Source organism: Hylobates moloch, unplaced genomic scaffold (genome assembly GCF_009828535.3).
Source record: "Hylobates moloch isolate HMO894 unplaced genomic scaffold, HMol_V3 SCAFFOLD_6, whole genome shotgun sequence".
Classification (NCBI taxonomy): Eukaryota; Metazoa; Chordata; class Mammalia; order Primates; family Hylobatidae; genus Hylobates; species Hylobates moloch.
This window is the reverse complement of record NW_026652281.1, coordinates 102,586,347-102,715,270: the sequence shown is the minus strand read 5'-3', so window position 1 is coordinate 102,715,270 and position 128,924 is coordinate 102,586,347. Positions and strand designations below refer to the sequence as shown.

The 128,924-nt window shown below is 44.9% G+C and overlaps 2 protein-coding genes across 6 annotated transcripts; both read right to left on the bottom strand.

The window, feature by feature from the left end:
- Positions 1-7,731: 7,731 nt before the first annotated feature.
- CBFB (core-binding factor subunit beta) lies at positions 7,732-83,665 on the bottom strand. Of its 5 annotated transcripts, none has more exons than XM_032157591.2 (6): positions 83,323-83,665; positions 82,999-83,085; positions 76,098-76,214; positions 42,480-42,596; positions 25,717-25,843; positions 7,732-9,409 (listed from the first exon to the last, which is right to left on the bottom strand). In XM_032157591.2, exons 1-6 carry the CDS (start codon positions 83,398-83,400, stop codon positions 9,387-9,389), a joined length of 549 nt encoding a protein of 182 aa, XP_032013482.1. In that variant the 5' UTR covers positions 83,401-83,665; the 3' UTR covers positions 7,732-9,386. The 5 variants fall into 5 exon arrangements, with proteins under 5 accessions (XP_032013482.1, XP_032013480.1, XP_032013484.1 ...); XM_032157589.2 differs by having other exon boundaries at positions 25,748-25,843; XM_032157593.2 differs by lacking the exon at positions 76,098-76,214.
- A 22,833-nt stretch (positions 83,666-106,498) lies between these two features.
- Positions 106,499-128,115, bottom strand: CES4A (carboxylesterase 4A). The gene is given in 16 exon segments (XM_032157586.2): positions 106,499-106,612; positions 106,899-106,965; positions 109,439-109,511; positions 109,737-109,865; positions 110,861-111,014; positions 111,392-111,472; positions 112,041-112,181; positions 112,710-112,748; positions 112,903-113,007; positions 113,089-113,121; positions 113,124-113,195; positions 114,791-114,944; positions 115,258-115,391; positions 115,464-115,605; positions 120,740-120,941; positions 128,058-128,115. Coding segments are annotated over 16 exon segments (1,698 nt in total).
- Between the last annotated feature and the right edge of the window lie 809 nt (positions 128,116-128,924).

Genomic DNA, 128,924 nt, shown 5'->3' with positions numbered 1-128,924 from the left:
TGGTGCATGCCTGTAGTCCCAGCTACTTGGGAGGCTGAGGTACAAGAATCACTTGAATCCAGGAGGTAGAGGTTGCAGTGAGCCAATTATCACCCCACTGCATGCCAGCCTGGGCAACAGAACAAGACTCTCTCAAAACTTGGAGGGGACTTACTTCTGGAGGAGAAAGATGGGTGGGGCCTAAATTGGGGTGGGATAAGCCCAGTGGGGTTGTGGGATAAGCCCAGTGGGGTTGTGCGAGAGGCAAGACAAAGAAGAAACCACATCATTCTGGATAACAAAGTGAAAAGGATTTATAATTTGGGTAACCCCCAAAACAGGAAGAACAAAGTTGTTGGGGAGAGCCCTAAGAAATTCCCTGTTGGAATACTAGGCAGATAGATTTCTGTGAACAATGTCAGTCAACAACAAAAGTTTATCTGGCCAGGTGTGGTAACTCATGCCTATAATCTCAGCACTTTGGGAGGCTGAAATGGGATGATTGCTTGAGGCCAGGAGCTTGAGACCAGCCTGGGCAATATAGCAAGACCCCGTTTACACACACACACACACACACACACACACACACACACACACGCCAGATGTGGTGGCATATGCATGTAGTCCCAGCTACTCAGGAGGCTCAGGTGGGAAGATCACTTGAGCCTGGAAGGTTTTTTGTTGTTGTTGTTTTTTGTTTTTGAGACGGAGTCTCGCACTCTCGCCCAGGTTGGGGTGCAGTGGCGCCATCTTGGCTCACTGCAAGCTCCGCCTGCCGGATTCACGCCATTCTCCTGCCTCAGCCTCTCGAGTAGCTGGGACTACAGGCGCCCGCCACCACGCCTGGCTAATTTTTTGTATTTTTAGTAGAGACGGGGCTTCACCGTGTTAGCCAGGATGGTCTCGATCTCCTGACCTTGTGATCTGCCCGCCTCAGCCTCCCAAAGTGCTGGGATTACAGGCGTGAGCCACCGCACCCGGCAGAGCCTGGGAGTTTGAGGCTGCAGTGAGCTATGTTAGTGCCACTGCACTCCAGCCTAGGCAACAGAATGAGACCCTATCTCTAAAAAAATAAACAAGTTTATCTTTGCTCATTTAATGTTGATTCACCCAGGTTTTTATCCAAGGTGTGAGTAACAACTTTGGGATGGTGACATTAGGAGGCCTTGGCCCAGAGCCCAATACACAGAATAGAAGCAGAAGGTGCCTGGGAGGAGCAGGCCAATTCAGGAGAATGTCAGCTATAGCCATTCCCCCAAACTGAGGGTGGGGATGTTCAGAAATATGGAATTGGCTAATGAAGAGCATATTTAGGGAGGACAAGTAGTCATGGTAGCAGTCAAAGCCAGACATGCAGGGACAGCTTCAGGTCAGAACATGGTGATGAAGCTCAGGGACTCAAAATTTGAATCCCAGTTCTGCCACTTAATAGCTTTGTCCCTTGACAAGTTAATTAGCTTCTCCATGCCTTAGTTTCTTCTGTAAAATCTGTAACAATCTCACAGATTTGTTAGGAGGTCTGTACTTGTGTGTCTGGCTTACAGGTAAATGCTTTGTGTATAACTAAATTTTTAAAAAATCTAATAGTAACAGACAATTGATGGAATCCACTGGCAGGATTTACAGATTGCATGTGGGAGATGAGAGACTGGGAGTCAAGAATAACGACACAGTTTTCCCAGCTTGGGTAGCTGGAAGGATGGTGATTGGGGGAACTGACATTGGTGTTTGGAAGGATGTCAATCCTTCTGGTAAAACTGTCACATGTGATAACTTGGAAGGGAAGAAATGTAACAAGCTTGAAATCTTACTTGAAGAACTTGGAAAACAATCTTAGTACCACGGTTGTTATTAATTGCATTTGCCAAGTTATTTTTTCCTTTTTTTTTTTTTTTTTTTTTTTTGAGACGGAGTCCCACTCTGTCGCCCAGGCTGGAGTGCAGTGGTGTGATCTCGGCTCACTGCAACCTCTGTCTCCTAGGTTCAAGCGATTCTCCTGCTTCAGCCTCCCCAGTAGCTAGGATTACAGGCACGTGCCACCACGCCCAGCTAATTTTTGTATTTTTAGTAGAGACGAGGTTTCACCATGTTGGCCAGGCTGGTCTTGAACTCCTGTCCTCAGGTGATCCACCCGCCTCAGCCTCCTAAAGTGCTGGGATTACAGGTGTGAGCCACGGCACCCAGTCAATTTTTTTTTAAAGCCAGTTTGAAGGCAGGAATGACAGGTAATGTGTACAGCAAATGAAGGATGGGGCTAAAAGTCATGAAAAATGGTGGAGCAGGGAACCCATCCTAATAGGCCTTACAAAGAACACTCCCCTCTGTTAGGGCAGAGGGCCCTCAAATGGTCTCCAGTGTCACTTCATAATTGTTACTGACCAGTGACTTCATTCTTCCCCTTTCTGAAGGCAAGTGCTTCCTGCAATTTTTCTGTCCCTGTCCCACCACTGTGTACTGGGTGTGTAGATCCTGGTCTCCACACACAATCTTAGCTCAATTGCCTGACTAGCAGGCACTTTTAGGTTTTCTTCCATGATAAGTGTATTTTCTTGAAGGAAGGAAAGTAAAATAATTGAAAGAGTGGCCTGTTGTAGTCATTAGAGCAATTCACAAATATTTTGACTCGTGGGCAAAAAGTAGGGTTGCAGTTCCCTGCACAACTGAAGTTAGGTGTGGCTGTGAATTGCTTGGTCCATTGAAAACAGAAGTCACGTGTATCAATTTCAGGTGAGTTTTCAAAGCCAATGCCTGTTTCATTACCTGTTTTCTTTCTTGGTTCTGTCACAATGGCTGGCAGTCCTCCAGTTCTGCTTTGTTAGCCTAGGTCAACCCCTGATGAGTATTTAGCATATAAGACATAAATCTTTAAGCCAATAAATTTTTTTTGGTGTTTTAAAGCAACACACCAGCCCAGGTGTGGTGGCTCACACCTGTAATCCCTACACTTTGGGAGGCCGATGCGAGTGGATCACTTGAGGTTAGGAGTTCGAGACCAGCCTGGTCAACATGATGAAACCCCATCTCTACTAAAAATACAAAAAATTAGTGGGGTGTGGTGGCGGGCACCTGTCATCCCAGCTACTCGGGAGGCTGAGGCACGACAGTTGCTTGAACCCAGGAGGCGGAGGTTGCAGTGAGGCGAGATTGCACCACTGCACTCCAGCCTGGGCAACAGAATGAGACTCCATCTCAAAAAACAAACAAACAAAAAAACAAAGCAACATAACCAGCCTATCCTGACTGATAAGAGAAATTCGGAAAACTGTGAATTATGCCTCCTGTGCTGTTTATAGCTTTGAAATGTCTCCATGCCCACAAAGCTACCCTTAATCTTCCTGTGTTACCATATCATATGATCAGTGGGACCAAGTTTCTGACTCCAGTCTTATTCTCCCCAAACAAAATTGAGTTTTCTCAAGCACCGATTCCATCAAGGTCATAAGCCCTCAATGGCTTCCTGTTCACCCTTGGGAATGGTCCAAATGTTTTATTTAACACAGTTGGAAAGGCCAGTCCAGCACTGCTTGTGACTCTTACCCTGCCCTCTGCTGGGTGGAATCTGTCCTTCTGGATTCATCTCACTGCTGCAGCCCCCTCTTTTCTGTTCCAGTCATACTCAGCTGCTCTTAGGTTCTCAAACTTGCCAAGCTATTGGCTAGCTACCTCCAATACCTTCTCTAGCTAGCGTAAGGTCTGCCATCCTTCAGATCTTAGCTCAAACGTCTCTTTTCTTATTTTCTGAGATGGAGTTTCGCTCTTTTGCCCAGGCTGGAGTGCGGTGGTGCGATCTCAGCTCACTGCAAGCTCCGCCTCCTGGGTGCATGCCATTCTCTTGCCTCAGCCTCCTGAGTAGCTGGGACTACAGGCGCCTGCCACCACGCCCGGCTAATTTTTTGTATTTTTTAGTAGAGACGGGGTTTCACCATGTTAGCCAGGATGGTCTCGATCTCCTGACCTTGTGATCCACCCGCCTCGGCCTCCCAAAGTGCTGGGATTACAGGCGTGAGCCACCGCATCCACCCTCAAACGTCTCTTTAGGGAAGCTTTTATTCACCACCCAGACTAGAATAGATGTACTATAAGAGCCAGTATTTCCAATATAACTTAAACAGTGTTACTGCCTTTGGTCAGCTTTTGAGCTAGACTGTAGATTCCTTGTGAGCAGGGAACATGTTTATTTTGGACACTGGATATTTCCCCCCCTAAATGATAACCATACTTTTAGTCTCCAAAAAAAAAAAAAAATAGAGCCTCAACATTTTCCATTTTTATAGGTAAGATCTTGCTCTGGTGGCCCAGGATGGAGTGCAGTGGCAAGATCATAGCTCACTCTCACTGCAACCTCAAAATCCTTGGCTCACACGATCCTCCCACTCCAGCCTCCCAAGTAGCTGGGACTTAAGAGGTGTGCACCACCATGCCTGGCTAATTAAGAAAAATATTTTTGTGCAGATGAAGGTCTTGCTATGTTGTCCAGGCTGGTCTTGAGCTCCTGGCCTCAAGCAATCCTCCTGCCTCAGCCCCCCAAAGTGCTGGGATTACAGATATGAGCTATTGTGCCTGGCCTTTTATTTTCATCTACTCACATCTCCTCAACATTTCTGAAATCTGAATGAGGCCAATAACGACCTTAATTCTAAGTTGCCTAAATTTTCTTTTCTTTTTTTTTTTTTTTGAGACGGAGTCTCGCTCTGTCGCCCAGGCTGGAGTGCAGTGGCGCAGTCTCGGCTCACTGCAAGCTCCGCCTCCCGGGTTCACGCCATTCTCCTGCCTCAGCCTCTCCGAGTAGCTGGGACTACAGGCGCCCGCCACCACGCCCGGCTAATTTTTTGTATTTTTTAGTAGAGACGGGGTTTCACCATGGTCTCGATCTCCTGACCTCGTGATCCGCCCGCCTCGGCCTCCCAAAGTGCTGGGATTACAAGCGTGAGCCACCGCGCCCGGCCAAAGTTGCCTAAATTTTCTAACCAAAAGCTGAGAGTTGACTAAAACAGTGACTTATCTGTTTTAGAATATTCTATATTTAAACAAACTAAACCGCCATTTCCATCCATGATTTCACTCTGTGACTGTCATTTTTTAGCTTTGGAACATTTTTGAAATGCCATATATGAATACATGATGGTGATGCAAGAAAAGGGATTGATGCTATCTAGGGGGAATCATGCATTCAAATCTGCAAGACTGAAATCTTACCTTTAAAGAATGTTTAGATTAAAACACCAAAGGTATCTTTTTTTTTTTTTTTTTTTTTTTAGACAGAGTCTCGCCCTGTTGCCCAGGCTGGAGTGCAGTGGTGCGATCTTGGCTCACTGCAAACTCCACCTCCTGGGTTCGCACCATTCTCTTGCCTCAGCCTCCCGAGTAGCTGGGACTGCAGGCGTCTGCCACCACGCCCGGCTAATTTTTTGTATTTTTAGTAGAGACGGGGTTTCACCGTGTTAGCCAGGATGGTCTCGACCTCCTGACCTCATGATCTGCCCACCTTGGCCTCCCAAAGTGCTGGGATTACAGGCGTGAGCCACCGTACCTGGCAAAACACCAAACGTATCTTATACGTAGTTACATGTATTTGGTAATATCACTGTGGTGGTTTAGAAAGATGTCCACAAATGCTTTGACATCCCCGCCTTCAACAGATGAAGCTTAATATTCCTCCCACTTTGAGTGTGGACCAGACCCAGTGACTTGATTCTAACATACAATATGGCAGCCCAAGATTCAGTTCTAAGACTGTGCTTTTGGCTGGGCATGGTGGCTCACGCCTGTAATCTCAGCACTTTGGGATGCTGAGGTGGGCGAATCACTTGAGGTCAGGAGTTTGAGACCAGCCTGGTCAACACAGTGAAACCCCGTCTCTATGAAAAATACAAAAATTAGCCGGGCATGTTGATGGGCACCTGTACTCCCGGCTACGCGGGAGGCTGAGGCAGCAGAATCGCTTGAATCCGGGATGTGGAGGTTGCAGTGAGCTGAGATTGCACCACTGCAGTCCAGTCTAGGCAACAGAGCGAGACTCCATCTCAAAAAAAAAAGACTGCTTTCAACTTGGGCGTGCACTCTCTTGGATCACTTGCCTTGGGGGAAGCCAGCTACCCTGCTGTGCACTGTCCTATGGAAAGACCCAACTGGGCATGAAACAGAAGGAGGTCTCTGTCCAACATCTAGCAAGGAACATCTGCCTTTAATCTAGCAGGCTGCAAAGAACCGAGGCCAGTCAATGACCACATTAGTGGGTTTGAAAGGGGATCTTTCATCCAGCCAATCCTTGAGATGACTGTAGCCCAGGATGACTCTAACCTTATAAGGAACTCTGAACCACAACCATTGATCTTAGCTACTTCCAGATTTGTGACTCACCTGTGGGATGATACGTATTTATTGTTTTAAGTTGCTAAGTTTTGGGGTAATGTGTTATGGGTAACACAATGGTTTATAGATTGAAAAGCTCCCCATTGCCAAATGAGGCATAAATCACGTAAGATATTTTTCACCAAGCAGCCCCAAGCTAGCACATCCAATTATGTTTCTAGAAGTGATATACTTATTAAAACCATGCTGTTACTGCTCAATTTTTTGAAATTAACTCTCAGAGCATGAATCCTACTCTTTAGAATTTCCCTTAATGGTGTCAATTCAGAATTTAAAGGCATTTTTGTCATTTGCAGTAAGTCTGGTGGTTAATGAGTAAATCTGTTTATTATGCGTCAAGCTTAAGGCATACTTCCAAAGAAAAGGGCTTTTCTGTTGTAGGAAAATGCCAGGAGTTTTAAGAATGTTTGATATAATACCAGCACAATCAAAACGTCTGTATATTTCCAAAACAACTAGCTTGAAAGATGGAACTAATTTGGATGTGTAATTTAAAATTCTTTCTCCCAACATCACTACTTTATGGTCATATCTCACAGGATGGGTAAATCAAACCAGATTTCTTGAAAACCATAATATACACTGCGGGATTTGTATACCTTGTGATACCTATATTTAAAGTAGTCTTCTTTGGAATCAACAGAAATTACCACTAGATGCCACTGTTGTTGCCTTCTTAGAAATTACTGGGTTAGGTCAATAAAGAGCCAAGACCCTGTTTTTACTACACGGAAGTTTATTGTGAAAGTAATTAAACAAACAAACACACAGTATGGCTAATGGTGGCAAAAGCAATCTGGTAGCTTAAGGCAAGTTTTAATGGAGATGAATTTAGAAAAGATGATGCAATGATGTAATTTTGTTTAAATATAGATTATGAAAAAATATCAAATTGCATCAATAACTTAATAGAAGTAGTTTTCAAAGCCTGTACTACTGGAGAAAAAGGGCTCATGATCTTAATGCCAGCATTAAGACAGACAGAAGCAGCACGGTGCTAAATGACAGGAAAATCCAGTATTTACATTAGGATGGTAACAGGAACATTTAAGAGTATTTGATCTTATTTACTGGTGGACTGAAAGCCCTTAGCTAGACAATAGAGGAAATGTACCATCATCATGTTATTTAAAAAAATTTAAGTGCAGAAGTAAAAAACCAAGGAGCTCTGTAATAAAGTAACATAAAACACCACTGTAAGCATCACTTAAAAAGCGATTCCCTCAGGGGAAATTAGGGCACTGAGTGTGTAAACATGTGAGCTGTACAACACCAAAACCAACCAAATTTATTCATAATACTTATAGTTATGCAAGATCAGCATGGCCTTTAATGATGCATTATTGTTTATAACAATTTAAACACACTCCTTACCATGCATGATTTCAAATATATAACATTTTTATTCGATACAGGATATCCGTTTATGAAATAAGACCTATATACAACGAAAGTAACACCTCCCTCATCAATCAAGTACAGTTGTATGCTTTTTAAATGCAATGACCTTATTCAGACTTCAGTTCATTTTCTGAATTGACTGTGTCAGCTTTTCATCCTTTAAAATAATGCCATTTTATGATAAAATACATTTTTCAAAAATTCAGAAACATAACATTTAATAAATGTGATCATGAAAAATATTTGTAAGGAGGTGCCAAATGACTTAGCACTTTTTTCCAGTCTGTATCTAAAAAAAAGGTTGCAATTTGACAGTAAGCCTATTTAAAAAATATTCTTACATTAATTCATCTCAAAAGGTTCTATTAATAGTCCTTTTGCAAAATACCATATATATAACTGTGAATGTTTTTTCCAGAATTAATGGAAGAAAATGTATCCTCTGCACAGATGAACATTTTCTCTCTAAAACTAATCTTTCATCACCCAGCATGTTTTTATAAAAGCATGCAATATAAAATACACATAAAAGCAGCTATCTTAAACATGATTTTAATACAATATTACCTTTGTAGCTGATTCATCACTGTCTCCAGTTTAATATGCTGTTACATACATGAAGAAGCTCCAGTATCCCTTTTCTGATTGACTTTTTAAAAAAATCCCTGAATAAAACAGAAGCCAGCCTGTGACTTCTTTAGGCATTTCAGTAGAAGATCATCTATGGAGAATATCTCCAACCAAACTCATGATTACAGAACAGAAGCTAAAACAATCTGGGGCAGAGTACAGAGTTAATACCAATTTAAAACTTTTATGTTTAAAAAGAAAGAGCCTGTAATCCCAGTACTCTTGGAGGCTGAGGCAGGAGGATCGCTTGATGCCAGGAGTTCAAGACCAGTTTGGGCAACACTGCGAGACCCTGTCTCTATTTAAAAAAAAAAAAAAAAAAAAGAAAGAGTGCTGATTACTAGCATTTAAAAGGATACTGCAACTTTAATAACTGTAAACTTTGTCAGAAGGCTGTGGCAGACAGCTCTATGCTACTAGGTTTTTAGCCTGTAAATAATGCAAACAACATCAGCAGTTTTAAAATGCTATAGACTATAAAAACACAAAAGGAAATGGGGCAAACAAAATATAAGAATGCTTATCTAAAATGAAGCTGTATAACCAAAACATCTAGAAGTACCAAAAAAAATTAGAAAAAATGATTGGAGAAAACCCTCTGATATAATTTTAATTTCTTGACCTGTTTTAAATGACATGAACTTTTAAATTAAAGTGGAAGAAAAGGAGCTTTACAGTTGATAGTTTCAACTCCCTAAAATAATGCCAACAAGGTAAGCTTGCATAGAAAAAAAACTTCAAATTATTACTGGCTACATGCTTAAAAAATTAGAAATGCAGGTATTATAATCATAGTGCAAAACCATGGCAGTTTGTGATGTCTATTACTGCCTAAGGTTGAGAAACAGACCGTAGTACCTCCAGTTATCACAGTTTCTGGTCTTTTAATCAATTATTTCTACCAACTAGAAGCAATGTGTATGTAAAGATGGGCAGCACACATCTGCTGTGCTATTAATTAACGAAGTTTGAGGTCATCACCACCACCTAAATTGGAACCAGGACTAGGGTCTTGCTGTCTTCTTGCCTGCAATGACAAAATCATAATTTGGGGTGAAAAAGTGTTTTGACAATCAAAATGCTAGATATACAAAATACAAGACAGTAGCACACAGAAAAACTTCATAACTAAAAAGTTTTCAACCAATATAGTCACATGTAACAGGCAAAAAAAAAAAAAACAATTAAAATTATGTCTGACATATTTTACTAAAGTTTCCTTAAAAATCAAGAATAAAAATCATTTTTATTCAAAAGACAATCACCATAAATATGTACTACGTATAAAAGAACAACAAATCTAGCACTGGGCGCAGTGGCTCACACCTGTAATCCCAGAACTTTGGGAGGCTAAGGCGGGCAGATCATTTGAGGTCAGGAGTTCGAGACCAGCCTGGCCAAAATGGTGAAACCCTGTCTCTATGAAAAATACAAAAAAATTAGCCAGGCATGGTGGCAGGCACCTGTAATCCCAGCAACTTGGGAGGCTGAGGCATGAGAATCCCTTGAACCTGGGAGGTGGAGGTTGCCATGAGCTGAGATCACACCACTGCACTCCAGCCTGGACGACACAAGTGAGATTCCATCTCAAAAAAAAAAAAAAAAACAAACAACAAAAAAACAAAAACCCAACAACAAATCTATATTTACAGTTTTGGAAAAAGAGGATTTAACTTTAACACATTAGCCAACTGCCTTAGAAGCAAACTCTTCCTTTTAGTAATAGCTGACATTTATTGAGTATCAGCTGTCTGCAGGCACTGTTCTAAGTACTTTCCATGAATTAAATAATTTTTTAGACAGATGGGGTCTTGCTATGTTGCCCGGGCTGGACTGCAGCGGCTGTTCACAGGTACGAACATAGCACATTACAGCCTCAAACTCCTGGGCTCAACCAATCCTCCTGCATCACTCGGCCTCCCAAGTAACTAGAACTATGGGCACATGCCATGGGACCTGGCTAGAACTAATTTAATCCCTCCCAACAACCTATGACAGAAGTGCTATTATTTATCTCTATTTTACAAATAAAAAAACTGAGTCACAGACAAGTATATGTTCTACTAATTATATGACTGAAAAATGTAGCACTTTATGATGGATAAAGTATTGTCTCATATGTTAAAAATAGAAATATAAAATTAGAGTCCTGGGTGCACTTATATTCCCAGATGTATTTTTTTTTTTTTTTTTTTTTTTTTTGAGAGACGGAGTTTCACTCTTGTTGCCCAGGCTGGAGTGCAATGGCACGACCTCGGCTCACTACAACCTAGCCTCCCGGGTTCAAGGGATTCTCCTGCCTCAGCCTCCTCAGTAGCTGGGATTACAGGCATACACCACCACGCCCGGCTAATTTTGTAGTTTTAGTAGAGATGGGGTTTCTCCATGGTGGTCAGGCTGGTCTCGAACTCCCGACCTCAGGTGATCTGCCCGCCTTGGCCTCCCAAAGTGCTGGGATTACAGGCGTGAGCCACCACACCCGGCCCCAGATGTATTTTTTGTTTGTTTGTTGTTTTTTTGAGACAAGGTCTCGCTCTGTCGCCAAGGCTGGAGTGCAATGGCATAATCTCTGCCGACTGCAACCTCTGCCTCCCAGGCTCAAGCGATTCTCCCACCTCAGCCTCCTGAGTAGCTGGGACCACAGGCACATGCCACCACACCTGGCTAATTTTTGTATTCTTTGTAGAGACAGGGTTTCACCATGTTGCCAGGGCTGGTCTTGAACTCCTGGGCTCAAGCCATCTGCCTGTCTTGGCCTCCCAAAGTGCTGGAATTAAAGGCATGAGCCACCATGTACGACTCAGATGTATTTTTTTTTTTTTTGAGACAGAGTCTCACTCTGTTGCCTAGGCTGGAGTGCAGTGGCGCGATCTTGGCTCACTGCAAGCTCCACCTCCCGAGTAGCTGGGACTACAGGTGCCCGCCACCACATCTAGCTAATTTTTTGTATTTTTAGTAAAGACAGGGTTTCTTTGTGTTAGCCAGGATGGTCTCGATCTCCTGACCTCGTGATCCACCCGCCTCGGCCTCCCAAAGTGCTGGGATTACAGGCGTGAGCCACCGCGCCCGGCCCAGATGTATTGTTATAACAATATTTAACAATTAAGAAGCCTGACTAGGGCTATAAAATAAAAATTAGAAAAAAATACTTCCTGTTGACCAAATCTGTTTTAAAAAAAGGCTTGACAATTATAAACACCAAGATTTCAAGATTCACTTTGGAGTAAACATTCCTATTTAAACCCCTTATGGTAAATTACTTAATAGAGAGACTCTCTCTCTCTATATATATATTCTCCTTCACAAGTTCTAATTTGTGGTTATTCTATAAGCTTTCTTTACTGCCTCCAAATGTTCGCCAAGCATAAACATCTGTTTGTATCCAGAATCTGGTACTAAGTACTTTCCATGAATTAACTAATTATTATTATTATTATTATTTTTTGAGACAGAGTCTTGCTCTGTTTCCCAGGCTGGAGAATAGTAGCGCAATCTCAGCTCACTGCAACCTCCGCCTCCCAGGTTCAAGTCATTCTCCCGCCCCGCCTCCCAAGTAGCTGGGAGAACAGGCATGCACCACCACACGTGGCTAATTTTTAAAATATTTTTAGTAGCAATGGGGTTTTGCCATGTTGGCCAGGCTGGTCTCGAACTCCCAGGCTCAAGTGATCCACCCACCTCAGCCTCCCCAAAGTGGTGGGATTACAGGCGTGAGCCACCATGCCCGGCTGAATTAACTCTTTTTTTTTTAAAGAGATGAGGTCGGCTGGGCGCAGTGGCTCACGCCTGTAATCCCAACACTTTGGGAGGCCAAGGTGGGCAGATCACCTGAGGTCAGGAGGTCGAGATCAGCCTGGCCAACATGGAGAAACTCCATCTCTACTAAAATACAAAAATTAGCTGGGCGTGGTGGCATGCGCCTGTATTCCCAGATACTCGGGAGTCTGAGGCAGGAGAATCGCGTGAACCAGAAAGGCAGAGGTTGTGGTGAGCTGAGATTGTGCCGTTGCACTCCAGCCTGGGCAACAAGAGGGAAACTCTGTCTCAAAAAAAAAAAAAAAAAAAAAAAAAGAGAGAGAGAGAGATGAGCTCTTGCTGTGTTGTCCAGGCTGGAGTGCAGTGGCTATTCACAGGCACAAACATAGCACCCTACAGCCTCAAACTCCTGGGCTCAAGTGATCCTCCTGCCTCACCTTCCCAAGTAGCAACAGTTTTCCTATGTTAGATAACTGCAACTCCATTTCACCAGTTGTTTGAGCAAAAAGCTTTGCTCTGTCGCCAGGCTGGAGTGCAGTGGTGCAATCTTGGTGCACTGTAACCTCTGCCTCCTGGGTTCAAGTGATTCCCCTCCCTCAGCCTCCCAAGTAGCTGGAACTACAGGCATGCACCACAACACCTACCTAATTTTTTGTATTTTAGTAGAGACGGGGTTTCACCATGTTGGCCAGATGGTCTTGATCTCCTGACCTCGTGATCAGCCCACATCAGCCTCCCAAAGTGTTGGGATTACAGGCGTGAGCCACCATGCCCAGCCTTTTTTTTTTTTGAGACAGAATTTTGCTCTTGTTGCCCAGGCTGGAGTGCAATGGCCTGATCTCAACTCACTGTACTTCAGACTCCCAGGTTCAAAAAATTCCCGTGCCTCAGCCTCCTGAGTAGCTGGCATGCGCTTCCATGCATAACTTTTTTTACTTTTAGTAGAGACAGGGTTTCACCATGTTGGTCAGCCTGATCTTGAACTCCTGACCTCAGGTGATCCTCCTGCCTCAGCCTCTCAAAGCACTGGGATTACAGGCGTGAGCCACCAAACCCGGCCTCTTTCTTAAAATTCTGATATATTTCTCTAGCATATTTTAAATGCTTTTGTTAGCAGAATGGACAATGACTAAATTTTAGCACATTCTTTTCAATTAAATAGGTTATAGTGCATAGTCACAGATCGAAAGAGCTATGGAATACATATGCATCAGAAAAGCAATTTATGTTCCATACACAATCAATGCCAAACGTAGTGTAAGGACAGATCAATTCTGCAAAATCAGAGATGGTGATATAAGCATCTGCTTTCAGTCAATGAAGGTTAGAAAGGGGCCAAGCAATGAAGAAACACTGAGAAAAATCAATCCTAATTATATATTTATAAATCACTCTAGCCGTAGTACCAATAATACTTTGTGAAAAGAGTATTTCAGCTTTTGTGTCTTGGGGCAAAAATAATTTTCAAATTATTTTAATAATAATGGGATTACTCCAAATATATGACAAAGAACAGTCATCAGCAGCTGGAGTTTTCCCTACTGGTCACAGCTGCACAGAAATAGCCATGGATTTGTTTAAAATATTACATTTTTGATAAAAGCACAGAGAACAGGAGTAAAGAAAAGTTGTCTCGCTATTATTTGTGGGTTTCGTTTCTATTTACATTGTGAAGGCACTGAGGAAGATGTAAGGAAAGACACTGTGATGAAGAGTCAAGAGTAGGAACAAAAAGGAGGGGCCCGGGCACGGTGGCTCACACTAGTAATCCCAGCACTTTGGAGGCTGAGGTGGGAGGACTGCTTGAGCCCTGGAGTTCAAGACCAGCCCGGGCAACATAGTGAGATCCCTATCTCTTAAAAAAAAAAAAAAAAAAAGAGGGAGGAAGTCTAACAATACAAATGAGAGCACAAGAGGGAAGAATGAGAGATCTGGGAGGACATTTAATGCTAGAAGGGAAGATGTATTGACCGTCATATGAAGGAAACAAATACAGAAACAGATTTAGGTTCAGTAAAATAGCTTCCATAGGACTCGAACTTAACAGCTGAATAAGCAGCTGCTTTAAGAAGCAGAATTTCTTACTGTGGCAGTTTTCTAATGAAGGTTTTTGAAGGATTTCCTCTATGGGTAAACTATACTACATGATGGCAAAGAAACTCTGAACTCCATCATCCTAAAAGCACAAAGTTTGTAATTTCTAGTTTCCTTCTCCTCAGTCATAGGGCCTTGACTCTAACCTTTTAATAACAGTTATTTCAGAATCGGGGTTTTAATATAAAGCACATATCCATGAGTCTGATTTCAGAACACAAATCTGTTCTTAGTATTTATGAAGAATTAATCTCAACATTGTGCTACAGACCTCTTACTACCAGTTGCTCTCCTGTTTTCTCTCAGTATATCATCTCCCAGGAACAAAGCAAATAGAGTTTCTAGGAGGCAGTCATGAGATGACTCCAAATGAGACGAAAGAACAGACACCAGTAGCTTGAGTTTCCCCTACTGGTCAGAGCTATGCAGAAATAGCCATGAGGAGGGGGTATCCAGAATGAAGAAAATTTCCTGGTTGATCTCCACTCTTTTAATATTGAGATTTCAAAAAAAAAAAAAACTGCTGAAAACTCTTCATGGGAAAATTCCCTACCAATTAAAAACAACTATATTTTATTGAGTGTGTACTATGTCCAGATACTGTAGTATTCACTTTTCGTTTGATACTTGGCTAAAAGAACAGCTGGGCATGGTGGCTCACGCCTACAGTTTACAGCACTTTGGGAGGCTGAGGTGAAACAATTACTTGATCCCAGAAGTTCAAGACCAGCCTGAGTGACATAGTGAGATCCTGCCCCTACAAAAAATTTTTAAAAATTAGTTGGGCATGGTAGCACGCGGCTGGAATCCCAGCTACTTGGAAGGCTGAGGCAAGAACTGCTTGAGCCCAGGATATTAAGGTGCAGTGAGCTATAAGACTGCACCACTTGGCTCATGCCTGTAATCCCCACACTTTGGAAGGCCAAGGCAGGCAGATCACCTGAGGTGAGGAGTTTGAGATCAGCCTGGCCAACACAGTGAAACCCCATCTCTACTAAAAATATAACAATTACTTAGGCATGGTGGTGCACACCTGTAATCCCAGCTACTTGAGAGGCTGAAGCAGGAGAATCGCCTGAATCCAGGAGGCAGAGGTTTCAGTGAGCCGAGATTCGGCCACTGCACTCCAGCTTGGGCAGCAGAGTGAGACTTTATCTCCAAAAAAAAAGATTGCACCACTGTAACCTAGCCTGGGTGACAGAATGACACCCTGTCTCTAAAAAAAAAATAAAATAAAATTCAGGGGGAAGGAAGGGAGAAAAAATAAATAAAATTCTGAACATAGAATTATAGAATTTTAGAGTGGCAAAGTACTTGAGAGATCTGATTCAACTCTCATTGTGCAAATGAGACTAAGGTTAAGTGATTTCCCCCAAGTAACATAGTTGGAGGCAGAGTCAGAACACAGAATCAGACCTATGGAAAAGATGAGCCTTTAACTTACAATTGGCATTAATGTCAGCCTCCTTAGTCACTAGTTCTCCTTATTGCTAGTTCTCCTTATTGCTAAGTCTGGAGGAGACACAAAGCACAAATTTTAAGTCCCAACATGAGAGAAAGGAATGCACTTTCCCCAAACTCATTAAAAAGGTTAAAAAGCAGCCATAAAAAAGAATGAGTTCATGTCCTTTGCAGGGACATGGATGAAGCTGGAAGCCATCATTCTCAGCAAACTAACACAGGAACAGAAAACCAAACACTGCATGCTCACACTCGTAAGTGGGAGCTGAACAATTAGAACACATGGACACAGGGAGGGGAACATCACACACAGGGGCCTGTCGAGGGGTAGGGGGGAAGGGGAGGGAGAGCATTAGGAAAAATACCTAATGCATGCAGGGCTTAAAACCTAGATGATTGGGAGGCTGAGGCAGGAGAATCGCTTGAACCCGGGAGATGGAGATTGTGGTGAGCCGAGATCGTGCAATTGCACTCCAGCCTGGGCAACAAAGGCGAAACTGCCTCAAAAAACAAAAACAAAAACAAAAACATAAAAACAAAACAAAACAAACAACAACAACAACAACAAAAACCTAGATGATGGGTTGATAGATGCAGCAAACCACCATGGCACAGGTATACCTATGTAACAAACCTGCACATTCTGCACATGTATCACAGAACTTAAAGTAAAATTAAAAAAAAAAAATTTAAAAGGCCGGGCGCGGTGGCTCACGCTTGTAATCCCAGCACTTTGGGAGGCCGAGGCGGGCGGATCACGAGGTCAGGAGATCGAGACCACGGTGAAACCCCGTCTCTACTAAAAATACAAAAAAAAAAATTAGCCGGGCGTGGTGGCGGGCGCCTGTAGTCCCAGCTACTCGGAGAGGCTGAGGCAGGAGAATGGCGTGAACCCGGGAGGCAGAGCTTGCAGTGAGCCAAGATTGCGCCACTGCACTCCAGCCTGGGCGACAGAGCGAGACTCCGTCTCAAAAAAAAAAAAAAAAAAAAAAAAAAATTTAAAAAAGAGTAAAAAAAAGTCAGCAGACAATTATAAACATCTGTCAGATAAGCAGACTGCGAGAGCTGTTCCAACAGGCATGTCAAAAAATATAGTTCTTACAAAGTATGCAACCTAAGGAAAACTTCAAATATAAAGTAACATTTCAAAATGAAATAGTGGGAATTAATCTACATTTCTGGGCTTGGACCATGATGGCTCTACCACTTCAGCTATGTGACCTTAGGGAAGTTTCTTATCCTCTCTTAGCCTTGGTTCCTCAAAATGAAGAGGTAACTTACAAGAGCATTTAAAGATCAAATATAAAGCCAAAATTATAATGTACACTGCCTGGCACATAGGATGCACTCATGATGCTGTTATTATAACAAAGCTGCTTATCACTTCCCATTTACATTTATGAACTTCTCAAATAACTATTCAAATGTTGAAAAATCCATATCTTGCAGATGGAATAATTTTTAGAAACTAAAACAAGGCTAAAACAAAAATAAATCTTAATAAAGTCTATCGCTCCTCTGATAGAGAACCAAGACTCTCTTCCTCTGGTAGTGGGGGAAGTCAGATTTCGTATCCTTTTCCTCCTTCATTAATCTTCTTCCGATTCTCATTCTCAGTCTGAGTTCATACTCCCAGTTCATTCTCATCTACTGCCATTACCCAAAACACAATCCAGGAAGGCCTAGCACAGACATATTCTCATGTTGATTTATCCGTACACAAGAAAGAATACTGGTAGAGTTAGATGATTTGAAAACTGAAGTCTTTGGACATTTAAAATAAATAGAGGCTGAGATTTTTTTCTTGGACCACACAGAACTGAAGGCCCCAAAACTATGCAAAATACAAATACAAAAACCACATAAAACTTTTTGCCTGTTTTTATTTCCAAATAGTTTCCACATAAAATTCTCCTATGATTTGAATTGTATTAAAATTGCTCATAGTAGGATAAACAATAATTTACCCATTCTCTGACATTAAAGACAACCATTTATCTGCTGCCACTTTATAATCTAACCAAATGTAGACATTTTTAAGATAATAGAGAAAATATCTTTAAGCACCCTGTCACCTTGGAGCTGAGTTAAAAGCCAAGAGTGCTATTTTACAGTTTTAGGTCAAAAGGCCAATCAAGTTGAAGGCAGTCTCTGGAAACAGAGACTAGTGTACAAGTTGCTATCTTTCCAACTCAACTATGATCAGAGCACGAAATCTGTCCTTTATTAACCTCAATCTTCCTGCACAAAAGACATCTGAATTAGTTATAGACATATATACCCCAAAAAGAAAGGTCATGGGAAACATGTCAACACTTTCAGATCAAGGAAGGATTCTCAGACAGAAAAGGCGCTAGGATGCTTCTATATAGCAACAGATGCCAATGGAGAGCATTTCACAAAAGTAACATCTGTGATTATTTTTTATTTTTAAAAGCCTTCTTTTTATACAAGTACAGAATAGTGCCCAAATTGTTAAGTATGTAATGATGAATTTTCACAAAGCAAACACACTCACCTAACTAGCACCCAGGTCAAGAAGTAACATTTACCAGAACGTGGGAAGTTCTCTTCATACCCACTTCTAGTCACTACTCAACCCCCAGAGTAACTGGTAGCCTCCAACAGAGCCAAGAAAAGTTCAAAATCCTTTACCGGTTGTTTCAAAAAACCAAACCAACCAACCAAACAAAAAACACCAGAATCTAAAATAGCTTGGCAAAATAGTATCTTCGACTTTCACAGTCTAAAGTTAGGATATGACTACTTTTACTGCTTTCCTGCCACTCCAGATATGTTGTGAGCCAAGTGCACAGAAAGGAGGGGTAAAGAAACTGGCTTCGACTGAGTCCCCATTCTAAGCCTCAGATACTGAGCTCTGCAACAACCTGGGAGGGAGTTTTTACTGATGAGGCTCAATGAGAACAAGCAACTTTCTCAATGCTATGTGTCAACAAGTAGTGGAGCCGGGATGCAAAACCTTGTGCTCATTCCACTACATCCAGAGTCCTCGTTATGTTCTGCCACCCACTGGGTTCCGTAAAAACACCCCCAGGGACACCAGAGGGAGACCAGAACAATCCCTACCCTGGCTTTGCCCAGAGCAGTGCCTTTTAAAAAAACTATTTTATACAGTGGGGCTCTGTATACAATTTCAAATGAAGGAAGGGTTTCACATAAAAAATAGCCTATATGCCAGGGAATAGAGATAGCAAGGTCTAGAATCTTCTGTTTTCATTATTCTGTGTAATACTAAAAGCAAATTTTATTTTTTTTCTAAATAGGTAATTAATGATACAAAATTCATAAGGTACGGAAGATATACAGTGAAAAATAGTAATTTGCTTATTTTGTCCCCCAGGTACCTGGTTCTCCCCCATAGTTTCTAGTTCCAGTTTCTTACATATTCTACTAGAGAATGACTATGCACATTTAAACAAAGATTACCCACAGAGTAGGAAAAATACCCAGAGAGTAAGATATTATACACAGTACTCTGTACCTTATGTATATCATTTTAATGTATATCAATGATTTAAGAGTATTTGGTAAAGGTTACTAACATAAACAATGCTTCTTCATTTCACTATAGTTTCTCATTTCAAGTTAGTGATAATCTGCCATTACCCCTGAAAGGTAAAGAAAATATTGTATTACTGAAATAGGCTGTTCCAGAAAAATGAGAAAAAGAAAACACTAAATCCTATCATGAAGGATTGAAAACTTTCTAAATTTTACACATGGTGAAATGGAAGAATGCTCAAGGAATTTTAGAACTAGTTTCAGGTTAAAAGACTCTGTTGAAAATCAAAACCCCTTGGGCCACCAACCACTTGGAGTTCTGCTTCCCCCCTTAGTAATTTTAACCTTACACATAGATTAAATACTCACGAGCACCAGTGTTACAAGTTTAGCATGGCAGGGCTGGAGGCCTCAGAAGTTATCCAAACAGTGGAGGACATCCCTAAGCCTCTGTGCTGCTAGGATCTCAAGCTTCCACAGGCCGTTTACTGACTTGCTGCCACCCACGAGTTACCACTGTTCTCTGGCCCTCCTCTCCAGTCAGGCATCAGGACCACCCACTAGAACCATTATTTTTCTTTTCTGCCTCAGTCTTTTCTATTCCAGGCAAAACGGTTCTTAATCTCTCCTGGCAGATTTTATTTTTCAGCTTAAGCATATTTACAGGTGGTGTGGAAATTAATTTCCCAGCGCTAAGCTGTATTTGTGCAGGCCTCCTGGTTAGGAAACTGGTTTAAATACTCACTTTTTCTTCCATTAACCAAATATTTGAGGGAGAGCAAGTCAATTAATTTTTTAGAGACTCTCAGTTTTATCAACTGTAATAATGTTAGATTAGATGATGTTTGAATCTCTAAAGATATCTGAATCACAGAGGGGAAACAACATTTTTCTCCAATATTCTCTTTTAAGGAAAAAGAAGGTAAACTGCAAGAAAATAAGCTGACATTAGGAATTTTTTATGGATGGAAAAAAAAGACAAAGAAACAAAATATATACACGTAAAGTGCCAAAAGACACACAAACCCCAAACTCCCCTATGTGATTGCCAGTGCATGCGCTGGAGTCAGATTCCAGCCCAATTTTCCAGATGACAGTTCTCTACAAGAACTGATGTTTTAAATTACTGCCATAAGGGACTACAAGATCTTAAATCATGGATGAAAATATAACTGTTTTCCCTATGCTCTAGTTCATAATGCAGGGAAAGTGCCTTGATACACTTCAGAGAACTAAAAGGACGTTCTTGTTAGCCAAATAATTCAATTAACTGGAACCAGCATTATGGTGGAGCTTTTAGTGCTAAAAAGAAGTACTTTAGAGCTATTATTTACTGTAGGCATACACATACCAAGCATCATACTAAGTGCTTTACAAGCATTTTCCCATTTAATACTCAATTTCTGTGAGAAAATTAGGGCTCTTGAGGCAAGTGATGGAGCAGGAATCTCAACTAGGCCTGACTACGAAGCCCATGCTCTCAATCACTGACAAAAAAACAAATAGAAACAATCTATCTGAGCAAGAAATTATGTGACACTTCTATCAACAGACTACATTTCTGTTCATATATACATATAAACTCACATACCAAAATATTCTTCCAACATTTTAAATTAGAAAAATCAAATTAACAATGTATTTATTTCTTTCTGTGGGGTCAGGGAGACAGGGTCTTGCTCTGCTGCCCAGGCTGGAGTGCAGTGTCACAATCATAGTTCACTACAGCCTTGACCTCCTGGGCTCAGGCGATCCTCCCACCTAGCCTTCCAAGTAGCTGGGAACACAGGTACATGCTACCATGCCTAGCTAGCTTTTAAATTTTTTGTAGAGACAAAGTCTTGCTATGTTGCCCAGGCTGGTCTTGAACTCCCAGGCTCAAGCAATCCTCCCTGAGCCTCCCAAGGTGCTGAGATTAAAGGTGTGAGCCACCGCAATTTAGAATAGAAAATTCTTAAGTCAATTAATCTAGAGTTTTATGTAAAGCAAAATACATACAAAAGCTTTCAATATTGTTCCATTAATTGTCAAATAGTTAACCTCCAAATATAATGTAGCTGAAGAGCACTTTTTAGAAAATGATTCCTATATTCATTTAAAGCCATGTTAGCTTGCTCCAGAAATACTGACCAATCACACTCTCTGACTTGGCAGGCTCTCTTACTCCTCTATGCCTTTGCATACACTGTTTGTCCTGCCCAGAATGCTTTCCCCAACTTGTCCAGCTGGCAAAACACACTTTTCCTTCAAATCCCTCTAAGTGTACTATCCTGTGAATTTCCCATGCAGAGACAGACTTAAGCTTCCTCTACACTGCCGCTGTCCCCTTTTTGAACCTCCATTATGTACGGTGGTTGCTAAAGTACACTGCAATGATCTGTTTATCCATCATTTTTCCTCAAGACTGATAGCTGATCAAAGACAGAAACGATGCATTTTCATCTATATATTTCTCAGTCCCTAATGCAGAATACAGACCAACACACTTGGGGTTTATTACTTTACTTAACTAGTTAATATAAACCAACAGATTATAAATATTTAGAATCTTTCCAGAGACCATTAATTTGTATTATCTACTTGAACTAGCAGGCTCTCCTATGATTCTAGTTTTCAGACAGGCAGGATAGGGGCTGTTTTTTGAAGATATCCAATGAACAACTAAGCAGTGTACAAAGCATTGTGGTAGGTAATGTGGAAGACACAAAAATCAGGGGCTCCATCTCATGGGATTGCTGTAAAGCGGAGGGCACAAATGTTTATAATTGTTTCAACATGTTGTTCAATAAGAACACTAGTAGAAATAAAAAGTGCTACAGAATGGAAGGGCTTTATGATTATGACTAAGAAGAGTGAGGAAAGGCCTGACATTTAATGACAACATTCAGGTTGGGCCTTGACGGACAGAAAAGAACATTCTACATCAGGGAACAAAGAGCATGAGCAAAAAGGTTCAGAAATGTAACAAATGTATATTATACATTTTAAAGCTTCTAAATTTTACAGATACAGAAAGAAAGGGCATGGTGTGGAAGTCTTGTATTCACATATATGAAAATCACAAGAATTATAACAGCATCAAAGAAAACAAATATATCACATATATCCCTTCTCTTAGCTAACAAGTATTCTTGGGGACATCCTCAGCTGCTATCAGCCCATTACATTAACTCACTGACAAAGAGATCTAGCAATCACTAAAAGATACTAAATTTTAGGCTGGGTGCAGGGGTTCACACCTGTAATCCCAGCACTTTGAGAGGTCAAGGAGGGAGAATTGCTTGAGCCCAGGAGGTTGAGGCTACAGTGAATCGTGTTCGCACCACTGCACTTCTGCCTGGGCAACAGAGTGAGACCCTATCTCCCCACCTCCCCCCGCCAAAAAAAAAAGATACTAAATTTTATTTCAAGTCTGGGCACGGTGGCTCACTCCTGTAATCCCAGCACTTTGGGAGGCTGAGGCAGGTGGATCACCTGAGGTCAGGCGTTTGAGACCAGTCTGACCAACATGGTGAAACGTCGTCTCTACTAAAAATACAAAAATTTGCCAGATATGGTGGCAGGAACCTGTACTCCCAGCTACTAAGAAGACTGAGGCAGGAGAATCGCTTGAACCTGGGAGGCAGAGGTTGCGGTGAGCCAACATCGTGCCAACACACACACACATGCACGCATGCACGCACACACACACACACACACACTTTAATACACTAACCACCAAATAGGCTTGATTTTTAAATGTATTCTAAGTAAATATATTTTAATACAACTAGAAATTTTATGTAGTACTTTAAATAATATTAACAATAATAATAGCACCTGACACCTAGTCAGTGGCACATACTCTAAAAGTGGTTTCACATGTATTCACTCATTTACTCCTCACAATGACCATATGAGATAGGCAGGATTATTACTCCTATTTTATAGATGAGGAAACTCAGTCATAGAAAAGTGAAGTAAGCTGTCCAAGCTGACAAAGTAAATGACAGAGCCAGATTCAGACTTCTGTGTGGCTGTAGAGTCTGGGCTCTTAGCCACTATCTGCACTCATGCATGCACACAAACACACGTACGCACACACCTGAATTTAAATAATAGTGTACATATAATTTTGTGCTTGGAAAAAACCCACAAATTTTCTTCATTATGTAACATTGACTTTAAAACTTAAAAAAAGGGTAAAATACACATATCATAAAACTTACCATCTTAGCCATTTTTAAAGCATACACTCAGTAGTGTTAAGTACATTCACACTGTTGTGCAACCAACTAGAACTCTCTTCATCTTGCAAAACTGAAACTCTGTACTCTTTAAATAACTAACCCCCATTTCCCCTGGCAACCACTATTCTACTGTCTGTAGATTCCAAAAGTATATAGGACATGAATTTAACAATCTTAGGTATATAATACTGATTTTTAACACCTGGAAATGGTTCTGTTTAGTTGATTTATTATAATTATATTTTAATGTGTTTTGATTATCAAAGATGAATGTGTGCTTTTTCCATTTCTTGTATGAAATGTTCATGTTGATACAAAGTTTATAAACTTGAAGCATGATAATAGTAACATTTGACAACACTCTTCTTCAAACACATTAGTTCTTATCTTGATTATTTTTGCTAGAATATACTTTTTTTTTTTTTTTTTTTTTTTGAGGTAGGGTCCTGCTCTGTCATCCACGCTGGAGTACAGTGGCATGATCATAGCTCCTGCAGCCTTAAGCTCCTAGGCTCAAGCTATCCTCCTGCTTCAGCCTCCTGAGCAGCTAGGACAACAGGCATGTGCCACCATGCTGGCTAATTTTTTATTTTTTTGCAGAGATGGGGGCTTGCTATTTTGCCCAAGATGGTCTCAAATTCCCAGCCTCAAGTAATCCTCCCACCTCAGCCTCCCAAAATGCTGGGATTACAAGTGTGAGCCATCGCATCTGGCCCTAGAATATAATTTTTAAAGAAAATCTGTATTTCTGAACAATTTATATATACTTTGAATATTAATTTTTATAATTGAGGTCTGTTTAAAGCAGAGTACAATTTTGGGTAAAAAAATTAAAATTCCATTGTCAATTAAAAGACACATCAAAATTCAGAAACCAACATGGTAGATTAAAAAAAGCAGGGGAAAAAAGATCAAATTTTAAAACTGGGCAAGACTAAACTTCAATGGGTACTAAAACTAAAGAAACACAAGAAATAAATTAACTATAAAAATAGAAATAATGGGTCGGACGCAGTGGCTCAAGCCTGTAATCAATCCCAGCACTTTGGGAGACTGAGGTGGGTGGATCATGAGGTCAGGAGTCTGAGACCAGCCTGACCAACATGGTGAAACCATGCCTAGACTAAAAATGCAAAAATTAGCCGGGCATGGTGGTGTGCACCTGTAATCCCAGCTACTCAGGATGCTGAGGCAGGAGAATCACTTGAACCTGGGAGGCAGAGGCTGCAGTGAGCCAAGATCACGCCACTGTACTCCAGCCTGGGCGACAGAGCAAGACTCCATCTCAAAAAAAAAAAAAAAAAAAAAAATCGAAATAATGATTACTTTTGAGCAGAAATCATGAGAAAGTCATGATTAGATGTATATATGGAAGGGGCTGCTGGGGTAGCTGTCAAAGGTTTATTTATGTATTATTTATTTATTTCCTAGAGACAGGATCTCACTTTGTCATCCAGGCTGGAATACAGTGGCACAATCACTGCTCACTGTAACCTCAAACTCCAGGGCTCAAGTAATTCTCCTACCTTGGCCTACCAAGTAACTAAGGCTACAAGCATGTGCCACCACACCCAGCTAATTTTCTTACTTTTTGTAGAGACAGAGTTGCTCTGGCTCAAAGTTTTATTTTTTGACCAAATCGTGGTTGTAAGGATGTTAACCTTATAGTAATTCACTGGGCTACAGATTTTTTATTTATTATTATTATTTTTAAAAATGTATCCTAAGTAAACCAGCAAAGGAAGCTACAGATTTGTTAATGTTGATTTCTGTTTCTGTATTTTACAATAGAAAGGCTAAAAGAAAAAGTTTAATTCCGTTCTTTGAATAGTTTGAAAATATTAAATTTTCCTTTAAAGTCACACAAATGACCGACAATTATAGTTATAAAATCAAGACAAATATTCATAGAAAAATGGAAAGTAATATTATTCCAGAGTTTTAATAATGTTCTAAAAATATGCAGTCTATGTTAACATAAGCTGATTTTTACAAATAATTTGAAAAATAAAACAAAAGAGGTGAGATTTTGGGTAAATGAATTAAGAGAAAATATACCTTATTATAGTAAATGATTTTTATGAAGACCAATGAATGAGGAATTAATGTACAACTTTAAAATTAGAATAAATTTCTTTACAGCAATTATATTTAATAAATACAAAGTCAGAGAGTACAACTTTTTAAAAATGAAAGACAAAATTAAACTATTAAAAAGCATTATGCACAAAAATCACAAACACAGCCTGAGAGTTTGGGGGAAAGTACTAACCAGTTACTGCCAGCAGCTGTGAAACTCTCACCTCCATTTCCTCCCGATGAGACCTGTCTCTATCTTCAAATTCGCGTGTCCTTCTCCGAGCCTCTTCAAAGGCCTGTTGTGCTAATGCATCCTCCTGCTGTCAGAATACATGAAACACCTATTTTAATTTTGATTTATAAAAAAAAATACAAGATTTGGGCTTTTTTTTTTTTTTTTTTTTCTGAAACAGTGGCCAGGCGCAGTGGCTCACACCTGTAATCTCAGCACTTTGGGAGGCCGAGGCGGGCAGATCACTTGAGGTCAGGAGTTCGAGACCAGTCTGACCAACATGGTGAAACCGCATCTCTACTAAAAATACAGAAATTAGCTGGATGTTGTGGTGCATGCTTGTAATCCCAGCTATTTGGGACGCTGAGGCAGGAGAATAGCTTAAAACCCAGGAGGCGAAGGTTGCAGTGAGCCGAGATCATGCCATTGCACTCCAGCCTGTCTCAAAAAAAAGGAAAAGAAAAGAAAAGAAAAGAAAAAAAAAAAAAGAAACAGCATCCCGCTCTGTTACTCAGGCTGGAGTACAAGTGCAGTGGTGGAATCATAGCTCACCGCAACCTGAAAATCATAGGCTTAACCCCATTACAGCAATTCTCCTGCCTCAGCCTCCCAAGCAGCTGGACTATAGGCACGCACCACTGCGCCTGGTTAATTTTTTTTTTTAGTTTTTGTAGAGACTGGGTCTTGCTATGTTGACCAGGCTGGTCTCAAACTCCTGGCCTCAAGAGATCCTCCCGTCTCGGCCTCTCAAAGTGCTGGGATTACAGGTGCAAGCCACCTTGTCCAGCCTTTTTTATTCCGACGGAAACAAACAGCACAGTATTTCTGAAACATCAACGCCATTAAAAAAAATGTCAGAGGTACTTTTAAAAGAAAATTTCAGTATTTCATATTTTATGCTACACCTTGGAAACATGTCATGTTAATCATATTCTAACAATTGAAAATGCTCTTCCGTTTTCTTTACCTACTTAATCCTACTCATCAAAATAAAATCTTGATCAATACAATATTTAAGGCTAAAAAATGTGGTAAATACTTCTATCATTTGGGGAAAAGAAAGGCTCTATGAACTAAAGCCAGAAATATAAATGAAGATGAACAGCACTGACTACACAAATGTTGGAAACTTCTGGACAACAAAAAGCAAATAAAATCTCAAGGGAAATTATTAAGGAAAATATATTTATTAACATATAACAAATCTGTCTTTTGCCAGTTAGTGGCTAAAGATCTGCACATGACGGAAACCCAGATACCTCAGGACACATTGTGTCTAAAAAGGTAACCAACTTAAACTTTCTCCTCTACTCTTTTTTGGTCTTTGTTGGTGGCACAATTTTTTTTTCTGCGAGAAATCTGAGCCATCATCTTTGACTCTTCACTCTCTCCTTGTCTGCACAATCAATCAACCGCTAAGTCCTACCCACTTGATGTCCTATACATTTTTGGAATCTTCAGTCTCCTCTTCATTCCTATAAAAAATTTCCTAGTTCAGGCCCCTAAAATCTCACTTGGACCATTGCAAAAGTCTCCTCAGCAGTCTCTCCTTGCTTCCATTTGGTCACTCCTCAATCCAATCTACCACACAGCCATTGGAGTATGCCTTTAAAGCACAATCTGACCTCAATGCCCCCAACTTAAAAAAGCTCCCTCACTGCATACAGCCCAGGATGCTTGGCCTTTGCCGCCACACACTTCTGAATACTAGATTTTTTTTTTTTTTTTTTTTTTGAGACAGAGTCTCACTCTGTTGCCCAGGCTGGAGTGCAGCAGTGTGATCTCTGCTCACTGCAACCTCCCAGGTTCAAGCAATTATCTTGCTTCAGCCTCCCGAGTAGCTGGGACCACAGGTGTGCACCACCATGCCCGGCTGGTCTCGAACTCCTGACCTCAAGTGATTTGCCTGACTTGGCCTCCCAAAATCCTGGGCTTATAGGCATGAGCCACCGTGCCTGGCCAGAATACCAGGAGTTTTGATGGTACACTTGAAGAAACTAAAAGATCCAAAACAATACCAGAAAAGTCATCAATACTACTCACTTTCCTAGATTCACTGCAGCAAGGGGTGGCCACGTAACTCAGTTGTAGCCAATGAGACAGAAACACAAGTCACCTAATGGGGCTTCCAAGAAAGTTTGAGACATTTCACCATTCCACCTTCTTAGGAACTGATGCAGTGCTCAGAGATGCAGCAGCCATCTTGCAAACATAATAATGAGGACATAGTCACACAATGAGCATGGTACAGCAGCAAGATTAAAAGACCTCATATCACGTCGGGGTCAAAAAAAAAAAGACCCAGGGCCTCTGATAACATAATTAAGTGCTATACCAGGCCTGTGTACTGCTGGATATCTTGTTCTGTGTGATAAATCCTTTATTTGTCACTGTCAGTGGGGTTTTCTAATACTCAAAATTTTCAGTGACAATGTCTATAACGTAAACAGAATGGAAAGATGTAATCAAATTCCCATTCTTATGATGCACTTACTAGCTTTATAACCCAGGGCAACGTTATTTCATTTCTCTAAGCCTCAGTAAATTCACATGTAAGAAAGGCATAGTAATACTTTATAACAAGACTGTTGTAAAGATTAAATAACACATAAAAAGTGCTTAAGCATACTCACAGCATTCAGTAAATGCTATTATTCAACGAGCACTTATGGATACATAAAATTCAAACATTTGACTGAACATCATAACATGGACCTACTATATTCTCAGGACATACTATATGAGCCAGAGGTATCTGCAAAAGAATGCTGTTCCCAATTTCCCACGGCTTTCTATGCACTTAGGTATCAACTGGGACACATCTGCTGATGACAGGAAAAAACTGTGGGCCTGGTGTGGTGGCTCACACCTATAAGCTCAAGCACTTTGGGAGGCCAAGGCCGGTGGATCACCTGAGGTTGGGAGTTCAAGAGACCGGCCTGGCCAACATGGTGAAACCCCGTCTCTACTAAAAAATAAATACAAAAAATTAGCCAGGCATGGTGGCAGGCCCCTGTAATCCCAGCTACTCGGGAGGCTGAGGCAGAAGAATCACTTGAACCCCTGAAGGCGGAGGTTGCGGTGAGCCGAGATCACTCCACTGCACTCCAGCCTGGGCAACAAGAGCAAAACTCCATTTCAAAAAAAGAATAAAAAGTATTATTATTAATATTTGCAGCAAAATAAGCCTGGAGATATTTAGTAGCCTTCACTTTCTTGTTCCATCTTCTGTTTTGATCTTTTCTTTACTCTCTTTTTTAGAGAAGGGGTCTCGCTCTGAAGCCCAGGCTGGAGTGCAGCGGCGTGATCACAGCTCACTGCAGCCTCAACCTCCCAAGCTCAAATGATCCTCCTGCCTCAGGCTCCCAAGTGGCAGGGACTACAGGTGTGTGCCACCAGAGCTAATTTTTAAATTTTTTATAGAGAGATGAGGTCTCGCTGTGTTGTCCAGACTGGTCTTGAACTCCTGGTATCAAGTGATCCTCCTGCCTCAACCTCCCAAAATGCTGGGATCACAGGAATGAGCCACCGTGCCCAGCTTGTCTTGGTACTTTCTAATGACATGTGAGACATATGTGCAGTGAACAAAATTCACACTTTAACAAATGGTAAAATGGAAAGACAATCAGCAATTACCAGTATTATCCTGATCCTTTCCTGCTGCAATCTAACACCTCCCTTTCAAGGACAGCATAAAGGGCAGCTGCTAATAAAAACCACGTGCTCACCCACAAAGTAGGCTCAAATGGCTAGGAACAACCAACTCCATTCAGGTTTGGGTAGGATAAGGTTTTCAGTTCTTCCGTCCCCACCAGCCACTTGTTACACTACTAGTCTGTTACTCCAAAGTCTATACCACAACCTGCACAATGTAGCCAGGTGGGGTCATCATAAAACATAGTTGGGTGTAAATGAAATCCATGTGGAAAATAAAGGCTTAGCAGTTCTGTCATAGAGCATACACAGAATATTCTGACCACTCTTGTTGTAGTAATTCTCTCTTCACTGTATTTAAATTGTCTTTATTTACTAAATCTACAACTATATATATTTTACAGTTCGGTACTCTTGTTGTAGTAATTCTCTCTTCACTGTATTTAAATTGTGTCTTTATTTATTGTCTAAATCTACAACTATATATATTTTACAGTTCGGTCGGTAACACCTTTCTGCAGCAGAGTTTAAAAACTGGAAGTTCATGCTTAATTAAAAAATTAAGAATCAAATTTGTTTCCAAGAAAGTTGATGATGAACATCTAATTTGCACAAAATATCAACATTTACTATTCTCTGTGGGGACCAGAATATCACTGATCACATGAAAACCAAAAGAAATAAATCTGCTGAAGAAGCATCAGTATTTACATAAAAGACAATCAGTATGTGCAGCTGCAAATGGTACATTTAACACATCAATCTGTAGCGCGTAACTTTTCACTTAAATGACTCTTCCAAATTAATTTCACCCACATTTTTGTGCATATGTAAAAAGTAAAGCTGTTTATACGTTGCTTCATGAACAGAAAAGCCTTGCAAACAAAAAGACACTGATTTTACAGCAGTGTCATCAGGTACTTCAAATAGAAAATTCATCAATTCCAATAATGGTTCAATTTTTCTAATCCAATCATGGAATCAAATAAAACTTTGCAAGGTCATTATATTGAAGGTGAAATATTGTTTTGTGATTGCCAAAACAAAGTCATTTAAAAAGTACAACAATGAAGATAAAATTATTGGCTTATATTGGTAATACAAATGTTGGTGGAACACATATTGTCTAAGAAAACACCATTCTCATTGAATTAGAAATCTACTAGGAACTAGTAGTGGTACACATATAATTTATAACTGCATCCAAAGAAATGAAACATTCTATCCTTTAGAAGTTATAGTTTATATAACTTACAAATATCTTTATATATCCATAGTTAAAGTAACTGAACTGTAGAATTTTGACAAAGCTGATGAAGAATTAAAAAAATAATCTCATGACAGTACACACTGGATTTTTAGAAAACTTGAGTCTCAAGAACTATGCTAAAACCAACCTAGTTCCTACAATAATACTGACCTTCTTTTGGTAAATGAGTCTTTGTAGTAACGTTTTGTTTAAAATTAGTTGGAAATCTCTGATTATTCAATGGTAAATTGCCAAAATCTTCATTTTTTTCAAGCTTTGAGAGAATTATATTAAAAAAACCAAGTGTGGCAGATCACCTGAGGTCAGGAGTTCGAGACCAGTCTGGCCAACATGGTGAAACCCTGTCTCTACTAAAAACACAAAAATTAGCTGGGCGTGGTAGAGGGTTCCTATAATCCCTGCTATTCGGGAGGCTGAGGCAGGAGAATGGTTTGAACCCAGGAGCCGGAGGCTGCAGTGAGCTGAGATCGTGCCACTGTACTCCAGCCTGGGAAATGGAAAAAGACTCCATCTCAAAAACAAACAAACAAAAAACAACCAAGTGTGTAAAGAACACATTCAAACTTAAACCAAAAGATGAAAATACAATTTAAATTTGAATCTTTATAACTGTACTCAGAAATATCTTCATTTATAGAAAAACCTTTGAAATATTTTATTGCAGTATTTTACACATATAAAAAAAGTATATGTATCTTAAGGCTATGCTGTCCAATATGACAGTCACATGCCACAGATGACTACTGCAAACTTGAAATATGAATAGTCTATTGGGTACAGTGGCACACACCTGTAGTACCAGGCTGAGGTGGGATGATCACTTGAGCCCAGGAGTTTGTGGTATAGTGAGACCTTGTCTCAAAAAAGAAAAAAAAATTAATATCAGTTGAGAAGCAATGTAACTAGACTATACACCCTGAATTTCAAATACTCATTACCAAAATAATATATCTCAATACATTTTTATATCGGTTATATGTTCAAATAATACTTTTGGGTATACTGGGTTAAATAAAATGTAAAAATCACACTTGTTTCTTTTTCCAACTTTTAAAATGGGCATCTAGAAAATTTTATTTTTTTCTAGAAAAATTTAAATTACAGTATATGGCTTATATATTAATTCTACAGGACCGCACTGTCCTAAACTCAGCTTGATAAATTTTCACAAATTGAACTCGCCCATATAACTAGAGCCATATGAAGAAACAAAACAGTATCAGCATCCTGGAAGCCTCCTGCTCCATTCCAGTAATTAGCCCCCTCCACCCAAGAGGGCACCATAACCCTTACTTCTAAAGCATGTGTTAACGATGAATAGACTTTGGGCATTTCGGTTTCTGTGCTGCTCTACCCTGTTTCCCTCCTGTTCCTAGAGGTGACCACTATCCATAATTTTGTGAATACTACTTATGGCTTTCCTATTACCAAGAGGCGTTTTGCTTAATTTTGCCTCTTTTTTACTTAGTATAAAAAGAAACAAATGGGGGGAAAAACATGTATCGGTTTTACCTGATTTTGTACTTTTACATAAATCGATTCATATAACATGTGCTGTTTTTTAAATCATTTATTTTTTTGAGGCAGTCTGTAGCCCAGGTTGAAGTGCAATGGCGCAATCATGGCTCACTGCAGCCTTGACCACCTGGGCTCAAGTGATCGACCTACCTCAACCTCCCAAGTAACTAGGACTACAAGTGTGTGCCACCATGCCTGGCTAATTTTTAAAATTTTTTTGAGATGGAGTCTAGCTCTGTCACTCAGGCTGGAGTGCAGTGGCGTGATCTCGGCCCACTGCAACCTCTGCCTGCTGGGTTCAAGCGATTCTCCTGCCTCAGCCTCCCAGGTAGCTTGGACTACAGGAAGCCACTACCATACCCAGCTAATTTTTGTATTTTTAGTTGAGACGGGGTTTCACCATACTGGCCAAGCTGGTCTCGAACTCCTGACCTTGTGATCTGCCCACCTCGGCCTCCCAAAGTGCTGGGATTACAGGCATGAGCCACTGCACCCGGTCAATTTTTAAAAATTTTCGAAATTTTTAAATTTCAGGCTCTTCAACTCCTGGCCTGAAACAACCCTCCTGCCTCGGCCTCCCAAAGTGCTGGGATTACAAGGGTGAGGCACCATAACTGGCCTGCTCTGTACCCTCAATATTTTCGAGGAACTCACACATATTGGTGTTAGTTGTAGCTTTTCATTCTCATTGTATTTGTGTGACCACGCACTTTATAAATTTCACTGTTAATGGCCATTTGCGCAGTTTACAATTTCTAGCTATTACTAATAATACTGTTATAAATGTCCTAGCACATATTTTCTGATGAATATGCATATTCACTCCTGTTGCCATCATGCCTTGGAGTAGAACTGCTAGATCACAGTGTATATGTATATATGCATGCGCAGCTTGCACATTTACAGCCAGTTTTCCAAATGTTGTGCCAATCTTACATAACCAACACACCAACTGCTGCTCTATATTCTTGTCAATGTTTGGTATTGTCTTTTTCATTTTAACCATTCTGATGACTGTGTGGTAGTACTGTAGTTTTAATAATTATTTTTCTGATGACCAAGAAAGCTGAATCCTTTTCATTTGCATAGCCTGTTTGTGAACTGCCTGTTAAATGTCTTTCGCCAATTTCTTTTAGGTTGTCTGTGTTTCCTTTCAATGAAAATATTTTCTCACTGAAATGTAAGAGTTCTTTATATACGCACACACACACATATATATGTATTTTTTTTTTGAGATAGAATCTTGCTCTGTTGCCCAGGCTGGAGTGCAGTGACGTGATCTCGGCTCACTGAAACCTCTGCCTCCCAGGTTCGTGGGATTCTCCTGCCTCAGCCTCCTGAGTAGCTGGGATTACAGGTGTGTGCCACCATACCTGGCTAATTTTTGTATTTTTTAGTAGAGATGGGGTTTTGCCATATTGGCCAGGCTGGTCTCGAACTCCTGGCCTCAAGTGATCTGCCCACCCTGGCCTCCCAAAGTGTTGGGATTACAGGCGTGAGCCACTGCACCTGGCCTCTACATATTTCATGTAAGTCCTTTGCCAGAAAATATTTTCCACCACTGTTCAAGTTGCCTTTACATTCTCTTAATACTGTCTTTTGATAAACAGTTCTTGGTTTTGCCATAATTCGTTATTTATCCATTTATTTACAGTTTAGCATCTTTTGTGTCCTGTTCAAGTTTTTGCCTACTCCAAGGTCACAAAATGATCTTCTCATTTTCCTTTAAAAAGCTTTACTATTTCGGCTCATGCCTGTAATCCCAGCACTTTGGGAGGCCGAGGCAGGTGGATCATGAGGTCAAGAGATCGAGATCAGCCTGGCCAACATGGTGAAACCTCGTCTCTACTAAAAATACAAAAATTAGCAGGGTACGATGGCACGCACCTGTAGTCCCAGCTACTCGGGAGGCTGAGGCAGGAGAATCACTTGAACCCGGGAGGCAGAGGTTACAGTGAGCTGAGATCATGCCACTGCACTCCAGCCTGGTGACAGAGGTAGACTCTGTCTCAAAAAAAAAAAAAAAAAAAAAAAAAAAAAGCTTTACTGTTTCACATTTTATAAACTGCTATCCATCTGAAATTGATTTTTGTGAATGGTATTAAGGGGCTCTGATATATTTTCCCCTCACAGAAATGTTTTATTGTCCCAGCGCCATTTACTGAAGAGACCTACCCCCTGCCCCCCAACCCTTGTCTGCACTGCAGTGTCACCTTTGTCTTTGTTTATTGCTGGTATATAGAAATGTAACTTATGGTTACTGACCTTGTATTACATCTAATGCCCTGTGAAATTCACGTGTTAGTTTTCTTAATAGTTTGTAAATTATCTTAGATTTTCTAAGTACATGAATCTTCTGCAAATAACAGTTTGGTGTTTTTTTTTTTTTTTTTTTTTTGAGATGGAGTCTCGCTCTGTTGCCCAGGCTTGGAGTGCAGTGGCACGATCTCGGCTCACTGCAAGTTCCGCCTCCTGGGTTCACGCCATTCTCCTGCCTCAGCCTCCCAAGTAATTGGGACTACAGGTGCCCTCCACCACGCCCGGCTAATTTTTGTAGTTTTGGTTGAGACACGTTTCATCTTGTTGGCCAGGCTGTTCTCGAACTCCTTACCTCAGGTGATTTGCCCGCCTCAGCTTTCCAAAGTGCTGGGATTACAGGCATGAGCCACTGCGCCTGGCCTCATGTTTTTTTGAGATGGAGTCTCACTCTGCTGCCCAGGCTGGAGTGCAGTGGCACAATCTCAGCTCACTGCAACCTCCACCTCCTGAGTTTAAGTAATTCTCCTGCCTCAGCCTCCTGAGTAGCTGGAACCACAGGCACGTGCCACCATGGCTAATTTTTGAATTTTCAGTAGAGACGGAGTTTCACCATGTTGGCCAGGCTGGTCTCGAACTCCTGACCTCAAGTGATCCACCTGTCTCGGCCTCTCAAGAGTGCAGGGATTACAAGCATGAGCCACCGCATCTGGTCACGTGTCTTCTGTTTCTTTTTGGGAAAAGAATCTTGGATGGAATTCCATTTTTAACTGGAAATGATTTGATTCTGAAGTAACTGAACTTGGCAAAATTTTCAGAAGAATGATAGAGACAGAATCATAAATAGAGACAGCTTCGACAGGTATCGTCTTATACCAAACTTGTCAAAGAAAGGTACTCTGGACAAAAGCAGAGACAACACCTGTGAAAATATTTCAGCTGAAATAGTTATACAATTTAATATTTCAAAAATGGAATTGACTCCCTTCCATTTAGCTCTTAGTTTACCAGATACTTCAGCATTTGTTAGAGAGTATTTTGTCAATTTTTTACATAGTTTACAGACACTCAATTGAAGATGTCAGCAGTTCCAAATTTACTAATATGCAACTCTGAAGCGTATTGTGGGCACTTTTATGAAGAAAATAAAAGGGGCTAGATGCAGTGGCTCATGCCTACAATCCTAGTGCTTTGGGAGGCTGTGGCAGGAGGATCATTTGAAGCCAGCAATTCAAGACCAGCCTGGCCAACATGGTAAGACCTCATCTTTACAAAAAATAAAAAAAATTAGCCAAGCACGGCAGGAGCTCGAGGCTGTAGTGAGCTGTCATTGTACCACTGCACTCCGGCCTGAGCAACAAAGCAAGACTCTGTCACAAAAAAAAAAAAAAAAGAAAAAAGAGGCTCATGCCTGTAATCCCAGCACTTTAGGAGGCTGAGGCGGGCAGATCACCTGAGGTCAGGAGTTGAAGACCAGCCTGACCAACATGGAGAAACCCCGTCTCTACTAAAAACACAAAATTCGCTGGGCATGGTGGCACATGCCTGTAAACCCAGCTACTCAGGAGGCTGAGGCAGGAGAATCACTTGAACCCTGGAGGCGGAGGTTGCGGTGAGCCCAGATTCTGCCATTGTACTCCAGCCTGGGTGACAGAGCAAGACTCTGTCTGAAAAAAAAAGAAAAAAAAGAAAAACAAAACCATATTGAAAAATCTATATATTCTTCAGAAAAATATTAGATACAGATATAAATAAGAGACTAATAAAGTGCATAAGTATCAAGACTAAGTATTCTGCTTATTAATCTTAATGTTCAGAAGATTAACATAAAGATATAACTTTTATTTTGCTTTAATGTGCACGTTATTTTATTTAAAAACATTTTTGAAAATGTTTTTTGAATGAAACAATTTTTCTAGGGCTAGCAATATAATAAAATCGATTTGTTGGTCAATAAATTTGTGGGTCAAAATGTTACATAATTTCAGTTATTTTAAACATGATCTTATACTTTTAGGAGTAATACAGTGACAATAAGTAATATGGTCACTCTCATCCTGTATCAAATTATATTACATTATGAATGATAAAACATCAACCATGAACTTAAATAACTTTTCAAAAAACTGTTTTTTGGTTAATTCAGAAGAGTTATTTCTGCCTGTGTGATCAGCAGAGAGAAACAAAACCGTGCTGGGCCATGGAAGTGAGGCTGCCACCAGGCTCACTCGCTAGAGATGGGGCCTATTCCAGCCCAGTGAAAGAGGGCTGAAATCCATGCTTTGTGATTTTACACACTACTGCACAAGACAGACATCTGGAGAAGGGTGGAAACCCTAAGTACAAAATGCTAAAGTACAAGCAGTAACAAACAAGAGTCTTCGTTTAGGAACTGTACTGCACGCTAGATACTGTGCTAGGCACGGCCCTTTACACATGTTATCCCATTCAACTGCCCAGAATCTTGTGGGCAGCATTATCCTATCTTAGGAAGGAGAAATCTGAGGCCTGGAGAGATTTAATAACTTGCCAGCATCACACAGCTAGTGTTTTTAGTCATCTCAGGATGCCATACGAAAATACCATAGATGGAGTGGCTTAAACAACAGAAATTTATTTTCTCACATTTCTGGAGACCAGCAATCCCAGATCAACGTGCCAACCAATTTGGTTCCCCGTGAGGAACCTCTTTCTGGCATGCAGACATCCATCTTCTCACTGTGTCCTCATACGGCAGAGAGCGAGAGAGAGAGAGAGAGAGAGAGAGCTCTCTCCTGTCTCTTCTCATAAGGACACTAACCCTACTGGATCAGAGCCCCACTCTTATGCCTTTATCTAACCTTAATTACCTCCATAAATGCCCTATCTTCAAGTACAGTAACAATGGGAGTAGGGCTTCAACATATCAGTTTGGGGATGGGGTACACAAACATTCAGTTCATAAGAGCCAGTAAGTGGTGGGGCCAGGATTCACATTATACGACTATGAACTCCTGCCCCTAGCGTCTACATTTCATTGCCTCTTTAGTTATATTATCTTGCAGATGACCTGGGGACAAGAGCTACAGGGAAGTACTGATTGCTGCCTAAATAGTTGGAGTCACCTGCTCTGAATTTTTTTTACTATACATTGTATAACTCCTGTTATCATAAGAGTTATGTAACTCCATTGTGATAGCAGTAAACTATCACAACAGATGGCACTTAATTTGTAGTGATATAGTTCAATTTGGGGACTATGGAAATAAGGCTTGGAAAACTCCAAGTATAAAAAATGTTAAAAATTTTAACCTATCATCTTAATAAAATAGTTTTTGTTGTTTGTTTTTGAAACAGGGTCTTGTCTTGCTCTGTCACCCAGGCTGGAGTGCAGTGGTGCAATCTCGGCTCATTGTAATCTCAGCCTCTTGAGTTCAAGCAATCATCCCACCTCAGCTTCCTGAGTAGCTGGGACTACAGGTGCACACCACCACAGCTGGCTAATTTTTTTTTTTTTTTTTGGTAGAGACAGGGTTTTGCCACATTGCCCAGGTTGGTCTCAAACTCCTGGGATCAAGCAATGCTCCCGTCTCTGCCTTTCCAAGTGCTGGAACTACAAGCGTGAGCCACTGCACCCTGTCAAAATACTTTAGTTTTAAAAGTCAATCCAATCTGAATTTTCCTTATATAAATAAAGTCTGCTTTATCACTTCTTAACAGAAAATAGACTTCTAGATTGCTGGTTGTTTATTATTTTTCTGAAAGAATTGGAAACTCATTAGCATTGTGGAAATCAGGGTAGTTAGTGCATGGATTCTTTCTTTATTTTTATGTTTAGAGATGAAGGTCTCATTATGTTGCTTAGGCTGGGCTGGAACTCCTGGGATCAAGCGATCCTCCCGCCTCAGCCTCCCAAGTAGCTAGGACTACAGGCATGTGCCACTGGGATGGCCTGGGCCAGACCAAGGATTCTTTCTTAAGAATGTTAGGCCGGGCGCGGTGGCTCACGCTTGTAATCCCAGCACTCTGGGAGGCCGAGGCGGGCGGATCACGAGGTCAGGAGATCGAGACCACGGTGAAACCCCATCTCTACTAAAAATACAAAAAAAAATTAGCCGGGCGTGGTGGCGGGCGCCTGTAGTCCCAGCTACTCGGAGAGGCTGAGACAGGAGAATGGCGTGAACCCGGGAGGTGGAGCTTGCAGTGAGCCGAGATTGAGCCACTGCACTCCAGCCTGGGGGACAGAGCGAGACTCCGTCTCAAAAAAAAAAAAAAAAAAAAAAAAAGAATGTTAACTTTGAATCCTAAACTTTTCACTAGGAAGTTTTAATTTTTTGATCCCCTTTAAAGAAAATTCTTATATTTCCATATATAAAGAACTATATGGGAAGAGACAAAAAAGAAACAACTAAGAGTTTCTTTATATTCCTGTTATTATTTTAACTTTATTAAGAAGGTTAATATCAGGCAACAATTAAAAGACATTAATACCTGCTAAGAATCAGGTGCTTTTACATTTTCTTTGTTTTTAAAGAGACAGGGACTTACTCTGTCACTCAGGCTTGACTGCAGTGGTACGATCACAGCTCACTGCAGCCTCAAACTCCTGGGCTCAAGTAATCCTCCCACCTCGGTCTCCCAAAGTGCTGGGATTACAGGTGTGAGCCACAGCACCCAATCTGCTTTTACATTTTCTTTTGGTGCTTTTAATATGTCATCCCACAATTTTCTAGCCTCTATGATTTCAAGAGAAGTCAGCTGTTAATCTTACCGTGGTTCCTTTGCATGTGAAGAATCCTCTTTCTTGCTGCTTTCATGATTCCTTGTCTTTCAACAGTTTATAATGTGACTAGGTATGGATTTCTTTGTGTTTATCCTACTTAGTGTCCATTGAGCTTCTTGGACAATGTGGATTAATATTTTTCATCAAATGTGAGAGTTTTTGGCTACTACTTCTTAAAATGTATCTTCAGCCTTTCCTTTCCTGAAACTTTCATTACATTTATGTTAGTATGTGTGCTGGTGTCCCACAGGTCCCCAAGACTCTGCTAATTTTTCTTGTTCATATGTCAGCTCTTATCTACCATTTAGTCTGTGAACTTTTTGTTACTACTGTACTTTCCAACTCCAGAATTTCTTTTTTCTTTTTTGAGATGAAGTCTTGCTCCGTCGCCCAGGCTGGAGTGCAGTGACGTGATCTTGGCTTGCTGCAACCTCTGCCTCCTGGGTCCAAGCTATTCTCCTAACTCAGCCTTCTGAGAAGTTTGGATGGCAGGCATATACCACAACATTTGGCTTTTTTTTTTTTTTTTTTTTGAGATGGAGTTTCGCTCTTGTTGCCCAGGCTGGAGTGCAATGGTGCAATCTCAGCTCACTGCAACCTCCACCTCCTGGGTTCAAGTGATTCTTGAGCCTCAGCCTCCTGAGTAGCTGGGATTACAGGCATGCACCACCACGTCTGACTAATTTTGTATTTTTAGTAGAGACGGGGTTTCACCATGTTAGCCAGGCTGGTCTTGAATTCCTGACCTCAGGTGATCCGCCCGCCTTGGCCTCTCAAAGTGCTGGGATTACAGGCGTGAGCCAACCACAGCCAGCCTCAACTCCAGAATTTCTATTTGATTCCTTTAATAATTTAGATCCTTTATTGATATACTCTACTTGATTAGTCACTGCCATCATAATTTCCTTTAACATTAAAAGGAAAGAATTGTCCTTTAGTTCTTTCAGCATATTTATAACAACTACTTTGAAGTCTTTCTCACTAAGAACCAACATTTGGGCCCCCTCGAAGACAGTTTATATTGCTTGCTTTTTCACCTTTGTGTAAGTCACATTTTCATAGTTGCATGTCTCATAACTTTTTGTTGAAAATTAGGCAGTTTAGATAATATACTGTAGCAACTCTGACTTCTGATCCTTGCTTTCAGCTTGTTGTTGATGTATGTTTGTTTAGTGACTCACCTGGACTAATTCTGAGGAGTCTGTTTTCCTCAGCAGTGCACAGCCTCTGATGTCACTGCTCAGTTTTTCTTTTTTTTTCTTTTTAGAGAAAGGATCTCACTCTGTTGCCCAGGCTGCAGTGCACTGGCATGATCATAGTTCACTGCAGCCTTGAGTTCCTGGACTCAAGCAATACTTCCACCTCAGCCTCCTAAGTAGCTAGGATTACAGACACTTGCCACCACACCTGGTTAATTTCTAAAATTATTTGTGGAGATGGGGTCTCACCATGTTGCCCAGGCTGGTCTTTAACTCTTGGGCTCATGTGATCCTGCCATCTTGGCCTCCCTAAATGCTGGGATTATAAGCATAAGCCACTGCACACAGTTGTCTTTTTAAGTCTTGCTTTCTGGGGGGGTTGTTCCTGGATCAGCACAGTTCAGCTGTCAGCCAATGACTGGTCAGAGGTTTTACCCAAACATCCTGAGCCAGCAGACTTCCATCTTTTGCCACTGGACTTGTGCGTAGCTTGGGGAAATGCTTTCAAAGTTCAGGGAGTTTGCCAGTCTACCTTGTGTTCACCCAGGGAAAAGTAGCATGCAAGGGCCTTCTGTGTTCTCTTCAAGAGAGCAGGTGTAAGGCCGGGCGCGGTGGCTCACACCTGTAATCCCAGCACTTTGGGAGGCCGAGATGGGCGGATCACGAGGTCAGGAGATCGAGACCATCCTGGCTAACACGGTGAAACCCCGTCTCTACTAAAAATACAAAAAATTAGCCGGGCACGGTGGTAGGCGCCTGTAGTCCCAGCTACTTGGGAGGCTGAGGCAGGAGAATGGTGTGAACCCGGGAGGCAGAGCTCGCAGTGAGCCGAGATTGCGCCACTGCACTCCAGCCTGGGCGACAGAGCGAGACTCCGCCTCAAAAAAAAAAAAAAAAAAAAAAAAGAGAGAGCAGGTGTAGCCTTGTACATGCACACAGCTTTCTGGATGACATGAGTGTAATCTTAGTAGGGTCTACTTTACCTATCACTTTCCCTGAATCTCCCTGATAAATTTCTGGCTGGTCTGCCATTTTGTTGCTTTCTGCAACATTAGCTTTGCCAGATTGTTAGCAAATGAGACCTCTATCATTTTAAACAATATGCCTGGGCATGGATTTTTTTTTTTCCCAAGACCTGCTTTTAATAAAGTCAGCTCTCTTTGACAGGACAACAGATCTACCAGTGCTCATGGCTTACCCTGCCTGCCCAGGGAAGAACCTGAGGGACCACAGAGCTGGGGAACGGGAGCAGCTCCTGCCTAAAATGCCACAGATTGTCACTGATCTTACTGAGATTCAATAGCTTCCATGAGGCCTTAAATGGGCATGGTTTGTTGTTGTTGTTGTTGTTTTTGAGACACAGTTTTGTTCTGTTGCCCAGCCTGGAGTGCAGTAGCGCGATCTCGGCTCACCGCAATCTCTGCCTCCTGGGTTCAAGCAATTCTCGTGCCTCAGCCTCCCAAGTAGCTGGGATTACAGGTGTGTGCCACCATGCCTGGCTAATTTTTATATTTTTAGTAGAGATGGGGTTTCATCATGTTGGCCAGGCTGGTCTCGAAATCCTGACCTCAAGTCTCAGGTGATCCGTCTGCCTTGGCCTCCCAAAGTGCTGAGATTACAGGTGTGAGCCACCACGTTCAGCTTTTTTTTTTTTTTAAACAATTTTTGTGAAGTTTTATCATTGCTTTCTTGGGAGAGGACTTGCTGAGCTCCTCACTCAAGCATTCCAAAAGCACGGCTCCTACATTTTATTTTGAACTGTTTTTTCTTTTTTCCCTATTCATGTTCTAAAGATCAAGAACAAATATTTTAAAGAACTACTTACTGGACTTCGAAGCCCCCACTGAGCAGATACGAATAACCCACGAAATTTAGAACTGCTGAAGAAAAAACTTTCCCAAAATTAGGATCAGAATTTGAGTCAATGTTTTCAGGATTCTTTAATATTGCTTCAACATAATACTTTCTATACTTACTCTTAAAGATTGGGTAAAATAGGTCCCCAGACAAAGGCAAGATTAGGGACTAAAGGGACCATGCTCAATAAAGCCTGATGTCACCCTACCTGGGCTCGCTCCTCATCAAACTCCAGACAGCCCATACCATCCAGTCTTTGGAGATCAATCCAGCCTTTCCAGATAACACAGACTCCATTCAGAATCATGGGAGCCTTCAAATATACCTAAGACACAGAAAAGGATGAAAATAATTGAAAACCATCAGACACATGAAAATAAAAAGATTAAACTTACTTATATAAACTCTGTAGAAAAGATGAATAAAATTATGATTGACTGATTGATTGAGATGGAGTTTCGCTGTGCTCCCCAGGCTGGAATGCAGTGGTACGATCTCAGCTCACTGCAACCTCTGCCTCCCGGGTTCAAGCAATTTTCCCGCCTCAGACTCCCCAATAGCTGGGATTACAGGCGCTCACCATCATGCCTTGCTAATTTTTTTTTTGTTGGTTTTTTTTTTGTATTTTTAGTAGAGATGGGGTTTCACCATGTTGCCCAGGCTGGTGTTGAACTCCTGAGCTCAGGCAATCTGCCAGCCTTGGCCTCCGAAAGTGCTAGGATTACAGGCGTGAGCTACCATGCCCGGCCAGAAACTTTGATTTTAGAATGTTGGGTAGAAAGATGGAAAACAATTGGAAGCCACCACCCTCTGAAGACAGCATGCACTGCTTCCCTCAACGTGGGTTCCTGGAGCCATGTAGGATCAGGCTCTTGATACTCCCTTCAGTTTTATAAGCTATCTCATAGATTCCTGATAATTAATCTTTTTTCTTTTTATTTTTTTGTCTTGTTAGCCAGAGTTGATTTCTACTGCTTTTAACCAAAGAACTTTAACTGGTATAATATTTACTATTATATCACATTAAGTAGTATGTGGTTATCTTTAGGTGTCCATAAATAATTCGGAACAAAACACTGCTATCCTTTATATGGGATTTATGAAATTTAATTCAAGCTATTTCACAGTCTTTTATTTATTTATTTTTTACTTTTCCCAATAGGCAAGAGTAAGATGAATCAGTCTTTTAAATATAGTAGAAAATTTTAAGGTCACAGGGTTTGACTACATGTATGAATCATTTATCTAGAAACTGGTAAGTTAACCCAAAATCTACTTATTTCAACTCCCTGTTGAAATTATTAAATACTATAACAAAATCAACTAAGACAATAAGGCTAGGCACCAGTGGCTAATGCCTGTTATCCCAGTACTTTGGGAGGCCAAGGTGTGAGGATCACTTGAGGCCAGGAGTTCAAGACCTGCCTGGGCAACATAGACCTCACCTCTAAAAAGTAAAAAAATAAAAATAATGAATAAACTTAACCAAACATCTTGAATTCTTAATAAATGGAAATGTGTTTATTCCTTACACATAATACCTTTAGATGAGAAAATTAGCCAGACTTCGTATTGTATCACATCCAACAAGTATATCTACTTATACATTACAGAAATATCGAAAATAAGTATCCTAGGATATGGTAACGTCTCACATCACTGACAAATTAAATATGTTCACTATACTTCATGCACTGAGATTTTAAAAAGTACCAATAAATTTTAAAAAGATCTTCAAGACTGCTGAAACCAAAAGTATCTCTCATCTGGTGAACCTTCAGCTTTATGAGAAAACTCCTACATCCTGGCTAGGTGCGGTGGCTGATGCTTGTAATCCCAGCACTTTGGGAGGCCAAGGCGGGCGATCACTTGAAGTCAGGAGTTTCAGACCAGCCTGGCCAACATGGCAAAACCCCATCTCTACTGAACATACAAAAATTAGCCGGGCATGGTGGTGCAGAGCTATAATCCCAGCTATTCAGGAGGCTGAGGCAAGAGAATCACTTGAACTCGGGAGGCAGAGATTGCAGTGAGCCGAGATAGTGCCACTGCACTCAGCCTGGGTGACAGAGTGAGATTTGTCTCAAACAAACAAACAAACAACAACAACAACAAAAAAGAAAACTTGTTTTACACTTTCATTAACCTTTCTTCTGAAAAAAACCAAAAAACCAAAAAAACAACAAAACCCAATTTCTTCACCATACTTTTTCAAGTAAATAAATAACTCTAGGATAAAAATTGCTTTAGGTATACATCATACCCAAATTTAGATCATTTTTGATCACCAAATTAATTCTCATATTGGCTCAAAATACAATTGTTCCCAAGAGTAACTATCCACCCAGAAAGGATGATGCTAATTCTATCATCTGAGGTGAATATTTTATTGTGATAGAGATAAACAATATAAGAGAAATTTATTACAGTTTCTACAATCTTCCCACTCCTAATACCACACTAACCTAATAGTTACTTTGAAAAACATAATTTTAGGGCCGGGCACGGTGGCTCATGCTTGTAATCCCAGCACTTTGGGAGGCTGAGGCGGGTGGATCACAAGATCAGGAGTTTGAGACCAGCCTGGCCAACAAAGTGAAACCCCATCTCTACTAAAAATACAAAAATTAGCTGGGCGTGGTGGCGGGTGCCCGTAATCCCAGGTACTTGGGAGGCTGAGACAGGAGAATCGCTTGAACCCAGGAGGCAGAGGTTGTAGTAAACTGAGACTGAGCGACTGCACTCCAGCCTGGGTGACAAAGCTAGACTCTGTCTCAAAAACAAATAAATAAACAAGCAAAACACATAATTTTAGGTCTTCTCTACCTTGTTTAACATGAGTTTCTGAATAAACCAGCATAGGTTAATATTTGCTGCCTTGAACAAGACATTTTTAATGCAGAGGAAGTGGGAATTCTTTAGTGAGTTTTCAAAACTGCAGATTATCAAATATATCTTTACCAACGAGGCTTTTCATTTACCTGCACCAAATTTATTTTCTTTGGGAAATCCAGTGCTTTGTGAGCTAAAATCTGGCATTATTTATTACCTGTTTAATTATATAAAAATTTGTAAAACAGTTTCTCATTTTGAGGAAAAAGCTGGAAGCATCTTTTTTTTAAAACTCGTATCAGTAGTCTCTTCAGACTCTTGGATTCTTTTTGTTTTTAGAGATGTTTATAAGAATAACTGACTGCCAATAATTATAAATATGATAAAAAAATTTTCTCTGAGATACCTTTAAAATAGTACTTACAGAATTTATACCCTCTGGCTGGCCACAGTGGCTCATGCCTGTAATCCTAGCCCTTTAGGAGGCCAAGGCAGGAGGTCATGAGTTCAAGATCAGCCGGGCCAACATGATGAAACCCTGTCTCTACTAGAAATACAAAAATTAGCTGGGCGTGGGTGTGTGTGCCTGTAGCCTCAGCTACTCGGGAGGCTGATGCAGGAGAATTGCTTGAACCCGGGAGGCAGAGGTTGCAGTGAGTTGAGGTCGCACCACTGCATTCTAGCCTGGTAGAATGAGCAAGACTCTGTCTCAAAAAAATAAAAAATAAATAAAAATTTACGCTTTCCTGGTACATATTTGTATCATTCCCCTTCACTACTGAACCCAATAATTTCTGCTAAGGGCTGCAATAAACCACATTGAACCAATTTCTACTTATATTGGAAAATAACCAAAATACAAAAGGTTCCATTTCTCCTCCTATTTGGACCAAGGGAAATAGTCTTCAGTTACAACTGAAACCGTTTAACCACACATTTCCTTCTGTTGTGATAAGTGCTCATTCCCCTCCATATGTGCATTTAAAACTCCACCAATGTGCACCAAATCAAACAAGTGACTATGCCGACCTCTGCTCAACCCCTCACAAAACCTAAAAACAATAACCCTTATTTCATCTCAGTGAATCTTGATTTACCATCTCTTATGAAGATTTCCATCCAGAAATCTTCATTAATCTTAAATCCTGTTAGAAGGCTAACAGGGGGACGGAGTAGCATGCACTGGGGATTGTCATTTCACCTATTAGCACATCTCATTATAAATTCTAATCATGGAGACATCTTTTCTAATAGCAAAGTCAACTTTATACCACTTTAATTGGATTTTATATTAGTCATCAATGATTTATATTCTTTAGAACTGAAGATTCCACATTCTCTTAGCTTATTCTTTTTTTTTAAATTATTATTATTTTTGAGACAGAGTCTCACTCTATCTCCCAGGCGGAAGTGCAGTGGCATGATCTCGGCTCACTGCAACCTCTGCCTCCTGGGTTCAAGCGATTCTCCCTGTCTCAGCCTCCCGAGTGGCTGGGATTACTGGTACACGCCACCACGTCCTGCTAACTTTTCTATTTTTAGTAGAGACGGGGTTTCACCATGTTGGCCGGGCTGGTCTCGAACTCTTGACCTCAGGTGATCTGCCTGCCTTGGCCTCCCAAAGTGCTCGGGTTACAGGTATGAGCCACTGCGCCGGCCAGCTTATTCATATTAATGTCCATAGTCAAAAATATTTTCCTGGCTGGGCGCGGTGGCTCATACCTGTAATCCCAGCACTTTGGGAAGCCGAGGCAGGGCGGATCACCTGAGGTCAGGAGTTCGAAACCAGCCTGGCCAACATGGCGAAACCCTGTCTCTACTAAAAATACAAAAATTAGCCGGGCGTGGTGGTGGGCACCTGTAATCCCAGCTACTCATGAGGCTGAGGCAGTAGAATCACTTGAACCCGGGAGACGGAGGTTGCAGTGAGCCGAGATCGTGCCATTGCATCTGTCTCAAAAAATAAAAAAAAAATTCTTATAAAAAATTATAATTTTTTTTTTTTTTTTTTTTTTTGAGACGGAGTGCCAGGACTGCAAGCTCCGCCTCCCGGGTTCACACCATTCTCCTGCCTCAGCCTCTCCGAGTAGCTGGGACTACAGGCGCCCGCCACCAGGCCCGGCTAATTTTTTGTATTTTTAGTAGAGATGGGGTTTCACCATGGTCTCGATCTCCTGACCTCGTGATCTGCCCACCTCGGCCTCCCAAAGTGCTGGGATTACAAGTGTGACACTGTGCCTGGCTAAAATTACTAAATTTTTTAAAAGCCCATTTATTATTTATTTATAAATGTTCTTTCATGACAAAGAAAACCAATGATCTGTTTTGGGAAATTTCTAAATGGTTTCAGAAAATGAGTAAAATTCTTTATTTTTTGAGATGGAGTTTTGCTCTTAACGCCCAGGCTGGAGTGTAGTGGTGCGATCTCGGCTCACTGCAACCTCCACCTCCCGGGTTCAAGGGATTCTCCTGCCTCAGCCTCCCAAGTATCTGGGATTACAGGCACCTACCACCACGCACCGCTAATTTTTGTATTTTCAGTAGAGACGGGGTTCACCATGTTTGCCAGGCTAGTCTTGAACTCCTGACCTCAGGTGATCCGCCTGCCTCAGCCTCCCAAAGTGCTGGGATTACAAGCGTGAGTCACCGCACCCAGCCAGAAAATGATGACAATTTTTAATCAAGACTAATGTCTGCAATTACAATTAAAAATAATATTTAGATGATCCTACTGATTTATTTAGATGTTCTCATTCAAATAAATACAGTTTTATGTGTACATCTTCAAAGTAAATGTTTGGTGCTTTCATGTATTCATGAATACCAAACTTCAAAGTATAAAGAAAATAAAATTCTGTCTCTTAACAGTTTGGCATTTTATAATGTAATTCAATAACGTCATTTAATACACAGTGAAATGCTTCTGTCAAAAAAAATGTCATTTAGGCACAAAGACAGTTTTTCACTGAAAATGATTCCTTATTTCAAACTTTAAAAAGTTATTAGAATATGAACTAGGGATTAAACCCATTGTCCTAGAACAATGAAATATTTTATACAAAATGGATTTAAAATGGGTAAACAGGCCGGGCATGGTGGCTCACGCTTGTAATCTGTAATCCCAGCACTTTGGGAGGCCGAGGTGGGCGGATCCCGAGGTCAGGAGATCAAGACCACGGTGAAACCCCGTCTCTACTAAAAATACAAAAAATTAGCCGGGCGTGGTGGTGGGCGCCTGTAGTCCCAGCTACTCGGAGAGGCTGAGGCAGGAGAATGGCGTAAACCCGGGAGGCGGAGCTTGCAGTGAGCCAAGATTGCGCCAGTGCACTCCAGCCTGGGCGACAGAGCAAGACTCCGTCTCAAAAAAAAAAAAAGAAATGGGTAAACAGATGCAGCTAACCACACATGAGAAAAACAAGAAAACAGTTTATCTTTCCAAAAGTAAAATATCACAAATATGTTTGAGACTTCACAGCAGGTTAAAGAGTGACTATAGTGTCACATCTTGTGTTCTTCTGGAAAAGCAAGGGAAAAGCTGGTTTAACACAATTTTAATCATCTCAAGCTCTAAATATAAGTATTTGTGATGTTATATTCTATTTAAATTATACATGATATCACCTAATTTTCACATTCTGTAGCTTTAAATTTCCCACCACTCATGCAGTAAAGCTTCAGCAAAAACATGTTTGTACCATCAACTGTGGTATCACCTATACAATGGAATATTATTTGGTCATAAAAAGGAATGAAATGTTTATACACACAACAACACAGAATGAACCTTGAAAACATAATACTAAGTGAATGAAGCTAGAAAAAGGTTACATATTATACGAAATGTCCAGAAAGCTGGCTGGCATAGTGGCTCATGCCTGTAATCCCAGCACTGTGGGAGGCCGAGATGGGCGGATCATCTGAGGTCGGGAGTTCCAGATCAGCCTGACCAACATGGAGAAACCCCATCTCTACTAAAAATACAAAATTAGCTGAGAGTGGTGGCACATGCCTGTAACCCCAGCTACTCGGGAGGCTGAGGCAGGAGAATCATTTGAACCCGGGAGGCGGAGGTTGCAGTGAACCAAGATCGTGCCATTGCACTCCAGCCTGGGCAACAAGAATGAAACTCCGTCTCAAAAAAACAAACAAAAACAAAAACAAAAAACCCCCCAGAAACGTCCAGAAAGCTAAATCTAGAGCAACAGAGCGACAGGAAGGAGATAAGTAGGTGCCAGGGGCACAGGGGAGTGGCAAATGAGGAGTAATTGCTACTACGTATGGGATTTCTTTACGGTGTGATGAAAATGTTTTGAAATTAAATGGTAATGATGGTTGCAGAACTCTGAATGTACTAAAAATCAATGAATTGTACACTCTAAAAGAGTGAATTTTATGGTATGTGAATTATATCTCAATGAGCTGTCATTTTTAAAATTTGCTGCCAGGGGTGGTGGCTCATGCCTGTAATCTTAGCACACTTTGGGAGGCCACGGTGGGAGGACTGCTCGAGCTCAGGAGTTTGAGACCAGCCAGGGCAACATAGTGAGGCCTCATCTCTACAAAAATTTTAAAAAATTAGCCAGGTGTGGTGTCACACAAATGCAGTCCCCGCTACTCTCTGCAGACTGAGGTGGGAGGATCACCTAAGCCCAGGAAGTTGAGGCTGCAGTGAGCCATGATCGTGCCACTGCACTCCAGAGTGGGCTACAGAGTGAAACTGTCTCAAAAAAAAAAAACAAACAAAAAAAAAAACGAAGAAAGAAAGAAAGAAAAAATAAAAGTCTGCAACAATTTTTATCTGCTACATATAAGTGACATCTATGAGATATCCAAATCAAGATTTTGAGGAGGCAGTTACATAGGGGATTCCAGCATTCTGAGAATAGATCTAGGCTGTTATAAATCTGGCAGCCATCAATAATACCATAGTATTTAAACCCAGAGGAAAGGAAGAGATCCCCAGAGCAAGCAGGGGAAAAGAAGGGGACCCAGGAAGAATCTGGAGGAAGTCCAACTTTTAGATGCTGGGTAGAAGAAAAAACCCCAGCAGGGCAGGCTATGAACAGCCAGTTAAGAAACCTGAAGGAGCGCAGGCTAAAGGTTGTTACAGGCCCCATTTAAAATTTCCCCTTTGTTGGCTGCATTAGATGGAGTTCAGAAAACCTACAGGGGTTTGGGCTTACAGATATGTTTCAAGAAGACCAGAAACTTCTCTGTGCAAAAATGTATGTGTTTGAGCCCATGTGCATTTTTCTAATGAAGTCCATTGCTTTCATCAGATGCTCCAAAGGGGTGTGCAAGGCAAAATGGATTCAATTATGATAGAAAAACTCCATTCTTCCCTTTCTCTCATAGACACAAAGATCTTTCTAATACAGAGCCTGAGATGGTAAATATTCTTCTTTTAGTAAATGAACCAAACTTAAGTAGCTAAATATTACTAATCCTGTGTTTTGAAATTTAAGTATCAAAGGAAGAACCTAAGTCTACTTCTCATGTATTAACCTGTACAAATAGTTCTTTGAGAGTCTGGAAGCTACTTATTCTATGAATATCTAAATTTGGAATAAGCAGTGGCATCCTTACCTGTCTTTTCCTCTACAATACTATATAACTTACAGAAAAGATCATAGTTTCTAGGTAGCCGAGATGAGAGAGACAAAGGTACAAAGGGATGGCAGAGTTCCCTTTTTTGAGTGATTCTAAAGAAGAGAATTTCAAGGCAATTAAAACAGAGTAACTATAGATTTGCAAACAAGACCCCCATGCACATCAGTACTGAGTCATAAAATCAATACACACAGAAACCAAGTGTCAAAGCTATTGACAAAAGCAAGAAGCTGAAACTTCACTGTCAAAAAATCCCTTTCGATTGGAAAAGATATCTCGATTCTCTGTAATAAGTTGTTAGAGCTTAAACACTTGTGGCTCTAGTCTATAAATTGATGTATTAAGAAAACGTAAGAGGGTGTGATCATTCATCACTCCTTAGGTTCTCAGTAAATATTTAAATACTGATTAATAGAAGAACAGAAAACAGCTAGAATCCACAATTTTTTTCTTGTAAGTTTCCTATAATAATTTCCATTTGAAAAGATCCACCTATTCCACAAATGTTTATTATCTGTTAACTATGTGCAGGAAATGCTTATAAGGGCAGTAGGGATATATGATGAGTTAAAAAAAAGATTTATTTCACCCACCCAAAAAGAGATTTCAGCACTACAATAGCTCTGCTCATTAAGTTAAAGTTTTTAATGAGGAAGAGCTGAATATATAAAAAAAGAACTGTAGGTCGGGCGTGGTGGTTCACGCCTGTGATCCCAGCACTTTGGAAGGCTGAGGTGGGTGGATCACTTGAGGTCAGGAGTTGGAGACCAACCTGGCCAACATGGTGAAATCTGATCAATACTAAAAATACAAAAATTAGTTGGACATGGTGGCGCGCACCTGTAATCCCAGCTACTCAGCAGGCTGAGGCAGGAGAATCACTTGAACCCAGGAGGCAGAAGTTGCAGTGAGCCAAGATGGTGCCATTGCACTCCAGCCTGGGCGACAGAGCAAGACTCCATCTCCAAAAACAAACAAACAAACAAACAAACAAACAAAAAAACACAACAACAAAAAAAAAACGATTTGAGTAACTGGTGTGATGTCATATTCATGAATGGAAAGACTACAAATGACAATTTATCCCAAAGTAATCTTTAACGAAATTCCAATGAAATACGTGAAATATCAAAATAATGTTTTTTAGAATTTGGGAAGTCTACAGTTCACATAAAAGAATCAGGCCATCCATGAAAAATTAGAGAAAGAATAATCTTTTGTCCTTTCAGATATTAAAACATATAACACAATCAATAAATATATAGGAATGCTGTGGCAGTCAGCTACAACTTAATGGAACAAAACCAAAAATTTCAAAAATGAAACCAAGTATATAAATACTTAATTTATAAAAAAGGCAACACTTAAAATAAATAGTAAAAGGATATTTTATTTAACCAATGGAGTTGAAAAAACTGGCTAACCATGTGGAAAAGAATAGTTTAGAACAAAATTAACATAACTAACCAAAAATTATGAAAAAAGTTCACTAACAAATATATTAAATCAGAACAAGATAACTATTTTAAAACAAATATTAAAATAAATTGAAAAACATTTTAACAACATGTATCAGGAGGGAAAACAGGTTATATTACATTGTCGGGGGAGGGTAAACTGGCTAATGATTTTGGGAAGGCAATTTGGGGGAATAAGGGTGCATTTTCCTTTGACCCAGCAATGCCACGTCTGTGAATGTAGCCTAAAACTTAATCAAAGATGTACAAGAAATATTCTATTACAAGAACGCTCATTCTCAAGGGATTTTTGTAAATAATGGCAAATGATCAGAAATAACCTAGACGCCCAATGATAATGAGCTGAATAAATAAACTTCCAAATTGAACACTGACCTTTAAAAAGCCTGCTACAGGCTAGGGGCGCTGGCTCACGCCTGTAATCCGTGCGCTTTGGGAGGCCGAGGCGGGCGGATCATCTGAGGTCAGAAGTCCGAGACCAGCCTGGCCAACACGGTGAAACCCCATCTCTACTAAAAATACAAAAATTAGCCAGGCATGGTGGCAGGCACCTGTAATCCCACCAACTTGGAGGCTGAGAAAAGAGAATCGCTTGAATCCAGGAGGCAAAGGTTGCAGTGAGCCAAGATTGCACCACTGCACCCCAGCCTGGGTGAAAGAGTGAGACTCCATCTCAAAAATAAAAAGCCTGCTAGAGGCCGGGCATGGTGGCTCACGCCTGTAATCCTGCACTTTGGGAGGCTAAGACGGGCAGATCACGAGGTCAAGAGATCGAGACCATCCTGGCCAACATGGTGAAACCCCGTCTCTACTAAAAATACAAAAATTAGCTGGGTGTGGTGCCACGCAGCTGTAGTCCCAGCTACTCAGGAGGCTGAGGCAGGAGACCTGCTCGAATCCGGGAAGCCGAAGTTGCAGTGAGCTGAGATCATGCCACCGCACTCCAACCTGGTGACAGAGCGAGACTCTGTCTTTAAAAAAAAAAAAAAAAGCCTGCTAGAATCCAGGCAGGTCTGCTGATCCTTGACCACCAAAAACAAGCATGTTACACGGGATGTTTACATTATGCTGTTAATGGAAAAAAACACAGTAAAATACTAGGTAAAGAAAACCATTAAGCCTACACACACACACACACACACACACACACACACACACGACTTGCCATTGTTATACTCTATCAAATCTACATGAACACCGAATTAGTGAACACTAAACCACTGTACCTAGGGGAAATGCAGAGGTAGGTTCCTTCTAGCCTAACATCTTCCTCAACTGATCAAGACATAATCTTGTTTTATGTATGCTTCTGTTCAGACATCGTCTTCAATATATATTGCTGATTCACTAACACTGAACTCAACGGCCGACAGCACTGTAACTCATGACTGAAGGGAACTTATCTAACATATACATTTTCTCCATAAGGCACATTACGGCCGTCTTGCATTTAAGGAATACTAGACAGCACTTTAACATTATGCTTGTGGGCCATTTTAAACAGTGAAATCACCAACAAAAAGCACAAAATGAACAGACCTCGAAAAAGACACGTATTTACAGTATGAAAGCTGAGACAAGAAGAGGGCAGCGCACCACTTTTGTTCTACCTCAACTGGGAACATGCTCTGAATGTTACTCATTTTTTTGCTACTCTGTGTAAGTTTGCAAATGGCTACCAATGACCCTCATTCTTTCTGGATTCTGTACCTGCAAATTCATCCAGTACAATTTCTTTGTAAACTCAAACTCAATACTCACAGTGCTTTCACAGTGATTCACAAATATGCCCATGTGTATTGCATTGCACCGCATTGTGTTTCACTCTGTCACCCACCCAGGCTGGAATGTCATGGTGCAATCGTGGCTCACTGCAACCTCAACTTGCTGCCTCTCAAGTAGCTGGGACTACAGTTGCATGCTACCATGCCAGCTAATTTTTAAATTTTTTGTAGAGACGGTGGTCTCACTATGTTGTCCAGGCTGGTCTTGAACTCCTGGACTCAAGCAATCCTCCCGCCTTGGCCTCCCAAAATGCAGAGATTATAGACGCGAGCCACCATACCTAGCTATATATGTTTTGGGTTTTTTTTTTTGAGACGGAGTCTTGCTCTGTCGTCCAGGCTGGAGTGCAGTGGCGCAACCTTGGCTCACTGGAACCTGTGCCTCTCCGGTTCAAGTGATTCTCCTGGCTCATCCTCCTGAGCAGCTGGGACTACAGGCACCCACCACCACACCCAGCTAATTTTTGTATTTTTAATAAAGATGGGATTCACCATGTTGGCCAGGCTGGTCTTGAACTCCTGACCTCAGGTGATCCTCCCACTTCGGCCTCCCAAAGTGCTGGGATTACAGGTGTGAGCCACTGTGCCCAGCCATGTATTTATTTTTAAAAGAAAGAAAATATTATCCACTATGCTAACCTCAAGACAGCATGGGAAGAGTGAAAACAAAATGTGCTTTGGAATAAAAAAAATGTGAGTTTAAATTCTAGCTCTATTAAATGTGTCTGGGGCAAAGATTTCTTACATATAAAAAAATCGGGCTAAATAATACTCCTTCATAGGTGATGATAAAAATTAGACAAGTCAATATACAGAAAACTTATAAAACATAGAGAACATCACAGCAACACTGACAGTAATTTCTTTCCAAAGGAGAGACGCTGTTTTTTCCCTGACAATGAAGAGTTGTTCCTACCCACAGACCAACAAATCAGCCAACAGTAATACTGGGATGGCCATAGGCACCCAAGAAAACAAGATATTCCACTGAAGAAGTATGCACCCTGCCGTCTGCTGTAATCATTTCTGTAGTCTATTCAACAGATTCCTTTAGAAGATACTTGGTTCTGACTCATCCTCCTTTAGCCGCATATACCTCCCTGTTCATAAATGGACAGTCAGCTGCTCAACTGCCAGATAATCTCTACAGTCATTCAATCTTGTCTGCCTCTGAATCATAACTGGGTTGCATGTATGTGTAAAAATAGCTTCTTCTATAGTGATTTAATGTAATTTACTGATCTTCTTACATTTCAAAAGAGAAATCATAAAATGAAAAACTAAAGAAAGTGTCTGGAGGCCGGGTGCGGTGGCTCACACCTGTAATCCCAGCACTCTGAGAGGCCAAGGCAGACGGATCACGAGGTCAGGAGATCAAGACCATCCTGGCTAACATGGTGAAACCCCATCTCTACTAAAAAAATACAAAAAAATCAGCCGGGCGTGGTGGCAGGCACCTACTCAGTAGGCTGAGGCAAGAAAATAGCGTGAACCCGGGAGGCAGAGCTTGCAGTGAGCCGAGATGCGCCACTGCACTCCAGCCTGGGCGACAGAGCGTGACTCTGTCTCAAAAAAAAAAAAAAAAAGTGTCTGGAATTCAATAGATTTAATAGACTGTGTGTGTATACACATATAAATACATATTCAATAAATGGATACTAAACTCAGACTTTTGTCAAGAATTAGACATTCCGAAGTCATAAAAATGTATTAACTTGTCACCAATATGCTCTCCACATAATTATTTTAATTGGTTTCACTGTATTTCTCTTTTCTTAAATGAAAAGCTGAGCCAAGATAAATTCTGACTTTCACACTTCAGTTGTAGCCCCCATTTCCTCTGAAGTGATGTAAAGTGGTAAAAATCTACCAGATAGATTCTCAGATAAAATGCACCCAATAAACAAGAAGAGGATACTAACAAAAAAGGAACATTTGTAGCACACACAAAAAAGAGCTCTCGGTGAAACACTGTCTCTACTAAAAAAAAAAAAAAAAATACGGCCGGGCGCGGTGGCTCACGCTTGTAATCCCAGCACTTTGGGAGGCCGAGGCGGGCGGATCACGAGGTCAGGAGATCGAGACCACGGTGAAACCCCGTCTCTACTAAAAATACAAAAAAATTAGCCGGGCGTGGTGGCGGGCGCCTGTAGTCCCAGCTACTCGGAGAGGCTGAGGCAGGAGAATGGCGTGAACCTGGGAGGCGGAGCTTGCAGTGAGCCGAGATTGCGCCACTGCACCCCAGCCTGGGCGACAGAGCAAGACTCCGTCTCGAAACAGACAAACAAAAAGCTCTATTGAAATATGATAGTAGAAATTAAGACCCAATATAAGACTTTGAAGATAAAGTAGAGGAAATCTTCTGGAAGGCAGACCAAAAAGACAAAAGAGACAGTAAGAAAATAAGGTAACAGGATTATTTCTGTGGGTCTAACATCCAAATAGTAGGTGTTCCAGAAAAGAATAGAAAAAATATAAGAAAGGAAGTCATCAATTAATATAAGAAAATTTCCTTACGAAGGACACAGCTGCCATACTGTAAAGGGCTGGCAAGTACCCTGCACAAGGAATGACTGTGGACCGACACTAGGTTACATCATAGATAAATACCAAAACATGGAGACAAAGATTTTACAAACTTCCAAAGACGGGGGAAATTGGTCACAAACAGATCAGGAAACAGAATGACTTCAGAGATTTTCAACTGCAACATTTAAACCAAGACAATGAAACAAGGCCTTCTTAATGAAAATAATCTCTAACCTCAAGCTCTAGAACAAGACAAACTTACAATAAAGTATGGTAGAATAAAGACACTTCAAACATGCAAGAACTCTTTTATCAACGAAGAGACCATAAACCAAGAAACAGGAAGACAGAAAAACCGAAAAAGAAACAAAAACAAAAAAACAAAAAAAGAAGCCCTTCACAGCAGAGGATGAACACAGAAGCCAGTATGAAAGCAGTGCACTGGATATAGAGGACAATCAGTCTAGACTGAAGAGATGGACGTTCTGAGGATGGTCATCACCAAGATCCTGAGGGCAAAATGCTCATATATAAGCCTTTCCCACTGCTGGGACCAGCTAAGGACACTCATTTGAGCTGACAAAGGTGATGTGCTTTGACTTACTCCTGTGAAAAGAAGGTAGCTCTGGAATGAGACATCAATTTTGACAAAAGAATTTAAAAAAAAAAAGGATAAAAGAAGATAGGTCGGCCGGGCGCAGTGGCTCACGCTTGTAATCCCAGCACTTTGGGAGGCCGAGGCGGGCGGATCACGAGGTCAGGAGATCGAGACCATCCTGGCTAACATGGTGAAACCCCGTCTCTACTAAAAATACAAAAAATTAGCCGGGCGCGGTGGCGGGCGCCTGTAGTCCCAGCTGCTCGGGAGGCTGAGGCAGGAAAATGGCGTGAACCCAGGAGGCAGAGCTTGCAGTGAGCCAAGATAGTGCCACTGCAGTCTGGCCTGGGCAGAAGAGCGAGACTCCGTCTCAAAAAAAAAAAAAAAAAAAAAAAAAAAAGGTAGGTCATGGTGAGCCTAGAAGCAGAAAATACCAGAGCAGCTGACTCCCTCTGACTATATTCCTCCAGATCTCTGGCACACGGTGAGCAATGGTTTCACAGTGTGCCAGATGCCCTAACTCCAGTGTGAGCCCTAGGTTTCCCATAATCCACTCATGACTGTGTTCACAAGCTTCCTCAGGGAGGCTCTAAAAATTCACAGGGAAGCTGAATCCAGACTTGACCCTAAGATTCTGTTCAGCTCATCTTCTAGGAGCTGCATCTGAAAGTGACATTAGAAGGCCGGGTGCGGTGGTTCACGCCTGTAATCCCAGCACTTTGGGAGGCTGAGGAGGGTGGATGACAAGGTCAGGAGATCGAGACCAGCCTGGCTAACACGGTGAAACCCTGTCTCTACTAAAAATACAAAAAATTAGCTGGGTGTGGTGGTGGCAGGTGCCTGTAGTCCCAGCTACTCGGGAGGCTGAGGAAGGAGAATGGCGTGAACCCGGGAGGCGGAGCTTGCAGTGAGCCAAGATCGCGCCACTGCACTCCAACCTGGGTGACAGAGCAAGACTCCTCTCACAAAAAAAAAAAAAAAGTGACATTAGAGTCCTTTGTTTACACTGCCCTGAAGTGTGTGCTTCATATTTTCATTTTTTTAAAACTAAACAATGCATTATTTAGAGACATATGCACAGGAAATAAAATGACAAAGAAAACTAAGGGAACAAATACATCAATCAGGATAGTGATTATTTTGTAGGGGGAGACGGGTTGAGGAAAAGAACTGTAGGCCGGGCGTGGTGGCTCACGCTTGTAATCCCAGCACTTTGGGAGGCTGAGGCGGGTGGATCACGAGGTCAGGAGATTGAGGCCATGGTGAAACCCCGTCTCTATTAAAAATACAAAAAAATTAGCCGGGCGTGATGGCAGGCGCCTGTAGTGCCAGCTACTTGGAGAGGCTGAGGCAGGAGAATGGCGTGAACCCAGGAGGCGGAGCTTGCAGTGAGCCGAGATCGCGCCACTGCACTCCAGCCTGGGCGACAGAGCGACACTCCGTCTCAAAAAAAAAAAAAAAAAAAGAACTGTAAAGTTTTCTTTTTTCTTTTTTTTTTTTTGAGATAGCATCTTGCTCTGTGGTATGAGCACAGCTCACTGCAGCCTTGATTTCCAGGACTCAAGGGATCCTCCTGCCTCAGCCTCCCAAGTAGCTGGGACTACAGGCCTGTATCACGACACCTGGCTAATTATTTTATTTTTTTGTAGAGATGGGGTCTCACTTTGTTGCCCAGGCTGGTCTGTAACTCCTGGGCTCAAGCAATCCTCCCTCCTTAGCCTCTGAAAGTGCTGCAATTATAGGTGTGGGCCACCATACCTGGCCAACTGTGGAGGCAGTACTGTTCAACAGAAATATATAATGTGAATCACAAATGCAAGCCACGTATGTAACTATAAATTGTCTAGCAGGCATTTTTTTTTTTTTTTTTTTTAAGAGACAGGGTCTCCCTCCTTCCCCCAGGTTGGATGGCAGTGGCACCATCACAGCTCACTACAGCCTTGAACTCCTGGGCTCAAGCAAACCTCCCACTTCAGCCTCCCCAGGAGCTAGGACTACAGATACACCCCACTATGCCCAGTCACTTAAAAAATGTTTTTATTTTGTAATGACGGGGTCTCACTATGTTGACCAGGCTGGTCTCGGACTCCTGGCTTCATGCAGTCTTCCCACCTTGGCCTCCCAAAGTGCTGGGATTACCAGGTATGAGCAACTGCACTCAGCCTAGTAGGTATTTTTTAAAAAGTAAAAAGAGGTGAAATTAATTTTAATAATGTTACTTAACTCAAAACATCTAAAATTTTCAACATGGTATCAAGCAAGCAATATCTTGGGTCAGGCACAGTGGCTCACGCCTGCAATCCCAGCACTTTGGGAGGCTGAGGCGGGTGGATCACTTGAGCTCACAAGTTTGAGACCAGCCTGGACAACATGGGAGGAGGGCTTGAGCCTGGGAGACAGAGGTTGCAGAGAGCTGAGATCGTGTCATAGCACTCCAGCTTGGGTGACAGAGCCAGAACTTGTCTCAAAAAATATATATATATTCCTATTGCTATACATATATATTCCTATTGCTATATATATGTATGCATGCCTGTGTGTGTGTGTGTGTGTGTGTGTGTGTGTGTGTATATATATGTGTATATATATATATATGTATATATATATATTATATATATACATATATATATATGCATGCCTGTAATCCCAGCTACTCAGGAGGCTGAGGCAGGAGAATAGCTTAAAACCCAGGAGGTGGAGGTTGCAGTGAGCCAAGATCACGCCACTGCACTCCAGCCTGGGCAACAGAGCGAGACTCCATCTCAAAAAAAAAAAAAAAAAAAAAAAATCACCAAAATCATATAATACATTTAACGTAGACTTGAAATAAGGCTCTCAGCTTAAATATTTTACCTACATATGTTGGACATTTAGACATTTCTCACGTCTTACATAAACGTGGCAGGTTATGCTATTCATGATGACACTTAGAAAACTAATTTAGTAAGTTGATAGAAACAGGTACAAAAACACACTGCAAAACAAACCCAAGAAAAATTAATGAGTATAAAACTGGATCCATATATGTATGTATGTGTGTGTGTGTACATATATATATATATATATATATAGCAACATATTACATTATTTTGGATATATATTTTGGATCCATATATATATAGCAATATATTACATTATTTTTGTTTTTCACACCAGGTTTCAAAATCTGGTTTGTGTTTTTTTCACACACATCACATGTGAATTCACACTAGCGACATTACAAGTGTTCAATACCCACATGTGGATGGTATAATAGCTACCATACTGAACATCAGTCCTAATATACCTATGTTCCTTTTATTATTATTCCTAAAACGTACATGTTTTTATCTGTTCTTTGTAAGACACATCTAACAAATGAAAAATGACTTAGCAGAATTCTTAAAAGGAAAATGCATCAAGTACAGTAGTCCCCGCTTAGCCGCAGTTTTGCTCTCCATGATTTCAGTTACTCACAGTCAATCACGGTCAAAAAATATTGTATGAAAAACTCCAGAAATAAACAATTCATAAGTTTTAAATTGCACTCCTTCTCTCCAGAGAGGTGAATCATCTCTTTGTCCAGCATATCCATGCTTTATAAGGAATGTATCCATTAGTTACTTAGCAGCCATCCTGCTGCAGTATGGCAGTGCTTATGTTCAAATAACCTTAATTTTACATTTATTATAGTGTATTGTTATTAGTGTTCCACTTTATTTTTTTAAACTTAGTTTTTTGGAGACAGGGTTTTGCTCTATTGCCCAGGCTAGAGTGTCATGGCTCAATCATAGTTCACTACAGGATCAAACTCCTAGGTTCAAGCAATTCTCCCACCTCAGCCTCCCAAATAGCTAGGACTACAGGTGCATGCCACCATACCCGGCTAATTTTTAAACTTTTTTGTACAGACAGGGTCTCATATTGCCCAGGCTGGTCTCAAACTCCTAGACTCAAGCAATCCTTCTGCCTTGGTCTCCCAAAACACTGGGATTATAGCTGTGAGCAGCCTTGCCCGGCCATGTTCTACTTTATTATTAGTCATGGTTGTTAATCTCTTACTGTGTCTAATTTATAAATTAAACTTTATCATAGATGTATATATGTGTATCTATATAGGAAAAAAACAGCACATATATAGGATTTGGTACTATCAACAGTACAGGAATCCCTGAGTCTTAGAACATTTTATATATATATATATATATATATATATATATATATATATATATATATGTGTCTTAGAACATAATGCTGTATATATTAATATTTATGTATTATATATAATTTATGTGATATATATTATAAATTATGTGATAAATTATATATATAACATATATTATATATATCACATATAATTTATATATGATATATATACGATATATATATCAGTAGAGTAACTTGGTGGACCAAAATAACTTTAAATAAGGCTTCGGAAGGTGGTATGTGGAGTTTGCATCAACTTACCTATTACTTATTAGCAGTAGTGTAGTATGCAAAGAACAGACTTAGGGGTAAAAAATAAGTGGGTCTGGGTCCTGGCTCTACCAGGAAACAGGTAACATGACTTTTGAAGGTTAACTTAGCCTCTCTGGCCTCTGTTTCCTCAGCTGTAAAATCAAGCTATCACCAGATATGTTCTAAAATTAAACACTTCTTCTATACAGTGCAGTATTAAGAGAATTAGTGATAACGTAAACCATTTAGCACAGTGTCTGGTGGCAGCGATCACCATAAAAACTGCTTTGCAGTTCTCAAAAAGCATTTAAAATGGTTCATGGGAGGCCAAAGTGGAAGGATCACTTGAACCCAGCCAGGAGTTCGAGACCACCCTAAGCAACATAGTGAGACCCCCGTCTCTACAAAAAGTAAAACAAAACAAAAACAACAGCTAGTGCGGTGGCATGTGCCTACAGTCCCAGTGAGGTAGAAGAATCGCTTGAGCCTGGGAGGTTGAAGCTGCAGTGAGCCACGGTTGTGCCATTCATTGCATTCCAGCTTGGGCGACAGAGTCTGTCTCAAAAATAAACAGAATGGGGCCGGGCGTGGTGGTTCATGCCTGTAATACCAGCACTTTGGGAGGCCAAGGTGGGCAGATCACCTGAGGTCAGGAGTTTGAGACCAGCCTGGCCAACATGGTGAAACCGTCTCTACTAAAAGTACGAAAATCAGCCGGGTGTGGTGGCGGGCTCCTGTAATCCCAGCTACTCAGGAGGCTGAGGCAGGAGAATAGCTTGAATCCGGGAGGTGGAGGTTGCAGTGTGCCCAGATAGCGCCACTGCACTCCAGCCTGGCAGACAACAGACTCTGTCTCAAAATAAGTAAATAAATAAAAAATAAATAAAATGGTTCAGAGTTCTGAAATATTCACAAACTAGATAATGGTGATGGTTGTGAATATATTAAAAACCACTCAGTGGCCAGGCCCGGTGGCTCACACCTGTAATCCCAGCACTTTATGAGGCCGAGGTGGGCATATCACCTGAGATCAGGAGTTCAAGACTAGCCTGACCAACATGGAGAAACCCTGTCTCTACTAAAAATACAAAAAATTAGCCAAGCATGGTGGCACATGCCTGTAATCCCAGCTAGTCGGGAGGCTGAGGTAGGGAACTGCATGAACACGGGAGGGGGAGGTCGTGGTGAGCCGAGATCGCTCCATTGCATTCCAGTCTGGACAACAACAGTGAAACTCCATCTCGAAAAAAAAAAAAAAAAAAAAAAAAAAGGCTAAATGCGGTGGCTCACGCCTGTAATCCCAACACTTTGGGAGGCCGAGGCAGGCGGATCACAAGGTCAGGAGATCGAGACCATCCTGGCTAACACAGTGAAACCCCGTCTCTACTAAAAAAATACAAAAAAATTAGCCAGGCGTGGTGGCGGGCTCCTGTAGTCCCAGCTACTTAGGAGGCTGAGGCAGGAGAATGGCATGAACCCGGGAGGCAGAGCTTGCAGTGAGCCGAGATCGCGCCACTGCACTCCAGCCTCGGCGACAGAGCGAGACTGTGTCTCAAACAAACAAAAAACACCATTCAGTTGTGAATTATAGCTGTGAGCAGCCTTGCTTAAGATGCTGACTTTCGTTTCAATTTTTAACTTTATGTAATATCTTATTTTAATATTTTATAAATAGCTTTTAAAAAAGTAAGTACAGTCTCATTGAGAAGATGTGTTAGGAAGAACCAAAGACCTTAATTCTCTCCCCTGGTCAACTGCCTTTCTTTTTTTCTTCATATCCAATGTTTTCATACAGAATATTCAGGATGGATATTTTAACCTTGGCCAATACATTTAAGGAAAATAAAAAATCTTTTAGGGTTTTTTTTTCTTATTTGTTTGGAGATGGAGCCTTGCTCTGTCACCCAGGCTGGTGTGCCGTGGTGCCACCTTTGCTCACTGCAACCTTTGCCTCCCGGGCCCAAGCAACTCTCCCGCCACAGCCTCTCAAGTAGCTGGAACCAGAGGCATGCGACACCACGCCTGACCAATTTCTGCATTTTTATTTTATTTTATTTTTTGAAATGGAATTTTGTTCATTTCCCAGGCTGGAGTGCGGTGGCGCGATCTCGGCTCACTGCACCCTCTGCCTCCCAGGTTCAAGTGATTCTCCTGCCTTAGCCTCCGGAGCAGTTGGGACCACAGGCACCTGCCACTACGCCCAGCCAATTTTTGCATTCTTAGTAGAGACAGGGCTTCACCATGCTGGCCATGCTAGTGTTGAACTCCTAACCCCAGGCGATCCACCCACCCTGGCCTCCCAAAGCACTGGGACCACAGGCGTGAGCCACGGCACCTGGCCCAGTAAAAAATGGCCAAGAAATGTTCTGAATAGCAAAGGGATGGATGGAAACTCAGGACTAAAAAGCTGGTGTGAATAAACAATATCCTAAAAAAAAAATTTAGAGGGTTCTCCCAAAGGGCTCATTACTTAGAACACTGTTCTGCAAAAAGGGCCACACGATTATTAGAAACTATCATTGTTATTATTTTTTTTTTTTTTGAGACGGAGTCTGGCTCTGTCACCCAGGCTGGAGTGCAGTGGCGCAATCTCGGCTCACTGCAAGCTCCGCCTCCCGGGTTCACACCATTCTCCTGCCTCAGCCTCTCCGAGTAGCTGGGACTACAGGCGCCCGCCACCACGCCCGGCTAATTTTTTTGTATTTTTAGTAGAGACGGGGTTTCACCGTGGTCTCAATCTCCTGACCTTGTGATCCGCCCGCCTCAGCCTCCCAAAGTGCTGGGATTACAAGCGTGAGCCACCGCGCCCGGCCTATCATTGTTATTATATGGAACAAACTTAGAACATCTATGATATGGGCAGAAGATTTGTTTATTTGAAAACATCTAAATTCTTCTAATGTAAATGTCGAAGTCACAAGTTTCTAGGCCATCCTTTTGTTTTCATCTGAAGATTAACCTGCCTTTACATCTGAAGTTTTAAAACACAAAAAGGCTCAGTACTGACTGAATACATGGGTAAAAGGTTTCTTCATCCACAAAAACAACCTGCCAACCATCCCCAGACTCAGCCCTTTCCTTCTTAGGTACAGCCTGCATTAGAGTCCTGAAAGCACAGCAGTACTGCCAAGAGGCACGTTTTATTTTTTTAATAGTTTCCACACACGGCACTGAAGCACATTTCAAATGGTATTTATTTATTTATTTATTTATTTATTTATTTATTTTTTGAGACAGAGTCTTGCTGTGTCGCCCAGGCTAGAGTGCAGTGGCATGTTCTCAGCTCACTGCAACCTCCACCCTGCCAGGGTTCAAGTGATTCGCCTGCCTCAGCTTCCCAAGTAGCTGGGACTACAGGCGCCCACCACCATGGCTGGCTAATGTATTCTTTTTTTTTTAGTAGAGACGGGGTTTCACTATGTTGGCCAAGCTGGTCTTGAACTCCTGACCTTGTGATCTGCCCGCCTTGGCCTCCCAAAGTGCTGGGATTACAGGCATGAGCTACTGCGCCCGGCCCTTCAAATGTTATTTAAAATTCTGAGTTCCTAAATACACATCAATTTGAGGAGGTCCAGCTTAAACTGAAAAGCTTATAATAGATAATTTCCAACTGTTCACATTGTATACTTTCATAAAAATAGGAACAATAATTAAAGTCTACCATATCACTATTATACTTTAGCTTGTCTGTAGCTTCCAATCCTCTGTAGAAAACTAAGTATCAAAGAATAATATTGAAGAAACAAAGTCTCTGCACCTGAAGGTAAACAGCATTTTTATGCTGTTAAAAAGAAATGACAAATGTTTTCTCTTCCCTGTAAGATGAGGATCACAAAAGTATCTGTGCATGTATGTCTGCATCAATTAGAACACTACCTGCAAGGGGGCATAAGGGAACTTTCTGAAGCAATGGTGAACTTTGGTGGTGGTTATACTACTGAATACACAGTTGTCACAGACTTGTACACTTAAAATAGGTGAACTTTACTATATGTAAATTATACCTTAATAATGCTGACTGAAAAACTACAAGTGAAAATGGGAAACAGTAAAACTAGGGCATAGCAGTGCTACAAAGAAATTAACATCTTCAGTCAACAACATTTCAACAGTCTTTATCCTGGCAGCATTTGAATTAACCCTTAAAAAAAAATGATGGGTACTGTCAGGCCCCTGAGCCCAAGCCAAGCCATCGCATCCCGTGACTTGCACGTATACATCCAGATGGCCTAAAGTAACTGAAAATCCACAAAAGAAGCAAAAACAGCCTTAACTGATGACATTCCACCATTGTGATTTGTTCCTGCCCCACCCTAACTGATCAATGTACTTTGTAATCTCCCCCACCCTTAAGAAGGTTCTTTGTAATTCTCCCTACCCTTAAGAATGTACTTTGAGAAATCCACCCCCTGCCCCCCAAAACATTGCTCCTAACTCCACCGCCTATCCCCAAACCTATAAGAACTAATGATAATCCACCACCCTTTGCTGACTCTCTTTTCGGACTCAGCCCGCCTGCACCCAGGTGATTAAAAGCTTTATTGCTCACACAAAGCCTGTTTGGGGGTCTCTTCACACGGACACGCATGAAAGGTACAACATGCCTGTAATCCCAGCACTTTGAGAGGCCAAGGCGAGAGGATTGCTTGAGTCCAGGAGTTTGAGACCGGCCTGCGCAACATGGTGACACCCCCGTTACCTACAAAAAAATTACCTGGGCATGGTGGCGCATGCCTGTGGTTCCAGCTACTTGGGAGGCTGAGGTGGGAGGATCACTTGAGCCCAGGAGGCAGAGGCTGCAATAAGCCAAGATCACACCACTGCACTCCAGCCTGGGTGACAGAGAAAGAGATCTAGTTTCAAAAAAAAAAAAAAAAAATCAGGCCAGGCACAGTGGCTCAGAGCACCTACAATCCTAGCACTTTGGGAAGCCAAGACAGGGGATCACCTGAGGTCAGGAGTTTGAGACCACCCTGGCCAAAATGGTGAAATCTCACCTCCAATAAAAACACAAAAATTAGCCAGACGTGGTGGCGGATGCCTGTAATCCCAGCTACTTGGGAGGCTGAGGCAGGAGAATCGCTTGAACCCGGGAGGCAGAGGTTGCAGTGAGCCAAGATTACGCCCACTGCACTCCAGCCTGGACGACAGAGCAAGACACCATCTCAAAAAAAAAAAAAAAAAAAATGTAGAAAGTAGAAGGAAGAAGGGGAAGAGTGAAGGATGCTCTTCTCAGACATATTATTTCTGCCTTTTCTCACTTGGAATATGTAATTCAGGAAAGGTCATGAATCAGAATTTCACCTTTACACCAAAATGGAAATAATGCAATCCAAAAGAAGGGAAAACGGGACTTCACAATCTTCAAGTGCTTCAGAGGTGCATTTACCATATATGCAGATTCATGTACTCTAACTGGAAGGTACTATGACATACTAATTTTAAAACATTTTAATTTTTTTTTTTTTTTTTTTTTTCAGACAGAGTCTTGCTCTGTTGCCCGGGTTGGAGTGTTGTGGTGCAATCTCAGCCCACTGCAACCTCTGCCTCCCGGGTTCAAGCAATTCTCCTGCCTCAGTCTCCCGAGTAGCTGGGATTACAGGCACATGCCAGCATACCTGGCTAATTTTTTGTACTTTTAGTAGAGGTGTGGTTTCATCACGTTGGCCAGGCTGGTCTCGAACTCCTGACCTCAGGTGATCCACCTGCCTCGGCCTCCCAAAGTGCTGGGATTACAGGCATGAGCCACCCCACCTAGTCAAAACATTTTAATTTTTTCAGAAAGTCGACTTCCTCTCTTAGATTGAAAAATAACGAAAATAGAATCTTTTCTTTAAAAATACAAATGCTTTTCCAGATACAAAGGTGTCAAAAAAATATATATATATATATATCTAAGCTCGCAGCTACCAGTTCTAAATTTTATGATTCAGTTATTAATTACAGTATATCTAAAACATATTTTTAAAAACCAGATTTCAATACACTAAACTGTCAATAACTAAGTGCTGTCAATTCATATTTAGGTTGAACTGAAATACTTAAAATCCAGATGTGACAAGGTATTTGTAAAGTTGTCTCAATTTCTCTTGAAGAAAATCACACTCCAAAGCTTTACCACAGAGATCTTTTATTTGAAATGACTGGGCTATCTACAGAGAAGGAACTTCTTGAGCTTAAATGGGGATTTCTCAAAGCTAACATCAAGAAGTCCTGTAAACTCTGCCAAATTGTGGATGGTATATAAACAAACACAATATTTATTTTGGGACAAAGATCCTGCAGGCAAGTACGTAAATGGTTCCAGAAGAAACAGAGTCATAGACCTTTATTACAAAAGGCCATTTAAAATAAAATTCTGTCCTCACTCATTAAATCCAATCTTGTTAGATTTTGCTTTATTTTATGCTCATAAAAATAAATTAAAAGACTTTTAAGTATAAAGTCCAGAAAGAAAAAAAATACAACTTATCAAAATTTTTAAAAGTAGCTACTCTAATGACATATACTTAAAAAATACTTCTCGATGTCTGATATGAATGTATTTGACTATCAATTAAAATCATAAGCTATAAACAAGAATGTAACAACCATAAAAAAGTTTAACCTCTCTTTTTCTGAGGTCAGCGTGGTAAAAACTAGATAGCATACACAATTTCCACAGAAAAAAATGAACAGTAGCACTGTAAAGTTCATTTTTTTCCTTTTATGAAATGATTTTCATACCCCTTATCTTTAAAGTCATAAACTGGGATCGCAAAGTACATCCAATCATTATTTCAAAATCCCAATGAAGCTTTATGAGACACAAATACATGTAAAAACCATCAATCTGACCACTCAAGACTAATAATTATGGTCAACCATAATCACTTGCATTTATTTGAAATAAAAGTAATTGGAAATAAGTCTTAAGAAGAAAGATCAAAGGAATTGGAGTTGCCTGGTCTATACAATTTTAACTTAAGAATGATTTAAATTCTGATTAGTTGCTTTTCCCTTGTCTTTTGACAGCCAAATTAGTTTAAAGAATTAAGAACATTTTGGCTGCCAGTGCAACACACCAGGACGTAACACCTGGGAAAGATGTAGTGTTCCAACATTGTTCAACTACCTGACATGAAGCTTACCTAAGGCACGCTGTAGCACAAACACTCTTATCAATCAGTTAGCTATAATCTCACCCTACAGAACCATCAAATAGCCTAACTGTGGATATGGGTTTACAATTTAAAAGGCATTTTCACATATTCTGGTACTACATTTAATTCTCACATGAGGCACATGAATAGGGCAGACGTTCTGATCCTCATTTACATGTTAAGGAAAATAGTTATGATTGTCTTGACTCAAATCTAGAGCTCTTTCTACTATACTGTATTAATTTAAATCATTTCTGAGAAAGATCCTTATTAAGAGCCAATATAGACAGCTCACCAGGTACCTGGGTATAAAAGTTTCAAATATATTTGAAGGATAGATTATAAAATTCTGTGCGGCGCAGTGGCTCACGCTTGTAATCCCAGCACTTTGGGAGGCCAAGGCGGGCGGATCACGAGGTCAGGAGATCAAGATCACGGTGAAATCCCGTCTCTACTAAAAATACAAAAAAAAATTAGCCGGGCGTAGTGGCAGGCGCCTGTAGTCCCAGCTACTCAGAGAGGCTGAGGCAGGAGAATGGCGTGAACCCGGGAAGCGGAGCTTGCAGTGAGCCGAGATTGCGCCACTGCACTCCAGCCTGGGCGACAGAACGAGACTCCGTCTCAAAAAAAAAAAAAAAAAAAAAATTCTGTGCTCTGACTTGGTCATATGTAAGGTATATACTTATAATCAGTCACCCGTTAACAGACCTTCCTTATGGAAGCTCTTAATTTGAAAATATTCTACAGCCACATAAGCAACAGAATGAATAAAAGGACTGATTTCTATGAGCCCATTTTCTTAAATCATAAAACTGTATTTCAAATAATAGACAATATAGAGCTTTTTGTTTCCGCTCTATTAGGATTCTAATTTTTTCTGAGTTCACTAAATTTAAGTGAGTATTATTATAGCTGGCCTCCAAGACGGCCTCAATGATCCCAGCCTCCTGGTATTCATATCCCTGTGTAATCCCTCCCTGTTGAATGTGGGCTAGACTTAGTGACCAGCTTCTAATGAACAGGCTAAGCAACAAGTGACTCAAATAATAGATCATAAAAGATATGAAAGTGACTTGAAGAATGGATCATAAAAGGCATGGTGGGCCGGGCGCAGTGGCTCACATCTGTAATCCCAGCATTTTGGGAGGCTGAGGCGGGCAGATCACCTGACGTTAGGAGTTTGAGACCAGCCTGGCCAACATGGTGAAACCCCGTCTGTACTAAAAATACAAAAATTAGCCACATGTGGTGGCATGTGCCTGTAATCCCAGCTACTTGGGAGGCTGAGGAAGGAGAATTGCCTGAACCCGGCAAGCAGAGGTTGTAGTGAGCTGAGATTATACCACTGCACTCCAGCCTGGATGACAGAGCAAGACTCCGTCTCAAAAAAATAAATAAATAAATAAAAGGCATGGTGGCTTCACTCTTTTTCTCTCTATGAAGAGGCATGACTAGCAAGTGAAGCCACCTACCAACAGGCAGATCCTTCAGTTCTAGTCAAGTCTTCAGAGACTGCACAGCCCCAGGCAAAAGCTTGACTGCAACCTCATGAGAGACACTGAGGCAGAACCACCCAGTCCAGTCAGTCCCAGGTTCCTGCAAAGGGGCACAAGGAAACCTTTGGGGGGTGACTGAAATATATCTTCACTGCGGTAGCATCTACACGGGTGCATACATTTGTTAAAACTCAGGCTGGATGCAGTGTCCCATGCCTGTAATCCCAGTACTTTGGGAGGCCAAGGTGGGAAGATTGCTTAAGGCCAGGAGTTAGAGGCCAGCCTGAGCAAAATTTTTTTCTCTACAAAAAAATTTAAAAATTAGCCAGATGTGGTGGCAAATACCTGTTGTCCTATTCAGTCAAGAGACTGAGGCAGAAAAAATAATGAAACACTTAGCAACAAATGATTTTTTAAAAAGCCTGGGCGTGGTGGCTCATGCCTGTAATCCCAGCACTTTGGGAGGCCAAGGCAGGAGGATCACTTGAGGTCAGGAGTTCGAGACCAACCTAGGCAATATAATAGAACCCCATCTCCACAAAAAATACAAAAATAACTTCAGGCATGGTGGTGCTGGGGTTATAGGTGAGATGCTGTGGTCCCAGCTACTCGGGAGGCTGAGGTGGGAAGATCATCTGAGCCTGGGACATTGAGGCTGCAGTGAGCCATGACGGCGCCACTGTACTCCAGCCTGGCAACAGAATAAGACCTTGTTTTCTCGGGGGTAAAAAAAAGGCAGGAGGATCTCTTGAGCCTAGGAGTTTGAGGTTTGAGGTTACAGTGAGCTATGATTGCACCACTGCACTCCAGCCTGGGTGACAGAGTGAGACCCTCTCTCTTAAAAAAAAAATAAATAAATAAATAAATAAAAAATAAAGAAACAAGCTGCAATAACAAGCTCCCACCACAACCTCACATGCGCTAAACTGACCTAACCTGCTGCTCAAAATTGTTCCAGCCAGTTTTCCCATCCCGATGACAGTAACCCCATAGTCCCAGTTTCTCTAGCCAAAAAGTTGGAGTCATTCTTTTTTTTTTTTGAGATGGAGTTTCACTCTTGTTGCCCAGGCTGGAGTGCAGTGGCACGATCTCAGCTCACTGCAACCTCCCCTTCCCAGGTTCAAGCAATTCTCCTGCTTCAGCCTAAGTTAGAGTCATTCTTAATTCTTCTCTTTCTCACACGCCATATCCAATCCATACGCAAATCCTGTTGGCTCTATCTCAAAATACATCCAGGATATGACCATTTCTCACTACCTCTACTGCTACCACCCTGGTGTCTCACCAAGATTACTGCAATAGCCTGCTTCACTTTTGCCCCCTATAACCTATTATTAACCTAGCAGCTAGCATGTCTGTCAAAACCTAACGTAGATCATATCATTCATCTGCTCAAAAGCCTGAGCCAGGTGCAGGAGCATGCCTTTACTCCCAGCTACTTCAGAAGCTGACCGAGAGCATAACTTGAGTCCAGGAGTTTGAGTCACCCTGGGCAACATACCAAGACCCTGTCCCTAAAAAATAAACAAACTAAACACTCAAAACTATTCCCCATCTCACTCAGAATAAAAATCCCATGTGGTTACAATGGCCTACCATGGTCACATGAACTGGCTCATTGTTATTTCTGATTTCATCTACTACAACTTCTTTCACAGTCTACTCCAGCCACAATGGCCTGCTTGCTGTTGATCAAAAACAGGGTGCCACTCTGGGGCCCTTTATAATGGCTGTTTCCTTTGTCTGGAACATCTCTCCTCCACTCCCAACCCCTGTAGGGCTCATCATTCCCTAACCTCCTGTGTGTCTTGGTTCAGGTATGATCTTCCTTACCCAGACCACTCAATCTGAAACTGCAAACTTCCTGGTCATTGATCATCCTTATCCTATAATACCTTTCCTTTTTCCCAAAGCTATTGTCACTTTGTAAGCTATTACGTAACTTATTATGTATATTGTCTATTAAGGAAGATCTCTGGTCACTGATTGTATCTCAAATACCTAGGACAATGCTCAGTACACATAACAGGTGTTCAACAAAGACCTTCTGAATGAATAAATTCTTTGATAACTGTGACAGGTACAGTAGTGGTCAAAACGCTTTACATACACTATTTCAGTTACTCTCAACAGCAACCCTGGGAAGTACCCATTAATCTCATTTTACAACTGAGGATTATAATGATTAAACAACATGCCCAAAGTTACATTGTAGTAAATGCAGAAGCCAGAACTTAACTCAATTTTGCCTAACTCTAAAGCCTTTACAACTATAGTTCCTCAAAACTGCATATGAACGGGACGAGAACTAAGCTGCTTCAGGAGGTAACTCAGTTGAGAATATGGAAGAAGGAATCCAATATAAGGAACAGAGGCAAATAATTAACATTTGGAGAAGTTCTTTCAATTTTCTTTGCTTCCAGTCCTAGTCCTGTGGGGACAGAAACAAAACCTAATGGTTATAATAAAACAGACCATAAAAAGAGAAAAGAAATTCGAGACCCCACAGTCTGAGCTCCACGGATGAGAAAACACAGGGCAATGCCTTTTCTCTAAATTCACTGGAGAATTTTATTACAGTGGCATGGAACAGTACAGTAGGCGTTTTTGCCTTAAAATGCTTTTTTTTCTTCTAGAAAAAAAGTAGTACAGAAGTAGTACAGATGTTGGCAAAATTCTATTTGAGAAATACATGACCTATGCATAAACATTTATAGATTTACATCTGAGGGAAAGATACTGATTTCTCCTAGTGTCACCATTTATGGAACACAGCCACACTCAATTGTTTACATATTTTCTAGGGTCCCTTTCACACCACAACAGCAGAGTTAAGTAGTTACAGAGATGAGTAGTTGTGACAGAGACTGAAAGCCCGCAAAACTGAAAACATTTACATTTGTCCCTTCACAGAAAAAAAAAACTTCTAAAACCAGTATTAATAAAATGTACATTTCCTGACAGCCTGCATCAGTTCTATCACTCTTCCTAATAGAAATAAAAACATATCTTTTTAATACATTCATGCACTGCTTTAACGTTTCAGCCTAAAATGGATCACATATATGACAGTGGTCCTGTAAGATTATAATGAATCTGAAAAATTCCTATTGCCTAGTGACACCATAGCCATTTTAACATTGCAGTGCAATTGCTTAATTTTTATAGATTTAGTGTGGCCTAAGCGTACTATGTTTATATAATCTACAGAATCACATTCATTCACCACTTACTCAACTGACTGACCCAGAGCAACTTCCAGTCCTGCAAGCTCCATTCAAAGTAAGTGCCCTATACAGGTATACCATTTTTTTTTTAATATTGTATTTTTACCATATCTTTTCTATGTTTAGATACATCAAGATACACAAATACTTACCCTTGTGCTACAGTTGACTATAGTATTCAGTACGGTAACATGCTGTACAGTACAAGTTTGTAGCCTAGGAGCAACTGACCTATACCAGATAGCCTAAGTGTGCAGTAGGCTATACCATCTAGGTCTGTGTAAGTACCCTCTATATATACACAATTATGAAAATCACCCAGCAACACATTTACCAGACCATATCCCTGCCACTCACACATGACTGTACTAGAATAAACCATCTCACATTTTTGTTATTTTTGGTCATATAACTAAAAACATCTCAATGGTTTAAGTCCAAGGATAATGTGGTCTTCACATTAGTGAAGCAGTATCATTAAATTAATTCAAGCAAACTTAACTTCTGGTAGAGTTAACAACCCATTTACTAGTTACTAAATACTGGAAGACTTCAGTAACACTGAGATGTTGCTCTTGAAGTCTTAAAATAATTTTGGGCTAAAGCTGACAGAAAACAAATTTTTTTTTTGGTTTATGTCTTTAATATCTGAGCTACCATGTTAAACAAACTTTAAGGAAGTATTCAAACAAGAAAAAAAAATTTCTTTAGTCACACATACACGCACCAGGAGCACACAAAAAAACAATAATCCTACAAGGACTTCTCAAATTCTTCCTTATATACTGTGTAAGAATTACCAAATAGTAAAATCTGGACATTCACTTTTAATTTTCCAAGCAAACAAGCTAATACACAGGAAAGCAAACTGCTTGCTTATTACTCATTTTTTAAAATCTTATAATCTATTTTCCCTTTTCCAATCCAAAGATTGTTTTGTCATGCACAAAAGATCAAATCTAATTCTATAGAATTGGAGAAAACATTCATTTTACATATACATATATATGCATATACATACACATACATACATATATACACACATATATACATACATATATATACATATATACACACACATATATACGTATATACACACAAGATTAAAAATCTTTTTCTTAATACAAAAATCTTTTAATTTTCTCAAAGGAATATTTAGACATTTCTCACATTTTACATAAATGTGGCAGGTTATGCTATTCATGATGACACTTAGAAAATTAATTTAATAAGTTGATAGAAACAGGTACAAAAACACACTGCGAAACAAACCCAGAAAAAATGAGTATGAAACTGGATCCAAAAGGGTGTTTTGAATATAAAACTATATTTAAAAGAGTGTTTCTTCTTTAAAAATTTTATTTCTAGAAGTCAACTCCCTGACTTCTCAATTAAGAATCAACCAATCCAAGATACTATTCATTAAAATTTCACCAGGCCGGGTGCAGTAGCTCACTCCTGTAATCTCAGCACTTTGGGAGGCAGAGGCGGGTGGATCACATGGTCAGGAGTTCAAGACCAGCCTGACCAATATGGTGAAACCCCGTCTCTACTAAAAATACAAAAAAATTAGCCGGGTGTGGTGGCACACACCTGTAATCCCAGCTACTCAGGAGGCTGAGGCAGGAGAATAGCTGAAAATCCAGGAGGTGGAGGTTGCTGTGAGCCAAGATCACGCCACCGCACTCCAGCCTGGGCAACAGAGGGAGACTCCATCTCAAAAAAAAAAAAAACACACATACACAAAAAAACAAAACAAAACAAAAAAAACTTCACCAAAATCCTAATACATTTAACGTAGACCTGAAATAAGGCTCTCAGCTTAAACATTTTACCTATATTTTTGTATCTTTAACCTAAACTTCTAACATCAAAACTGTAAGACATGTTCCCAGAAACTTTTTCTCAAAACAAAACAAATGTATTTCCAAGTTAAAGTTTTCACATTGTTTTTCTCAAATGTAAATTTGCTCTGTTAATGGAATTAGAAAGTTACCTATGAGCTATTTCTAAATACTATTAATTTTTAAATCTAGAGGGCTTTTTTCTGTTTTCCTCTTAATTTTATTTTTATAGCACTATACTTACATATATTTTTGTAAACAAAATATATCTTGTCAAACTTTTAAAGAAATTGTTCTGTTACTTTCCTTAAGGGTTAGAATGTTCTACGACAAATATTATGTACATGAAATTAGGAATGGAGTGATATAAAATTTTAACAGTGGTTTTAAAAAATTATATTGGCCGGGCACAGTGGCTCCTGCCTGTAATCCTAGCACTTTGGGAGGCAGAGGTGGGTGGATCACAAGGTCAGGAGTTCAAGTCCAGCCTGGCCAACATGGTGAAACCCCATCTCTACTAAAAATACAAAAATTAGCCAGATGTAGTGGCGGGTACCTGTAATCCCAGCTACTCGGGAAGCTGAGGCAGGAGAATGGCTTGAAACTGGAAGGCGGAGGTTGCAGTGAACCGAGATCACGCCACTGCACTCCAGCCTGGGCAACAAGAGCGAAACGCCATCAAAAAAAAAAAAAAAAAAATTGTATTACATCCTTATAACATGGAATGAAAACAAATCTGAGCATATGCCGGTATAATCAGATCTGTGATCTTTATTAAAATGTAAATTACCAGATAATCTCTAACAAAACAACCGACAGTATTTTAAATTGCAAAGAAACGTTTCCTACCTTGCCTGCTTCTCTTTCTAAGTCGACATACTCTCGGCTAGGTGTTTGTCGCTGTTCTCCCTGCCAGCTGGCCGGAAAAAACTGGAGAGACAGATTGGTTCCTGTGGCCACAAAAGCCTTTTAGAAAAATCAATACAAACAGGATCAGGAGCAGGACATTACATAAATTATGCAGGCAGTCATTTATTTTTACATCAGTTTATGTCTTAAGCCAGGCAGCACAGAGAATACTTAAAAGTAAAAAACACATACTCATCATTTTTCTTAAGTATTAAGTTACAAACATCTGATTCCATTTTGAGGACATTTGCCATTGGCTGCTTAAATATAAAATCAGACATGGAATCAATACTTTCTTTCAGGTCATTTTTTTGCTGACGTTAGGATCTCACACTGCTAATGTCTAACCAGAAGCCACCATCCATCTTTGCATTTAAAAACTTCTATTTTTAAATGTAAAAATCACTGAAAATCTAAAGATTTTGAATTTTAAAGACCACCACAATTTAAAATTGTATAAATGAGACACTTTAATTTTCCTTGATTTCCCTTGCTGAAACACTGCATAGCAGGCAGTACATAAAAAATGCACTTGGAATTGTCTGTCCTCTGATAAACCATACATTGGCATGGGATGTGACAGTACTCTCTAAAACCCTAGATGATTTTTAAAAATATGTCTTTTCTAACATTTGACTTTAGGAGAACTTGATCTGACTACAACAAAGAGAAAAGTATTCATCTAATATTTATAAAAGATTTGGATGTTAGAGCTCAACAGATGAACAATCTAAAACCACTTCAATAAAGTGTCATTTTATGTAGCCCTTGAGCAAGTTACCTCTATATTTCCCTCATGCAAAAAAGACATTACCCTTTTCCCAAAGGAAATTAAGAAAAAAAGAAGTAAAAGCATTTTTGAAAAAATACATTTTTCATCATCTAAATGTAAACTCTTTGCTGAAACCAGAAAAAGTTTTTTGTTCAGTTTATTCTACTAATTAAGTTCTGAAGCATAATTTGTTTCCATGCATAGAGTCTTCATCTCAAATCAAGAGGTTCACTTTTGGGGCAATTTGTTTAAAGCCATCAACCAAGTTAGCTATCCAATAGTTCCCCTGATGGCTAACAGCTTAGATTCTTTAGAGGTAAAAATTATACTTCCTATTTCTATTACTGGCACTGTCGGTACACTTGTCAACCTAAATGCTAAATCTCTAAACCTCTTTGATGGCATTTCCCTAATCAATTGGAGTACCATTTTCATGTGGTAAATGTTTTATATGCATAGAAACTGAACTAACATCAATATTACAACATCATTTTAAAAAATCTTTCAGGCCAGGAGCGGTGGTTCACACTGCTAATCCCAGCCCTTTGGGAGGCGAGGCGGGTGGACCAACTGATGTCAGGAGTACAAGACCAGCTTGGCCAACATGGTGAAACCCTGTCTCTACTAAAAATACAAAAAATTAGCTGGGCATGGTGGCAGATGCCTGTAATCCCAGCTACTTGGGAGGCTGAGACAGGAGAATCACTTGAACCTGGGAGGCAGAGGTTGCATGCAGTCAGCCGAGATCGCACCACTGGGCTCCAGCCTGGACAACAAGGCGAGACTCCATCGCAAAAACAAAAAAAACTTCCCATGCACTATGAGCATAAGTCTTAACAAAAAACCCCCCAACACTAGTTAAAAAAAAAAAAAAAAGTTTCTGGGAGGGAAACTGCCCAGGCTGTATGACCTGAAGCGTACCTCAGTTTCCTCACAAATTAATTATTTGTAAAGTGCTTAAAACAGTACCAAGTAAATGCTATGAAAGTATTTGCTGAATGATATGAGAAATAACTTTAAGCTCAACAAGAAAGCCAACTGTTTCAGCTTCAGATAATGAAATTCTCAGAGCAGAGTGGTGGCAGAAAAGACTCAGCCCATGAATGAATGCCCCGTGTCAAAATCCCTGTGGCTTGTTTCTTCAGTACTCACCTAGTAGCAAATCCTTCCACCTCCAATGTACCCCAAATCAGTTCTGTGCTAAGACACTGTGCAGATCGTATTACCTCATCTCCTGTCTTGATGCCAACCTCAGAAGAGATTTCCTGCATCACTATATGCCCATTATCTCATAAAGATCCCTCTCTGAGACAAAAGTGGTAAACACAGATCATTCTAGAATAATATTTTCCAAACTTATCTGACCATGGAACTCTTTTAATGAAATACCTACATATACGTAAGAGTTGGAAAAAGTCTGTTCCAAAATATTAATATGGTGTCAACATTGTCATAGGAAAATAAAGAAAAAAAGAAACAAAATGAAAACATTAAAATGCTACACTAGTATGACGCCTATATTTAAGATTTCCACGTTGTCTTATGTTTTATAGGTTTCATAAATTATAAAATAGCACACCTTGTGCCAATCCAACATACTTTCTACCAATCTTTAGAAGTAGAAATATGTATTAGTTTTTACTCTTCTCACCATAGAGCAACCATACTTCTTATAAATATTTTTTCTTTAATTGATTATTAGTGTTGAAGACATCTCCAACATTCTTACTACATAAGAATTGGCAAGAACAGGCCAGGTGCGGTGGCTCAAGCCTGTAACCCCAGCACTTTGGGAGGCCAACACGGGCGGATCACGAGGTCAGAAGTTTAACACCAGTCTGGCCAACATAGCGAAACCCCATCTCTACTAAAAATACAAAAAATTAGCCGGGTGTGGTGGTGTGCGCCTGTAATCCTAGCTACTCGGGAGGCTGAGGCAGGAGAATTGTGTGAACCCAGGAGGCGGAGCTTGCAGTGAGCCGAGATCACGCCACTGCACTCTAGCCTGGGTGACAGAGCGAGACTCTGTCTCAAAAAAAAAAAATGGTGAAACCCTGTCTCTACTAAAAATACAAAAACAAAATTAGCCGGGCGTGGTGGTGGGCGACCGTAGTCCCAGCTACTCGGGAGGCTGAGGCGGGAGAATGGTGTGAACCCAGGAGGCGGAGCTTGCAGTGAGCCGAGATCACGCCACTGCACTCTAGCCTGGGCGACAGAGCGAGACTCCGTCTCAAAAAAAAAAAAAAAAAAGAAACAAAGAATTGATAAGAATAAATCAAGGCTGGGTGCAGTGGCTCACCGAGGCAGGCACATCACTTGAGGCCAGGAGTTGGAGACGAGCCTGGCCAACATGGTGAAACCCATCTCTACCAAAAATACAAAAACCAGCCAGGTGTGGTGGCAGGAGCCTGTAATCCCAGGTAGTCAGGAGGCTGAAGCAGGAGGTGGAGGTTGCAGTGAACCAAGATGGCACCACTGCACTCCAGCTAAGGTGACAGAGTAAGATCCAGTCTCAAAAAAAAAGAATAAATCAGATTCTACCACAGATTCTTCTACCCGTGTTCACTTTTATTTAATGCTGATTGGGTTTTACAGTTAAAATCTCAATTGGCATAAAATAAGGAGGCTGAGTTTTATAGTTAAAGAGAGATGATCAACACAGCCCTTAAATTATTTCACATCTAAATGCAAAATGAGGCTGGGAGTGGTGACTCACACCTGTAATCCCAGCAGCACTTTGGGAGGCGGAGGTCGGTGGATCACCTGAGGTCAGGAGTTCGAGACCAGCCTGGCAAACATGGTGAAACTCTGTCTCTACTAAAAATACAAAAATTAGCTGGGCGTGGTGGTGTACACCTGTAATCCCAGCTACTCAGGAGGCTGGGTCAAGAGAATCACTTGAACCTGGGGGGCGGAGGTTGCAGTGAGCCGAGATCGTGCCACTGCACTCCAGCCTGGGCAACAGCAAAATGAATTCTTCATTAACCTCACTGATACATTAAGGAGATGTTCCAAATAAGAAGAGGAAAATTGGGGCAGGAGAAAGGTTGGGAATAGTTTTGAGAACTATAGATATCCTTGCCATTTATGGCTGCTGTCAAAACAGGCAAAATAATGCCTTTTTCCACAGCCAAATAGGAAGAAACCACAGCCTGTTCATAAGTCATAAGATAAATTTCAGGCATTAAATTAAGTAGCCTCTAAATTCAAATAATCAAGTACCTCTGATATAAAAGGTATTGTGAAAAACAGCTGTATCCAGAGGGGTTTATACAGAATTAATGAGGTCTCTACCCTCTAGGAGTTAAGGATCCTGTAATTAAATGTGGGTTAACACTGAATTAAAGGAGGGAAACTAGAAAGAGAGAAAACTAGGAAATGTGAAATTCCTCTCCAAATACCAATAGTTACATTATTTAACAAAATAAGACATGAGCCGTCTTAAGTGCAAACCTCACACAGCATTCAATCTACCTTCTTTAACCTTTAATACTTCTCAGAAATTTAAAACTTGTAAAATCTGTCGGATCAGATATTTGTTTTATTTTTGGAGACAGGGTCTCACTCTGTCACCCAGGCTGGAGTGCAGTGGTGCCATCATGGCTAACTGCAGCCTCGACCTCCCGGGCTCAGGTGAGGATCAGATATTTGGAAGCGGGGAAGGTCTAGAATGTCTAATTCATCCTGGAAATAAATTCATGACAAACACTAACCACCTATAATACTACTATAATATTACAGCATTTCAGATATCCTATGGGTTGAATTCATAATTCCATTCAGCAGTCTGAGATGACAGAAAACATCCTACTAGCTATGATCCACAAAATTTCCAAAAAAATTCAGCTTTCAAAGATAGTGATAATAATATAATACATGGGGCTGCGTATGGTGACACTGAGCCTGTAGTCCCAGCTATTGGGAGGCTGAGGCAAAAGGATCGCTTGAGCCCAGAAGTTTGAGGCTGCAGTGCCTTATGACTGTGCCTGTGAACAGCCACTGCACCCCAGCCTAGGCCACACAGCAATACCTCTCTCTTAAAAAAAAAACGAAACAAGGCCAGACGCGGTGGCTCACACCTGTAATCCCAGCACTTTGGAAGGCCAAGGTGGGAGGATTACTTAAGGTCAGGAGTTCAAACCCAGCCTGGCCAACATGGTGAAACCCCGTCTCTACTAAAAATACAAAAAAATTAGCCGGGCATGGTGGTGTGTGCCTGTAATCCCAGCTACTCAGGAGGCTGAGGCAGGAGAATCGCTTTAACCCGGGAGGCGAAGGTTGCAGCGAGCCAAGATCACGCTGCCGTGCTCCAGCCTGGGTGACAGAGCGAGACTCCGTCTCAAAACAAACAAAAAAGCAAACAGTAAGAATACAAGTACTTTGTATCATATTTTATACTTGCATCCTTTACCTCCAGGAAATTCTATCGTCAGGTGTACCACCTTCCTTTTGCAAAAGGTAACCCAGGCAAAGGATGACACGATCATCGCACCAGCTAATGAATTCTTTTCTTATACCACTCAGTGCCAAAACCTAAAAGTATGTCTTATGCACTTCAATCATATAAATACTACAATTACTCAAGAAACTTGCAAGTGAGCTAAAAGCTTGAGACTGTCTTTCATAACATGCACTAATGACCAAATATTCAGGAGCTCCTCATAAATTTAACCAGTATCTTCTCACTATTACAACTCTAAAAAGTCTTCACTTAAAATATCAAAATATTCTTTAAAAATAGAGTTCAGTGATGTAAAGGGAGAATTTTATGGCATATGAATTATATCTGAATAAAAATAAACTGGTTTTTAAATAAAGGGGGTGGGAGGAGTAAATTTCCAATGTCTTCCTACTGCTAACCCAAATTCAAATCGCACCTAGCTTCACGCCTCTAACAATGCAATAAGTCCAAGTCACCGAGCAGAGAGTAACAACATTCCATCAGACAGTGCTTCAACTTTTTAAAAAACAATCAGGCCAGACGCGGTGGCTCACGCCTGTAATCCCAGCACTCTGGGAGGTGGAGGAGGGCGGATCACTTGAGGTCAGGAGGCCAGCTTGGCCAACATGGTGAAATCCCGTCTCTACTAAAAATGCAAAAATTAGCTGGGCGTGGTGGCAGGCACCTGTAATGCTAGCCACTCAGGAGGCTGAGGCAGGAAAATCGCTTGAACCCAGGAGGCGGAGGTTGCAGTGAGCCGAGATCGAGCCACTGTACCCCAGCCTGGGCAACAGAGCAAGACTCCACCTCAAAAAAAATAATAATAATCAACCTCTTTTCTTGGTTTCTTCCTACCATTCCCTCCTCATCAGCACCTCCAACAACGCAAACCAAAAAGAGATGAGAGGAACTAGGACCCTTGGATTTTTTTTTTTAACCCAAAGTCTGGTGAAGACGCACCAAATCTGCCTCCTAAAACAAGGACCTCGAGATCAACCGTGGGTTTCGCCCATCTGTGCAGTTTTTAGGAACGGCAGCCCTACTCGAGACATGGTGATAATGGTTTCTTTCTGATTCTCCTGAAGCTTAACATTCTAAGAAAATGACACTTTTAGGGCCTTTTTCCCCCCTCCCCTCTCTATTAGAATAAATAACTGGAGGAAAGATTTCTTCTCGGCGATCTGGGAGTGAGACCGCTTGACATAGAGAATTATCGACAGATCTACCTTCTAAGAAACAAACTATCGCCGACCTTGAATGAAGCTCCAGTTCTTTTTCCGAATGGGGGTTTGCTTGCTACAAATACCCTGAACTCTTCTTCGGTGTCGCCGCCTAAACAATGCCCTTCGCTTGTTTGGTCTGGCTCGGGTTCGAGCTCTACTCGCGGTGCTCCGTTGGCCGACATGCGCCACCGCGGCGAGCCCCAGGGAAAGCGTCTCCCCGCGAGCACCGGCCCGCGGCACCTGGTTTCGCATTTTGAATCCCGAGTAGGAAGTAAGACGGCGCCCACTCAGTTCCGGGAGCCGCGGCAGCCGCGCCGCCGTCCGGAACCGGCCTGGGCCGAAGCGGCCCCGCGCAACAAGTGACCCGCGCGCGCCCCGGTCTGCGCCCCGGGCCAGCCGACTTACGATTTCCGAGCGGCCGTCGCGGCAGGCGTTCTGGAAGCGCGCCTGGCGTTCCTCGTGGGGCCGGTCCCTGAAGCCCGTGTACTTAATCTGCAAGGCAAGACGGCCCGAAATCAGGGGCCAAATCTGCGGCGCCGCCCGCGCGCCCGCCCTCCCAGCGCGGCGCCGATAAGGGCAAGCGGAGGCTGCGGGCGATGGCCGCCCCGGCAAGATTGCCCCTCCGCGGGCGCACCGACCGGGACTCCCAGGGACCGCGCCGCCCAAACTTTTCTCCGCCGGGGCCCACTCGGGGCGCGCTGCGGCCTCCTAGCCGCCCGCCCGCCTCACCTCACACTCGCGGCTCAGCTTCCTAAAGAACTCCTCGTTCTCGAACTTGCTTCTCTGGTCGGGCACGACGCGCGGCATCTTCCCGCCCTGAGGCCGCGCCGGCCGGCCGCGGTCGGGGCTTGCGCGGGCACCCGCTGGCTGGCTCCGCACTGACCGACTGAGCGCCCACCCGCGGCGCCCGGACGCCCGCTTCCCTTTGTTTCAGGCGCCCGCCCGCGTGGGCTCCCGTTCCGGGGAGTCTGAGGCGCCGCCGCCCGCTCGAGCCCAACCCACGCCGCCGCCGCCGCCTCAGCCGTTGCCTGCCGCCCGCGCAGCCCCAGCTCTCGCCGCCCCCAGCCGCCGCCGCCGCCGCCACTTCCTCTCACCGCCCACCCCGCCCCCGCCGGCCCCACCCCTCCTCCTCGCGCGCCCGCCCGCCCGCCTACAACTCCGGCAAACAAGACGTACCATTCACAACTCGCGGCCCGCGCCACGCATGCGCCACCCGCCCGCTGGCGGAGCTGCCCGGCTGTGGCGCCCCGCGGCTCCTTCCGCACCGTGGCCCTTTTCCCCCTGCTCGCCCGCGGCCACTCGGCGTGGAGCTGCCGTTGGGGGATCCGCCTGGCCTTTAGCAGACGGGAGTAGCCAGCGCAGGCCTTTTCTTCTGCCCTTCCTCGGCCATCTGGAACTTCTGGGTTCCCCAGGTGCGCGGAGTAACCCCAGATTGTCACTTGAACGCGAGGAAACCTAAGTCCTTGGGGACTTTTCGTGCCTACACCGGCAGGGGTGTAGGCTGTGCAAGTTGAAGACTGAGGTGGAAACGGACCAAAGAATCCAACCAAGTCATGGTGGAAAGGTCGTGGCTGTTGGAGTCAGATGGGTCTTAGATGGGATCCCACTCAGCTACACTACCTGCTGGCTGGGGCCTTAGACAAGAACTGGACCACTAAACCTCAGTTTCCTTATTTCCAAAATGCAGACACTCCTAGGTTTGCAGTGTTAGCGTGAGAACCTTTATGTTGATCTAGCACACAGTGGGAGCCCAATAAATTTAAGTTTCTAAAGAAGAACAAGCTGGCCCGGCGCGGTGGCTCACGCCTGTAATCCCAGCACTTTGGGAGGCCAAGGCGGGCGGATCACGAGGTCAGGAGATCGAGACCATCCTGGCTAACACGGTGAAACCCCGTTTCTACTAAAAAATACAAAAAATTAGCCAGGCGAGGTGGCGGGCGCCTGTAGTCCCAGCTACGCGGGAGGCTGAGGCAGGAGAATGGCGTGAACCCCGGGGGACGGAGCCTGCAGTGAGCCGAGATCGCGCCACTGCACTCCAGCCTGGGTGAAAGAGCGAGACTCCTTCTCAAAAAAAAAAAAAAAAAAAAAGAAGAACAAGCTGAGTTAAAAATGTAACCGATTGCCGGTCCATATACTTACTCAATGTGCAATCAGCTGCAAAAAATAAGATCCATAAATTCTAGGGAAGTTGTTTAGCCCAAACTGGAGAAAGTCTGACATGGGATTTATGGCAGAGTTTGATTCAAAGTTAGTCCTGTGGCCAGGCGCAGTGGCTCATACCCGTAATCCCAGCCTTTTTTTTTTAAACAGAGTCTTGCTCTGTCTCCCAGGCTGGAGTACAATGGCGCGATCTCGGCTCACTGCAACCTCTGCCTCCTGGGTTCAAGTGATTCTTCTGCCTCTGCCTCCCGAGTATTTGGAATTACAGGCGCCCACCACCACGCCCGGCTAATGTTTTTGTATTTTTGGTAGAGACGGGGTTTGGCCATGTTGGTCAGGCTGGTCTCGAACTCCTGACCTCAGGTGATCTGCCCGCCTCGGCCTCCTAAAGTACTGGGATTACAGGCATGAGCCACCGCGCCTGGCCTAATCTCAGCACTTTGGGAGGCCGAGGTGGGCTGATCACCTGAGGTCAGGAGCTCGAGGCCGACCTGGTCAACATGGCAAAACCCCATCTTTACTAAAAGTACAAAAATTAGCGGGGTGTGGTGGCACACGCCTGTAGTCTCAACTACTTGGGAGGCTGAGGCAGGAGAATCGCTTGAACCCGGGAGGTGGAGGTTGTAGTGAGCCGAGATGGTGCCACTGCACTCCAGCCTGGGCCACAGAGCAAGACTCCGTCTCAAACAGCTACTCGGAAGCTGAGGCAGGAGAATCGGTTGAACCCGGGAGGCAGAGGTTGCGGTGAGCCAAGATCGTGCCATTGCACCCCAGCTTGGGGGACAAGAGCATAACTCCTTCTCGGGGGGAAAAAAAATCCACGAGGAAGCACTCTTGCTCCACAGTGGGTCCAAGGAGGGCTCACAGACCTCCAAGTTGATCTTGGCCGAAGACTCTAGCAATAATTGTTTCTGCCATGGGAAATGTGGAATAAATAAAAGTTGAAAGATCTCTAGAATGGCCTTGGTGGCCATGAGCTTAGGCAAGGAAAAGGTCAGGGTCAAGGGAGCTAGACCTGGAGGGGTGAGAATGCAGAGCAGAGCAGGGCAGGGCGCTCTCATTGTCAGCCTCATGGAGGGGAGGAATGATGTCCTAAGGGAAAGGGACAGCAAAGCCTGCCAAGCAGACCCAGAACAGCAGCCCCACAGACAGCCTTGGGCAACTCCAGGCCACAGGGTAACCCACACTCGGCATAGTCTGGCATCCAACAGCCAGGATGACCGGGAAATAAGCCACAGGCTGAAGGAGGCCATCTCCTCGGCTGACCTCTATATGCCTTTTTGGTTGTTAATTTTTTTTCACTTATTTAAAAAAACTGAATTAAAGGAAATTTATAAAGGAAATTTTCACCCATGTAAGGTACACTTAAGTCTGTGCTCCTAACAGCTTTGGCAGCTGTTGAGTTGGGTATGGGTTGGCCCAGACACCATGCTATGGGTGTTTGCTAAGGGGGTTTGCTAAGATCCAGCTCTACTAAGGCCCACTCATGGAAGCTTAGAGGTGTCTCTTCTGTGCCAAGAAACATCTGCCCCCACCGTCCCAAAACCTGACTGAATTATCTGAAGTCCTGTCATCTAGAATCTTCCTTTCGTAGGGATTCAAGCCAATCAAGGGCCTCCTCTGAGTATCTCCCTAACTTCCTAGGTGGGTGGCTGCTCCTGCAGGTTCCTAAAGCTGATCTTGGGTGGGTAAGTAGATAATACACAATGAAGCTGAGCAGAGCGCAGGAACCCTCACTTGCCTAGGCAACTGTGAAGCTCTATTCAGGGTGCCTTCATGCACCTTATCACAGTTAATTCACACAACCACTTTCTTTCTTTTTCTTTTTTTTTTTTGAGACGAAGTCTCACTCTGTTGCCCAGGCTGGAGTGCAATGGCGCGATCTCGGCTCACTGCGACCTCCGCCTCCCGGGTTCAACCGATTCTCCTGCCTCAGCTTCCTGAGTAGCTGGGATTACAGGTGCCTGCCACCACGCCCAGCTAATTTTTGTATTTTTAGTAGAGAAGGGCAGGCTAGTCACGAACTCCCAACCTCAGGCAATCTGCCCACCTCAGCCTCCCAAAGTGCTGAGATTACAGGCGTGAGCCACCGCGCCCGGCCCACACAACCATCTTCTAAGTCAGGTCTTCTGTCTCCTTCTGAGAGATGAGGAAACAGACTTTGAAAAAGTAAATAAGGCCAGGAGTGGTGGTTCACATCTGTAATCCTAGCACTTTGGGAAGCTGAGGCGGGTGGATTGCCTGAGCTCAGGAGCTCGAGACCAGCCTGGGCAACACAGTGAAACCCCATCTCCACTAAAATACAAAAAATTAGCTGTGCGTGGCAGCGTGCGCCTGTAATCCCACCTACTCTGGAGGCTGAGACAGGAGAATCACTTGAACCCGGGAGGCAGAGGTTGCAGTGAGCCGAGATCGCACCACTACACTCCCGCCTGGGCGACAGAGCAAGACTCTGTCTCAAAAAAAAAAAAAAAAAGTAAAAGTAAAAAAGGACAGTGATGAGACCCTGATCCATTTGAAATATCAAAATGGGGGCTGGGCATGATGGTGCACACTTGTAATCTCAGCACTTTGGGAAGCGGAAGTGGGAGGATCACTTGAGGCCAGGAGTTCGAGACCATCCTAGGCAAGAGGGTGATACCCCCCCCACACACACTCTAAAGAAACTAGCTAAGCATTGGGATACATCATCTTCATTCCTTCCTCACCACAACCCTGTAAGTTTAGTATTATTGATCCTATTCTACAGATGGGCCAACTGAGATTCACAGGGGCTAAGTGACCCCAGGGTACTGATTTTAATCATTCTACTCCGAGACCTAGTGGAGATACCAAAAGTCCTGCCTGCTGCCCTCACTGAACTGCAAACTCATAGAAGGCTATGTCTGGGGTTATTCCTCTGGGAGCACCCCACCATGTTGTAGAAGGGTCCCCACAGGTTGAAGAAAGGGATTCTATTGTGAGCCTTGGGGCAGGATGTGGGTCTGCCCTTGAGGACTATGCATTCCTATCTCTGAGCCTGTTTGTCCCTTCTTGGCTTGGAAGGTCAAAGTCTAGGTGTCCTGCCTCCGCAGGCCCAGCAGAAAGGATGGTTTTATCCAGGTCTGGTGTCAGCAGCCACCCACCTTTGCCTCTCCTCACAGAGGAAGTCTCTGAGCCTCTGATGCATTTTTTCTAAGGAAATAGTTTCCCTTCAGTTACTGAGAAAATATTGTACCATCTTGAAGCTGAAATAGGATCTGGAGCCACAAATGAGACTTGAGAGGAATGGGAGACAAAGAAAATTAGTGGCTGGCACATTGCCTAAAACCCTGGCTCCACTCAGCTTCTAGTTTTTAGAAGGCGATGGGCCTTAATCCAGGATAAGGGTGTCATCTGCCCGAGTGTGACAGTTTCCTGGGCCCTAAAGAATTTTTTTCTTTTTGAGATATAATTTATATACCGTAAAATCCACCCTTGGGCCCAAAGAATCTGCCCTCCCTCCCAGGAGCATCTCCCCCTTCTGAGCCCTCCAGCCACCCTCCCCCGGCTCAGCCATCCCATAGGGAAAGGAAAGCAGAAAGGAGCAAGTTTCCCCAGAATAGCATTTCTTTAGTGTTGGGATCAATAAACCCGTTTGCTTAAAAGGAACCAGATGATTTCATCCTTGTAATTATAAGTTTGACGTTTGCAAATCTTGCCCGGGCTCCAAATGAGCCTCTTTGTCATGGGTGTTGGGGGTGGAGGAGTTTGTCTGGGTGCCTGGGGATGGCAGGACTGAGCCTACTGGTGGGAAGAGGGCCAAGCTGGGGTCAGGAAGCCTGGCTGATGATCTTAGAGGGCTGCCTTGGACTGCTCCCCTTCCCCTCTCCTGCTCTCCTAGTTTCTGACAAGTGACGGGAAACAGACTAGACTAGGGGGCTAGGGAATAATAATAATGGTAATAACAATGATAATGGTAGTAATGATAATAATATAATGTGATGAGAGCTGGGTTGAGCTCTAACCACACCACCCTTTTGCTTAAGACCCCTCCCCCAAGATTGAAGAAACTTGGGGCAGAAAGACAAAGGCCCTCAGCCTAGCATTCATGACCCCCTGACAATCCCTACTTTCCAACACTATCTCCCATCGTTTCTCCCCATGGGACCCTGCAATCCAGCCATACTGGCCTGTTTCCATTCCCCACATGCCCATACCATGACTTCCTCCTGTTTCTCTACTGGGAAAACTCATCTTTCTTCTTTCTTTCTCTTTTGGGGCAGGGTCTTCCTGTTTCACCCAGGCTGGAGTGTAGTGGTGCAATCATGGCTCACTGCAGCCTTGACCTCCTGGGGTCAAGCAATCCTCCCACCTCAGCCTCCTGAGTAGCAAGTAGCAAGTTGCTGGGACTACAGGTGCCACCATGCTTGGATAATAAATTAAAAAAAATTTTTTTTTTTTAGAGATGGGGTCTATGTTGTCCAGGCTGTACTTCTTTAAATATTTTCACGGGCCTCTGATTGTCCTCCATGGAATGACTGCCCCACAGCATCCATTTATTCATTTGGCTCCATGCTATGTGCCAAGGAGATGGTCAGCGCGCCTGGGACATAGCAGTCCCCTGGATTCTGGGAGGATTTAGTTCTACACTAATTTGTTTACTTTACTGTGAAGCCTTCATATGAAGGTCTCTCCCCTCACCCTTAAGACTTTTTAAAGTTATTTAAAACGTGTACTTTTTTTTTTGCAGAAAATTTAGGACATATAGGCTGGGTGCGGTGGCTCACGCCTGTAATCCCAGCACTTTGGGAGGCCGAGGCAGGTGGATCATGAGGTCAGGAGATGGAGACCATCCTGGCTAACACAGTGAAACCCTGCCTCTACCAAAAATACAAAAAATTAGCCGGGTGTGGTGGCGGGCGCCTGTAGTCCCAGCTACTATGAGAGGCTGAGGCAGGAGAATGGCGTGAACCCGGGAGGCGGAGCTTGCAGTGAACTGAGATCGCGCCACTGCACTCCAGCCGCCTGGGTGACAGAGGAAGACTCCGTCTCAAAAAAAAAAAAAAAAATTTAGGACATACAGAAAAAGAATAAAGGAATCCCACCATCTCAAAGTAGTCATTGCCAACATTTTACTGTGTTTCTTTTGGACTCATTTCATCTGTATTTTTTTCTCTTAGTTATGACATTTCGTATGTGCAGCTTTGGATGCTCTGTTACCACCCTAAACCTATGGCATAAATATTTCCCCATATCATCATTTAAAATTCCTAATGATAGCTGGGAGTGGTGGCATGTGCCTACAGTCTCAGCTACTTGGGAGGTGAAGGTGGGAGCATTACTTGTGTCTGAGAGTTTGAGACCAGATTGGGCAACATAGGCAGACGCTGTCTCAAGAACAGACAAACAAGCAAACCAACAAACAACGCAGTACAATTCCTGATGGCATCTTTTTTTTTTTTCTTTTTTTTTTGAGACGGAGTCTTGCTTTTGTTGCCCAGGCTGGAGTGCAGTGGCGCGATCTCAGCTCACTGCAACCTCCGCTTCCTGGGTTCAGACAATTCTCCTGTCTCAGCTTCCTGAGTAGCTGGGACTACAGGTGCCTGCCACTACACCTGGCTAATGTTTGTATTTTTAGTAGAGACAGGGCTTCACCATATTGGTCAGGCTGGTCTCGAACTCCTGACCTCAGATGATCTGCCCGTCTCGGCCTCCCAAAGTGCTGGGATTATAGGTGTAAGCCACCGCACCTGGCCCCATTTTTTTTTTTTTTTAAACAGAGTTTCACTCTGTTACCCAGGCTTGAGTGCAGCGGTGCGATCTCAGCTCACTGCAACCTGGGCCTTTTGGGTTCAAGCAATTCTCCTGCCTCAGCCTCCCGAGTAGCTGAGATTGCAGGCATGCACCACCATGCCTGGCTAATTTTTTTCTTTTTTTTTTTTTTTTGTATTTTCAGTAGAGACAGGGTTTCCCCATGTTGGCCAGGCTGGTCTTGAACTCTTGGCTTCAAGTGATCCACCCACCTTGGCCTCCCAAAGTGCTGGGATTACAGGAATGAGCCACCGTGCCCAGCACCTAATGGCATCTTTTAGCTCTACTGTTACTTGGCAGATCCCCTATTGTTGGGCATTTAGGTTGTTTCCTATTATTCACAAATTACTAATTAGGCTGCTGTGAATGCCATGGTCCTTAAGGCTTTTTCTTAAAAGTTCTGAGCCAGGCGCAGTGGCTCACACCTGTAATCCCAGCACTTTGGGAGGTCGAGGCGGGTGAATCACTTGAGGCCAGGCGTTCGAGACCAGCCTGGCCAACATGGCAAAACCCTGACTCTACTAAAAATACAAAAATTAGCTGGACGTGGTGGCACGCACCTGTAGTCCCCAGCTGCTTGGGAGGCTGAGGCACAAGAATCGCTTGAACCTGGAAAGCAGAGGTTGCAGTGAGCCCAGATCATGCTGCTGCACTCCAGCCTGGGCAACAGAGCGAGATTCTGCCTCAAAAAAAAAAAAAAAAAGTTCTGGATAGTGTTTTTAGGATCAATTTCCAAAAGTAGAACCACTAGGTCAAAAGATATGACATTTTAAGGTTCCTGATGTATGTTGCCAAATTTCTCTTTGACATCACCTCTTCTCTTTTCTTGAGTCTTAAGAATCTGTTCCTCCTCCTCCTATTTCTCTTATCAGTGTCTGAGACACAGGAAATGCCAACTAAGAATAAACCGAGAGCTGCAGATAGAGATCAATGGATCAATACAGGAGTTTGAATAATTCAACACTCACTTCTGGCTCATTATTGACTCTGGAATCTAAATGCCTCTTTTACCTTCTCTCCTTTTGTGTCCCAGCTGATAACGCCTTGATAACCTGCCATGCTCTTGGATTCTTTCCCAAACTTTCCAAGCTCGGAACCATCAAAACAGGCAGGGTTTCTCATCATGCTGTAATATTACCTTGTAAATAAGCGGAAATAATTACTAGCCCACGGACACCTCACCAGCCTGCTTCCCCTCCAGGAACACAAAAAGGGCAATTTAGAAAGCAGACAATCGTTCTTTTCCCTGAGACGACGACACTACTGAGTAAATAGGCAAGGAATTCAGCTTTGGTCTGCTCCAGCCCTGGCTAAATTCCCTCTGTCTAGCTTGTCTTTCTCCCCTTTCTTGGCCAGACCAATTCACATTCTTCATTAAGTGTAGTTCAGAGAGGCCAGGCTCAGTGGCTCATGCCTGTAAGCCCAGCACTTCGGGAGGCCAAGACAGGTGGATGGCTTGAGCCCAGGAGCTCGAGGCCAGTTTGGGCAGCATGATGAAACCCATCTCTACAAAAAAATACAAAAAATTAGCTGAGTATGGTGGTGCAAGCCTGTAGTCCCAGCTACCCAGGAGGCTGAGGTGGAAGGATCATCTGAGGTGGGGAGGTCGAGGCTGCGGTGAGCTGAGATTGTGCCACTGCAGCTCTTCAGCCTAGGCAACAGAGTCAGACCCTGTCTAAAAAAAAAAAAAAAAAAAAAATTCCAGATGCGGTGGCACACACCTGTAATCCTAGCACTTTGGGAGGCCAAGGCGGGCAGATCACCTGAGGTCAGGAGTTCGAGACCAGCCTGACCAACATGGAGACACCCTGTCTCTACTAAAAACACAAAATTAGCCGGGTGTGGTGGCGCATGCCTCTAATTCCAGCTACTTGGGAGGCTGAGGCAGGAGAATCGCTTGAACCCAGGAGGTGGAGGTTGCAGTGAGCCAAGATCGTGCCATTGCACTCCAGCCTTGGCAACAAGAGTGAAGCACCTTAAAAAAAAAAAAATGTAGTTCGAGCCAGGGCGGTGGCTCATACCTGTAATCCCAGTACTTTGGGAGGCCGAGGCAGGCAGATCACCCGAGGTCGGGAGTTTGAGACCAGCCTGGCCAACATGGTGAAACCCTGTCTCTACTAAAAATACAAAAATTAGCTGGGGCTGGTGGCACATGCCTGTAATCCCAGCTACTTGGGAGGCTAAGGCAGGAGAATCACTTGAACCTGGGAGGTGGAGGTTGCAGTGAGCTGAGATCGCACCACTGTGTTCTAGTCTGGGCAATGGAGTGAGACACTGTCTCAGAAAAAAAAAAAAAAGTGTAATTCAGAGGCCCCTGACAAGGCTTTCTAAACTATGCTGGGCAGAATGACTGCCCCTCAACATGCCCTCACCAATGCCTATGAGACAAGACTGGACTCAACCACCTCAAAGGCATCCCACAGGCTTGATAGCTTCCCTAGTCCCACCTTATGCTAACTTCATGTTGCTCCCTCCTGCCCAGGGGGAGCTCCCAGCATGCTTTGCAGTTTAGGTAGTGTTGGTGACGGAGATGGACACAAAGATGAACAACCCAGGTTTCCCTTCAGTGAATAACTCCTTTCTTTTCTTTTCTCTCCTCTTCTCTTTTCTTTCTTTCTTTCTTTCTTTCTTTCTTTCTTTCTTTCTTTCTTTCTTTCTTTCTTTCTTTCTTTCTTTCTTTCTTTCTTTCTTTCTTTCTTTCTTTCTTTCTTTCTTTCTCTTTCTCTCTCTCTCTTCTTTCTTTTCTTTTTTTTTTTTTTTTGACAGGGTCTTGCTCGGACAAGTGCAGTGGCATGATCCTAGCTGATTGCAGTGTCCAACTCCTGGGCTCAGGCGATCCTCATCTCAGCCTCCTGAGTAGTTGGGACTACAAGTGCACACTGCCACGCCTGGCTAATTTTTACATTTTTTTTTCAATATAGGGTCACATTCTGTTAGCCAGCCTGGGGTGCAGTGCTGGCATCATTGCTCGCTGCAGCCTCAAACTCCTGGGCTCAAGTGATCCTCCTGCCTCAGTCTCACGATAGCTGAAACCACAGGCACACACCACTCCACCTGGCTAATCCATGCTTGCTTGCTTGCTGCTTGCCTGCCTGCCTGCCTGCCTGCCTGCCTGCCTGCCTTCCTTCCTTCCTTCCTTCCTTCCTTCCTTCCTTCCTTCCTTCCTCCTTCCTTCCTTCCTTCCTTCCTTCCTTCCTTCCTTCCTTCCTTCCTTCCTTTCTTCCAGAGACGGGGTCTTGTTACGTTGCTCAGGCTGGTCTCGAACTTCTGGGCACAAGTAATCTTCCCACCTTGGCCTCCCACAGTGCTGGGGTTACAGGCATAAGCCACTGCATAAAGCAATTTTCCAACCACTCTCTCACTGGCCTTTCCTTAATTTCTTCAAGATAAAGAGGGACGGCCGGGCGCGGTGGCTCACGCCTGTAATCCCAACACTTTGGGAGGCCGAGGTGGGTGGATCACGAGGTCAGGAGATTGAGACAATCCTGGCTAACACCGTGAAACCATGTCTCTACTAAAAATACAAAAAATTAGCTGGGCGTGGCACATGCCTGTAGTCCCAGCTACTCTGGAGGCTGAAGCGGGAGAAACGCTTGACCCCAGGAGGCAGAGGTTGCAGTGAGCTGAGATCGTGCCACTGCACTCCAGCCTGGGTGACAGAGCGAGACTCCATCTTAAAAAAAAAAGGCTGGGCGCGGTGGCTCACGCCTGTAATCCCAGCACTTTGGGAGGCCGAGGCAGGCGGATCACAAGGTCAAGAGATCGAGACCATCCCGGCTAACACAGTGAAACCCCCGTCTCTACTAACAATACAAAAATTAGCCGGGCGTAGTGGCGGGTGCCTGTAGTCCCAGCTACTTGGGAGGCTGAGGCAGGAGAATGGCGTGAACCCAGGAGGTGGAGCTTGCAGTGAGCCGAGATTGCGCCACTGCACTCCAGCCTGGACGACAGAGTAAGACTCCGTCTCAAAAAAAAAAAAAAGAAATAAAAATAAAAATAAATAAATAAAAAATAAATAAATAAAGGATAAAGAGGGAAAGAATTACTGTCCTATTTTGTAGCTCTTGAAATTGAGACTCAGAACAGGTGACTGACTCATTCAAGGGCATATAGCCAGGTAGACTCAGAGAGAGAGAGAGATCCCAGAGAAGTCCTGCAGTTGAAGAAATGCAGTCACTTAACTCTTTAATTTTTTTTTTCTTTAGAGGCAGGGGGGTCTTGCTATGTTGCTGCTCAGGTTAGTCTTGAACTCCTGGCCTCAAGTGATCCGCCTTCCTCAGCCTCTCAAAGTGCTGGGATTACAGGTGTGAGCCACAGCACCCAGCCTATTTTATTTTATTTTATTTTATTTGTTCAAGGCTGTTTCTCAGTGTGAGCTATTTCATTTCACTATTCCTTTTTTTTTTTTAGAGATGAGGTCTTGCTATATTGCCCAGGCTGGAGTGCAACAGCTACTCACAGGCACGATCCCACTACTGATTAGCACAGGAGTTTTGACCTGCTCCATTTTCAACCTGGGCTGGTTCACCCCTCCTTAGGCTACCTGGTGGTCCCTCGTTCCTGGGAGATCACCATATCGATGCCACACTTAGTGCAGACACCTAATCAGCATAGTGAATTACAGCCCAGAACTCCTGGGCTCAAGCAGTCCTCCTGTCTCAGCCTCCGGAGTAGCTGGGACTGCAGGCACATGCCACTGCACCTGGCTAGTTTTCCGTTTTACATTCCTTCACATGCTGACTCACCCTCAAGCGGTAGCCATTCTCTTTCCTGATGTTTCTACAAAAATCTTGAGATTGAGCTTAATAGTCCAAGTCTGGGTTATCTGGTCATCCCTGAGCTGTGGTGTGGACACGGTCAATTGCTGAGGACAGGGTGGTGTCACGGGAAAAGGAATGGCTGTACTGTGCAGGCAAAAACATCAGAAGGTACCTGGGTTAGTGTCCAGCACAAAGTTGTAAGTTCTCAAAGAACGGTGGCTATGACAGTGTTTATGGTCCCTTCTAGCTCTGAAATGCTATGAGTTGTACAATGCTTTGGTTGACACGAAGCCATCTGTAAACGTTGGCAGTAAGGGAAGCACAGGGTAACAATTTGAGTTCACATAAGGTCTAGCCAAAATGCCATACAATGAGCTGAAAGGGTGCCTGAAACCAGGCGCAGTGGCTTACACCTGTAAGCCCAGCACTTTCGGAGGCTGAGGCAGGTGGGTCATCTGAGGTCAAGAGTTCTAGACCAACGTGGCCAACATGGCGAGACCCCATCTCTACTAAAAATACAAAAATCAGCTGGGTATGGTGGCTAATGCCTGTAATCCCAGCTACTTGGGAGGCTGAGGCACGAGAATAGTTTAAACCTGGGAGGTGGAGGCTGCAGTGAGCCGAGATCGTTCCGCCACACTCCAGCCTGGGCGATAGAGCAAGATTCCGTCTCAAAAAAAAAAAAAAAAAAAAGGGTAACTGCCTGTGGCCTGCCTCCTTTTCGTTTTTCTTTATTCTCTCTCTTTTTTTTTTTTTTTTTGAGATGGAGTCCTACTCTGTCACCCAGGCTAGAGTGCAGTGGCGCGATCTCGCTCACTGCAACCTCTGCCTCCCAGTTTCAAGGTTTCAAGCAATTCTCCTGTCTCAGCCCCCTGAGTAGATGGGATTACAGGCGAGCACCACCATTCCCGGATAATTTTTTGTATTTTTAGTAGAGATGGGGTTTCACCATGTTGGCCAGGCTAGTCTTGAACTCCTGACCTCAGGTGATCTGCCCACCTCGGCCTCCTAAAGTGCTGGAATTACAGGCGTGAGCCACTATGCATGGCCTGGCCTGCCTCCTTTAGTAGTGCAGCAGGGACTGTGGCAGTGCCAGAACCAGGGCATGGCCTGGAAAGGACTTCCTGAGCCTCTGAGGCCTGCTACATCCATAGCTCTTTCAAAAGATCCTGCTTCTATCAGCATTAAATGATCTGGCTGGACCTGGGACTGGACCTGCTCTGGGAGCTGAAGGGAGCCATGCATAGCTAGAGCGGAAGCGCGGGCTCCAAAGCCTGACCAATGTGGATGCTTTAGGTTAGGTGGTGATCGTGATCAACCAATTAGAGCCTTCTCTGAGGCACGTGTGTGATGTGAGTGTGCCTATGGATACCAAGCCCAGAGGAGGCAGTCATGAAGCTCAGGTTACATTCAGGCCTCATTCAGACTGTAAACCATGGAAATAGTGCCCCCTGGAGGTGTATGCTGCAACAGCTATTCTGTCGGCCATACCTGGATGCTGGCAGGTGGGGCTGCTACCAGAATAATGGGTTCCACATTCAGGCTGCCTCCATGCTTCGCACGTGAACCTCCCACTACCAATGATTGTTTGGGTATAGTTGCATCCTCACTCTTCAGAAAAATATTCTTGTCTCAGATATACTGAGTATTGTGGATGTACTGGTCGCCTAGAGGCCAGGCAGGTTAGGATTTCTCCTGGCAGGGAGTATCAGAGAAGCCAACTGAGTGTCTGAGATCACACAGCAGAGGGAAGAGTTATATTAAAACCCAAGACCCCCTACTCATCAGCAGCCTTTCCTAGCACTGCAGAATCCTGTGATTTGGGAGCAGCAAATACATGGTGGCACCCCTGCCAGGTGCTGAGAGGCCCAGCAACAGGGCCAGGGATCTGGGGTCTCTAGAAGGCCCTAGAAGCTACCAGCCCTTCCCCCAGGTCAGAGGAGCTGCCTCTTTGGCAAGAGACGCGAATTGGCCACAGGTGCCTCCGCCAGGTTTTGATGAATTTTCCTGCCACTGGTGCTAATTTCCTGAAAGGCTTTTTCTTTCACCTTCAGGCTCCCCCTCAAAAGGGTTCTTGCTCTTTATCGGCAGGGGATCCATAATGATCACCCAGCAGCTCCTTGGTGAGGTCACCAATGTGCTCCACCAGCAGCTTCTGTGGCTGAAAGGGTTGGGAGTGGACAGGGGTCCTGGACCATGGCTAGAGGGGGCTGAGGCCAGAGTCCTGTCCTAAAACAGGACTTTCTTTTCCCAAAGAAAGTCTGGCCCAGAGTGGCAAGTGGTCTGCCTGAGGACACACAGAAGAACAGGCCCAGACAGGAACACACATCTCCCTAAATTCTGCCTAAAAGGCGTGGTGAACCCTGCTCTGTGGGCCATGTGATCTCAGCCTCTGAGTTCTTTGTGGGCTCAACTGGGCCCTCCTCCCCTACCTACTGGCTCCCCAAATAGACCCAAGCCTAACCCCTCATGGCAGTGGAGTCATCATTGCACAGAGGGCTGGTGGTGGGAGTTGAGCGTGCTGTCTTAACAAGCTTTCTGTGGGGTGGGAGGTCTGTTTGTGCCTCCACCCTGGACTGGACACCTCTTGGGGCTTTTCCTGGGCCCAGTGGGTAGATGCCATGGTCTCCCAGGCCTGGGGAGGGGCCAAGTGAGTTCCCAGACTTGGCTGGGTGGGAATGTGCTAGGCCAGAGTACACCAGGGGCCATCCTGTGAGTGGGGGAGGTGAGTGATCAGAGCTGACTGCCCACCTTGGCCTAAAGTTCCTTGGAAAAACAGGACACTTGCCCTTATGTGTCACTAGGTCCTGACCATCTACTTTGGGAACTTGCTTGCTTGATTCCACGAAGGACCCACTGTGTAGTTCTCCGCCACCATCCCCTGGTCTGCCCACTTCCACTCTCTCTTCCTCCAGTATCTCTGTACTAGGTAACCTCAAAGACCCTTCTGGAAGGTAAATCTGACCAAGACATGCCCCATCCCATGGCTCCCTAGTGCCTCAGCATAGAGTCCATGCTCCCTCCCAGCTTACAGGCCTGGTGCTCCAGTTCTGGGCCATTTCCTCTTTCAGTTTTTCTGTGGGGGGGCCATCTGACTGACACAGCTGCTGGGACTGAACAAGCCAATTCCTGCCTCCAGGCCTTTGCTCCTGCTGTGCCCTCTGGCTGAGATAGCTTCCCCTCCACTCCCACCTTCACTCCCTCCACTATTCCCTATAGGTCCTTTCAAAGGCTCCTCCATGAAGCCCTCTCTTTCCACTAGCCCCCCACCCCAAGGTGTCTCAGTGGTCAGACAACTGTGATGAAAAACAGATCCCTGCCCATGGCTACCTTCTGAGTGTCCAGGCATGCCCCCTCTCTTGTCTGAACTGCCCCAGCACTGCCCTGGCTCTCTTTCCATTTGTCTGGCTGTGTGTCCACCAGCTTCTACCTCTTTCCTCCACCCCTGACTTTTTTTTTTGGGGGGGGGTCTCACTCTGTCGCCCAGGCTGGAGTGCAGTGGCACAATCTTGGCAACCTCTGCCTCCCAGGCTGAAGCGATTCTCGTGCCTCAGCCTCCCGAGTAGCTGGGATTACAGGTATGTGCCACCACACCTGGCTAATTTTTGTATTTTTAGTAGAGACAGGGTTTTACCATGTTGGCCAGACTGGTCCAGAACTACTGATCTCAGGTGATCCACCTGCCTCGGCCTCCCAAAGTGCTGGGACTACAGGCATGAGCCACCATGCCTGGCCTTTTAAAAAATCTTGTCTCACTGCAACTTATTTTATTTATTTTATTTTATTTTATTATTATTATTTTTTGAGACGGAGTCTCACTCTGTCGCACAGGCTGGAGTGCAGTGGCGCAATCTCGGCTCACTGCAAGCTCCGCCTCCTGGGTTCACGCCATTCTCCTGCCTCAGCATCTCTGAGTAGCTGGGACCACCGGCGCCCACCACCATGCCCGGCTAATTTTTTGTATTTTTAGTAGAGACGGGGTTTCACCATGGTCTCGATCTCCTGACCTCGGGATCCGCCCGCCTCGGCCTCCCAAAGTGCTGGGATTACAAGCGTGAGCCACCACGCCCGGCCCTCACTGCAACTTCTGCCTGCCAGGCTCAAGCCATCCTTCCAGCTCAGCTTCCCAAGTAGCTGGGACTGCAGGGGCATGCCACCATGCCTGGCTAATTTTTGTATTTTTCGTAGAGATGGGGTTTTGCCATGTTGTTCAGGCTGGTCTTGAACTCCTGGGCTTAAGCCATCTGCCTGCCACAGCCTTCCAAAGTGCGGGGATTACAGGTGTGAGCCACCGCGCCCAGCCAATCCCGACTTTCTTGGCTGATTGTTCCATCGTTTCTTACACCTGTCTCTGTCCTTTTCCTCATTCTTTAATGCAGCTGCACCTCATTCCACTGGACTCAAGGTGGTGTCATTGTCGCTATGTTCTTTCATTGTTCAGTCTGCATTCTCCAGTTTCTGACAGGGGCTCTCTCCCTCTCCACACAGTTAATGACCTTGGTGGAAGGAAGCAGTTCTGGTTCTTTTAGAGACATGGTCCACACTTTCCCAAAGAAAGTCTGGCTCAACAAGACCTGAGTAAATGGGCCGGGCGCAGTGGCTCACGCCTGTAATCCCAGCACTTTGGGAGGCTGAGGCGGGCGGATCACGAGGTCAGGAGATCAAGACCATCTTGGCTAACGGTGAAACCCCGTCTCTACTAAAAATACAAAAAATTAGCCGGGCGTGGTGGCGGGCGCCCGTAGTCCCAGCCACTCGGGAGGCTGAGGCAGGAGAATGGCGTGAACCCGGGAGGCGGAGCTTGCAGTGAGCAGAGATCGCGCCACTGCACTCCAGCATGGGCGACTGAGCGGCACTCGGTCTCAAAAAAAAAAAAAAAAAAAAAAAAGACCTAAGTAAAGTTCCAGAGCACGTAGCAGGCTCCCAGCCCTCCAGACCTGAGGGAGCAGAGGGAGAACACACAGAAAAGGCCACTGCATCCAGGACTGGTCCAGCCTCAGCCCTTCTACCCCAGTCCCTTGTGGCACTCATGGGGAAAGAGCAGGATCTCTTTGGTCGACCTCACTTGTGGGCCTTCCTACTGAACCCTCTCCCACTTCTTGTTCTAGAAACTTCTGCCTCCTGCAGAGGATGTACTGGGCTCAGGCCCACTTTGTCCCTTACTCCTGGGCCCCAGTGTGACCAGCTTCAGCTGGAAGGGGGTTCTTTGGGGGAAGGGGAAGCCTTGACAGGTGGCATCTGTCCCCTACAACTCCCTCTTCCAGCCCCCCCCCCCCCCATTTTTTCACCCGATGCCTCCCTCCCTGGACCTCGGGGCTTTCTTTAGCTTGGGGTCCTAGCCAAGCTCCTGGAGCCTCTGCCCATGCAGCCTGCAGGCTCCTGGAAGGCAGGACCCATCCCTCTTGGGTCTCCCAAAGCCTATAGGTGGGTAAGTCAGGTTGTGCAGGGGAGGGACCCAGGGGAGGAGGTTCATGCATTCACTGTCAGTAATGAGTGCTTGTGTCCCTGTGCTGCCCACCCCCTATCCTGCCTACGTGCCTGTCGCGGGGCACGATCCAGCACTGGCCGTGGGTTTCCAAAGCCTGGCGCTGCTGTAGCCACCAGTGGGGAACTGCTCCAGCTCGGCTAGCCCAGAACCGGGCCTTGGAGGTCCGGAAGAAGCAAGGAGGGCCATGAGAAGGCAAGAGGGCTTGGGCTGAGCCACCCCCGCCTGGAGACTGCTGGCGGGCGCCAAGGCGCAGGCTGTCGGGGGCGCGGGAGCCCTCGCAGGGGGCGCAGCCCACTAGCCCCCACCACCCAGCGGCGGCGAGATTCAACTCCCGGCGCCCGCACGTCCGCCCCGGCTCTGAGCTGGCGCCAGGCGGCTGGATCCGTGACTGCAGTTGGCGGGAGGCCGGACGGCGCGTCCCCCGGGGCTCCCAGGCAGCCAGAGCTGTCGGCCAGGCCAGGAGGGCTGTGGCAGGCGGGCGGGCGGCGGGAGGCTGGGGGCCCGCGGCAGAGGCAGCGCTGCGTGGGCTGCGGTCAGCAGGGGCTCCGCAGAGGGGCCGCGTCTCCTGTGCTAATTGGCCCTTTCCCAGCCGCCTGGGCCGATAATTGCTGCTTCGCGGGTGGAAGGTGGGGGCGTGGCGGGGGAGAAGCTGGGGCGCTGCTTCCGGAGCCTGGAGCCAGGCTCAGCCCCAGGTGGGCGGCCCGGCTCGGCCCGGCCGGCAGGGGGCGCGTGTGTGCGCTGTGCCTGCGTGAGCTTAGCGCCCGCACTCTTTCGTACCTGCGATGGCGCCGGCGGGTGGATGAAACCCGGCGGTGGGGAGGGCGGCTGGGGGCAAGACTCAGAAGTGTCCTCGGGCTTTCACCAAGATCCAGTCTGTTCTGCGCACCGATCCACGCAGGATGGGGCCTGGCAGCAGCTTCAGGAGAGACTCCAGGTGGCCGTGGGAGGACCTGAGTGGGGACAGGAAGACAAGGTGGGACGATGGGGCAGTAGTAGGTAGCCCTCCCGTCTCCGTCATCCAGCAATGCAACCCGGGGAGGAGCTGACGAGAAGAGGGACACCTTCCTGGGTGTATGGGGAGGGTGTGGAGCTGGGGCCGTGGGAGGCAGGGGCCAACCCAGCATTCAGACTGCCCACTGGGGTTCTCCCAGGCTTGGATTCCTATGGAGGGTCCTAGGGTTTCCTCAGAGCTCTTTATGATTGTCACATCTGCTACAGCCAGCCTGGACCCGACTAAGCCCTGGCTCCTGCTCAGCTGCACTTCCTCCAGTTGGGGGAGGAGGGCCCTGGGCAGGTGGCCGTTAGAGGCAGCTGCCCTCCCCACAGACCCGTGTGAAAGAGCATGAGGAGGGACGTTCAAGAAAAATCATTCATGATCCTTGTTAAAGCTCAGTAAAGCAGACTTTATTCAGGAGCATCGAAATAGGCATAGGGGCCGAGCCGTTAGCTTGTGCCTGTAATTCCAGCACTTTTGGAGGCCAAGGCGGTAGGGAGGGTCTCACTCTGTCACCCAGGCTGGAGTGCAGTGGTGTGATGATCATAGCTTACTGAAGCCTCGGCCTTCTGGGCTCAAGCGATTCTCCCAGCTCAGCCTCTTGAGTAGCTGGGACTACAGGCATGTGCCACCATACCTGGCTTTTTTTTTTTTTGAGACGGAGTCTCGCTCTGTCGCCCAGGCTGGAGTGCAGTGGTGCAATCTCGGCTCACTGCAAGCTCCGCCTCCCGGGTTCACGCCATTCTCCTGCCTCAGCCTCTCTGAGTAGCTGGGACTACAGGCGCCCGCCACCATGCCCGGCTAATTTTTTGTATTTTTTAGTAGAGACGGGGTTTCACCGTGGTCTCGATCTCCTGACCTCGTGATCTGCCCGCCTCAGCCTCCCAAAGTGCTGGGATTACAAGTGTGAGCCACCGCGCCGGCCTAATTTTTTTAATTCATTTTTTTTTGTAGGGATGGAGTATTGCAGTGTTGCCCAGGTTGGTCTCAAACTCCTGGGCTCAAGCAGTCTTCTAGCCTCAGCCTCCCAAAGTGCTGGGATTACAGGCATGAGTCACCGTGTCAGGCCCAAAAATTAAAAAAAAAATTAGCCAAGGCTGGTGGTGGCTATCTGTGGTCCCAGCTATTTGGGAGGCTGACGTGAGAGGATTGCTTGAGCCCAGGAGTTTGAGGCTGCAGTGAGCTGTGATCGCACCACTGCACTTCAGCCTGGGCAACAGAGGAGACCCTGTTTCCAAAAAGAAAAAAAAAAAGAAATAGGCATAGGGACTGCCACAGTGGGGTTTTGCAGTCAGGCAACTGGGGAGAGAGATTGGGCTCAATTCTGAATACAGCATGGACAAGTGAGAATTTATAGCCAAGGAGCAAGGTGGGGTCAGTGGATGGAAAATTACTAAGAGGAAATATCAGAGATAAAGGGGGGAATTCTGGCAAAGCCCATCCAATAGGATTCTTGCTGCAGGCAGGCCAGGGTGACCAGACATCACCTTGGGGATAATAGAGGCTAAAGAACTTTTATTTTTTATATTTTTGAGGCAGAGTCTTGCTCTGTCACCCAGGCTGGAGTGCAGTGGCACAATTTCAGCTCACTGCAACCTCCTGAGTTCAAGTGATTCTCCTGCCTCAGCCTCTCAAGTAGCTGTGATTATAGGCACCCACCACCACATCTGGTTAATTTTTGTATTTTTAGTGGAATGGGGTTTCACCATATTGGCCAGGCTGGTCTCGAACTCCTGAGCTCAAGTGGTCTGCCTGCCTCTGCCTCCCAAAGTGCTGGGATTACAGGCGTGAGCCACGGTGCCTGGCCGAGGCTAAGGAACTTAATTAGATTATGGAAGATGATCAGATATCAAAGGTGGGGGGCTCTGGTTAAACCGACTTAGCAGGAATCTTGCTAAAAAGTCAGGCCTAGCTGAAAAAGTTCAGGAAAGTCTGAGTAGAGTTTGGTCAAGGAGAGAATCTTTGTCAAGGGGAGAAATCAGGGGAAACCATCAGAGGCAGTCCTGGGCTAGCTCCTGGGCTGTGCCAGCAGGCCCCAGGGTGAGTAGCCGAGGAACTCCAGGTCAGGTTGTCCCTTGTGGACACTGGAGTGAAATCAGGCTCAGTTGGAGCTGAGCTCCTGCTGCGTTCTGCACTGGCTGCCGCAGGACCACCTTCCAGGGGCTGAACTAGCAGCCCTCACTCTGGCTCCTTACTGATGAGTGGCTGTTTGGTTGCCTGGGACATCCTCCGGCTGTGCTTCCTGAGACCAGAGCTGCCACATCTCCTGTGGTAGCCACCCTCCTCAGGGATTGCTCCAGGTCTGGATGGAGGTGGCAGGGTGCCTCAGACAGGCCTGGATCCAATTCCTGCTCTGCCTCCACCAGCTCAGGCCCTTGGGCAAGGCTTTTTAATGTCTCAATGCCTCAGTTTCTTCGTCTATAAAATGGGGATAATAAGATCCACGGTTGTTGTGAGGATTAATGGTTGCTTGGAAGGGGCTTCGGCCCTCTTCCACCATCCCTTTGCTTTGGGGGTTAGATCCTGGGGTATGGGGAATTAGATGTGCCTCATCCCACAGATCTGTGCAGCTTCCATTTGCCCCAGAGACTTAGGAACCTCTGGGAATAAAGGGCCTAATCAACACTAGTTTGGGACAAAAATACTGTGGGACACTATGCCAGTGTTCATAGCAGCATTATTCACAATAGCCTAAAGGTGGAAAGAACCCAAATGCCCATCACTGGACGGATGGATAATCAAAATGTGTTATATACCTGCAATGGAATATTATCCAGCCTTAAAACGGAAGGAAATTCTGATAGATGCTACAGCATGGATGAAACTTGAAGACATCATGTGAAGTCAGATAAGCCAGACACAAAAGGACAAATACTGCCTTACTGTACTTATATCAGGCACCTGGAAGAGTCAAGTTCATAGAGACAGAAAGCAGAATAGGGGTTACTGGGGGCTAGGAAGAGGGGGTAACAGCAAGTCATTGTTGAATGGGTACAGAGTTTCAGTTTAAATGATGAAAAAGTTCTAAAGACAGAATAGTGGTGATGGTTGTGCAATGATGTGAATGTACTTAATGATATTGAACTGTACATTTAAAAATAGTTAAAATGGGCTGGGCACGGTGGCTCACGCCTGTAATCCCAGCACTTTGGGAGGCCGAGGTGGGCGGTTCACGAGGTCAGGAGATTGAGACCATCCTGGCTAACATGGTGAAACCCCGTCTCTACTAAAAATACAAAAAAAAAAAAAAAAAAATTAGCCGGGTGTTGTGGCAGGCGCCTGTGGTCTCAGCTATTCGAGAGGCTGAGGCAGGAGAGTGGCGTGAACCTGGGAGGCGGAGCTCACAGTGAGCCGAGAACGCGCCACTGCACTCCAGCCTGGGTGACAGAGCAACATTCCGTCTCAAAAAAAAAAAAAAAAAACCACAAAAAAACAAAAAACAAAAATAATTAAAATGGTAAAATTTGTCATGTGTATTTTACCAGCAAAAAGCCCACAGTGGCCAGGCATGGTGGCTCATGCCTGTAATTCCAGCACTTCGGGAGGCTGAGACCGGCGGATCACCTGAGTTCAGGAGTTTGAGACCAGCCTGGCCGACGTGATGAAACCCTATCTCTACTAAAAATACAAAAATTAGCCGGGCATGGTGGCGGGCATCTGTAATCCCAGCTACTTGGGAGGCTGAGGCAGGAGAATCGCTTGAACTCGGGAGGCTGAGGCTGCAGTGAGCCGAGATTTCGTCATTGCACTCCAGCCTGGGCGACAAGAGCAAAACTCTGTCTCAAAAAAAAAAAAAAAAAGACCCACTAAACAACGGAACAAAACTGTGGGACAGGCTGGGATGCACACGGGCTGCAGGAGAGGCTAGACGAATCTGGAGGTGGCACTAAGACCTAAACTGATGGACAAGTGAGCGTGGAGTGTGACTGTCCTGCTGTCCTGAGGGGTGCACTTGAGACCATGAAGGCAAAAGGCAAGTGTTTTGTACCCCAGGCAACTTTGCAGTAGCACCCTTTGACTGAGTGTAGCATCCAGGCACAACCCACTAAGGAACAGGAAGCAACACTTCCTTTCTCTCAGGGCTCAAATTGAGACACCATTCACTTCACGCACCCATTTTATAGGTGGAGAAATTCAGGTCTAATCAAGACTTCTTTATTGAAGAGACCACCCCTGTGTATAGACTTTGGAGTGGCCCTAGGGGAGATAAGTGTGGGTGGGAGAGAAGATCCCAAACTACCAAAAGTTTGCTCCATGTCACAACCTGCCCTAGGCCTCCAGGCCAATGTGAACAGACAGGCACAAGGTTGAGCAGGATGGATGGTAAATGCCAAGCTGGGTGCAGTGACAGGGGCAGTGGCAGTCTGGGTCGACCTCCCATAAGAAGGAGCCACAAGGAGACATTGAAGGGTGGGAGGATTTGAAGAAGGGAAAAAAAGAGGTTGTCCTGAGGCTGGAGAGCTGGGCACAGTGTGGTGTTGACAGGGCCTGGCCTAACTGGATGTCAACAGTGAAGTAGGGGGACATCATGGGATGTCAGGCTGGAGAGGGCGGTGCAGGTCCCACACAACAGGCAAAAGCTCTAGCTTTGGCCTGGAGGCAGCAGGGAGCTCCTGCAGTTCTAAATTGGGGTGGGTAGAACTCCTGTCCCCAGGTATGTCCATGGCTAGTCTCCCCAGGGCCTGGGTGGTGGGGCAAACCCCTCTTTGGCTCCTTCCTGCATAGCCACCTTTAGAATTGCCTCTGCTTCTCAGGTCTTTGAGACTGGTACAGACTCATCCAAAAAGCCATCTTCTTCTCCTTGAGCTTCGTGCCCACTCTCATGGTAAAATCTAGCTGCAGGTACTTTTATTTATTTATTTATTTTTGAGACGGAGTCTCGCTCTGTCGCCCAGGCTGGAGTGCAGTGGCGCAATCTCGGCTCACTGCAAGCTCCGCCTCCTGGGTTCACGCCATTCTCCTGCCTCAGCCTCTCCGAGTAGCTGGGACTACAGGCGCCCGCCACCACGCCTGGCTAATTTTTTTGTATTTTTAGTAGAGACGGGATTTCATGGTGGTCTCGATCTCCTGACCTCGTGATCTGCCCGCCTCGGCCTCCCAAAGTGCTGGGATTACAAGCGTGAGCCAGCACGCCCGGCCTGTACTTTTCATCCTTGTCGTAGCGTGGCCAGTAGGGCAGATTCCCATCATTGGGGTTTCTGCCCAGAAATAAAAAAGAGAGGATTACCTGTGTTCCTTTTCATCCTTCTTCTTTCTTTCACCCTTCCCTCATTTAATTTGCCCTTGGGAATTGGGGTTCCAGAGGGCTTTACGGAGATGATACTTAGAACTTTAAGAAAGAGTAGGAAAGTGCGGCTGGGCGCGGTGGCTCACGCCTGTAATCCCAGCACTTTGGGAGGCCGAGGCAGGCGGATCACGAGGTCAGGAGATCGAGACCATCCTGGCTAACACGGTGAAACCCCGTCTCTACTAAAAATACAAAAAATTAGCCGGGCGAGGTGGCAGGCGCCTGTAGTCCCAGCTACAAGGGAGGCTGAGGCAGGAGAATGGCGTGAACCCTGGGGGGCGGAGCCTGCAGTGAGCTGAGATCGCGCCACTGCACTCCAGCCTGGGTGAAAGAGCAAGACTCCGTCTCAAAAAAAAAAGAAAGAGTAGGAAAGTGTGTATTGGGGTGGGCCTTCCGGGCAGAGCAAACAGTATGTGCCAGGTTGAGTGATATAAAAGACCTAGGCTTTTGGAGGAAGCACAAGTCAAGAGTTAGGTAAAAACAGAGTGTGTGTGTGGCCAGGCGTGGTGGCTCATGCCTGTAATCCCAGCACTTTGGGAGGCCGAGGTGGGTGGATCACGAGGTCAGGAGATCAAGACCATCCTGCCTAACACGGTGAAACCCTGTCCCTACTAAATATACAAAAAAAAAGCCGGGCAAGGTGGCGGGTGCCTGTAGTCCCAGCTACTCGGGAGGCTGAGGCAGGAGAATGGCGTGAACCTGGGAGGTGGAGATTGCAGTGAGCCGAGATTGCGCCACTGCACTCCAGCCTGGGTGACAGAGCGAGACTCCGTCTCAAAAACAAAAACGAAAACAAAAAAACCAGAGTGTATGTAAAAGGGATCGAAGTGGAAAGGAGATGACATAGGAAAGATTTTGAAAGGCCTTTCACGCAAGGTTGAGGGGCTGGGACTTTATCCTGGAGGCAGAGAGAAGCCATGAAGAGTTTTAAACAGGAGAGTGACTTGGTCAGATGTTATTTCAGAAAGACCCCTTGGGCTGGGTATGGTGGCTAACACCTGTAAGACCAACACTTTGGGAGGCATAGGTGAGAAAATGGCTTGAGCCCGGGAGTTGGAGACCAGTCTGGGCAAAATAGCAAGACCTCATCTCTACAAAAAATAGAAAAATTAGGCCAGGTATGGTGGCTCACACCTGTAATCCCAGCACTTTGGGAGGCTGAGGCGGGCAGATCACAAGGTCAGGAGATCGAGACCATCCTGGCTAACATGGAGAAACCTCGTCTCTACTAAAGATACAAAAAAATTAGCCAAGCATGGTGGCAGGCGTCTGTAGTCCCAGCTACTCAGGAGGCTGAGGCAGGAGAATGGCATAAACCCAGGAAGCAGAGTTTGCAGTGAGCTGAGATTGCACCACTGCCCTCCAGCCTGGGTGACAGAGTGAGACTCCGTCTCAAAAAAAAAAAAAAAAAAAAAAAAAATTAGCCGGGTATGGTGGTGTGTGCCTGTAGTCCCAGCTACTTGGGAGGCTGAAGTGGGAGGATTGCTTGAGTCTGGAAGGTCAAGGCTGCAGTGAGCTGTGACTGCACCACTACACTCTAGCCTGGGCAGCAGAGTGAGACCCTGTCTCAAAAAAATTTAAAAAAAAGAAAAAGAAAGACACTTTGAGTGTCATAAGGAGGATGAATTAAAGGAGAGAGGCCGGGCACAGTGGCTCATGCCTGTAATCCCAGCACTTTGGGAGGCCGAGGTGGGTGGATTGCTTGAGGTCAGGAATTCAAGACCAGCCTGGCCAACGTGAAACCCCATCTCTACAAAAATACAAAGATTAGCCAGGCGTGGTGGCCTGTAATCCCAGCTCCTCGGGAGGCCGAGGCAGGAGAATCGCTTGAACCTGGGAGGCAGAGATCGCAGTGAGCTGGGATTGCGCCACTGCACTCCAGTCTGGGTGACAGAGTGAGACTTTAAGAAAATAGTCACAAGGCTGGCCAAAGCTCTCTTTACATGTCGCCTGCCCCCCAGGCTGGGCCAGACACCTCCTCTATGCTCTCGAAGTGCCTTGTGCTCCCCCAGTACAGCTCTCAGCATACCAGATTGTAATTTCCTGATTTTATGTGGTGAGCTGCTGGAGGATGGGGCTCATGTCTGCAACATCCTTGAATTCCAGCTCCCAGTACTGGGGCTGGGCCCAAAAGAGTGCAGTGGTGAATGACTGTGGAATGCTTGAGTGAATGAAGAGTGTGGGTCATGGATCAAGAAGGACACATTCTAGAGACATTTAGGATCTGGTGACTGACTGGGGAAAGCTGAGGAAGAAGGGGCACTCTGGTTGGGCCGACTGGGCAGTTCCTGTAAGACATGCTGGGGCAAATATCTGAAGCAGCTGGCCATCGGGTCCAGCACTGGGCAGGTAGAATGCCCAGATGTGCTGGGGGGCAGACTCACCCTGTGCAGGCAAAGTTGGCCCAGTATTTCATCATCCAGAGGCTAAGTGCCTTCTCCTTACCCGTGGAAAGGCCTGGGGGCAGAATGGGATGTGGGATTTCGGACAGAGCAGGGGATGCTGACCTCCCACCCTACTCCTGCTGCTTCTGCTGCTTCCGGAGCAGAAGACTTTCATTTGGGAGAGCATCACAGATTAGGAACTGGTGAGCTCCCTGTGGCCAGCCGATGGAGGGGTGGGTCTGCATCCAGAGGCGGGAGACTGGACACCCAGTAGGGGTATCAGGTGGGGCCTTTGCACCTGTGGCGAAGGGGCCCCCAGAGAGGAAGTACATCTCATCCCCATGGTCTGCCCCATCAGTGCGGGGTTTGACGATTATTCCATGAGCGTGGTGCTCAAATTCATACAGGTAGACAGGGAGGCTGGCATCTGTGAATAGGGAAACTGAGGAGGGATGCAGGAAAAGCCTCCGCCTAGGCTTCTCATCCACCCCATACCTCCCACTCACCTGCACCAAGCAGGAAAAAGAGCTTTGGCTTCAGAATCAAGGGGGCAGACTTGAATCCTGTCTGCACTACTCATTCGCTGTGTGACCTAAAGCAAGTTGCTCTACCTTTCTGAATTGTATCAATAATTCCTTATCTTCAGACTGAGAATACTGAAACCTAATTCACAGGATTGTGGCCAGGATCATGGAAGCCTTCCTTTTCCCTGTTCTGAACCTTCCTTTCTTGGCCTCATATTGAAGGGTCTTTGGTGTCTGCATTTTCCAGCCCACCCTTTAACCTGTTACCCACATGTTCCCCTAGCCCCAGTTAGCCTGAACTTTCAAAGTGCCCCTAAGCCTGTCCTCTCAGCCAGGAAGCCTTCCCTGACCACCCCAGGCTTCTCCTCTGGACTGTTTGAGGTCCTGCCCTTGTTCCTAAGGAAGAACAGTTCCTCTCTTATACTTTTTTTTTTTTTTTTTTTGAGACAGAGTCTCGCTCTGTTGCCCAGGCTGGAGTGCAGTGGTGTGATGTCGGCTCACTGCAACCTCCCCCTCCCGGGTTCAAGCAATTCTCCCGCCTCAGCCTACTGAGTAGCTGGGACTACAGTCATGTGCCACTACACCTGGCTAATTTTTTTGTATTTTTAGTAGAGATGGGTTTTCACCATGTTGGTGAGGCTGGTCTAGAACTCCTGGCCTCAAATGATCTGCCTGCTTCGGCTTCCCAAAGTGCCGGGATTACAGGCATGAGCCACCGCGCCTGGCCCCTTCCCCTCTTATAGTTGATAGCATGCTGCCTCCTCTGTGGCATCTTAGAATCCTATACTAGCCCAGAAGTACAGAGAGGGTAGGGGAGCAGTCGATAAGCCCAGTTGGTAAACAGCACACCTGGAGAGTGGACGGGGCCAGTGTGGCCACTCTTGGGGACCCCGCATACCTCGGTGGTAGTGAGCAGTCTGCAGCGTGGCGTACACGAAAGTGGCATCTTGAACTATGTCCATCATACGGTTTCGTAGCATCTTCCAGTCATGCTCATTGACATTGTCCAGGCACTCCTCCACCACAAGTGGTACCTGCTCCTTGGTGATATTCTGGGTGGGGAGGCCACACTTACCTGAGGTCTGGGTGCCAGCTGGGCCAGAGGTGGGCCCACCAGTGACTTGGATCCACGCTCAGCACCCCCGCCCCCGCCAGGAGTTTTTGGCCTGGGAGGGGGAAAACAGGGAGCTTCCTGGGAAAGTTTCTGTCTCTGCTGATTGTAACCTCTGATTTTGCTGCGTAACTGCCCCTATGACCCTGAGCACCTTACCTATAAGCAGTCATCTGATCCCACACCAAACCCCAGACCCTCCAAGAAAGATCCTTACCCTGGCTGGGAGCCCCTTTGCAAAGAGCAGCTACTAGGTTAAAAAAAACGGGGGGGTCAGCCCTGTCCGAACTGAGCACCCCTGCCAGCTGGGTCCCTCACCAACAGGGTGCGGGTACTCCAGAGCATCTTAGTGATGGTTTCCTTTCTCATCGCCTGCCGGTTTAGCGGGAACTTCATGATCTGTTCACAAGACAAGGACCCCAGTGTGGGTCAGGCCTGAGCATTAGGAGAGATTCTGGCCAGAGCCACAAAGGCCCCAAGGGTCTTGCCCATCTAATGATGAGTTATCAGACACAGCACACAGCCCAGGAAGGGCCCATGACTCTCTCTTGCCCCCCTGCTCCCATTCTGCTCATCACTACCACCTGGGCCAGAGCTGAAGTGGTACTGAGCGGGGGTCTATCTTGAGTTGGGGCATCTACCCTGACCCAGGAGCAAGGGAGGGCTTCAGGATTTGCAGTTGCCTAGAGGCTTGGGAATGAACATCATAACCCATCTAAACTATGATCTGAGAATTTGTGGCCCTCAAATCTCCAACAGGCCATACTTCTCCCTTCTTCCCCTCCATCATTCATGGCCAGTTTTCACTGTACAGGGACTACAGGAGGCTCCCAAACATAGGGCATCCACAGAGGGGCTACTGGCATCTGACCTGGTGCCCAGCACCGTCCAAGAGGCATCCTTCCCTGCCTCCACTGTGGTACTCACTTACGTAAGGCAAGAGCCAGTTGAACTCCTATTCACTTACATAAGGCAAGAGCCAATTGAACTCCAGGTTGTTGACACCTAGAAGGTAGGGCACAGATGAAACCTGCCCCTGGGTCAGGAGCACCAAAGGGTCATCTGGGATCACCACACCATCCACCACAGGGCTCATGGACCAGATAATCTACAAGGCAAAGGACATTTCCAGCCAGTCTCCTCAAGTATCCTCCCAGGGTCCCTGCGACCTTGGGTGCCCCTTCAGAGGCTGCTCTAGCCTAGGCTCTTTGATTGGGAAAAGGCTGGGGCTGGCATGGTGAGCCCCAGGAGGATGGGTGTTGGAGGGGAGCAGGCTAGGCAGGACCAAGTTACATGGAATTGGGATGGCCGCGGGTATCTGTATAGCTCACTCCTTCACCTCTTGAAAATCTTTGCTAAATTTCACTTCACTGAGTCCTGTCCTAGCCATTCTATTTAAAAGTCCACACCTCCCACCATGTCCAACCCCTTTACCCTCTCCATTCCTTGCTATTCACTTATCACCTTCTAAGGTGGTGGACAATATATTTATTTATAGTGTTTATGCTCCTTCCCCACTGGAACATCAGCTCCACTAGGGAAGGGATCTTGGCCTGAACAATTCCCTAAGTATCCCAAGTGTCTGGCAAAGTAGGTGTTAAATAAATATTCAAATTGCAGAATGTGGCCTGATTACCTCTTCAGAGTCTCTCTGGAAGTTCAGTTGGAGGAATCTCTGTGGGGGAGAGGAAGGGATCAGAGTTAAAGGAAGTCTCTCCCATGTGCTCTTGAGACAGGGTCCCTGGGGAAGTAGTTGAGGGTGGCTGGGTACCAGGATAGGAGGATGGCCTTCAGGCAGCCAGGTCAGGCAGCTGGAATGTTCTACCTACCATCTTGTTGGACACACGCATCACCTTGGCCCCTGATAGTGCCCTCAGGCAGTTTACCAGGATCTGTGTGCTGTTGTGGTTGCATCCAGCCAGGTGGGCAACCTTCTATAGAGAGAAGAAGGGATGCTCAGGGGTGCTTCCATCCTGCCCCTCCTTGCTGAGCCCTGGGGAAGGAGAGGCACCCACCTTGGCCACTTTCAGTGGGTTACGAGTGATGAAAAAAGTCTGAGTAACACGGTGCCACTCTGGGAAATGGCCCGATGGAAGAGACCTGAGGCTAGGGGTGACATCATCTGCAAGAACAGGGAGGAAGACACCCATGAGATGCCCAAGTAGGGACACCTGGGCTGTTCTGGGCTTCTGTCTGGCCATGGGCAGGCAGCCTGAGTGAAGCCAGGAAGGGCAAGTAGCTGGGAGGGAGTCAGAAGTCCTGGGGTGATGTCCTAGACCTAAAGCCAGTGGTCTTCCTGCCTCTGGTCTGTACAGTGGGCCCCAGCAGGTTCCAGAGGGGATGTGAGATTGTGGGAGGGAATCTGCTGGTGTGGAAAAGGGGTCTCCCTCTGCTTTGGGGCTAGAAATGAGGGGTAGGTGGAAGGGACCTCATGGTTTCCCCAGGTTGTTACCTGTGCTGACAGCTGTTAGCCTCTCTCCACTGCCCAAGTTGGGGGAACAAGTACATCTAGGGCCTCCCATCCTGTCCCTTGAATACCTCAGACTTCATGTGCCCTAAACCTGCTCCAGCCAATCCCTGTCTGGGTGGCATTCCTTACCCCATACCATCCCCCAGCCCCAGGGGCTTTCCCTATCTTTGCTAATTACCACACTCCAGCTGCCCGAGTCCTGCCCACTTGGCCTCCTGGATCACGCTGAGCCATCCTCTGCTCTCCATCTTTCCTGCCCCTGCTTTACAGCCAGCTCCCATGATCTCTCCTAGGATATATCCTATCCCCATCCCTGCCCCTCCCAGTAGCTCTCCGAGTCTCTGCTCCTGTTTCTTGCCAACTCAGTCCCATGCAGCAGGCTGAGCCATCTCTCTAAATGCACATCTGATCATGTCACTTTGCTGCTTAAAATCTTTCCCTGCTTTGGAGAATCGCTTGAACCCGGGAGGCGGAGGTAATGGTGAGCTGAGATTGCGCCATTGCACTCCAGCCTGGGCAACAAGAGCGAAACTCTGTCTCAAAAAAAATTTTTTTTCCCCTGCTTTTTAGTGAATTTTGGATAAAGTTGCTTAATTCTCTGGGCCTTCGTTTCTTTATCTGTAAAATGGGGACAACAGTACTTTTCTTTTTGGACTATTGAAGGAATTACATGGATGACGACACATAAGGTGCTTAGAAGAATGCCTGGCACACAGGAAGTGCTCAGCTATTGAGTATTATTATGACTGTGGCAAGCAGGGTCCTGTGTGATGTGTTCACTTCCCAGCCATATGCCCCTCACAGGGCACCTTACATTACACCCACATTCCAGGCACATCCCAGGTCAGCAGTCACACAGGAGTCAGGGGCAAAGCCCGCCAACTCATGCCTCTGGCTCACAGGCCTGGTGTGAGGTCCTAGCCTTGTCCAGGGGGCAGATGGTGGGCTCTGTTCAGGGGATAGAGTTCTGGGGGAATGTGGAGAGGCAGGAGGTGCTGGGTAGCACCTGGATTCACTGATTACCCCAAGCCTCAGCACTACCCTTCAGTTTTCTCATCAGTGCTATCCCTCAACAGAGGAGACATCCTTGGCTGTGAGGGGCGGTACCTTGGCAGGGGCGAGGGCATTTTTGTGGCAGGCACGTTCATGTACACGCAAATCTGCACATGGCCTGTGCAGTGGAGGATACATTTGTGGGAACGCAGGAGCCTAAGTCTGTGCTGGGTCCGTCTGGACATTGCTCTCACCAGTCCTGAGATGCTCATGGCCCCCGCCGACTGGCCGAACAGGGTCACATTTCCTGGGTCTCCCCCGAAGGCTGCGATGTTCTCCTGCACCCAGCGCAGAGCCGCCATCTGATCCAGCAGCCCCCAGTTCCCGCGCGCGTGGCTGTCGTCCGTGCTGGGCGTGTGGGGTTCACTGTCAGGGTCCCTGGCCTCGACAGTCGGAGCGCGTTGGGCTGCCCTCCTGGGCTTCCTCCACCCAGCCCAGCCTTGCCCCTCTAAGACCCAGTCCTGCGACCACACCCCCTTTCTTGGAGTTAGCTCGCCCCATTCAGACGGTATGGAGCGCCCGCCCCTTCCACCGAGCGCCAGGCCCCTCCCCCGCCTCGCGGCCCCACCCCCCCATCCCCCCAGGCCCCGCCCCTCCCTTCCCACCCAGTCCCCGCCGCTCCGGCCAGAGCTGCGGTCCCAGAGGGTCCCGGCCCCGCCACCTCAGGAAGCCGAAGATGCCAAGCCTGTGCCGCAGAAACACCAGCACCACTTTCTCGCGGGCAGCCAAGTCAGAGCCCTCGTACGAAGAAGCAGCGCCCACGATGAAGGCGCCTCCCGGGAACCAGACCATCACCTGGACGAGGAAGGCCGGGGCCTGAGCAGTGGGCGGCGGTGGGACCGCGGGCGCGGGAGACCTGGCACTCACCGGCAGCTGGGGATCCCCGGGCGCGCGCGCCGGCGCGTACACGTTCAGGTACAGACAGTCCTTGCTGAAGCGCAGCCACTTGCACCGTTCCCGCGTGCTGACGTACGTGGAGGCCAGCTGGCCCCAGGACTCCTGCAGGCACCTGCGGGCACCAGGTAGCGGCGGCGGCCGCGGGGAGATCGTTTCAATCCAGGGTCCGCAGTGAGAGGACAGAACCCAAAGCAAAATCCAGGCAGCGTCTGTGCGCGTGCATGTGCGTGCGTGTCCGTGTCCAGGGGGCCTCCGCCAGCCCTAGGGCCCAGGACTGGGAGGCAGGTTGGCCTCTCAAGAACCATCCCCTCCCTGCCCGGCGCGTCAGTCCGTGGAGAGATTCCTACTCCTGTTGGTGCTGTCAAGGCAGGAACCAGCCTGCCCTGGGCACCTCCCTGTGTTTCATGCCCCACCCTCCCCTCAGTCTCCCTTCTGCCTCCCAAACAGCTCTGGAATATGGTCCCTCCCCTCCATCCCCATCTCTGGCGAGATATCAAGGCCATCACCGTCTCTGGTCTGGACAGTACCCCAGCCTCTTCCCACTCCTCCTATTCCTCGGCCACACTCTGGGGGACTATGTCACTCCTCTTCTTCATATCTTCCCTAATATGTACAACTATGATATATCAATAAAAACAAACAAACAAATCAACAAAAATCTTCCCTGGCTCTCCACTGCCCTCAGGATAAAGTTCAGATACCCAGAGTACCCAGGCCCTCCTTTCCATCCAGTCATCTCTGTCCCAGTCACCCTTTGCTGTAGATACATGTGGCCCCTTGCCTCCCACCTCCAAGCCCCTGGGCCTCAGTCCTCTCAAGCAAATGTCTTCTGCCCTGCCCAGCAAACTCCTATTCCTGTTTAAGGCCCAGCTCAAGTGGTGTCTCCTCTCCTGGTCACTTCCTCTTCTGTGCCTCCCGATATCCTGTCTACTTTTTTTTTGAGACAGAGTCTTGCTCTGTTGCCCAGGCTGGAGTGCAGTGGCACAATCTTGGCTCACTGCTACCTCTGCCTCTAGGTTCAAGCAATTCTCCTACCTCAATCTCCCAAGTAGCTGGGACTACAGGCACGCGCCATCACGCCCAGCTAATTTTTGTATTTTTAGTAGAGTCGGGGTTTCACCATGTTGGCCAGGCTGGTTTCGAACTCCTGGCCTTAAGTGATCTGCCCACCTCGGCCTCCCAAAGTGCTGGGATTATAGGCATGAGCCACCATGCCTGGCCTCCTGTCCGCTGTTGACCATGTCCTGGTTTTAGAGTTATTTCAGTTGGCTGTTTTTCTCCCCAAGTGACCATGCACTTCCCAAGGGCAGGAATGGAGGTAGATTCATCTGAGTACTGGCACCCAGCCCAATGCCTTATACTGTGTGGATATTTGGGGTATTTTTGTAGCATGAGCTCTCCAGCCATCTCACCTTTTCTCCCTGCTGGCCCAACCCCTAGGTGGCTATTCTCATAACAGCTGGGCCTGGACCATTTGACTGGGCGCAGGACATCCTGTTTGCCTCGCCTGTTCCTCTGCTCCCTTCTGCTCTTGTCCTAGCCTAGCCTGTTCCCAGAGCATCACCTGCTCCCTTTCACCAGTCCTTCCCTACAGCATTCCAACACTCCTCTGGCAGCAGCTAATGTGGTATTAGAATGCTGTCTAGTAAGCCACGTCTAGCATCTCACCAGGAAAGCCAGGGCTCTGATAGCCGGGAACTGGGATTATGAACAGCCAAGGCTTCTGTGCCCATCCCACCATCAGAGCCATCCTGCCATGGTCACCAGTGACATCCATCTTGCTAAATCTCTGTCATTATCTTACTTGCCCTGACAGCCCTCAACATGGTTGACCATATTATATTCCCCTTTGCTCCGTCTCCTTCTCTCTTTCTTTTTGTTTGAGACAGAGTCTCGCTCTGTCAGCCAGGCTGGAGTGCAGTGGCACGATCTTGGCTCACTGCAACCTCCACCTCCTGGGTTCAGGTGGGAGATATCAGCTCACTACCTCAGCCTCCTGAGTGGCTGGGATTGCAGGCACATGCCACAACACCTAGCTAATTTTTGTATTTTTAGAAGAGACAGGGTTTCGCTATGTTGGTCAGGCTGGTCTCGAACTCCTGACCTCATGATCCACCCGCCTCGTCCTCCCAAAGTGCTGGGATTACAGGCGTGAGCCACCGTACCCGGCCTCCTCTCTTTCTTTAGAGACCGGGTCACCCAGGCAGCAATGCAGTGATATGATCATAGTTCACTGCAGCCTTGACCTCCTGGGCTCAAGTGATCCTTAACCTCCCAAGTATCTAGGACTACAAGCACGCACCATCACACTGGATAATTTTTAAATTTTTTGTAGAGACAGGGTCTCACTGTGTTGCCCAGGTTGGTCTGGAACTCCTAGCCTCAAGGGATCCTCCCACCTCAGCCTCCCAAGGTGTTGGGATTACAGGTGAGAGCCACCGCGCCGGGCCAGATTATCTTTCTCGAACAGCTTTCCTTCTCCGGGCTTCTGTAACACCCCGCACTCCTGATTTTCCTGCCACCTCATTGGTGGTTCCTCCTTCTCTCCAGTCCTAAGCATGAGAGTGCCCAGTCCTCAACCCTCAGTTGTTGTTTTTTTTCTGACCATCCTTTCTCCCATTATCCAGGCGCAGGGGCTTCACACCACTGATGTGCTGATGATCAGTTTGCCTTCTGTCTCCTCTCTCCAGCCACCTTACCGCCCCTCCACATGGAACATCTGTCAGCACGTCAAATTTAACAGGCCCCAAAAGGAACTCTGTCTGTGTGTATGTGTGTGCGTGTGTGTGTTAGATAGGGTCTCACTCTGTCTCTCAGGCTAAGTGTGAGTGGCATGATCACAGCTCACTGCAGCCTCAACCTCCCAAGCCCAAGCGATCCTCTTACCACAGCCTCCCAAGTAGCTAGGACCACGGCACTGCGCCCAGCTAATTTTTTGAATTTCTTGTAGAGACAGGGTCTCACTACGTTGCTCAAGCTGGTCTCAAACTCCTGAGCTCAAGTGATTTTCCTGCCTTGGCCTCCCAAAGTGCTGGGATTACAGGCATGAGCCACTGCTCCTGGCTCAAAATGAATTCCTATTTTGCCCAAACTTGCTCTTGCTCCAGTTTTCCTCATTTTGATAAATGGCACCCCTATTTCCTTGTCTGCTGTGGCCAAAAACTAGTCATTAGCAGTGATTCCTCTTCTTTCCTTGTGGCTTATATCCAGTTCTCCAGCAAATCCTGTCAATTTTACTTTCAAAATAAATTTGGAGTCTGATACCTTCCTTCCACCTCTCCTGTAACTACCCAGGCAGAAACTATTATCTTTGACACATCCTCCTCTCCCGCTGCCCACCCCAACCACCACCCCATGGGCTATTCTGAGCAACCCACAGATTCTTACACCTGACACTCCATTTCCAAACAGCCATTGTTCTGACAGCTCATGGTCAGTTTCTGACAACTGATGCCCAGACTTCTATACAGTGAACACCCTAACCTCTAAATCTCTGATCTCCAGGGTTCTAACAGTGGCCATCCCATGTTCTGTCACCTGATCTTTGGGATTCTAAATAAGTCACAGAATGTTCAGGATAACTGGGATCTTTTTTTTTTTTTTTTTTTTTTTTTTGAGACGGAGTCTCGCTCTGTCGCCCAGGCTGGAGTGCAGTGGCACGATCTCGGCTCACTGCAAGCTCCGCCTCCCAGGTTCACACCATTCTCCTGCCTCAGCCTCCGGAGAAGCTGGGACTACAGGCGCCCACCACCACGCCCAGCTAATTTTTTTGTGTTTTTAGTAGAGACGGGGTTTCACCGTGTTAGCCAGGATGGTCTCGATCTCCTGACCTTGTGATCTGCCCGTCTCGGCCTCCCAAAGTGCTGGGATTACAGGCGTAAGCCACTGCGCCCGGCCGATAACTGGGATCTTATCAGTGACAGCCAATATTCTGACAATGAACACCCTGGTATTTTAGTAACTGCTGGTTGTGTTCTAACAGTGGACAACCTGCTTTTTTTTTTTTTTTTTTGAGACAGGGTCTCACTCTGTGGCCCAGGCTGGAGAGTGCAGTCAGTGGTGCACTCATGGCTTACTACAACCGTGACCGCTTGGGCTTTGATCAAGTGATCCTCCCACCTCAGCCTTTAGAGTAACTGGGACCACAGGTGCTCACCACCACCCCCAGCTATTTTTTAAAATTTTCTGTAGATATGGAGTCTTGCCATGCTGCCCAGGCTGGTCTTGAACTCCTGGGTTCAAGCAGTTCTCCTGCCTTGACCTACCAAAATTCTGGGATTACAAGTGTGAGCCACTGTGCCCAGGCAACAACCTGTTTTTAACAGCTAGACACCTGGGGTGGTCTTTGTATCTTTTTATATCAGCTGATACCCAGGTTCTCAGACATTATTCTAAACCCTGTGCTTTAACCAACTGATGCTGAGCATTGTTAATGATTGCCACAGAATGTTCTGGACAGTGGATTACTCAATAGTCTGAATAAACAGTAAATACACTTGTTCTGGGTAAATCGCCAAGCCCAGTGCTTCAAAGGGCAGTCATTGTTCCAATTATGCTTCTGTGACTCAGGGCTCAGCCCCCAGAGAGAAGGAAGAGCTCAGGACTGGGTCAGGGGGTGATGTGAGAGTGAACACTGCCCCTCAGACACATTTAGGAAAACGCAGCTCCCCAGCAGGTGCTGGAGCACGGTCAGTGACAGCCTCCCCCTCGCCTGGAGTTCTCCTCTAAGAAACCAACAACAAGGCTAGGCGCGGTGGCTCATGCCTGTAATCTCAGCACTTTGGGAGGCCAAGGCAGGTGGATCACGAGGTCAAGAGATCGAGACCATCCTGGCCAACATAATGAAACCCTGTCTCTACTAAGAATACAAAAATTAGCTGTGCGTGGTAGCACGCACATGTAGTCCCAGGTACTCGGAGGCTGAGGCAGGAGACTCGCTTGAACCCAGGAGGCAGAGGTTGCAGTGAGCCGAGATCATGCCACTGCACTCCAGCCTGGTGACAGAGCAAGACTCCATCTAAAAAAACAAAAACAAAAACAAAAACCAACAACAGCATCATCAGTGACTTAAACACCATCGGGACCAGTTTGCTCATGATATGGGTCTGAAAACTGAGGCCCAGAATGGGCCCCAGGCCTGCCTGTGATCACACAGTGAGTTCTTCTCAGTGAGCTGTGCAAAGCCCCACCCAGATGCAGGCATAGGCCCACTGCCCCCTCCCAGTGGACAGGGCTCTGACTCTTACGCAGGCGGGTAGGTGGTAGCATCTCTGATTCCTTTCCAGGGCTCTGGGGGTTCTGGAGGTGCAAACCTGAGGACACCTAGAGGAGGTCTGGAGAAGGGGACTCCTAAAAAGACTTGGATGGGTGTCTTCTCCACATGCATCTGTTTTCCTTGCAGGGTTCCATATTTGGTGACCACTTGAGGCTTCTTGGTGTGCAAGGCACCTGGGAAGAGAAGGGAAAAGGGTCACCCCTGCGCAGCCACTCAGCCACAAATGGGACCCTGGCCCATCTGTCATGGGAAGCAGTGGCTGCTTTTCATAACAATTGATCATAACCATTGTGTGTCTGTCCACTTTTTCTTGTGCTTCTCTCAGAATTTTTTCTCTCCTTTAACGTTTCATTTATTTATTTATTTTTATTTATTTATTTATTTATTTTTTGAGATGGAGTTTTGCTCTGTCGCGCAGGCTGGAGTGCAGTGGTGCGATCTCGGCTCACTGCAAGCTCCGCCTCCCAGGTTCACGCCATTCTCCTGCCTCAACCTCCAGAGCAGCTGGGACCACAGGTGCCCGCCACCACACCCAGCTGATTTTTTGTATTTTTAGTAGAGGCGGTATTTCATCATGCTAGCCAGGATGGTCTCGATCTCCTGACCTCGTGATCTGCCCGCTTCGGCCTCCCAAAGTGCTGGGATTACAGATGTGAGCCACCACGCCCAGCCCTCATTTATTTATTTATTTATTTTTTTAGACGAGGTCTTGCTCTATCGCACAGGCTGGAGTGCAATAGCCCAATCTTGGCTCACTGCAACCTCCACCTTCCAGGTTCAAGTGATTCTCCTGCTTCAGCCTCCTGAGTAGCTGGGACTACAGACACACAGCACCACGCCTGGCTAATTTTTTTTTTTTTTTTTTTTTTTTGAGACAGAGTTTCGCTGTTTTTGCCCAGGCTGGAGTACAATGGCACGATCTCGGCTCACTGCAACCTCCGCCTCCCGGGTTCAAGCCATTCTCCTGCCTCAGCCTCCCGAGTAGCTGGAATTATAGGCATGCACCACCACGCCTCGCTGATTTTGTATTTTTAGTAGAGACAGGGTTTCACCGTACTAGCCAGGATGGTCTCGATCTCTTGACCTCGTGATCCACCCGCCTTGGCCTTCCAAAGTGCTGGGATTACAGGCGTGAGCCACTGTGCCCAACCTCATTTAACATTTCAAATCCCTATTGGTAAGCACATAAAAGTTCATGTCGGCTGGGCGCATTGGCTCACGCCTGTAATCCCAGCACTTCAGGAGGCCAAGGCGGGTGGATCACGAGGTCAGGAATGGTGAAACCCCGTTTCTACTAAAAATACAAAAATTAGCTGGGCGTGATGGCACACACCTGTCTGTAATCCCAGCTACTCAGGAGGCTGAGGCAGGAGAATTGCTTGAACCTGGGAGGCGGAGGTTGCAGTGAGCTGAGATCACGCCACTGCACTCCAGCCTGGGCAAGAAAGTGAGACTCCACCTCAAAAAAAAAATAAAATAAAATAAATAAAAAAATAAATAAAAATTTATGTCTATTATATGGGCTATTTCTCTGCGTCATTTAATGGCAATAAATGCATTATTCATTTTGATTTCTGTTTGTCTGATATTAATATAGCTAAACCTCTGTCCTTTTTTTGAGACGGCGTCTTGCTCTGTCGCCCAGGTTGGAGTGCAGTGGCACGATTTCAGCTCACTGCAAGGTCCACCTCCCAGGTTCATGCCATTCTCCTGCCTCAGCCTCCTGAGTAGCTGGGACTACAGGCACCTGCCACCATGCCCGGCTAATTTTTTGTATTTTTAGTAGAGACAGGGTTTCACCATGTTAGCCAGAATGGTCTTCATCTCCTGAACTTGTGATCCGCCTGCCTCGGCCTCCCAAAGTGCTGGGATTACAGGCATGAGCCACCATGCCCGGCCTATACCTCTGTTCTTGTTGTTAACATTAGCCCAGCATGTTTCTGGGAAGAAATCACACACGCATATATGCATTCTTACTCATATGCATACTCGCATCTAATACTCACATGTACATGCTAATTTATGATATAGGTACATGTGAGCACAGATCATCTACAAAGGAACATGCAGAAAAAGGCCAGGCACAGTGGCTCACGCCTATAATCCCAGCACTTTGGGAGGCCGAGGTGGGCAGATCACTTGAGGTCAGGAGTTCGAGACCAGCCTGGCCAACATGGTGAAACCCCTGTCTCTACTAAAAATACAAAAGTTAGCCAGGCGTGGTGGCGGGCGCCTGTAATCCCAGCTACTCGGGAGGCTGAGGCAGGAGAATCGCTTGAACCCGGGAGGCGGAGGTTGCAGTGAGCCGAGATTGTGCCACTGCACTCCAGCCTGGGTGACGAAGTGAGACTCCGTCTTAAAACAGACAAACAAACACTCCAAGAAACATGCAGAAACAGAAGAGTAAAATGCATGTTCATATACATACATACATATGCATGCAAGTGCAGTTGTAGATAGGTGACAACAAATCTGTCTACCGCATACTTATTACGCACACACCCAAGCACACATACACAGTGCAAGCAAACTTACACCATAGCCAGCTCTTGGCATAGATATGAAATAGGCCAAGTTGAATCCAACTTCCCGTGGATACTCTTTTCTTCCTCTTCCAGGCTGTCATCCTGCCCCACTCCTATTGCCAAGAGTTGTTGAAGCCTCACATCCACTGTCCCTTCCTGAAGTGCCCTTGTCTATTTCTTCCCCCTCCTCCTTTTATCAAAACTGAATTGGGCTGGGCGCGGTGGCTCACGCCTATAATCCCAGCACTTTGGAAGGCCGAGGTGGGTGGATCACCCGAGGTCAGGAGTTCAAGACCAGTCTGGCCAACATGGTGAAACCCCATCTCTACTAAAATAATAATAATAATAATAATAATAATAATAATAATAATAATAATAATAATAATAATAATATAATAATAATAATAATAATAATAATAATAATAATAATAATAATAATTAGCCAGGCACAGTGGCACAAGCCTGTAATCCCAGCTACTCAGGAAGCTGGGGCAGGAGAATCTCTTGAACCTGGGAGGAGGAGGTTGCGACGAGCAGAGATCACTCTGTACTCCAGCCTGGGCAACAGAACAAGACTCCATCTCAAAACAAACAAACAAAAAACCAAAAAACAAACAACAAAAATCCAAACTGAATTGTTCTGTGCTCCGGTCCTATGGAGCTCATTCTGTAAAGTGACAGAAAGCAGACCTGATCCAAGTAATTAGTGAACCTGGCTGTGCATCAGAATCACCTGGAGGATCATTGCAAACATATGTATTCCTTGGCCCCACCCCACACTCTCTGATGAGAATCTCAGGGTTGCAAACCTCCCCAGATTTTGATGCAAATGGTTTTTGGAATAGGATTTGGAATTGATGCAATAGAGCACACCTTCACACTCCCAGCTGCAGGCGGCCAAAAATGCCTCTCTGCCCACGCTCCCAGGTCACTACAGGTCTCACATAAGCAATATCTGGGCACAAAGAAGTGACTGCAATGGAGACCCTTCAAGCATGGAGGCAGGCCAGCAGGGGTAAGGGCCAGCTCAAATCTCCCGTCTGTGCAGCCTTTGCAGTTTACAAAGCTCTTTCACATGGGCTTCCCCACTGGCCTTGGGAGGAGCTGGGGGAGGCCTAAAGACCCAGAGAGGGGCCGTGACCAGCCTGTGGTCTCATAGGACACAGCCAGGAGGCCAAGGTCTAACCCATTACCTGGATTTGCCCTGAATCCAGGGTCCACCACTATTGGCTATTGGTGGAATAGCCAATAGCTATCATTTACTGGGCCTTCATTATAGCCTGGCACTGTGCCAAACATCTTAAATGATCTCATTTTTTTCTTTTTCTTTTTTGTAGAGACAGGGTCTCACTTTGTTACCCAGGCTGGTCTTGAACTCTTGGCCTCAAGTGACCCTCCCACTCTGGCCTCCCAAAGTGCTGGGAGTACAGGCATGCATGAGCCACTGCGCCCAGCCTCACCTCATTTTTCTGAAAACTAAGGTTATAGGGCAAATGTTATTGTTATAAAACTATCCAAATGTGGAAGCTGAAGCTCAAAGGGGTTATATAAGTTGGCCGAGGTCACACAGAAAAGTATCTTACATCAGAGCAGTGCCTTAAACCATGTTTTTCTGTTGGCTCCCCAGCCTCCAAGGGGCACCCAGCCATGTAGCAGAGTTCTCTAGACCCCTGAGCAGGAGCTGCCATGGAGTAGTCCCCATCCCAGCTCTGCTACCCAGAGGCAGCATGTAAGCACCTATGAAAACAATATTCCACCTTACTGGGGGTCATAACGTGCTAACTAAAACCAGGAGTTACAACTTAGACCTAATAAATTTAAAAGTGACGGCATCTAATTCTGGTGAAGATACAGTGAAAAGGACATTCACATACACTGTTGGTGGAGGATAAACTGATACAATGCCTTGGGAAAATAATTTGGCAAAATGTATAAAAAGCCATGAAAAGTTCATATGCCAGCCAGTGTGGTGGCTCACGCCTGTAATCCCAGCACTTTGGGAGATCAAGGCAGGTGGATCACTGGAGGTCAGGAGTTCGAGACCAGCCTGGCCAACATGGTGAAACCCTGTCTCTACTAAAAATACAAAAATTAGCTGGGCGTGGTGGTGCGTGCCTATAATCCCAGCTACTCGGGAGGCTGAGATAGGAGAATCGCTTGAACCCAAGAGATGGAGGTTGCAGTGAGCCAGGATCACATCACTGTGCTCCAGCCTGGGAGACAGAGTGAGATTCCATCTCAAAAACAAAACAACAACCAAAAAAAAAAAAAAAAAGAAAGAAAAGAAAAGTTCACATGCCTTCACTCAGTAATTCCACTTCTGGGTCTCTCCCCTGTGAAAATAGTCAGAAACACATGAAAACAAAGACCTTTCTGAACTAAATTTATCTATGCCATAGTGAATACTGGAAGCATCATTTATATCTGGGGACCAAGCAAGGCCAATATAACAATAGACTCAAACTTTAAACTGCTTTTGATAATAACTTAAATTAAAAAAAAAAAGAGCCAGGCGCGGTGGCTCACGCCTGTAATCCCAACACTTTGGGAGGCCGAGGCGGGCGGATCACGAGGTCAGGAGATCGAGACCATCCTGGCTAACACAGTGAAACCCCGTCTCTACTAAAAACACAAAAAATTAGCCGGGCAAGGTGGTGGGCACCTGTAGTCCCAGCTACTCAGGAGGCTGAGGCAGGAGAATGGCGTGAACCCCGGGGGCGGAGCCTGCAGTGAGCCGAGATCGCGCCACTGCACTCCAGCCTGGGCAACAGCGAGACTCCGTCTCAAGAAAAAAAAAAAAAAGAAAAAAAGAAAAACCCCAGAGTATAAAATTGTGTTTGTTCATTCATTCTTTCTTTTCTTGTCTTTCCTTTTTTTGTTGTTTTTTTGAGACAAGGTCTCCCTCTGTTGCCCAGGCTGGAAGGCAGTGGCATGATCATAGCTCACTGCAGCCTCCACCTCCCAAACTCAAGTGAGCCTCTCACTTCAGCCGCTCGAGTAGTTGGGACTGCAGGCATGCACCACACCATGCTTGGCTAATTTTTAAATTTTTTGTTCAGATGGGCTCTAGTTATGTTGCCCAGGCTGGTCTTGAACTTCTGAGCTTAAGCAATCCTCCCACCTCAGACTCCCAAAATGCTGGGATTATAGGCATGAGCCACCACATTTGGCTTAAAATTGTGTACATTCTAATAGTACAACTATAGATAAATACACAATGAAAAGGTGAAAAGAGGCTGGGCACGGTGGCTCATGCCTGTAGTCCCAGCACTTTGGGAGGCCGAGGCAGGTGGATCATCTCAGGTCAGGATTTTGAGACCTGCCTGGCCAGCATGGCGAAACCCCATCTCCACTAAAAAAATACAAAAATTAGCTGGGCTTGTGGTGTACGCCTGTAGTCCCAGCTACTTGGGAGGCTGAGGTGGGGAAAATTGCTTGAAACCGGGAGGTGGAGGTTGCAGTGAGCGGAGATGGCACCATTGCACACCAGCCTGGGTGACAGGGCGAGACTCCGTCTCAAAAAAAAAAAAAAAAAAAAAAAAAGATGAAAAGAAAATACACCACAATGTTAAAAGCGGAGTAAGCAAAGTTTCCTTCAAATTTAAAAAAATGGATATATGTATATACAGGCAAAATTTATTTATGATAGAGGTCAGACTAGTGGTAACTTTGAGTATTGACTGAGAAGGAGTACATGGGATGCTGGAGATGGTTTTTTTGTTTTGTTTTGTTTTTGTTTTTGTTTTTTTGAGATAGAGTTTCGCTCTTGTTGCCCAGGCTGGAGTGCAATGGCACGATCTCGGCTCACTGCAACCTCCGCCTCCCAGGTTCAAGCGATTCTCCTGCCTCAGCCTCCTGAGTAGCTGGGATTACAGGCATGTGCCACCATGCCCGGCTAATTTTGTATTTTTAGTAGAGACGGGGTTTCTCCATGTTGGTTAGGCTGGTCTCAAACTCCTGACCTCAGGTGATCTGCCTGCTTCGGCCTCCCAAAGTGCTGGGATTACAGGTGTATCCTGGTAAGTTAAAAAAGCTTTTGGTTTTTAAAAATAGAGACAGAGTCTATTTACCCAGGCTATGTCTCACTATTTGCCCAGGCTGGTCTCGAACTCCTGGGCTCAAGTAGTCCTCCCACCTCAGCCTCTCAAAGTGCTGGAATTACAGGCATGAGCTACCATGCCTAACCCACTGGAAATGTTCTAAATCTTGATCTGGATAATGGTTATCATATATATATATAATTAGTATAATAGATATAATTATACAGTGAAGATGTGTGCATCTTGCTGTATACATCTTATACCTCAGTAAACTTTTGTTAATGTATTAGATCGTTTTCACAGTAAAAAGTGTAGTACTCATTTTAAAAAGAAAGATATTAGGGAGAAATTTGAAGGTGGTAAAGAGGTTCATGTAGCAGAGAGTGGGCAGAGACAGGCCTCCTGCTTAGGAGAGGGAAAGAAGGATGGAAGGAAGGAAAAAGGTGAGAAGGAAGGAAAGATGTGGCCATGTTCTCGGACCCCTTCACTGGTGCCTGGAGGCAGGAAATGCAGAGAAGCCCTGAGGTTCAGAGAGGCTAAAGGACTTGTCCAGACTGCCAGCTGGTAGATGGTTTAGTGTCCTGAAACCCTACCCTCCATTTGCCCAGGCCTTGTCTAAGTGCTCCTGCCCTGCTGTCCCCAGGAGAGGTTGAACTGGGGCCTGTCCCTGCATCCCTTGTGCCCGTCTTGCCTGACATCCTCGGGAAGGGGTGGGGGGTCTTACCCAAGGCCGTCTGCGCCATCAGGCAGAGGGTGAGGCTCGAGCACAGAATCCACCTCATGCTCCAGCCAGCTCCTGCTGTGGGCAGGAGTGATGGCAACACTGTGGATGGCATGGTAGCCGTGTCTACAGTGTGTGAGCACGCTTTTATCTGCTCTTAATCCCTGCCAGCGAGTACTAGGGCGGGAGGAATTGTAACCAGCTTCTGACCAGCCCACAGCCTTGTCTCTGCCTTGGGCGACAGGTCGCGCTAGCTGATCTTGGCTCTTCAGACAAACTGATCAGCCTGCAATCTCTGCCCCGTTTGCTTATCTGTGCAGTGGCTTAAAGCGGAACATGTATGAGTCAAGGTCTAAGCATACAGTGGGTGCCAAGATTGAAGTAGAACACCTGGTTACTTGGCCCTTCAGCCAAGGCTTCCTGTCTGTGGATTTAAGGGTCTTGGGCCTCCCTGCTCCTCAGTGCCTTGTCCAGCCTCTTCCCTGCCTTTCCTGGGGCACATCCTGACCCTTGGCTGTCCTCACAGGTTCATAGTCCGCATGGGGAAGCTGGACCTGAAAGCAACCATAATGTGGGAGCCCAGAGGGGCACCTGAGGAGTGAGCCCAGGGCCGGGTGGTGGGAAGGAAGATTCCCTGGAAAAGATCTAATCTTCTAAGTAAAGGATGAGGAGGAGTGGGCCAGGCAAAGAAAGATCCTGTTTGAAGTTTGGAGCCACAGGAGCAAGTGTGGGAGGTGGAAGCAAGGAGACAGCAGTCCCATCTTCAGTCAAAGGTAAGATGGGGCTGGGTGTGGTGGCTCACGCCTGTAATACCAGCGCTTTGGAAGGTTGAGGTGGGCGGATCACCTGAGGTCAGGAGTTCGAGACCAG

What these genes read in the sequence shown, in the direction of transcription:
- CBFB (XM_032157589.2), bottom strand. Translation starts at nt 83,400, where the DNA reads ATGCCGCGCGTCGTGCCCGACCAGAGAAGCAAGTTCGAGAACGAGGAG. An exon ending in AGCTGAGCCGCGAGTGTGAG is followed by an intron (nt 83,086 to 83,322) that starts GTGAGGCGGGCG and finishes CTTGCCTTGCAG; the next exon opens with ATTAAGTACACGGGCTTCAG. An exon ending in GCGACGGCCGCTCGGAAATC is followed by an intron (nt 76,215 to 82,998) that starts GTAAGTCGGCTG and finishes TTTTTCTAAAAG; the next exon opens with GCTTTTGTGGCCACAGGAAC.